The 144,179-nt window shown below is 38.3% G+C and overlaps 3 protein-coding genes across 5 annotated transcripts; 1 reads left to right on the forward strand and 2 right to left on the reverse strand.

Moving 5' to 3' along the window:
* Nucleotides 1-18,199: 18,199 nt before the first annotated feature.
* On the reverse strand, nt 18,200-33,561 carry DDX24 (DEAD-box helicase 24). Of its 3 annotated transcripts, none has more exons than XM_084287360.1 (9): nt 33,485-33,561; nt 32,473-33,216; nt 29,233-29,610; nt 27,615-27,768; nt 26,714-27,229; nt 24,459-24,534; nt 23,688-23,876; nt 21,112-21,241; nt 18,200-19,368 (listed from the first exon to the last, which is right to left on the reverse strand). In XM_084287360.1, exons 2-9 carry the CDS (start codon nt 33,197-33,199, stop codon nt 19,136-19,138), a joined length of 2,403 nt encoding a protein of 800 aa, XP_084143486.1. In that variant the 5' UTR covers nt 33,200-33,216; nt 33,485-33,561; the 3' UTR covers nt 18,200-19,135. The 3 variants fall into 3 exon arrangements, with proteins under 3 accessions (XP_084143486.1, XP_084143488.1, XP_084143487.1); XM_084287362.1 differs by having other exon boundaries at nt 18,200-19,364; nt 21,108-21,241; XM_084287361.1 differs by having other exon boundaries at nt 33,452-33,520.
* A 10,052-nt stretch (nt 33,562-43,613) lies between these two features.
* Nucleotides 43,614-114,275, forward strand: PPP4R4 (protein phosphatase 4 regulatory subunit 4; the record flags this gene model as incomplete). The annotated part of the gene is made up of 25 exons (XM_084287132.1): nt 43,614-43,703; nt 44,203-44,276; nt 67,563-67,665; nt 75,273-75,420; nt 76,690-76,763; nt 78,837-78,943; nt 81,970-82,077; nt 86,554-86,675; nt 89,283-89,405; nt 91,949-92,118; nt 93,049-93,168; nt 95,068-95,145; nt 96,549-96,635; nt 97,910-98,092; nt 100,634-100,739; nt 101,530-101,677; nt 103,890-104,034; nt 104,904-104,945; nt 105,037-105,111; nt 107,402-107,477; nt 107,896-107,976; nt 108,307-108,400; nt 108,817-108,887; nt 109,462-109,609; nt 114,251-114,275. The coding sequence occupies 25 exons, from the start codon at nt 43,614-43,616 to the stop codon at nt 114,273-114,275; spliced, it is 2,598 nt and encodes an 865-aa protein (XP_084143258.1).
* Nucleotides 114,276-117,914: 3,639 nt separating this feature from the next.
* SERPINA10 (serpin family A member 10) lies at nt 117,915-122,807 on the reverse strand (the record flags this gene model as incomplete). The annotated part of the gene is made up of 4 exons (XM_084287020.1): nt 122,087-122,807; nt 120,513-120,786; nt 119,589-119,736; nt 117,915-118,106 (listed from the first exon to the last, which is right to left on the reverse strand). Exons 1-4 carry the CDS (start codon nt 122,790-122,792, stop codon nt 117,915-117,917), a joined length of 1,320 nt encoding a protein of 439 aa, XP_084143146.1. The 5' UTR covers nt 122,793-122,807.
* Nucleotides 122,808-144,179: the final 21,372 nt, after the last annotated feature.

The raw sequence follows: 144,179 nt of genomic DNA on the forward strand, positions 1-144,179 counted from the left end.
AGTTTTAATAGCTCCAGCCACTCCTCAAGATTAGCCCTCCTTGACTCACCAATTACACAGCTAGTAAAAACCCCATGGTACAGCAGATGAATAGTGTTTGTGCCCTGCATTTGTAGCCAAACTCAACAAGAACTGGTACTGGTGCCAGGGATCCTTTAGCACAGGTGGTGAGTGGTGGTGAGAGATCGCACTGCTGCCTTGGCTGACAGCTGTGGAGCTGGGCCCAGGCCCCAGAGGTGCGCACACACACACACACACACGCACGCACGCTCTCCAAAATGTCCCACCACTGTGCTGTGGATCCTGCTCCCTCCCCACCCGGTGCATCCTGTGCTTCTCCCTGGGCTGCCGCCAAGGCACGGCTTGTGACTGCCTCCACCTCACCCCCAGGACAAACTCAGAAGTGAGGGCAAGCTAAGAGTCTTTGGGAGCCTAAGAGTCCTTTCAAGAAGAAAATAAGAACATGTATGAAGAGCTGATGACGGCAAGCATTTTTGTTGCTGATAAGAGAAATGATTGAAGAGGAATTTATGCGTGTGAATATATGAACCCAGTCATACATGTTTTTTGTCAGAAAATGTAAATTTGAGATATGACAATAAACATGTAAATGCCTAGGTGAAAAATGACAGTTGCAGGGTCTTTAGACTAGAGTTGCAGTTTGCTCCCCGCATCCTGCAGCTGTCCTGTAGGCCAGGGTCACTGCACTGCCCACCCCTCAGAGCCAGGCCAGGGCTTCCCAGGGCAAGGGGGCTGAGGAGCCAGCTTGGGATTCCAGCCCTAGGAGGAGAAAGGCAGCTGCAAGTGGGAACTGCAACTGTTAAGAGGCATTACAGCTCTGCTTTAACTGCTCTCTTTCATGTTTTTGGAAAACAAGTCAGAATTTTCCACTGAATGAAACACTTCCATTTCAGCACTGAATGAAACACTTCCATTTCAGCAACAATTTGCCACGCTTCCCGTCCCCTACTAAAATTCTTCAAAGGATTTCCACCCAAACTGCAAACTACTGCCTATTATTTTTCTTTCTTTATTCTTTTCTTTAGGCCGCTCTAAGTCCTTTTTCCATGAGAAAAGTGAATGCTGAAGTCGCTCTGCACTTTGTTTCTGTGGCAGGACTATGAAGGGCAGAACAGTGCTAAAACTGCACTTGGTTCCTCTGGCAAAAATCAAGAGCCCAGACAATTACATGGACAAAACTCAGAAGCATCTCGTTTCTCCTGTTTACAGCCCTGTGTAGCCTGTGCAGAGTAAAAGGAACTGAATCAAACTGGCCCCAGGCAGCTCGGAGTGCAAGGCAGCAGCAACCAAGTGCTGCTATTTCTCACCTACATTTCCCCACAGTCTTCTTCCAGCTCTGCTGGACATCCCTACCCTCAGCTGCTCATCACTGCCTGCTGCATGGACATGCTGCCGATGAAGGCCAGATCACCTGGACCGAGGAGGAATGAATGGACTGACAGACCTGGTTCCCAGTCCTCCGCTCCCTTTCCCCACTACGTGAGGTGTTTCTGCAGCTATCCCCACCAGGCAATGCTCCTCTCAGAAAGGACATCTGCCCCTGCAGCAAGCCAAAGGAGGTTCAGCAAAATAAGACCCTTCATTGGTCACAGTCAGTTTAGAGCCATTGTTTTCCTTCAGTTGCAGGACAAAGAAAATGTGATGCCCCTAAAGCTTTAGTTTACTTGGCAAGAGGAAAGGAGGAATGAGGAATGAGGAAAGCAAGACCACCCTGATCCTGAAGTGTTGGCTGGCCTCTCCACATGGAACAAACAGCTCAGCATCACGCTCTCCTGTTCCAGACAATGGAAGAAAGCAGTAACCAAAGCTTGGGCAGCTCAGTCTATCTGGCTGGTTATGCCACGTTTTGATCTCCTTTCCCAGTACAGGATCATGACAGCAACCACTCATTTTCTGCTGCATGGAGGGTTTGTTTCTCCTTTAATGGATTATTGGCAAAAGCTGGTAGGCCTGAAATCTCCAGAGTGCTTTATGATGTGAAAAGACACAAGTTAAAAGAATCAAACTTTTCCAGGCTCTGGCAGAGCTGTTTGTTTTTAGTGGGGGTCTCAGGAGGATGGCAGGGTTATTTGTAGACACCTTGTGCTAATGCTGTGTAGCTTCCCTTCCACTCCCCTGTTACAGAGCCTGTTTTCAGGGTAAACCACATTATATAAAGAGCAGTAACTACAAGTCATGTTGATACACAGGAATCAATATAGTTCTGAATGAAAGTGTTTAATGATGCTATTAAGAAACCACTGTTTGAGTGCTTTACCAGTTCAGCTTTCCACCAAAAGTCAAGAGGACTGTCAAGATCTAAGATGTGGCCTTCCCTCCCTAAGTTCAGTTTAGGATGTATTGGTGACTTTGAAAACATTGAGATAAAAACTCATAATACAGAAACAAAAAGAGAGCATGTCACTGATAAAATGCTTCCCATGTCACGTAGGTATCCATAGTACGGCAGAATGTGCTTATTGCCTCATCCCATGGAGAAATTGTGCTGTCAAAGCTGCTGAATTAAGGAGTTATTGACTCCAGTCATATTTAAACTTTATTGCACAAACTGAATAACAAATACAATGACACATATACATGTATATATATATTAATTTAAAAGCATTAAGAGGGCACAGTCCTTGACAGCACAAAAGGAAAAGATGTAAGAGAGTAAGATGGTACTAAGGCTAATCTGTGCCTCTGAAGATCTGCTGAAGTTTCAAATCAGCCAAGTTCAGGTAGAACAAAATAATGCATTTACTGGCAATACAGGCAATGTTCTAACTGGCAAATTTTTGTCAAGACAGTTTGGCAGGTTGTGGCTTCAGCACAGCTGCTCCCAATGCCTGCCCTGGGGCTGAGGGACCTCAGTGTGCTGGGGGTCTGCCCAGCTTTTGGGAGGGTTTTGAGAGCTCCTACAGCTGCCTGGGGAGGGGGCAGGTGCTGTTAACAGTGGAAGTGACAAGTGTTTTGGTTAAACTGAGCCATTCCAGGGACTGCAGAGGTTTCCGTTTGCTGGAAATTCTGAAAAAAATGCTGGTTTCCACACAGTTTTGATCAAAACCACATTAAAAAAATAATAAAATAAATCCCATGATCTCTCAGGTTTGGCTGGCTCTGCTTACTACCTGTACACATAGCTCTACATGCAACAGGATCCTTACCCTACCTCAAGGGAGGCTGTAGCGAGGTGGGGGTTGGCCTGTTCTCCCACGTGCCTGGTGACAGGATGAGGGGGAATGGGCTTAAGTTGAGCCAGGGGAGTTTTAGGTTAGATGTTAGGAAGAACTTCTTCACTGAAAGGGTTGTGAGGCATTGGAACAGGCTGCCCAGGGAAGTGGTGGAGTCACCATCCCTGGAAGTCTTCAAAAGACGTTTAGATGTAGAGCTTAGGGAAATGGTTTAGTGGGGACTGTTAGCGTTAGGTCAGAGGTTGGACTCGATGATCTTGAGGTCTCCTCCAACCTAGAAATTCTGTGATTCTGTGATTCTGTGAAAGGTCAAAGACATATAGTAACATATAGAATACCAAGCCCAAAAGCCAAAACAGGGGCAAACACAGATTTGATTCAAACCAAGCAATCAAAATCTTGTTATACGCTGTTGAAAGTTAATCCATAACTCACTCAATGTTAGAGCAATGGGGTCAAATGATTTAAGTTTTATATTTTTTAAACAAGATAGACTTTTTAAAATGAAAATAAAAAGCCACTGAGAATACTAAAATCCTAAACAAGATTTTGAATGATGTCTATCAACTTAATTACCTAATGGAAAAGGCAGCAAGAAAATTATTTTATTTTTACACTAATAAAAAGACACCAACTGGTGGGATAACAATCTGACAAAGCTGTATCTACTTCCAAAACTATCTGCTTAAAAAATAAAATAAAGTTTTTACTCATGAAGCCAGATTGTCAAGCTCGAGAGATTTTTTTCCTGTCATATGCAGTGCTCTGTATAGAGCACACTTTCCACCCAAAGTGTATTTTCCAGGGACAAGGGAAAGAGAAGGAAAGGAATGGGAAGAGAATAGGATAAAAGTCAACCTCCTGTGAAGTACACCAGTCACTAAGAACTGCACATGTCAAAAATTATTCCTGTCTCTAATTTCTTGGATCAATATGAGACCGCTGTGGAGGACTGATTAACCCACATCTGCATTCTGTCAGTTATGTTTTTTTTTGCAATATTCCTTCTCAACATACAGCTGCTTCTGACTGCTCTCAGAGGTGCAGCCTGGACTACTGCTGCAACCCAAAGTGGCAAATCCTACATTTCAGAAATCAGCCTATAACCAGCCAATGCAAACATCTGCATGCCCTCAAGAGCTACAGAACTGGTATGAGCATATCTCATTAAACCAAGATGCTTATCACATCAGCACTACAGGATTAAACATGCACAATCCTAGTTCAGTTCAGTTTCCCAGTTGAAGAAGCGTCTTTGCCTTGCTTAACTGCCACTCAGTGAGTGTCTTGTGTAAGAGAGAATTAAATCTAGAGAGTGTTGAGGTTATGGACTGAATTAAATCTAGCCTACTTTTGATTCAAATTCTCACTTCTTAATAGGAACCTGAGGAAGAATTGTAAGCTTTAAGTAGGGTTTCTGCTCTATGAACTGGGAAAATTACTGAAAACACTGAATATCGACAGCAAAAAAAGTACTGGCTGACTTATTTACTACCAGGCAACGGAAGTGTATGAAATGAATATGAGTATTGACTGCATAAAAACTTACTAAACTTAAGAGCAAGTATATGGTAGATTGCTCTTAAATGTAATATCCCTCATATTTGTAACGGCCGTAAGTTGAACCTAGCAGATCCCCATATTTCTGCAGCCTTGCTGCGGCAATCCATCCCATGGAAAAGGTTCTTGCAGTTCCTGAGCAGGCTATCTAGCATTGAAGTTTGAGACTAAAAGAACTGGGAATCCCTAAATCACTGATTACTGAAAACCAGAAGATTTATCAGGTGAAAGCAGACCCCGTACTTGCCCATTTGTTACATGCTTCTTTTAGACTGACTTGTGGGCTGGGTTTCTCTTACCATCAGTATTTACAGCAAGAAACTGAAGCCGTGAGATGGCAGCTGCTGTGGGCAGCATCCCCTGCTGTTTTTCTTGGCTGTCCCCAGAGGGACACGAGGACTTGCCTGGACAGCCCATCCCTACAGCTTTTCCCCTGGTTTGTTCCAGCACCACCCAGCAAGAGCTGCATGCAGGAGCCAGTTTAAATGGCCTAAATACAGCTCTTGGCCTGTGGGACCATTGCAATTAGGTGTCTTTAGAGCACAAATACAAATGGGTGAAGCAGATGACTGGGATTCCCCAAAGGGGCATCCAACAACAGGTGCCTGCTGAGACCATCTAACAGCAAATGTGTGGAGACTTAAAATATTCTTGTTCTCAGCAGGAACCACATGGGGAAATAACTCCCTATTGCTTTGTTTGTACAACTTTGGAGCAATAACCTGAGTTTGTTCACCTGACTGATTACAACCCCCTGGTCCCTGCTTCAAGACTCACATTCATCCACTCGCTTCACACCAGCACTTTGCCAAGAACCCCTCCAGTTGCTTTTGCCCTGCCTCATGAGGGTAGACATGAAGAACAGCTGTGATCATCCTTATCGCTGGGGCAGAACGTGCACAGGGCACCAACGTGAGTGCACAAGAAGGAAACGCTGAGAATTTAAGCGAGCCTAAAGTTTAACCTCTTATGTCTTTTGCCTCAGACAAACAACCCCCCAAACAACAACAAAATGCCCTTTTGGCAGGTGAAAGGGGCAATGCAAACATGCAAGGCTTTTGCCTGCCACCCCCTCGAGAAGCACTGATGGGGGTACACTCGCTCTTTGTGCGTGGTGACTGTGAGGGGGACGGCGACACTCCCCAGCCACCCCAACTCCCTCAGCCCCCAGATCCCCTCAGCCCCCTCAGGCCCCCAGGCCGAGCAGCCGAGCCGCTGTGCCGGGCCCTGCCTGCCATCTAGCGGCTGCTGGGCGCCATCACCTCAGCAGGGCCGGGGTGAGGCCTGTGTTGAGCAGCCCGGTGCTGGCACGCTGAGGTGGGCAGAGATCCACTCGAGAGGGAAGAGGCACGGGCTGTGAGGCTTTCACACACACACCATCCCCAGGTCATTAAGCACCAGGCAGAGATGGGCACGGGGGAGTTGTTCCTTCTGCCCGTCGCTTTTCCTGTTACCCATGAAAAATAAAGTGCTGTCGTTTTGCCCTCTAGGAGCTATGCAATGAAATTCAGCTCAGAAGGCATTCAAATAGCATCTCGATGTCTTTTTAAGTGCCTATTTCTCTCCGGAGAGAAAACACAAAGATCCATTAAAATGGATGCTGGTTGTTATTTCAGAGTTAAATTGAGCATCAAGTGCCTTGATATTGTCTTTATGTCCTGTTTCCTCTTTCTCTAACTAATAAGCCCCTACATAATCACAGCTTCTGTAAGACTCTACTCACACAGGTCTGCAAAAATCAAAATGCTCTCTGCTTATCAGAGGCCACAAAACCTTTGCTCACACTTTTACAGCAAATTTAAGATCTTCAGCACAAGATGCCAAAACTTCATCTGACTGGAGGAGAGCAAAGCAGAAAAGTATCACCAGTGTTGGTGGTTCCTGCTGTAGAAGACCATTCTGTACAGATCTTGTAGATGTTTTCATCTAAAAAGTCTTGTTCTGCAGGACACTGGTGTAGGCAGGACGGCTGTCTGGTCATTCAAGTTGTCCTTGGGCTTTGTGTAGAAAATGCAAAGCAGAAGAGTCACTTGCTAAGTAAAATACCTGGAAATGGCACAAATATTTTGATGGTAACCTAACAAGTGTATCAAAGCTCCTAGCCTGTAGTATCTTTAATGTCACTTTGGTGTAGCTAAACAGCCACTAGGCAGCACAGCCAGGCTCCTGGATGTAGGAAGAGAGCAGCTGGACGCATCTTTCATGCGATGAGTAGATACACAGCTGAGATGCTGAGGCTGAACACTCCTGCTGGATTTGCCTGCAGGTGTTGCTGCAGTGTGCCCCATAGCTGCAGCTCTTGACCAAAACACTGGCAGCTCAGTCCTGTTTCGCCCTGTAGAGACACAAGCCAATGAACAAAACTGTTGCGGAAATTTGGACAAAATGGAGGCAAAAGTAATGCTCTGAGAAACCAGCAAGAAGCCAGGCAACTTTCATGCTTGTACTACAATTGTGGCCAGCAGGGCATGATGTTAAGCTGAGCTGAGACAAAACCAATTGCCCCAGAAAAGAAAGACTCTCCTTTTTTTTTTTTTTTTTTTTTTTTTTTTTTTTTTTTTTGTCCAATATTTTGGTCTGTCCCAAGCCTTCCTCCAGTCCTCTCTCACAAGTGACTCAGACATGGCAGTACTGTGGAGGAGGCTTCACTGTCATCAGAGGCAGCATTTTGTTCTGTTCATCAGCAAGGTATCCCAGCTGTCCAGCAGATGAAGCATGGCTGTTTTCATCAATGTAAACAGCTAATGTGTTAACTCTGGATTAGCAGGAGGAATGGTCAAGTTTACAGCCTCCCTCTGCTAGTTTACTTTCATGTGCTCCAAGTGCTTTGGAAAAGGGCTATTTAAGGTATTTTGATTGGAATAGAACACTGGAAGGAAATGCATTACCTGGACTGGGAAACTCCTGGCACTAGTAGGTTAAATTTAAACAGCACTGTGCTATTTCAGTTAAAAAAAAAATCACGCTAACACAAGACATTTTAACTACTTAGATGTTGACTCCATTATGATTTCTATGAAATGGATTATTAGCAATATAATTACTGTGAGTGTTCATCATCTTTTAGAAACAGTTCTTCTCAATAACTGAAATGCAACTACAGCTGGCAAGAGTTCATTTTGGTGCAATAGCTGAATAAATAAATATGGGGAAATATGCAAATGTAAAAGGAACAGAGAGATTGGTAGGGATTTATATTCAACCATGATAAGAACCACACAGAGACAGAGTAACAACTCATGCTCTGTTATTGCAATACTGCCTAGAGAAGTGGAACAGCACAGTGGGGTGTTAACGATAGCCAGAGGTGAAGGACTTTGAGATACAAGAAGTAGATGTCAGAGAATAGCAAGACTCTTCCTTTCTTATTGCCATACTTCATTTTCCTCTTGCAAGAAGAAGGCAGGACTCCACAAGAACAACCACTGCTCGTACAGCACCACTGCTCCAGCTTAGGTTTTGAGCATGGAACAGACATGTACCTCTGTGAGGCCACCGTGTGAAATGAACACTCAAGCTGATCACCATAACCAGCTTATCCCTCAATTTATCAACTGCTGCAATGTGCTATGCACTTTATAATCTGACAGCAAAGTGAATTTGTTTACTTAAAACAGTGCTGGCTAGGGAAAATGTACTGTCAGATTTGCCAGGATGGATAAAGCCAATGGATAAAGCAAAGAGACCTGTTTACTTCTCACAGCAAGAACAAGCTTTTGAATATGAAGGTGTCTTTCCAGAACCTGAGGAAAGTTTTTGAACAATCATGGCATTTTCCTGCACAGTACACACAACATGCCTGAAATTCACCATTCACTAGATAAAGACAGGACTTTTAAGGTTTTAATTGGGCAAGCTGACTGCCTGTCCCACAGCCACCACGTAGAAGTCCCAGTGATTTCAGCAGAAGTCCCAGTGATTTCGGATGACAATTGACTTGACACCCAAACAGGCCCAGGCCTGTGGGACTTGGCCCATCTTCTGCTCAATGCTTGTAAGGCAGCGAACACGCAGGAGCTGCAGCTGGCAGCTCTAGTTGGGTTTGTGGTACAGACTGACTAACAAGAGCTGCCAGGGATTGGCAGGCTCCACTTGTCAAGCTGTCACTTGAATCCAGTCTCCCCCAGCGCTCTAAGGTATTTAATCAATTTTTTAAAATGAGTGTTTACTTTTCACATTGACTCCTCTGACGAGTTATGCTGAGAGGGAGAACACGTAGTTCCATTACTAGGTCACAGAAAGATATTTTTTTTTCTTGAACTTTCTCTCTTCCTACCTCCTCCACTTTGGCCATTTGCTACAGCAAAGCACATCCACCGTCTCTGCTTACCTGTGCGTTGGGCCTCTATTGGGAAACGATGCCATAAATCAAGAGCCTGACTTGCTATTCAGAGCATATAGAAAGGTTATATATATAAGTATGCTAAAGAGCAGGAATGTTTATTTACAACATTACTTACCCCAGCAGGGAACTGGTGCGTCACAGTTGGTTGTTCTTACACCTTAACCCAGCTCTGGTGGCTGGAATTCATTGCAAAATGAGTTTTGGTCTCATCCCTTGTATGTGAGGAAGTTTAATTAAAATGCAGGAACAATAAAGACAGCTTTTGCTGACAAAAAAATAGACAAACCCTTCTCAGTCAGACCAATGCCTTACAAGTGTCAGTTTTCCCTTGTTTATTTTATTTTATTTTTTAATAATAAGGCATTGTGAGAAAATAGAAAACGCAAACATTTTCTTAATTACAAGCAGAGAGCTGCCCCTGGCTACTGGTGACAACCAAGCTTTTGTATACATAAAAATGCAGGGTTAACGATGGTACCATTTTCTAATTAAACAGCTTCTGATAAACATTGCTCAATGTTTATTTGGTGCTGTCACTGATCATACTTTAAATAGAAGAAAACAATGTGAAATTTCTTCTCACCAAAGCTGTCTTGGTTTTTATGCCTAAATTTCAGTGGTTTTTTTTTGTTTGTTTGTTTGTTTGTTTGAGATTTAGTTGGGACTGAACATTGAAATTTTCTTGTTTCTTTTGAAATGCACAATGACATATTTTCCAGTTAGCATTTATTATTTAGGGAACTCATACTTCATTCCTTTAATGAAGAAGACAAAGCTCCCTGTACATTTCCTGCTGCTCTTTGTAGCTTGAAGGCTCCAGCAGCAGACAAACAGCAGTGGGAATAGTGCTCCACTGTCCGCTCTGATGGGTCTGGTTCTTGGGGAGTGCCTATATGTTTGAAACAAACCAAGGAATGCCAAGAGGCGAGCTGAGCACAGCCTGCACAGCACTGGGCTGGACCTCCGCACAGCTCTGCTGCCACCCTAGCAAGGAGCTGTGGGAAAGACACAGGGAGCTGTTTTTCTGTTTACAAAGCAGACATAATGACACTTTCCTCTCTGTTCTTCCTTTGAGAAATGTTGAGGTTTTTACAAGTTCTTTTGAAATTCTACTTAAACTTCTTCATATCCTTATATATACATACACTTATACAATCAGTACCTAATTAGCTAATGGCGGTATTTTTATCACAGAATCACAGAATGGTTTGGGTTGGAGGGGACCTTAAAGACTGTCTAGTTCCAACCCCCTGCCATGGGCAGGGACACTTCCCACCAGACCAGGCTGCCCAAAGCCCCATCCAGCCTGGCCTTGACCACTTCAAGGGATGGGGCATCCACAGCTTCTCTGGGCAGCCTGTGCCAGTGCCTCACTACACTCTGAGTGAAGAATTTCTTCCTAATATTTAATCTAAATCTCCCCTCTTTTAGTTTAGAGCCATTCCCCCTTGTCCTATCTATACACCCCTGACAAAAAGTCCTTCCCTAGCTTTCCTTTAGGTACTGGCAGGCCACGGTAAGGTCTCCCCGGAGCCTTCTCTTCTCCAGGACTGAACAACCCCAACTCCCTCAGCCTGTCTTCATAGGAGAGATGCTCCATCCACTTTTGTTCTTGTATAGAGTCATATTAGCTAAAAGCAAGGTCACATTATTTGTGTACTCACATATGTGATTGAACAATCTGTTAGAAAATGAACTTTGGAAAACTATGAAGAAAGGCACATATTTTCCAGTCATGATGCAAGGACAAACTTTATTTGCAGTTGGAATTCAAGAGATTTTAAGAACCTAGGTAAACAAAGAAAAAAGTATTGATGCATTTCAGCAAATCTAATTCTCACAAATTTTGAAACTTGCCAAGAAAACCATTCTGTGAGGTCATCTGAGAACTGAGAGGATTTGACTTCACTTGAGCTGGCTTAGAAACAACTCTTTAAAAAACAGTCTGAAATGGCTGGAAAATGGATCAACAGTGGCAGTCTCCTTACACCTTGCACTTCATAGCACTTTATAACCAATGCTGGTACGGAAATCTGATAGTTATATTCCTGACAGTACTAAAATTGCTTATAATTGTGTAGGTATTTCCATGAGGAAAGGAAAATAAAATCCATTGCTATAAGTGCATTCACACTACCAAGTAGGCTGATATTATCACACGAGTGATAGCAGGACATCATACCTCTAACCAAACTTGGGGTACCAAAGTCTGTGTGTACTTTGCAGTATTCTTTCTCCTTTTTGAACCTAGGATTTGGGGCTGTGTGCTCTAACTGCAGCCATCACCTACAGAAATTTGGCAGTTTGTACCATCTTAAGTTGGTTGCTCTGGAAACAGGCCTCAATTTCTTCTAGTTTAACAGCAAGAGCTACTGAACTCCAAGATAAACAAGTGTAACAGCCCTGTTCACTTGCTTTCAGAGGCCAATGAACTTGCCTCAGGAGTCATGGATTATTATTTTTCCTCTTTTGTCTCCATTCTGTGAGGCCAGCCCCATGAGGAGCTTTTGATTGACTTGAGGAAACACTGGAGCCCTTAAGTACCTTTCACAAAAGGAACAGCCACTTGCCAAGGCGATCGGCTCTGGGGCAGACGCGTTCTGTAGCAGAGTGGGGGATTGGACAGGCAGGGCTAATTTTTCCAGCACCGAGCCCACTCGAAGGAGCTGCCAGGGCCTGGCAGCCCTCGCGAGGGAGGTGAACAAGGTGAAAATGAGGCGTAGGTGGAGCCAGCAGCACCCCCTCCCCGGCTGGTCAAAAGCCGCCCCTAGGGAGCGCAAGCTACCAGGAGCGCGGCAACCAGGACAGGCAAACAGGGCATGGCACGGCAGTTAGGGCGTGGCAGTTAGGGTGTGGCGCGGCAGTTAGGGTGTGGCACGGCAGTTAGGGCGTGGCGTGGCAGTTAGGGCGTGGCAGTTAGGGCGTGGCGCAGCAGTTGGCACAGCAGTTCGCGCAGGCAGGGCGAGCAGGCAGGGCAGAGCGCTCTCCCCTGCCCGTACGAACACCTCCTCTAACGGCGGTCTACCACTAGCTCAGCTGCAATGGTGTACACCAGGCACAGTGCTCTCTGTACACACCCAGACCGACTGCCTGATCAAAACTGTGGCAGTTCAGGTCTCCGGGTGCAGGCAGTGCCTGAGCCTGTTGCTACCACCTGCGGGGGGCAGAGAGACTGTGTGCGTGAAGTGCGAGCAGGTGGACGACCTGGTCTGCCTCGTGGCAGAACTCAAGGAGGAGGTCGAGAGGTCGAGGGATATCAGGGAGTGTGAGCGGGAGATAGACTTGTGGAGCGACTCCCTGAGCGGCCTGAAGGACAGGCACCGGGGTGAGACACCCCAAATGGGGGTGGAGCCCCTGCCCTGTCGCTGTCGGGCAGAGGCTGGGGACCTGGGAGTTGAGGAGGAATGGAGACAGGTCCCTGCTCGACATCGCAGGCGATGCCCCCCCCCACCGGCCCCACCTTCCCAGCTGCCTTTACGCAACAGGTTTGAGGCCCTGGAGCTTGAGACTGGTAGCTGAGGAAGAGGTAGAAAGTCTACCCAGGAGGATGCCTAGGGCAAGGAAATCGACTCCACGCCTCAGGACTGCCTCCACCAGGACAGAAAGAAGGGTGATTGTTGTGGGCTACTCCCTTTTCAGGGGAACAGAGGGACCTATTTGTCAGCCTGACCCTACCCGTAGGGAAGTCTGCTGCCTCCCTGGGGCCAGAGTCAAGGACATTGCCAGAAAGCTTCCCAACCTGGTTCGCCCCTCTGACTAGTATCCTCTTTTAATAGTCCAGGCTGGCAGTGATGACACTGAAGAGAGAAGCCTGAAGACCATCAAACGAGACTTTAGGGGACTGGGACAGTTAGTGGATGGAGTGGGAGTACAGGTGGTGTTTTCATCCATCCCTACGGTGGCAGGGAGGGGTACAGAGAGGACAGAGAAAGCCCACCTGATAAACACATGGCTCAGAGGCTGGTGCCAGCACAGAAATTTTGGGGTTTTTGACCATGGGGCCCTTTACTCAGCACCCGGCCTGATGGCCACAGACAGGTCCCTGTCTCTAAGGGGAAAACGGATCCTAGGCCAGTAGCTGGCGGGGCTCATTGAGAGGGCTTTAAACTAGGTAAGAAGAGGGACAGGGCTGAAACAAGGCTTGCTGGAGCTGTGCCAGGGGGAACAACGGCAAGGCTGGGAGAGAAGGCAATGGCCCAACTGAAGTGCATCTACACCAATGCATGCAGCATGGGTAACAAACAGGAGGAGCTGGAAGCCATCATGCGGTAGGCAGGCTACGACTTGGTTGCCATCACGGAAAATTGGTGGGACCACTCTCATGACTGGAGTGCTGCAATGTCTGGCTATAGGCTCTTCAGAAGGGACAGGCAGCACGGAGGGGGTGGTGGTGTGGCTCTCTATATCAGAGAGAGTTTTGATATCGTGGAACTTGAGGCTGGGAATGACAAGGTTGGGTCCCTATGGGTTAGGATCAGCGGGAAGGCCAACAAGGCAAGCATCCTGGGGGGGGTCTGTTATAAGCCACTGAACCAGGATGAGGAGACTGATGAGGAGTTCTACAGGCAGCTGACAAAAGTTGTGAAATCATCAGCGCTTGTTCTTGTGGGGGACTTCAACTTCCCAGATATATTCTGGAAGCACAACACAGCCCAGAGAAAGCAGTCTAGGTTTCTGGAGAGCGTGGAAGATATCTTCCTGATGCAGCTGGTTAGTGAGCCTACCAGGGGAGGTGCCGCACTAGACCTTCTCTTCACAAACAGAGAAGGACTGGTGGGAGATGTGGTGGTTGGAAACTGTCTTGGGTGACCATGAAATTGTAGAGTTCTCCATTCTTGGAGAAGCCAGGAAGGGGACCAGTAAAACCGCTGTATTGGACTTCCAGAGGGCTGACTTTGAACTGTTCAGGACACTGGTTGGTAGAGTTCCTTGGGAGGCAGTTCTGAAGGGCAGAGGAGTCCTAGAAGGCTGGGTGCTCTTCAAGAAGGAAATCTTAATGGTGCAGGAGCGGTCTGTCCCATGTGCCCAAAGATGAGCCAGTGTGGAAGAAGACCAGCCTGGCTGAACAGAGAATTGTGGCTCAAGTTTAGCAGGAAAAAGAGGGTTTACAATCTTTGGAAAAGAGGGTGGGCCACTCGGGAGGACTATAAGGGTGTTGCAAGGCAGTGCAGGGACAAAATTAGAAAGGCCAAAGCTCATCTGGAGCTCAATCTGGCGACTGCCATCAAAGACAACAAAAAATGCTTTTACAAATACATTAAAACATTAATGCAAAACGGAGGACTAAGGAGAATCTCCAGCCTTTACTGGATGCGGGGGGGAACTTAGTTACGAAAGATGAGGAAAAGGCGGAGGTGCTCAATGCCTTCTTTGCCTCAGTCTTTAGTGGCAAAACCAGTTGCTCTCTGGATACCCAGTACCCTGAACTGGTGGAAGGGAATGGGGAGCAGAATGTGGCCCTCACTATCCATGAGGAAATGGTTGGCAACCTGCTACGGCACTTGGATGTACGCAAGTCGATGGGGCCAGATGGGATCCACCTGAGGATACTGAGAGAACTGGTGGAGGAGCTGGCCAAGCCACTTACCATCATTTATCAACAGTCCTGCCTATCGGGGGAGGTCCCAGTCGACTGGCAGCTAGCAAACGTGATGCCCATCTACAAGAAGGGCCGGAGGGCAGACCCGGGAAACTATAGGCCTGTCAGTTTGACCTCAATGCCAGGGAAACTCATGGAGCAGATTATCTTGAGTGTCATCACGCGGCACTTACACGGCAAGCAGGTGAGCAGACCCAGTCAGCACAGGTTTATGAAAGGCAGGTCCTGCTTGATGAACCTGATCTCCTTCTATGACAAAGTGATGCACTTGGTGGGCAAGAGAAAGGCTGTGGATGTGGTCTACCTGGACTTCAGCAAGGCTTTTGACACCATTTCCCACAGCATTCTCCTCAAGAAATTGGCTGCTTGTGGCTTGGACCAGCGTATGCTTCGTTGGGTTAAAAACTGGCTGGATAGCCAGGCCCAAAGAGTCATGGTGAATGGAGTCAAATACAGCTGGAGGCCAGTCACTAGTGGTGTTCCCCAGGGCTTGGTACTGGGGCTGGTCCTCTTTGATATCTTTATCGATGATCTGGATGAGGGGATCGAGTGCACCCTTGGTATATTCGCAGATGACACCAAGTTAGGTGCATGTATCAATCTGAAGGGTAGGAAGGCTCTGCAGGAGGATCTGGATAGGCTGGACCGATGGGCTGAGGTCAACTGCATGAAGTTGGCCATAGCGCCGAGGGTCAAGGACAAGGCCAAGTGCCAGGTCCTGCACCTGGGGTGCAATAACCCCACGCAGACCTACAGGCTGGGAGATGAGTGGTTGGAGAGCTGCCTGGCGGAGAAGGACCTGAGAGTATTGGTGGATAGTCAACTGAATATGAGCCAGCAGTGTGCTCAGGAGGCCAAGAAGGCCAACGGCATCCTGGCTTGCATAAGAAGCAGTGTGGCCGGCAGGTCTAGGGAAGTGATTGTACCCCTGTACTTGGCTCTGGTGAGGCCGCACCTCAAGTACTGTGTTCAGTTTTGGGCCCCTCACTACAAGAAGGACATCGAGGTGCTTGAAAGAAGCCACTCATCAGAGAATGTGGAATTACTCAGTCCCCCAAAGACACCCTGCTAGCACAGGACAAAGCAGTGGGTATTTTAACACCCAGGAAAGCACAGTGCTTATTACCAGATTTTCCTCCTGGGATCAGACAGCGTGAGGTGAAATCATCATGAATGTGCTTTCCTTCCTCCTTTCGGATGCGAACACAGGCTTACAAGGAATGAGCATGGGCAGGAACTTGCTCTGCATCAGCTTCCTAATTGCTATTTCCTCCATGTGCACCCTTTCCCTGTGGCGAGCGTGGTGAACGTGAGGTACCTGTCCCTTTCCCAGCAAGGTGCAAATTATCTGCCATATTCCACATGGCAAGAGGTGAGCCTGGGCTGCTGGCATATGCTGAGGCAGCTCTCCAATTTCTCCTCTGCTAACTTGCTGTTTCATTAACACGCCGGGGAAGAGAGAAAGAAAAGGCTATGCATTTCAGGAAACTTTACTGTCCAAAGTATGAGAACCTGTCCAAACGATCTCCTCAGCAGATGTCTTAAACTACAGGGACTCTTCCTTCTTTTGATAGGCAGATGATATACCAGGAGCTCTGTGGCAAGGGTGAGGTTGAGTGGCCTCCCACACTCACAAAATAAAAAAGCAGGCTCAGAAGTTAGAAAGGTTTCAATTTTCTGTTATGTATTACTGGTGGCTCTGTATCAGCTTGGCCACTACCAACACTTTGCTGAACTCATGCCTTGATTAATCTATTTGGTAGTTGCTCTTACAGCCTCAACAGACCTAATTAGTCTATTAATTAATGAGTATTTTAGCAGACATAGGCTGCCACAAAACACAAGATTACTTGTTGGATGCTTTAGCATAACTGCTGTGCCAGTAGAGCATTACAGAAGAAATTCATTACTACACGTTTCATTAAATACTGGAATGAAATTACCCATATGCACTTGATATAAAACTGTTCATGTCTAATTTGCACCAATGAAACACATGCAAATAATCAGACCTGAATAAAATCCTGCTCCCCTGCCCTCTTCTCCTGCAGCAATAACCTAGTCCACACTTGAGAAGGACCGTTAAGCAGTAATATTTTCCAGTTACTGTTTAATAATTTGCTTAGATTAGCTAAAGCAAGCATAAGGTTCCTCCTATAGTTAGAAGACTCCATGTATGCTAGTAAGAGAAGGACAAGGGAAGGCAGTCAGTCAGAAGAGAGCTTGCAGAGTGCTAGACAAGTATTCTTTTTAAGACATGGATATTTTTAGGGTCCAAGCATGGCTTGAGCTCCCATGGGGGTGCTGTATCAGTAGATTAAACACAGAACATGTGCTGAGTGTGTCAGTGGCTGTGGGAGAAAACCAGCAGCACAGCATGCCATAGGCAAGCATGAAGGTGAGGAGGAAGGCAGAGGTATCATGCTCCATCCTGGGGAGACTTAGCAAGACAGTGGGCTGAGGGCCAGACGGAGGGGTGGGTGTGTGAACTAGGCTGTTAAGCACAAGGAAACAGGAGCAGCTGAAAAACTTCACAGCAATGATGGAGAAGAATACTCTCATTATCCTCCAGTTCAGTTCTTCCTGTCATCATGTGGAATTATAAATTGCCAAACTGTTCCACCTCATGCAGATTTTCAGACAAGGGAGGGATGCAGAGCTCTAGTGTCAGGACTCGGCCTTGATTTTGTCTGATGAATCGCAGGCAGAAATGTATCACAAGACACATAAAAGGCCCACCTATTCTTCAGTCCTTCAGGGATGCAAAAAGCAATGAACATTTTCTTTCCATAGCTTAAAAACTTGATTAAAATGGTACAGAAAAAAAAAAAAAAAGAACGACACAGGGCATGCTCGCCTTTGCTCAGTTTCATTTTTTCAGATCTCCTTGCAAGATGCTTTCTTTAAATTTGTAGTTTTTCAGATGTCACAGAGACTGCAAAGATGTTTTGTCTTCTCACATGGGTAAGGATAAAGAGCCTTACAACGTCTCCCCCCTCCCCAAAGGACATCAGACGAAGTGTATTGCCAGAAAAGCTTCATATAAAATTGATAAGCTCTGTACGCTTATGATTGTCACATCTCTTCCTCAGTAATGCAAGGCAGCAAGTGAGAGAAAAGCCCCTGCCAGAGATGGTGGGAGCAGGAGAGTCAATTATTTATAAAGATGAAAGAGCAAAGAGCTTCCTACTCTCCCAAAACCAACAAGTGGTTGGTGGAGACACTTAACTCCATAGGTAAATTTCTCTTTGACTAGTTGAGTCAGTTGTTGCCTCCTAGCAGGGCAGTCACAATGATTCAATACAAGACACAAAAACTTCGCTCAGTCTAGAGCTGGCAGGTGACTGTTTTCTGTGCTCCCACCAATACAGATGTCACTGCTGTGTCTTACCTTTTGGGTGCTTCTCCCCTGAATTTCTTCTCCTCGATTGCTAAATGCAAAGGGAAAGCTATGAGAAATTTAGAAATTCCAAGGAATTGAAAGCAGACACAGACTTTGGGTTTTATACCAAATATAATTTAACAAGAATTCAAAATACGATTTTCTTACATAGTTTAAAAAACATTTTTAGAAAGTATTTGCCCAGGTCAGGATAAAATGATTCAGAAGTACAATCATCAGGAAACGCTCTTCATAAATGACATTTCATATCATCATCTTTTCCAACAGAAAAAGGTCGTGATTCAAACATGTTTTCAAACAGACTTAACTTGAGATACTAATTGATAACATGCTGAATAGCAACACTCATTCCTGAAAAGTCTGCCTGGATGGCATATCTCCCAAGGTCAGTCCTGGATTACTGCCACCTTGTGTTTTTTTTTCCAACATTCTTAAACATAGTAACAAAAGGAATAATGGAATTAGACACAGTGGATAACAGAACTGAGAAACAGTATCAGAGGGGAAAGCAAACTGGGACAGATTCACATAACTACAATTCTAGCCTTCCTGGTAACACTACCTGTATTTACTGCCTTTCTCACTGAACTGACTGCAGTAACAGCCAAATCTGCCATTAACAGCAGCTCAGATTGTCCCCCACATAAAGCCTACCTTCCCCTTTAATAACACTAAAATTCAAATCAAGTTACATTAGAGTATGTCCACAGTGAGTTTTACCCGGTACTTCCACCTGCCTTATAAAAAGAAGCAATGAACAGAACTATCTCAAAACTAATTAAATTCTATTAATATGGACAGTAAGAAAAAGGATGTCAGAAAATAAGACTGAAGACGGGATTCAAGAGTAACTAATCACGTGTTAACAGTGCCCTTTAGATCAACATTTTGCTGTGTGCCTGCACAACCAAGACACAGGAATCATCCCTTGATACTATGTGTTTTCTAGCTGAGCTCCTGCATAAGAACTATCAGCCTTGATAAGACTAGTCCTTGATTCCATCACAGCAGGAGATCTTGCTTAGTTATCTGATTTAATTTTTTTTTGATTTATTCTTCCTGGCTTGTTGTTTAGACACGGTACCCAAAGCAGATTCTGAACTGCCCACTGAGGTCTGAGGCAGGAGGAGTTTTCCAGACTGTGTTGGATACTTGGTTTTCATAAAGACTTTGAACAGTGGCTGGGACAGCATATGTTTCAGTTGTTTCTTCATTCCCTTCAGCATCTTTTGCTTCTGGCTTTCTTCTTGCTCACTAGTTTTTCTTCCTTGGGAAGGAAAATCAAAGATACAGAATGTTACAACAACAGAAGAACTTGCACTGGCCTGTTTCATCTGCCTTTAGCATCTGCCCCTACTGCTACAAATCTCTCTCCAACAAAACCGCTCAACTCCAATGAAGTTTTCCAGTCATCTGTGACATTTCTAGATCACCTGAGGTTGTCCACAAGAAAAACAAGTAAGAATAAACATGACTGAGTAGCTCTATCCTAGGTAACAATCTGCTAAATCATTCACTTGACTTGCAACCCAGAGCATTCTCTCAGGAACAAAAAGAAAAGGGGTCGAGAAGACAAAATATTAACTGAGGGTTTCCAGCTCTGGCAGAAACTTCTCCTTTGTAAGTTGTTACCTTATGTGAGCCTCATTTCAACACCTGTTAAGTGGGAAGCCCTTTCTTCCTTATACATAAAAAAAAAAAAAAACAATGAGATGGCCAGATTTAATAGCGTAGAAGGAAGGGCACTAAAGAGACCTGAGATAGTTCACAGGATCAGAAGTCTGATCTGGAGGGAATAAATGAAATTAAGGTTATCTGTAATGTAAATTGAAAGGACATTACTACATCCTTTGTAACAATGTAAGAAGCCTTTTATTTATGGGAAGTATGACTAAGACTTTCATTTGTTTCCAACAAGCTATGGAAGAATTGGAGACTGAATAACTGCATGAATCTGGCAAGATTCTGGGTGGCAATTACAAAGTGCTTCACTGAAGAGCCGCAACTAACTTGCATTAGTTGTGCTGTTTTGAAACTTATCTCAAAGTACAGAATACTCAGATTATGTCAAAACAGACAGGGTGCTAATTATCTGAGAGCACTGCTGAACAGTTTGGACAGATCTGATTAGTCTTTGCTTGCAAAGTGGTAGAAAACAAGCTAGTCTATGGACAAAAGAAGGGGGAAAATATATATATCTGACCACGCTTTAAGGTTCAGGCATCTCTGCATTAAGCAGCTACCAGGATAGAGGCAGCTTAAGCTGAAGTGACCCAGGCAGCAACTCCATTCAGTACACCTTCTGGACTGGTAGGAAATTATACCTTCAGCTCATAAAATTGGAACACAGTGTGGCATTTAACAGTCCATCTAAGGAGTGCAAAGCTTCATGGCATTCAACTAATAGGCACCTGTAGCTGCACAGCCTTATGTATTCCCCCAGGCACAGCCTGCAGAATATTTAATCTTAAAGTACAAGAAAATATTATAGTTCTAACACACCAACTGAAACCTCAACAACTTGCATATCACTATTCGACACTTAGCCCACACAATTCAACCCACATAAGGCTCACATAATTTTTGGTATTTGCCAGCGTTTCCTGGGTGTTCCTCCACAGCGCTGCCTGGCTCCTGTCCTGCTGCTTGACTACAGGGGGATGGGAGAAATGAACAGGAGGGGATAAGTAGCTTTTTCTTTGACACAGAGGGGAAGAGACTCCCACAGGACATACTGAACCATTAGAATACCTTTAAAAGGTTCCACAAGTTAAGCTATCCTATGTTGCGTAGACTTGTCTGTCTTGCCACAACTCATTCCCTCACTGCAGCACTACTACACAACCATCCTGAAAACACTAGCAATGCCGCATACTAAGAAGTAACGCTGCTTTACTTCCCCTTCTGCCCTGCAGGGTTTAAAAGTTCTTCTGCCACGGTGGCACTCCTTTTGGACACCAGTGCTATACAGGACTAACTGAGCACACCCATAACAAGCATTACTACTTGCCCATAAAGAGGTCGTCATCGAGATCAACTTCAAGAGCCTCTGCAGCTTGCTGGAGCCAAGAATCGTGTTGCTTTGCTCGGCTATTGAAAAATTCTGCCTTCTCAATCTGCCGTGCCAAATTCATCCGCTCCTGCAACAAAAGCGCGTTGCAGACATTTCAATCAGGTTTAAATGTGGGGGACTCTAGCAGAATCTGTGTTTGTGTCGTGGTTTAACCCGGCCGGCAGCTAAACACCACGCAGCCGTTCGCTCACCCTCCCCCCTCCCTCTCTGGGACGGGGGAGAGAAATGGAAAGTGAAGCCCGTGAGTTGAGATAAAGACAGTTTAATAAGACAGGAAAATAATAATAACAAAATAATAACAACAACAACAACAATAATAATAATAATAATAATAATACAATGGTGATAATAGGAAAGTAATAATAATATGTACAAACAAGTGATGCACAACGCAATTGCTCACCACCCGCTGACCGATGCCCAGCCTAACCCCGAGCAGTCCGGCCCCCTCCCCCCGGCTAGCCACCCCTATATATTGTTTAGCATGACGTCAGATGGTATGGAATACCCCTTTGGCTAGTTTGGGTCACCTGTCCTGGGTCTGTCCCCTCCCAGCTCTTACTGCACCCCCAGCCTGCCTGTTGGCAGGACAGAACGAAAGGCTGAGATGTCCTTGGCTTGGTATAAGCACTGCTCTGCAACAATTAAAACATCGGGGTATAATCAGCACTCTTCTCATCCTAAGCCAAAACACAGCATTCCACCAGCTACTAGGAAGAAAATTAATTCTGTTCTAACTGAAACCAGGACAGTTTGAAAACATGCATTACAATGCAACTGAGGTGTCAGCCATGCAGAGAGACAGATGTGTTTGTTCCCTACTGCTGTCCCAGCTGACAGCCTATGTAATACAGACATGTCGTTTACCAAAGCTTTTTCCTTCTTCAGATATCCATGACTGAATTTGACTCCTAAAATATCTCAACTTCTAAACATCACTGAATGTTAGCACCTCATTCTTTAAAGGAATTGTTGTAAACACTTCAGAGACATCAGGGACAGATCACCAATCATTTCCAAGTATAGCTGGATCTTAAAAGTTACCAGTTTCAGCAATGGGGGACAGCCACTAGCTTCATGCTAGTCTGAAGAACCAAGTTCCTGCAGGTCACACACGTTTTCAAAAATGTACCTGACTTTGTTTAGGCATAGGACAAAATGTTCCATCCCTCTTTCCAGCTGCTCATATGTGGAATGAAGATGTCCAGCAAACCTAACCTGACCTGCAGCCTCCCAGCTGGGCCAAGCTGTCTTAAATAGCTAATTTGTTACGGAAAGAAAATCTGCACTGACATTAAATAATAAATCAACTTAGCAACAACTTCTGCTGTTTGGAATGTGCCTGCGGTTGCACAAAAACTGTGTGCAGGACTCCCTTACGAGCCCAAATGAGTAGCTGGGTGCTGCACAGTTACAGCACCACCCGAAACTGCGAAAACAATTAAAACAGCAGAAACAAGAAATTAATCTTGTAATTGACTAATAAAACAAGTCAATGACATCTCCTAAGATCATTACAAGGAATTCTAAATAGCTTTTCCATCTTTGTTAAATTTGAGTCCTTTTTTGGTCTTTTCTCTACCATGGTTCGCCAATTCTATTCCTTTGAAGTGTGAAATTCCTTCTGATTTTTTACAACTTGAATGAAGGCAGGCAGAACCAGGGAAGAGAGTGCAAAATGGACAGACATAAAGAACTAGCAGCACTATGAGTCCCAATTACAAGGGCTTTGTGATTAAGCCAAGGGCAAAGTGTAAATGACACCTGACCATGCGAAGGCCCTAGGAGGATAGAGTTCTGTAATTACAATTAGAAAGACACCTTACCTGGGGAAAGGAGCACTATTATGGAGAGAAGAGAGTGAGATGATAGCAGGAAAATTTAAGTGTGGGAAAAACATTTACCTGCCCATTAATTGGCAGAGCATGAAAACTGCCAAGAGCTACTCATGAAGAAATGCTGAAGGGACCCCTGCAAGAGCACTCTCAAAACAAGGTATTTTTTCAGTAAGCAGAAACATTGCTTTCTGAAACGTACTGTTTTGTAAATCCTAACCACTGTACATCTTGGGAGTTACTGAATTCTCCTTGGCTAAAAAAGGGAAACATACCGGGTTCTGACCAGGTTCAATGGCAGACAAACCCCACTGAAGATCCTGTTCTAGTATACAAGTATTCCTAACAGAGACTTTAAACAACTTAACATCCCAGCTTCCCAGCCACCAAGCATACACACCTCCCTGTACTATTTTTGGGAATCTAGTCATGAGAAGCTCTATGCAATGACAGGCAAGAAAAATATAAGTGTTGTTTATGTCTGAACACTTTTCTTGGGCCAGTTATTGAGGAGAAACAACAAATATTGGTTTAAAAAGATAAAATGTGATTTTTCAAATCCAGGTCCTGAAGAGTAAAGTTCATCTGAAACCTGGAAAGAACGTGATGGGCAATGCAGTAATGTAAGCAAGCAAGTAAGCAACTACTCAGGCTGCAAATAGATTGATGTTTCTTTACCTTGATACAAGTCATATACTTGGTTTCAACTGGGAAAAATGGCAGCTCTTCACTCTTCTCCAAGGTTTTATAAATCTTCCTAAAATTGATCAAGTCATCAGGGCCGATCAACAATAAGCTAAGGCCTTCATTGGCAGCTCGGGCTGTTCTGCCGCTTCTGTGTACGTACAACTCAGAAGTGCGAGGGACCTGCAAAACATCAGACAAATGATGAAGCTGGCCAAGGGAGCTTACCAGCAGCTTGTCATTCTTTGGCCAAGAGACTGCCACATAGTACCAGGCCTTATGATAAATTGCTTTCTATATGCACATGGCACATTGCATGTAACACAGCTGAAGGTAAGTGTGAAAGATGTTGCCTTGGGACACTTTTTGTTACCTGGCCTAGTATTTTTGTAACAGATTATGCCAGGAAGTCTTCTCCTAACTTCTGACTCTGACATTTCATTTGCAAAGCAGGAAAAAAATGTATGCGTGTATGTATCCTTAAAGAAGAGCTTTAAGGGTGAGTCATGTGACACCTCTGGGTTTCAAAGTTAAGAAAAAAGCAAGGAGAATCATATCTGTTATGTCATTTCTTGTATACAATCGCACATTTATAATGACAGTCACTGTAGCAGTGGTACAAAGCACTACAGGACAGTTTAATTAAAGATGATTAAATCCTTATACTCTTAATACAGGACTGAGATTCAGAGCTTTATAGTCTTTGGGTTGCTAGTAAAAGAAACTTACTCAAAACCAATATAGTAAAAGCAAAAGACATTTAACCTGGTAGTGGATGACATGCTGCACGTTGGGAATGTCAAGACCACGAGCTGCAACATCTGTTGTCAGGAGGACACAGCTGAGAAAGTGATAATATTTAATGAACATAAAATTGAAGAGTAAACCATCTGCCAAGAAATGTATAATACATGACCCTGAATTCTACCACAGCAATTTAAGGAATAAATTTGTACTATATCATCTGCTAGAAATACGCTATTTGTTTGCCCTTACAGAAAATGATACCCAATATTACCTTACAGGCCGTCTTGAAACAGAAACTCTTACAGTAAAAGAAATAACATAAATGTTACCTTCAGCAGGTTCATTCTGTTTCTAATAATGAAATTCCCTACCTTGTTGTATCCTGTTTTCATAAGCTTTTATTCTCAGGAATTCACAGGAAATAGCATAAATCACTATTCACCAACCATATCCAACCCCTTGGCAGGGGGGAGTAAAAGCACTCCCTCAGTACCTTTTTCAGTGCTCTGCCCAGACTGGATTTAAAAATATCATTAGTTTGGTATGACAATAGCATTAACGACAGTTATCTTTTGGCAGGACATAAAGGCTATTACACATTTCACCAGCTGAGAAAATCACCTTATTATTAACATTATAGATTTAATTAACACTTTTGGGGGCTGAAGTGTCTTCTACCAAGTCATACTCAATTTCTTTACATAAATTAAAAACTAGAAATATAAGGTGGTTATTCTGTTCTAATAATTAGTATTTCCCTTCACCCCTAGAAATAAAGTACTCCTCAGAAAAGTCATTCTTTTATATAAAAGACTGTTACAGAGACAGAAGTCTGCCTAGGGTATGGAGCAATTTGTTCATTAAAAAAAAAAAAAAAAAAAAAAAAAAAAAAAAAAAAAAAAAACCCTCCCAGCAGCCGAAAAGAGTTATTTGTAGGTAGCATGAATTTGTTAAGATTTTATGGCATCTGACTGCATACCCTATGGCTACAAGGTTCAAAGCAGAAATAAACAGAAAATTCCATGGTGTGCATTCTGCAAGAGGCCGTTATAGATGCTTCTTGCCTTGTTATAGTTGTTATAGTTGCTTCTTGCCTTGAAAATCTGAAAATGCTCGGCCTGGCCTACACCAAGGCTATTGAAACTACATTTTGCCAATGGATACTGCAGATCTATCATGACAATACAATCTGCTTCCACTGCCCGAGTCTATTACTGTGGTACACGTTCCAGCACAATCAGACAGCACGCAGTACTTTGCACCAGTACTAAGCTGTGAGGCTTCTTGCTTACTGAAGTGTTGAGAACACACACCTGCCTCCCAAAGGCTGTTTCAAAGCCAGAAGGAAACAATCATTGTTAAAATGACCCAATAGGCATGCCTGGGCAAATCTGACAGCCCACTGCTGCTGAAAGGCACAACTGCCTCTTCACATTGCTCTATGATACTTTGACCCTCAGGAAGCTAATTCATCTAAGAAAACCTGCAAAAGCATAACCCAGCAAAAAGTGATTTACTTTTTGATAGTTTTGTGAGAGGAGCCAACTTACAGGAGCTGGAGAGCTAAGGTAGAGGGCCTGAGGGAATGTGCAGGATGATTATAAAAGCATATAGATGAGAACAGGGTAAATGACAACTCCTTCAGGAATAAAGACCCTCTGGATCCCTGAGTAATTCAGACTCCAAGGGACCTCAGGAGGACTCCAGCCCAATCTTGTGTTCTAAGTTGGATGAGCTACATGGCTGTGACCAGGTTGTTCATGGCTTTATCCAATCAAGCCCTTAAAACCCCCCAAGAACGAACAGTCTCCTCCAATGCCTGTCTGTTCTTACAGAGACAGCTCTTTCTTGCACCCAGTCTGAAGCTCTCTTATTTCAACTTGTGCCTGTTGTCTCCCATCCTCCCACCATGCACCACTGTGAAAAGCCTGGCTCTGTCTTCTTGATTATCTTAAGGCACTGGAGGGCTGCCATTAGGTCCATGTTAAGCCTCCTCTTTTCTAGGTGACACAAGCCCAGTGCCCCCCATCCTCCCCTTACAGAGGCTTCTCAGCCATTTTGGTGACCCCTGTACTGAACTCAATCCATCTGAATGCCTCAGCCACCCTATGGACCCCATCCTTCATTGTCAGTAACTTTGGCTCAGGAACCAGGGACTTACATCCCCAGCCAACTCTCCAAACCTTCTCTTATAACATGGCTGTTTCCTCTCTTCTCCCCCCCATTCTTTACATGATTTTTCTCCTCTACTAGAAGCAGAACAATCAACTTACCTCTCTCGCTCAGCAAACCTTTCCAGGTTTTTTAACCTTTGCTTCTGGTGCATATTGGCATGCAAAGGAAGAGGATCACAATTTAAGATTGAGAGGAGAGAACTGAGGCGCTTTATACAGTCTATGCTGTTTGCAAAGACCATGGTTCTTCCTGGATACTGGAGAAGAAAGTAATAGAGATAATAGTCCTTCTCGTTTGTATCACAGTGGATTCTGGTCTCTGTCAGAGTTTCAACAGTAGCCTCTTTCCTTGTTAAGTCTATCACTTTTGGTTTGCCTTTTATTCCTACTTTTTCCATTAACATTTCTAGTTTGGTCTTCTTGTCCATTTTCTTAGCGTTCTTTTTCTGTAAAACTCTTGTGGGAGTCTGATGGACTAATGTCAGGGTGGCAGAAAAAACAAAAGTCTGTCGTTTAGGGTTATACTGTGAATCATTTAAGAGTTCCAGCAACTGAGACAGCTCTAAGAAATGACCTCTTTCAACCATTCGGTCTGCTTCATCAATCACAAGGCACCTGTCAAATAGAAAACTTACAGTATAAATAGAGTTGTGTGGATAAATACAAATCTGATATACTTCAAAAGAATCTTTCCTGATAAACACATAAGAAAAGATCTGTATGTACAACTCAAAGGAACAATAGATATCCTAGGGTAGCTACAACAGCCTTCCACATTTCTTTCTGAAAAAATGGGTTTCTAAAAGAAAAATAAGTTTTTTGTTACTGACTTTAACATTTCCCTCTCTCCACATAACCACTATGCACTAACCACTATACTCTGGCAATAAAGTAAGTTTATCTTACATAGTTTAAATTGCTTAATCAGTTAGTCAATGCAATCACTATATGCAGTGACACCCATTACAGCATTCAGCAGTTAGTCTAAAAGCACCTTTACCTGAGCTGCCGAAGATTGGAGAGATGTGGGTGTTTTGCTTTCACTAGTTCCCACAGACGGCCTGGGGTTGCAATTACAATTTCTGGCTTTCGATTCAGTACACGTTCTTGCTTCTGTGCGGCCATGCCTCCAACTAGAATTGCAGTCTTAATGCCTAGAAGATATAAATTATAGCCTTTGTTGAATTTATCAGTGAATATCTTTATATACATCCACTCAGAGAAGTGAGTTAAAAAAAGTCTATACCACAACTAGCATCAAGCCTCTCAGCCAGGACATTTGTGGGCTTCTATACAGCACTGTCAACATTAAGGCAATGCTGTCAACTTTGCAGAGAAATTCGTGTTAAAGGAAGACGTTAAAAATAAAGTAGTCCTTCTCCTAGTGCATATAATAGCCTTTCTTTTAGTGCACCTGTCTTCCAAAAGCAGCAATAATCATGTAGGTCTTCCACAGCCATTAGCTTTTTGTTTTACCTGTACTGCAGAAACTCCTGTTTTGTCAATTATATCCGTACGAGCAAGTTCCTGTTAGGAATAACCAGCAGGTCCCTCTAAGAATAAGAAAGGCATGTCTTACCCATTTGCTATGAAACATTTTTAACAAGGATGTTACTGCCTAATGGTTCTCTGGACTGCAGAGTGGTGCAGAAACCCTAAGCCAGTTTTAAGCAATTTGCTCAAGTACTAGAAATTTGGCTCGGGAAGCACAGACCCCACACGTAGCTTACTTCGTCCTACTTCTTCAGAGGATACACCAACACAAATGAGGAACTCAATGCTACTGTGCAAGTACTGTGCACAGCTTTATGTTAAGACAAAGCTAGCTCACATCAAAATTTTCTCTCCTGCTACAGCAACTGCACATCACTTGGGCAGCAGATTTGTATATACAAATTGCACCAATCCCTTCAGGACTGTACTGACATAAATTGATTATTTTAGGCTAGGAGTTAAAATTAGTGTTGTAATCAGCTGTAGACTGATGAGCACAGCAGGATACGTAGACACCAAAGGAAGATGCTCTTAAGCAGTTCACTGCAATCCATATCCTACGCTTGATGTTGTAAATAAACAACTGCTGCTGTTTGAGAAGAGGGGAGTTACTTCTCTATTCTCCCCATCTTTAGTAGTTTCACATCCTCACTCATTCCCTTAACAGATGTGCTGACCTCTGTTTGGATGAGAAAGGAGCAAGATGAAATTCCTTTCATCAACATACTACCCAGTAATATGCTGTGTTTGACTGCTGTTGCAGGTAAGTCAGACAATGTAGCAAAGCCTTCTACCCTTAAATTTTATTTTATTTTTATTTTTTATATATATATACATATATATAAACTGTTGCTTTGTATCTAGTATTGATTCTGTGCTTCCAAAGCCCAGGTCAATAGCTATTTGTACAAATAAACATTTTAAAGCAAAGTATCCCACATTGTTTACTTCCATGTGCATCTTTTTGAAGAATCTTGTTGCATTTCCCAAACATTACTGACTGTGAGCCCTAACCCTCCAAAAGCCACCCAATTTTATGTTGCGAAAAACTGTGGCACACATTCTGGCTCAACATCTGTGCCAAGCCCCAAACCCAGTGGACACAGCCCTTGTGGTCTACATACCTGTAAACTTTGTGACTGCATCGATGTGGTGTTTTACTTGCACAGCTAATTCTCTTGTGGGAGTAAGGACCAGTCCTAAAAGAGGTCTCTTTTTATGGAGACCAACAGCATGCCCCTTATCACTAGAATCAAATTCAGCATTTTCTAGCACCTTCACACAGCCTGTTGCAAATGATGCATCATCTTCATCTCCGCTATCTTCAACCTGCTGATGGGTTAGTTTTTCTGCTTCATCCTCATTTTCCCATCTTGTTTCATCATGATGCTGATGGGATTCTTTAGAAACGCTGTCATTTCTGCTCATTGAGCTGTTTGATTTTTGCCATTCCAGCACAGAGTGAATCATAGGAATTGCAAATGCAAGCGTTTTGCCACTTCCTAAGAAACAAACAAACAGAGTTAATACAGACTGACAAGACACGAAGGTTATTTGAAAAGATGAGAAAAGCAACAGCCAATCACACACTGTTCTTAAAACACAGTTGTAACCCACACAAACTCTTGATCTTTAGAAGACCAGAAACTTGTAATAGCATCTCTTCTCCTATTCCCTTCATACATCTTCTTGAGGTCACCAATAACATATTTCCTGGGGAATAAGTATTTTTTTTCTAGCAGGTCAGGCAGATTCATTTGTTCTGAAAGTAGTTTTAAAAAGCTGCAGTTGCAGCCAAGATCTTTTTAAAGAACTGTATGCCCGTAAGGAGAATACCATGCCCTAATTGACAGTTCTGATCAATGTTCTGCAAATAAAGGAATAACAAATGAGGCCAAGGACAAACTGGAAAGTACTTGAAGGATTCACTTCCATCTTTAATTCGTAGTAGTGTTTACCACTTTCTGAAAAACTGTATTTTGACATACTCCAGCCTCTAATTTCCTGATCCATCACAAGCTCAGATTTTTATAGTCAAAACACATACATCTGATTTAAAGAGATAAGGCATTCAACAGAGAAGGGGTTGTCAAAGAAAAAGAAGTGCTCCCCTAGCTATAATTTCTGGGGTTCACTGCACCAAACTGTGAGTCACATTCCTGACACATACTCCCTTCTGAATTATCTGCCACTAATAGAGATGTTAGGAGAATCCTGATAGCACAGCAACCTCAGCTAAGGTTCTCATAAACATCAGTTCATTAGTCATAAAAAAGCACACAGAGCACCATACACTATTACACTACTCCTGCAGCAGGCCACTGCTGGGAAGCAGTCCTCTGGAAATCTCATCTGTATTCCTTGAGCGGTATTTGTCTGTATTACAAGCCCACGGTGATTTGCCGAAGTCAGCAGTACAGTATTTTGTCTACTTGGAGGAGAGTCTTAATATTAGTACCATTAGCCTGACATTATGCTAACCTTGAATAACATACAACGCAGTCTGCCTGGTGCAAATGTCAGCACTGCACCCAGCCAGATTATGGCAGTAATACTCAGAACTAATCTGCAGACACCACATTCATTCAAATATTGAATAATCACCTCACAGGCCACGTTATCGTCACAACACACAGATCACATACGATAGTCTCACCTGCAACACTAGAACAGTGCATCTCAGTCCCCAGATCCTACAGCTCAAGCTAATGCATGCTCTCTTCAACAATTTTACATTGTAAAATTTTTGTAGAGTTTTCTTAGCTCAAAACCTCACTAGTTCTTCACCATGATTAAATTATAACGAACAGAACTAGTTAGCTTCACTGCAAAAAAGACTTGAAATGTCCTGTGTCTGATCCCCACCATATCAGAATCTTGCTATCCTCTCCTATGATGCTAATGAAAGGTGAAGAATAGTTCTTTCATTTGCCAGTGCCCTCCCTTAGGCCCAACGCTGAGGGAAGATGCATGATGTGGAAAACAGAATGGGAGAGTTTTAGATTCTCCCACCTGCAGCACTTTCTTAACAGACAATTGCTCACATCTCCTCTTAAGCTTCTGCAGGAACACTGAGACCCATTGGGCTCTCTAGAGGGAACCAGGCATTCTCTCATAAAAGAGCAAAATAAGTGAGCAAAACAGTCTTATTAGCTCAGGGTTATGCAAAATTAAGACAGCAAGAGCACAACCTGTTACTAACTGTGCTTTCCATTCCGCAGCTAGGGAGGGATTTGTTTTCCAGCACTGCCAAAATGGCACCTTTCTGCAGCACAAATACCGCATTTAATTTTTCAGTTCCATTTTCAAAAACACTCCCTGAGGGGCTTTCTAATCTTATTAAAGCCTAATAACACCAGCCTGGATTCTAATTAAAATAAAAATGCAAATGACTGCATAACTTATTAAATTAGTTACTATACCTTCATGCTCAAGAGCAGTAAATGGCTTTACAAGGCAAGTAGTGAGATAAGGCAACTGGAACAGATGAGAAGAGAGCAAAAGAATCCTTTAAACCACACAGCTTGCAATTGTGCTTCCTATTTTTATCTTTTATGGGAAAAACATGTTGTAGTGCCAGAGAAGACAAAACTTCAAAGGTGTTATCAGCAAAAAAGTTAGAGGGAAAGTAACGTTCAGAGACTTCATAATATTGTTTAGGTAAAACAGAAGCTGTAACAGATTTCACTAAGGCTAGCAATGCTCAAAGATAAAAGGCATGAGCTGGTCACAACCTGGACAAGAGACTGTTCCATTAACTTCAGCAGTACTACGTAATACTCTGAGCACAAGCACTGAGAATGGCTGCAACTAGTAACAACTTACAGCCCGAGTCCAGATTAAGGGCACTGTCTGGGCCTGTGTTGCTATGATAATGCTCTGATACACTGGGCCATACCCACTGTGATTAATGCTCTGCACCTGGTCTTTCTTACTTGCTTCTCCAAGCCAGTACCAAACCAGATCCAAAGAAGGCTGGCTCTCTTGCCTTGACAGGGACGTCCAAAAAAAGTAGGCTGTTGGACTATGACCCTGTTTCTTTCCTTAATTCCGCTGTTTGTAATGCATCACTTCGCAGCTCTTAAAATAAGAAAATTCGAGGAGGACCAGAGAAAGACAATTCTGTCAAAAGATAAAACCTCACTGAGACTTAAAAGTTATGCACATTCTACCTTGTAGAGCATTAAAATTTAGTAACTGGCAAACACAAAATATTCCATCTTTACCACGAACCATTACTAATATACTGTATACGCAGGATCCTCATACCCTTAACCTACATATAAAAATCTTAACAATAAGTAGCGTTTGAAGATGGAGATGGAAAACTCACTGCACGTACTACCAGTTTAATGGACTCATACCCGTTTCTGCAGCTCCAAGCACATCCATGTTATCCCGGATTGCAGAAGGCAAGGCTAGTGCTTGAATAGGTGTTGGAGCACTAAACCCCAGGTAACTCAAGGCCTTCAATACTGGTTTAGGTACAAACAGGTCTTTCCATGCGGACACATCAGCTTTGTGATCAGTTGAGGCAGATAAAACTTCTGTTGACCAATTTTTGAGTTTTTTAGAAGTGGTTACTGATGGAAGAGCTTCCTGATCTTGAGAGGTCTTATTTTTATCTACCTTCTTTTTCTTTTTCTTCACAGCACTTTTTGTGCTCGAAGTGCTCCCAGCTGTATGCCCACTGTCCTCACAATTTGCACCTTCGATTATTTCTTCGCATCTCGTCTCTTCATCAGCTGGCACATCAACTTCTGTTGCGTTAGTATCATCACTTGTACCTGTTTTGGTTTTCAAATCTTTGCCTTTCTTTTTCTTTTTGGGAGGGACGACAGGTTCTTCCTCCTCCTCGCTCCCATCTGAAAGACTCTTAACCTTTCTCTTCTGCCCACTTACTTGTCCCACTTTGTTAGAATTTACCAGCTTGTACTCTGTAAGTTCCTCCAGGCATACTATATCTCGAAACTGTTCATCAGCAAAGAGATTGGGGTCGATTTCCACCGTTTTCCATTTCCCTGTCACTGCAATACCCTTTCTTTTCAGTTTAACGGAAGATGTAAATCTCCTTCCTTTTTTGGCCTTCATTTTTACCTAAAAAGAAACTGAGAAGAGAAAAAAAAATAATAATTAAGGCGTCAGATCAGAAGAATTAAGATTACATTGACAATATTTAAAAAAATGGGGGGGAATGCGAGGCATAATTCTTCTAGTTTTAGAGAACCGTCCCAGCAGCAGGCACACGGGACAGACGCGGCCCCGCCGCGGGGCCGGGCGCTCCCTCAGGGCCTGGGCCCTGCGCACGACGGGCGCCCCCAGGCCCGTCCCGGCCGCCGTTACCGTCAGAGCCGTTACAGCCGTTAGAACCGTTACCGTCACTGCCGGTAACCGCCGCGTGCTCTCCCCGCGGGCGCCGCCATTACCCAGTGACGTCACTGCACGGCGCCCGCTGCGCCCTGCCGAAGGGGGGCGGTGTGCGCATGCGCGCCGCGGGGCAGGAGCCGGCGCTGGGGCGACCGGGGCTGGGTAGAGGCGGGGGCGGCCCCGCCCTGTTTCTGTCAGGGGCTGCGTTCGTCTCCCCGGCGCGTTAGGGGCTGTGCTGCTGTTTGATTAACTTCTGCTTGGTGAGACGCACTGGTGGAGCTCTGACAGAGAGAGAGGAAAATGTGTTTACCTTCCTGCCACTGAAAGGTTTCCTTCAAAACACAGTCATCACCTCCGTGGATTATTTCTGCATCATGATGTGCCTAATGCGGCTCGTTCAAGAAATAATGCACTAAGGGCCTCTTAAATTTCAACTCTGAAATTAGCACCTAAGGTTGAATGTCATCAGCGTTGGTCTTTCAATAAAAGCCTCGTTACTCATATTCGGTTGTGTGTTACTGCGTTCTTTATTATTCCCTGTTCAGAATGTGGGTGAAGTAACGTGGCTGGGAGGAAAGCTGCAAACAGCTCTCAACGCAAGCACACCGCTGGGGTCACGGCGTGATTCTTCCCTCCTCTGTCATCCAGTGCTCCTTGCGGCTTCAGCTTGGTGTAGGAAGAGGACGTCACAAATTACAGACTATGATAATGGAAGATTTTTATTTCTGCTGAAAGATTGGCAGATGCTCTGAGCAGCTTCTTTGCTGTGAGACATGGGGAAGAGAGAAAAATGGGAGATTTCAACGTAGGCAAGACTAGGGCGGTAGATTACAGTGCAATTACAGCAGCAATTACAATTATTTCTTCTCTGTGGTATCTGCAGGTGCTTCCTGGTTGTGTGACAAGATGGGAAAGTGGAAGTGTTTTTTTTTTTTTTTCCCCCTAATGTGTTAAGGCCAAGGAAAGAAATAAGCACATTAAATGTTTTCCAGGACAGTTTCAGTTCCAAGTAACCATTGTTAACGCCTCTGCCAATGCATAATATGAGGAACTATTTCCAATTCACATACTCATAAGCAATGCTAAAGAGCATATGAATTTTGCTGCTCTGTCCTCATATTCTGTAAGAAATGAGTTGAAACCAATGAGAGTCCTGAAGTGAGTTCAGGGAGCAGAATTTGATAGAGTTTAACCTGCGAACCTTATTTCTGTAGTGCTGAACTGGAGATACTGATGACTGCTAGAGCTAGCAAGCTGTAGAAGCTGTGACTGGATCTTCCCACCTAAGTTTAATGGGGGTTTCAGCAGTCTTCATGCATTTCTTCATGAAAAGTATTTTTCCATCCAGGTTGTGTAGAATCAAATTTAACGCTGAAAAATTCACTAGTTTAGAATTTTTCCACTTTATCTCTTTTTATTTTACTGAATATTAGCAAAAGAAAATTCTCAGAAGCAAAAGAGAGTAATTACTCTCAAATTTAGATGTGGTGGGCTTCTGAATAAAGAGTAAAAAATGTGGACAGTAGAGTTCTTACCAATATGTTGTCCTTAAATAGTTCCAGAGTTTGTAGATCTGTCCTGAAAGAAAGTTTTAACAGGATAATGACTTGCAAAACTATGCTGAATTATGCTTTTTAATGTAATTATGGGGATATTTTTACAGAGGATAGGAGTATTCTGGTTATTCCTCAAAAATCCATTTGTGGATGCAGCTGACTTCTTAATCTGTATTTCTATGTACTATTTGTAGACAAAGAGACAGAATTACAGTCCCTAAATCTTAATTTGAAAGAAGGCATATGACAATTTGTAATGAGCATGGAAGTTTAGAACAGTCTGCAGAAGAGGTGTCAACTCTTACTACCATGGCATCAACTTCTGTAAGGCATTGATATTCTGAGTTGCTTTGAAAAGGCATAACCAAAGGAACTAAACATTTGCTTAGTTTTCAAGTAACATTAATCTTCCTGAGTCTTTGTTACCTCAAAGTGACACAGCTTTGCTGTTTTGCGAGAAGCCTTTATCTACGAGAAGTGCATGTGTGTGTCCTACCAGAAAGACAGATGTTAAACAGTTGGTGAATACAATTCCATTACTGACAGTCCAAAGTGAGCTATTGGTTAAAAGGCCAATGGCAAACAAAGCTTCTCAAGGTCTGCTTTTCCTCCTAGGACTTCTTTAGATCAACAGTTATTGTGGATATTTTGAATTGAAGATCATAATGTGTATTACTAATAGTTGCAAACCATACCAGCTGTATGTTTGTATAACTCATGTCGTTACATACATATTTTATTATTTTATCAATAATATCCAAATGATTTAGGCCAATATGTCTGAGCGTGCAAGAGAAATTGAGAATATTGATGTCTTTATTACAAACCTTTATTTGACAACTGATCCTTCTATCCATCCCAACTGTAAACTTGTAGACCAGTAGCCCTGAGATCATGGATTAAGCCCTACTATGTGGTATTATATGTTAGACATTACATGTTCTGTGCATTAATATGTTGATGTTTTATAAAGTACAGAAGACTTCTCCTAGAGTAGGTCAAGCCAGAGATCTTTTTAACCTTTAATTCTGGGATAAGTGATACGGTAACTACATTCAGTGCCAGGAACTGCTGAATCTTCATGTGAAAGACTGATGCAGGTTTTCATTCAGTAATCACATCTGTAATGCTTTGGTTTACATGTATTTCTTGATTTTTCCTTTCTCTTGTGGGAACATCAGTATCTGCCTAACTACTGATCTTAATAGCCACTTCTGCTAATAAAGGAATGTCACCATGTAATGATTTATATTGGTACTGACCTTAAGGCACATTTTGCACATGAAGAGTATGTGGCCACTGGCCACTGGGGTACTTGAAACCTCTTGTGCTTTGCAGGCTGTAGAATTTGGTCTTCTGTCTTTCTGTTATGGAATTTCAGATTAGGCTGTCGCCCTGGCCCTGAGGTGGGAAGTAAACTCTTGGTTCTCTTGGGCTCAAGGCCTTTGTTCCCATATTTAGTTCTTCAATATCATTCTAGGACTGACAAGATCCATTAAGACATAGCATCATAGAAATAATAATCTGAGAGATGGACTGTTAACTGGGAGAGAATTCTAGGATGGTTTCTTCTTTCTGTCTTCTACAGTATTCTGCAACATTTTTCCTGTCTCCCCACTGTTGTTAAACTTCATTTGAAAAGATATACTGCCTTGACTGCACTGCTTTTTTTTTTTTTTTCTCCTTTCCTTTCCTTTCCTTTCCTTTCCTTTCCTTTCCTTTCCTTTCCTTTCCTTTCCTTTCCTTTCCTTTCCTTTCCTTTCCTTTCCTTTCCTTTCCTTTCCTTTCCTTTCCTTTCCTTTCCTTTCCTTTCCTTTCCTTTCCTTTCCTTTCCTTTCCTTTCCTTTCCTTTCCTTTCCTTTCCTTTCCTTTCCTTTCCTTTCCCTCTCTTTGCTCTTTCTTTTAACTTACCATCTGATTCGCTTACTAATATGTGTGAAGCATTTCTGCTATATAGGATGCTTTGTCAAAGACAGTGCTTCTTCTTCAGCTAATGCACTTATAAAAACCAGAGAGCAAGATAATCTCCAGGCATGAGTTTTAAGAGTACTGGCACATTTAACAGTAGGTACAATAGCAAAGACTTTTTCAAGTACAGATATATCAAGGTGAAGATTTTTCTGCATTGCTGAAGAATAGCAGAGAGGCCTTCATTTAAGACATGGGAAATGTTTGCAATAGTTACAAGTATAGTCAGATGCAATAGATACTTCAGAATGTATTTTAAATGAAAGAATAATAAAGAAAGTCATGAAGGTAGCAGGGAATAAAACAAAATCCTGTATTGGTTAGTCAAGAGGAGATGGGAAATCAGGCTATTTTACTTGACCTCTTCTATTTTTCTTTATTTTTTGGGGGGGAGGAAGGGTAGAAGGGAGAAAAGAAATGGTTTTATGGACAGAAATATACAGTTCATCTAATCCATCTGGACACCATCAAAATGTTCGCTATATGAGAAATGGTTAATAACGAGGAATAGATGAGAATTTTGAGATTAAATGAGTTGGCTAAAGAGGGATGGGAAACGCTTCTTTTATTTGCAGGAGCACATTGGTGTGTATATTGATAAATTAACGTATCGGGTACAGGGAGTTTACTCAAGGAGTTTCTTAAGGACTAATCATATTTCATTAATAACTGTGATACAATACTAAATCTGCTGATGACACAAAGTTATTAATACAGAGTATAATTATGATACCAGTGAGATTGAAAGGACTTTAAGGACCAGAATAATGGGATGAATTTACTCCCACGAAGTGCAGCACCATTCAGCTAAGGCTAATACTAAGAATTCAGACTTTAAGATAGGAGTTAATGAGTTTTAGAAGACTGTGGACAAGAATGACCTCATGCATTAATTGATCACAAGATAGCTGTGAGCTGCCAATGTGGTATATTTGGTAAGCTAATTCCTGTACAGAGTTCTTCATGGAAGGAATTACTTCCCTGAAATTCCTCTCTGCAATACCATTTGTCATTCTGGTCACATTTATTCAAGAGAAGTGAAGTCAAACTGCAGCAGATGCAGAGAGGACAGTAAGGGTGATGAGGCAAATGGAGAGCCTGTTTTAGGAGTGAAGACTAAATGCTCACCTTAGCTTGTTTTAACCCAGGATTAGAATAGACATGACTACAGCCTTTAAATAACAGGAAAGGAAGAATGATTTAAAGTACAGGACAACACTGGCACAAGAAGAAACCCAGTAAACTGGCCAACAGTAATTTTAGGTAGGAAATCTGAAGTTTCTATGGCAACCAGAGAGTAAAGATTACTCAAAGACAAAAAGTTGTTAGTTTTAATATAAAGTTTGACATGTTTATGACAGATCGTGTTCATGGTTGTCATAGCAAGGAACTGGACTCACTGGCTAGCTCTGTGTTAGGAATTTAATGGTGCCAGTCTGGCTCTGAGGCTCTCTCACCATGTCCACACACACAAATTCACTTAACCTCCCGAGCTGGGGCACGGGCATCCTTACTGCCTGCAGAGGAGTCTCTGGGCTGGGCTGAGCTCCAGTCCCTCTACTGTGCCCAGTATCATTTAATCCATGTTACTAGTTCCAGAGATGTTTTCAGGTCCCTGCTCATTGTAAAGGGTTGAGAAAACTGATACCATATTGTATAGAACTCCTTAATGAAATCATAGAATCATAGAATCCTTTAAGTTAGAAAAGACCTCTGAGATCATCAAGTCCAACCATTAACCTAGCACTGCCAAGTCTACCACTAAGCCCTGTCCCCAAGCACCTCATCTACACATCTTTTAAATACCTCCAGGGATGGTGACTCAACCACTTCCCTTGGCAGCCTGTTCCAATGCCTCACAACTCTCTCAGTGCAGAATTTTTTTCTAATATCCAACCAACATTATTGAGATTTTTACCATTAATGTTCCTATTTTTAAAATGTAAGTAAATTCTGCTTTATGTAGATATTCAAAAAATAGTAAACCTGGGGGAAAAAAAAAAAAAGCGTTCTTTTTAAAATAGAAAATAATTCATTTAAAATTCATCAAGTAATATGCTATTAGATACTACTATTTGGTCAGAAATCCTACAAATATCTGGAATGAGGACATACATAAATGTATTTTTTCTGATCATACTCTATCTTCATGCAAGAGCAATTAACTACTTTTGGAGAGTGGATAGCAGATTTGACACTGTAGGGCATTGGTAGTTCTTCTTACGGAAAGATATGAAGAATGCAGCTTAAAATCTTACAAATACATATTTATTATTTTATTTTATTTTATTTTATTTTATTTTATTTTATTTTATTTTATTTTATTTTATTTTATTTTATTTTATTTTATTTTTATATATTATTGGAGGGCACTAAATTATAGGAGAGAATATGGGGACCAGTATACAGATGATGACAGCACAATGAGTACTTTCCAGTGTTTTCCTTTTTAATTATATAGCTGTTACAAAGAGTTGACCAAAGTGGCAAATGAACAATCAGAATTTTACTGCAAATGGCAATAAGAAAATGAAGCAACAGTTTCTTAGCAACAAACTAGAAAATATGCTAAATAATATTTTTCTCCTGCTGAGGTTTGTGTATGCTACGTTCCAAGTATTGTTCTGAAGTAGACATGGATTTTTGTGCGTGGTTCTTTTAGAGGAATGTTCTCACAGGTTTGCCTTGACATGAAGGTTTTCTGAAGACTAGCTGTTCACGGACACATTTTTTTGTAGAATAAGAATGGAATAAGAAATTTTATTTTGCAAGGCTAAGGCACTAGGTGGAACATTAAAGCTGCATTTTTAATGGTTTGTTGAACTGCAGAAATAATAAAATAAAATAAAATAAAATAAAATAAAATAAAATAAAATAAAATAAAATAAAATAAAATAAAATAAAACCATTCCCATCAGAAGTTGCTCATTTGGACATGTTGGCAACAGTTGATACAGCACTGGCTGTCTCTCGGTGGTGGTGAACAGATTGAATCAAATTTCTGCACACTCGGTTTAGGGGTTGAGTCCTGAACAGAACTGTGATTATGCAGTGCATAATTTACATAGTGTACTGTATGAAAGGACATTTATTATTACTTCTAATATTAAATTAACAGGAAAAAGGAGGAATGACAGAATGAAACATTTAAATTAATTTTGACCTTTAAGGAAACTCTTCATTTTGAAAGGAAATATTCAGCTAAAAAGAAGTCTAAATTAAAAATATGTTAAAGAAAAGCCAGAAAAGAAGGGGGGGGGGGAGGGGGGGAAGGGGAGTGCTTAAAAAAGTGCTTTGTCCTTTTTTTTTTTTTTTTCTTTTAAAAATAATCTAAATATATTCTACTGATTTTTTATTTTTTTTTCCTCTTATTGGTTTGGCCCTTGCATAGGAAACTCTAGCCTTTTAATGGGGAGTACATACACTTTGTCTGAAAGCATTTCTTGGCATGTCCTTCTACATCCTCCAAGCAGTTCTTTCAAATTTCAGCTGACATGGGCATTGCAATGCATGTTGAGACTTCCTGAATTTTCGACTTTTGGGAATAATTTGCTTACAGGTTAATTCTTTGGGAACATGTGACAGGTAAAGAATTGCAACTTTTTCAAAGCAATTTCCAGAATGTAGACACCCAGCTGCTGGGTAGCAAAGGAGAACTGCACATGTATGAAACACAGTAAATCCATACACCCAAGAGTCTGTGGATTCAGCCAGTGTACTGGAGGAATAGCCATATCCTTCCCACTATCTTGCCTTTGGTTTTAGTCAGAATCTTTATTGCACGTACAGTTTATTGCAGTAGAACACATAAATAACACCATTTCTCTTCTTTCAGTTAGGTATGCATGCTATTGTCCCAGGTGCTCTGCAATTTTTTCCGTCAATGAAGGATTATTTAAAATCAACCCTGTTTTGACTTTACAGGCTTACACAGCTCCTCTGTTAAAATGGAGGTCCCAATTCACTCTGGATTTCACAAAAGCAGTGTGAAATAGCACTTCATACTATTACAATAGCTTTGACAAGGTTGAGAATGAAGCTGGAAGTAAAGCTTTATTTGCGAGGAGAGAGCAGTGGAAAAGGGAGGAGCTGAAAGCAGCAGCAGCAGTGGAAGTGAAATCATGCGTGACTTTCATCACAGATGAGAATGAAAGACCATTTGGGAAGAATATGCCCGCAGCTTTACTACTGGGGAGATTAACATATATATGTACTTTTGGAACAAAATATGCAAGCTTTTTTTTTTTTTTTCCCTATCTAAAAAAATTTGTGGGTCAAAAAGAGATAAGTATATTGAATAGTGGCAAGTTAATTCCTTCTTTGATGTTCATTCTGGTCTGGTATTTAATTAACAGAAGTCTCATCTTTATTCTGATTTTCACACTTACAGGATGTTACAAACATATCTAATATAAACATATTTCACATATCTATTGATTTTAAAATTGACAGGAGTTATGCCTGTGTAACGTTGCCTGGACTGAGTTATAAGCACAGCTTTTTAAAGACATTAAGGGGCTTGTTTGCATCATTATAAAAAAGCCTGTTCTTTTGTGGCTTACAAAAAATATATAATATAAATATGAAAAAACATCCTAATCATAAGGCTAAACTCAACATGCCTCAGTCTTTAAAGCTGACTTTTGAAATACCTGACTTGAAGACTGCAATGAGCTCCTAATTTGAGGAACATGAAAGAAAAGTCTTTGCTCTTGGAAGACCTTTAAGATTCATGAGAACTATTTGCAAGGTGAAATAATCACAAACTCGCTGTGAACAAACTTGTGAAAGGATTTTTCTGACTAAGGTTGGGATTTGAAGATGATTTCCTAATACTTTACCATTGGATGTCTTGGGTATCAGGACTCTGAATTTGAGAACATTTTATTAAGCTTGATTTTTTACTTATTTATTTATTTATTTATTTACTTTCTGCCTAGTTAGTTAATGACTTTGAGAGGACATTGGTAGCTAATCAATTTCCAGTCTGGTAACTTTTTCTACTTAAAAGGATTATGCAAAAAAGGTTTTCAAAATAGTGTTCCTGGTTGTACACATTGGCTCATCAGAATGTCTTGAAAACACTGACTGTTTCAGTTTTCAGTTACATAACAATTAATTATTTAATTTTTGTATGTACTTTGGTTCAGATTTTTCTCTTGGCAATTTTGATGTATGTTTGAAATAATGGAGATGCTTTAATTCTTTGCTGGTTTAGTGGCTTAACTGAGCACAGGTCTTGGCCTATCTAATAGAGAGAAAAATAACGCACCTTTTATTTTTATTTATTTATTTATTTATTTTCCTAAATAAAAGCTGAGATACCAATCAGAAAAGTCAATCAACTTCTTGGCAATGGGCTACATAATATTGTATAATCCTTACAATTTCTGGAATTATCTTTACCAACAAAACTTGCTGGGTCATGGGTGCTTTTCAAAGCAGCAGTGAAATATTGCAAAGTCCTCAGACGAGCTCTTGTAAAGTATTCACAGTTGTTTGTTTGTTATGAATGTGGTTGTTTGGTTGTTTCCATTGCAGTAATTGCAAAGGCCAGTGTCTCAAAGCCCAGAGAACTCCCTGGCTAGGTGAACGCCAGGTGCAGTTGTGTTTGTTGATTCTCACCCTGCATGCGTTCCGCTTCACTAGCCCACCCCAAACACGCTGTTACATTAAATTATTCAGAAAGGTAGCATTTCCATGTTTATTTGTTCATCCTTCACGGGTGAAAGTGGCATACCTTTATTGTGAAACACTCTCCCTTATACCCCCAATGCACCTTTTTGAGGCAGGCTAAGTCCTATGGCTCCCAAGGCATAACTGCATGCCTCAGGGAGAGCTCCTGTAGCAGGGCTGAGGAAAAGGACAGCAAAAAATGAGGAATAAGAAGTTATGAAGAGTGGAAATGATGTCTTTGTTGCAGGTTCACAGTTCCCTGATAAGTATGTCAAAGGTTTCTTTTCATCTTCCTCCTTTAAATGAAATTAATTTGAAAGCATTCACTGGGGGAGGAATCCGCTTTGGGCATTTCACATTACATGCAGAATTTTTGCAGCTTTCTCCCGTATCATTCTTCTTCCAAGCACTTCGGAGGCGAGGCACGGCCGAGCACACCTGGCCGGGGGCGGGCGGTGTGAGGGGGGGCTCCTGGCCCGCAGCCTTGACGGGGGAGGCCGCGCTGGCGGCGGGGACCCCCGGGGAGGGGACGGGGGACGGGGACGGGAACAAGCCCCCGGTGTCTGAGCGCTGAGGGTGCCGGGGCTGCCATCGCGCTACGCCCCCTCCTCGCGTTCAGACGCTGCAGTTTTGCCCCGCGGAGGCCGCTGTAGCGCCGCGTTGCCCCGGCGACCGGCTCGGGGGGGCTGTCCCGGCCCGCTGCCGGCCCGGCCGGGGAAAGTTTCCCGTCGGGGGCCGGGCCCGGCGGGGCACCGGGCGCTGCCGCAGTGTGCGCGCTGAGGCCGGGCTCCGGGCGGGCGGCGGCGGCGGCGGGCGCGGCGCGGCCGCTCCTCGGGGGCGTTGCGCGGTGCCGGCCCTTCCTCCGCCAGCCGCCGGGGGAGCGGCGCCTCGCCGGAGGCTCTCGGCGGTGCGTGCACCCGATGGTCTTCTTCGCCAGGATGGATTTTAGCCAGGGCAATCTCTTTGGATACATAGAAGACCTGCAGGAGCTAACTATTATAGAGAGGCCGGTCCGCAGGAGTCTGAAGGTATCCGCGCCGAGGGGAACGGTGCTTTACGAGCCGCGTGAAATCGCCTCCGCTTGGGCTTGTGCCCGGCTGCCCGACCGGGCGGGCTGCTTGCACGGCACCCGGTGTTAAAGCCTGCTTGCCTTCCTCCTGGAATAAACAGCCTCGAATCCCATGCAGCAGGGACTTAGTGTTTGCAGCTTAACAGTCTTATTCTGGGGAAAAAAAAAAATAGACTAACTTAAGTCTTTATATTAATTTACATGCGACTTGTTTATACTTCCCTTTCAGTGATTAATTGTGGTAGTGCCTGGCATGGAGCTGTACTTTCATTACCTCCCAGCTTTTCCCGGGGAACCATTTATTTGACTCAGTTTGAAGCTGGAGATTTCAAGGATTAAATTTAAATTACTCTTAGAGCTGCCCCTGGATGTGGGGAGGAAGGGGTTGCTTTAAGGAGATTAAAATGAGGAAATAGTAAGGCATTGTAAACTCATAATCTCTGTTTCACGCTTGACAGACGCCAGAAGAAATAGAAAGACTGACAGTTGATGAAGAACTCAATGATATTGAAAGGGCTGTTTACCTACTCAGGTATTTAATAAAATGTTGCTGTCAAACATTACTGACCTTCATGATGATGTATAGTTTTGTTTTTTTTTAGTGTATTTACTCTTTGCTCCTTTTATTTTCTGTCTTGCAGTAGTAGTTTTTACTTTCTTCTACATTGAATGTATAAACAAGATAAAAATAGGTACTGTATTTTTTTCTTTTACGTTGCATAAATAGGCTGCCTGTGTAGATGTACCAACGTTTCTGAGTTTCTAATATGGCCCTCACCAACAGAGTAGTACTTCATCTTCTTTTCCCCTGCAGCTGATTTTGCAAGATACCCTGAGTGTTAACATCAATAATGCCAATCGTTCGATGCCCTCGTATCTGCTCTAAGGCATGAGCAGTTACCACACACTGGTAGCAGAGCTATTTGAGCATACTTTATAAACCTGGGCTTTCTGAGGCGAATACAAAACTGATCTCTCAAGTTGTCTTTAGGAAATACTGTTGAAGGTACTATATTAATGCTTTCCTGCATTCTGGTTTTTCGTTTTTCCTCCTTGTTCTTTAAAATATTTATCTGCAGTTACTGGAATAACTTAAACATTGATAGTTAAAATACAGATCTCTTACAACTATTGTGTAAATCATCTTTGAGAGTACAAGTATTCTGAAGGATTTTGATTTGCATATTCATTTTTAAACAATACCTAGTAATTGGAGAAACAGCTGCAGATTCCTCACAGTTTGCTTATTTTGCTATTTTAAGTGCTCTTCTAGTCTATTGCTGTCCTCAGTGTTTGGAGTATGTATTCCCAGTGCCTTAATTTTCCCTTCTTGGGGTCTGTGCAATTATTTTTAGTTAAGCATTTTTTTGTCCACTAATACTACTGTAGAAAAAAAAAATAAAAAAAATATATATAATGCCAAACCTTATTAAATACTGGATTTAAAAACTTTTGCAAGTAGTACCTGTAATCAGAGTAGTCTGTTGACTCTAGGGAAATTCAAAAGAAACAGTTTGCATGTGGTGCATATCGTTGGAAAGATGCACATCAATTTCATTTTTTACTTCACAGCAGGCAGCATGGTTGACTTCCCCCTAGCCCCATGGCAGCAAATTTCTTTGTTCTTTCTGCTCTTTTCTCAATTAACGATCATGTTTCTAGCAATATGTCATTACTGGATCATTGCCTTGTTAAAGGGTAAAAGGTTCTACTCCACGTCTTTCATCTTACTAATTGCTTTTCAACCTGGCCTTGAACTTCTCTTGACATCTTCATCTGCTTTCTCTCTACTTGAACAGCTGTTCTGGAAACATAATATTAATTTCCTTGTGCTGAAGTTTTCATTTTTGCCTTTGCATAGTCTTTTATTCCTGAAAGGTAGCTTCATCTCTGCTTGGTAAGCTTTTTGTAAGGCAATCGCTTGCTGTGATTGTCCAGGTATGTTAATACACTAATCCAGTGGAAGCTTTTTGCTTTATATTGCCTTTCCTGCATCAAGTAGGGCATAATCAGAGTTGAAAAGCTGCGTGTAACACAAGTAGTATCCTTTATGTAATGCACAAAGGTATATATTTTTGGCTTGTCTGGTATTTTTTTCATCTATTATAATACAATATCTTTGCCTGTTCCTGTTTGACAGCAATGTCAGTCTGGTCTTTTCATGCCTCATTTTATCACACAGATGCATTATTTGCTTTCGTTCAGGTTGTCCCTTATGTGGGACTCTCCTTGATGTTATCCATAAAGCCGCTGCCATTTTTGAAAATCCCCCTGGAAAACTTCCTTTAGTGAGATTGACATGAATTGTTAATGATTTATGTGTTGTGCTCCATTTGGAGAGGATGATGCCAAATCCATATACTTAACAAAACCCCAAAACAAACAAACAAAAATACCCTGCAAGAGCAATAATAGAAAGTAAATCTGTTACCTTCTTTATCTACAAGTAGCACTGAAATATTTAATGTTGTGGCACATTCGTATTTATGTTGTTACTTATTTATATAACTCTAATCTGCGAGTTGGGGATGTTTAATTTACTGAGGGGGATACCTTTAAAGCAGTGTTTCTTGTACAGCACAGTGGAGCTGAATAATAGAGTGAAGCCTTTGTATGATACAGCAAAGCTAATGCTTAGTAATTAATTCCTGTGGAAGTCCAAAAAGAGTATTCATGTTGTAATGGCTCTCATTCTAAACAGGAAAACAAAAACCAAACCAAAACAGCAACAACAACAAAACAGCCACTTTCTGTTCATTTGCTAGCCTCTTTTCCCTCCAAAACCCACTCCCAACTTTTCCTTCCCACCCTGGAACTTGGATGCTCTGGGCTGCTTGTCTGCAGAGCTGTTTTACGTTTAGTAGAATCCCCATCCCCACCCCCCATTAGATATCTGCTTCTGAAACCTTACAATGGTAGTCTGAAAATAAATGTGTTGACATCTGAGTTGGAGAGAACAGCACAGCCTTTTACTCTCTGAGGTTTTTAGTACCTGAATAATGTGTGTTTGTGTTTTTTTGACTGATTCTTGCTCTACTGTGTATGTGAGGAGGTGCTCGTTTCACAGCTCTCATATCAGTTTCATCAGTTTGTTCTTTTTGTCTCTTCTGTTACTTCTCATTTGACAGTGGTACTATGGATTGCTCCTTGGTTGGGCTTATCGTGTAGCAACAGAAACAGTTGTGCAAGCCAAAGGAACGGGTTCAGTAGCTCTCTTGGTGGCTGGAGTCACTTCAGTGTGACCTAAGCATGGGTGAACTGCAGCTTCAGACTGTTGTTACTCAGAGTACTCAATTTTAATTAGGTAACATTCTGCAGTGAGACTGATCAAGTTCTAACGTAATAAGAATGTCACTTGTTGTAATCTCAATTAACCTGAATTCTGGTTGAGGAACTGGACTTCTTTAGACCAGGCTGTCAGATGTCTATGAACTTACCATTGAAATCAAATGGATTTGAGTGCCTATAGAGGGAGAGGCATCTGCCAAGGAACTAGGTTTTAGAGCTTTAGCCTGAATGCTTGATGTTCTTCTGGGTTACACCAGAGTTGTATTCTGAATGTGTTTTCAACATTGCTGTCCCTACAGAAGAGCCAAGAGAGTAGAACAGCCATGTTTATCTCATCCATGTCAGCGTCAAGACTGCTGGCTTATCATAGAAAAACATCAGCAGATCAAGACAAGCTGCTAGACTTTGCACTGAAGCAACTGAATGCTGTGCATTGCGCTGACTCTTTGGGGCATCGTGACCTGTGCCAGGAGAGTGACAATAAGCAGCTCAGGGACATCAATTTTTATTCATGCTATGAACCTTTGCCTGTAGTTTCCATGCTTGCTGATGTTTAGTGTCAGCACTTACTCTCAGTTGTCTTACTGTAACTTACCCTTTTATGGCATAAAGCCAATAGATAAGTATGTATTGTTTGTCTGATGTGAATTTAGTTTGGATTCAGGGATATTTACTAGCATGCACACTGTATAGTGGTTTGTTTTCTGAAGGCTTTTCTGATAGCTTTCCCTAGGGGGTTTTGCATTGTTGTGTGTATTGTATTATTTTGTATTCAGCTACTTTTTGTTTATTTGTGCCTGCTTAGTGTTAAAGCTTACAGGCCTTGACATTTCTGTCACACTCAAAATAACAGGGTAATAATGAGTTATCAAGGTGGAAGACTGAATTATTCACCCTTTTGGGAACATACTGTACTTTGGTTTTGGAGTAAATCTATCTCCCAGTTCAGAAAACAACACAGTCCCCCTCCAAAACATTTAACACAGTTTTTGACAATAGAATAGATACTTTATCTAGATTGGAAAGAATTCAATGCTTATAAACCTACTGCTTTTCTATTAAAAAAAAAAAAAAAAAAAGAAAAAGTTGTACTTTATTGTGGCCATCTTTGGTTAGCTAGAGTATTCTTAAATTCTAAAAGTCTCTTTACATCTTATATGTTGTTAACTGTGAGCATCAAAACAACTAGCTAGTAATTTAGAGACTTTTTTTAAATTATTTTTTTCCTTTAGTTTGTAGTCTTCATGGTATTAGTTTCTGAAGTTTTATTTTCTCTGTAGGGGTAAGCAACTCGGCTTTTGAATTCAGTTAAAGCTTCCCTTTAAATATAACTCTAGTAGTTGATTTTCAAAAGTGAGCATTGTTTAATATAACAGATTATACAGCTTCAGAATTTATGGTCCTGTTGCCTAGATAGTGTACTGAAGGATCCAACTGTCATCTTAAGCGTGTTGGAAAATAATTCTTCCAACTATACCTGCAAACTGTATTCTTCAGTCTTTATTGAATTATTTCCAGGGTAATAATGTCTTGTTTTTAATTACAATTTATATTATATAGAAGTTTAACTCTCGATTCACTTAGTTGGATGGATAAATTAATTGCATGACCTTGACTCTGTTATGCAAATAAATTCATGTATATGCAGTAGATATTTTTGCTTCCTTAAAGTGAAAAGTGTAGATGTATTCTTCTGAAACAATGTTAAGTCACATGCTTTTATTAAAATTTAGATTTGTGCAAATACTTCTGTTGATCACATTTGCTGATTTGAAACTACAGCTAAGGAAGCAGCTGGAAATGTACAAAGTATAGGTTAGTAATGTGTTCAGAGAAACCCCAAAAACGATCAAACAAAAACAAACAAAAGAGAAAAATGTTTCATTTTTCTTGCATCTTTCAGGCCGCAGTCAATGCAGGAAGATGTTATTGCCAATTGTTGCCCTGTTCTAGCCCTTGTTCTCCCTCACAAGCACATTAGGGAATTTACCTGAGCCAAACCGTGAAAGTAATGGTTAGCTTTAAAACAGATCACTTCAGTCATCCAGTACTTTGTGCACCAGAAAAAAAGACACAAGAGAAGTGGGGAGCAGAATGGGAGTAAGGCTCTACAGCAGATGAAATGTCTTTGAGACTTAGCAGTAGATTTGGTTGGTTTATGGTATTAATGAAGGTAAAGTTTCATGATATAGTTTCATGGTGAAGTTAAGCTGGATGAAGCTCTTGCCATATCAGGAGGAGTGGTTCTTCTTTCTTCTCCTTGTGTTTGTGATGCAAAAAAAGCATGTTTGTGATGCTTTTTGTTTGCCAGCTCTCTCGCAACTGCAGCCATGCAGTCTCAGTTCAATTAGGGAACTGATGGTAATTTTAACACTTCTCAGGTACTCACTTCCAATAAAATGAGCAACTGCATGACTGCTCATGCTATTTTAAGTGGGAGCTTGAGTGGAGAGGGGGTCAAACCTGGTAGACTGTTCTCCCCTCAATAGTAGAACAGATTTAGATCAGGTGACACTAATCTTGAATCTACACTCAGAGTCTTTAAGTACCAATTGAAATGGTTGGAGAGTGTAAGGTATCAGCTATAGTGTATTTAATGAGCCCTTTGACATTAAATGGACTTCTGGAAGTCTGCATGAGAGCTGTGATGTGTCAGGGCAGTGGTAGCTCTTCCGTATTGCATTGATGAACTCTCCTTTGGAGGTGTTAATTAAGTCTGTTTCAGATCATCTTCAGGTGTGAGATAATAATGAGAAACTGGGTAGCTGTGTGGTTGCCCCTTTTCATAGTATAAACAGTTGAAAGAACTGTGTGTTGTTTTTCTAATATGTAAAACCTGTTCTATTGACTTCAGAGAACCTTGTCATGCTCTCCTAGAAAAGATCTACATAGGAATATCCAGCTAAGTATTTACAATTTTTGTTGTTTCTACATGATAAATCCCATACAACAGGGTTAGCATACTGCCCAGCAGGATACTGAGTTTGTTTTCCTTTTGTTTAGATGAACACTGTCACTTAATAAATAACTTCTTAACAGCTGCACAGCTCATTTTGAGATGGCACATAATTAATGTGCAAGCACAATAATTCTCCTTTGTATCACCTTCCTTAGAAAGCTCCAACTGTTCATAACAACATTGTGTACTTGTAAGGAGCTTTTATCCTCATGGTTGCTCAATATTACTAATTTATTTTTGTATCCATTGCCTGATTTGGCACCAGATGATAGCATTGTGTTAGTTTTTCAGGAACTGAAGGTGCATCCAATGGAAACTGCAAGAGATGGTAAAATATAGTGCTGGAATACACGAAGTATAGAGCCCTGAAAGATTAGGTCATTTATGGTAAGCTTGAGAACGCTGTCACAAGACGGTGCCCCTTAATATAGTGACTGCAGTATGCCAGTGGCTTCTTCTATTGTCTTGAGGTCTACTTAACTCTAGGCATTGGGAACCCTTCACACATCATGATGTGATGGTTTCATGGCCCTCTACTCTGACTCAAATTCAGTTCCTGCTGACAGGTAGAAGCAGCAGAGAATAGTAGTCCAGCTACTCTTCCCCCAAAACCTGTAGTAGATGCTTGAGTTACGAGAGAGTCAGGATAGTAGCATACACTGTTAGTGACAGGGATTTGACAAATGCTTGTCATTTGTGTGAGTACTTTAAGACTCTTCTGAATAGTGATTCTCAGTGCTGATACACAACTTCACATATTTTTGCATTCAGAGCTCTTTGACATACTCTATTTTCCACAAACTAAGGCAGGTAACACTCCATTATGTCTTGGTTCACATTTTCACTCTTCGTAAAGGTAAGGTTGTTTTACTGAGGTGAAAATCAGATTATAATTTAAGGACTTCAGGAACTAGGACTGCAAGCTTGGGTCTGTGTATGCCTGAGTTGATGTGCTATGACAGGAATAATTTGCAATGTGACAAGAAATCGTTCTGTAAAGACTTAAAATTAATCCTTGTTGTCTGGGGTATACTTGTAGAACAGTTTTATTTAGCTAATTTTAGGGTAACTTTAGCAATGTTTTTGCCTTTGTTCCACCAGCTGGTGGTCTCAATGCCAACACGGTGGTAAGGTTATACTGCCTGTCAAACTTCAGTCTGAAGCTTTGTGTTACACAAGAGAAACCAGAATTCATCACTTAAGCAGAGACTTCTACACCAGGGTAAGCATGATGGAAATGTAGATGGTTCTTGAGATGAAGAAATTCAAGGAGTTCTCACCTCCTTTGTTGACTTAGAAGGTCTAGTGCTTTGGGAAGGGACATCTTGTTTAATCTTCCCGAGGCAGCTTTTTGTATAAGAAAAGTTCTCTTTAGGTCTTGAAGATGAACTGAAAAGGAAAATGGAAGCAATTTCTACAGTGAGGATTTCTAATGGCAAAGTCTGAAAAAAACAACATATTATGGCTGAAGAACCAACTGTTTGAATTATACACAATTATAGGATTATATGCCGTAAAAAGAAAGTAGCTTCAGATTCTGAAACTGAATAGCTCTGGGTTGGAAAACTGATGCTGTAAGTGGTATCTCTAGACAAAGACAGAGTTTTAGCCTCAGGGAAAGCTTTTTAAAGATAGGCTAGTGATTCAGAAGTAGCAAGAATCTTTTCATTTGAACATGGCGGTGATATGGTTTGAGAATTAACAGCATTGGCATCCTTAGGCTTCAATTTCCCTTCCCCTGTATAATTATTGTCCTAGATCAGTCTGTGCACAGGTCTGACCAGATTGAACAATAACATTAGCTTCTGCTGTCTGTGATATAAGAGTTCCCTAAATCCTGTGCCTCAATCTGTTAAAACTAATTTTACATGGATATCACAGTCCCTGCAGTTCTTGATGTTGCTACTCTTTCCATGAATAACCTTGCTGGTCTCATGGAGGCACTTCTTGAAAAGTCTTTCCCACTGAATGCGAACTCCCTATAGCTATCAGATGAACACCACTGTCTATGGAAGAAAAATGGCTTTCTGCTTTATGAGTCATAATAAACCAGAATGAGAAAAAAGACAAAAGACTTGGAAATTTCTCATAGATCTCTTAGATACATCTGTCTGAGGCAAGCCTTATTGCCCCTGGCTGAGACTTTTATACAAGCAGGGAAAGGTACCAGATATTTCATATTCACATTATTATCTTAATGGACTGTTGATGATGCAGTTTTTTTTTTTTTTAATTTAAATTCTATACTTTTAGTTTCTTTTGTGTTGAACTCGATGTTTCTGCTTGTTTCTTTTTGTGAAGCATTGCCCTAGGAGGGGTTAATGTTGAGGAATACAGGCATCAGGCTCTGGATATAATCGCCTGTATCTTGATAGCAGATGTTTTGGGAGCAGGTTTCTTTATTCCACGCTGTCGCATGGCTGTGGGTTCTGCGAATGTGTACTACTCTAATGTGCAGATTAGCTGAGTCACTCCTTGTCAGCCGTGTCAATTCACAGCAGGGCTGAGTGCAATTGCTGTGCTTTCTTGAACTTGTTAACTACTGTTGAAAATATCTTGCCCATCTACCCCGTATGTACTAATGGATTTTTAGATACCTACCACTTTCCTAACACATTCTATGGAGAGAGCATATTTCTTAGTCACTGTATAATTTCAAAATCACACACCCTTTGCGTAGAGAAACATGCTGCAGAGTGATTTCAGTCCCAGTGTATCTCTGTAATGTCTGCTTTACTGTTCTTCCACTGTTCTTAAGTTTACTATAGCAGAACAAATTTGGATTGAGGCTGTATGGCAGCAGGGATAAATTAACTGATATGAATGCAGTTACATCATTCTAAGTGTGTATGAATCCAAGCTGAGGGCAGTAACCAGGGGTATTGCTGTTGTTGACTCTGTTTACTTAGAGTAGCTAGAAAAGTATCTGTAGCAATTCTAGACATGCTTTTGTAAGTTTATATAAATAAAGGTGCCCAGCATCAATGAGTCAAAATAGAGTGTAATGAAGAAAGACTGCAGCCTCAAAGAGCATAATCTTACATTCTTGCTAATGTGGAGGAAAGTAATTTATCCATCCTTCTTGTCCTCATCCATTTTCCAGTAATTGTCTAGTTTAAGAGAATTCTTCTGGCTTTGCAAGTGGATCAATACAATTTTACCTACAGCAATTTTCTGTAGATTTTTAAGGTTAAATCTTCCACTTAGTTTCAAACATAATACGTAGTGCTGTTTGGTTTTCAGTGGGTTTTACATCAGAATGATGTAATTTGTTTTTATTTCTTAAACATCAATGCGCTCTAACTTTGAATTAAATTGGGAAAGTTGCAACAGGGTTTTCTGTGGCGGTCCAGGGGCACGGGAAGGGTATGAGCAGAAATTCTTGGAGTATTTTTCTCAGGACAATAGTTTTATGTACAGATTCATAAATTATATCCCAAATAAAAAAGTATTGAGTCTACATTTTTTAAGTAAAAACAGTGAGTTAATTTTGGCAGGTGTCAATTATCTTCTACCATCAATACCTGCTCCACCCTGCCAGCACCCCCAGACATTGTTGGTGGTGAACAGTGGAGGAAACAGACACTGGAGCAGTTTACGCTCATTTGAAAGCAGCTCTTCAAAGTTGCCTGTGTAGCTCCAACTCGATTCTCTTTACCAGTTGGAGAAGAGCAGGAAGTTGGATTCCAGCTGGGTTGAAGCACTGTGATAACTCAACTCATATAAGCAGAGCTGCACAGTAGGAGTGTTGTTGTGCTCAGCAATACCATTATGTTCTGCTTGCGAGGTTAGGTCTGCACAATGGGGTCTACTCTGTGCTTGTACTGAATGAAAAGTGCAGCTGACCAGCGTGTAGCGTGACTTTCTCAGGCAATATGCGCTCTTCTTCTGGAATTGCTTGGTAATGTCTATGGCTCAGTTTCCTTGAATGTCAAACGGGGATGAAACTAGTCAAATTTAAGACATTGACATCCTTAATAGTTTAGTGTTTTTAAATTAAGCTAGTCAAGGGACCTTAAATACATACTTTAAAAATGCTAACCATGTTTTCCCTGTGAATATGAATTGATTGTATTGTCTCTGACAGAATAAGCATATGTAGAAGAGAAATTTGAATGCTTCTGCTTTAATATGCATGTTTACATGGTAATATTACTTACATTATTGTGCAGGTCTGAAGATAAAAATGCTGGCTTTGAAGGGAGAAACAGAAAAGATGCCATTTTCACTGCTGAAATTGTAACAGAGCTTTCTGAGGAGGAGGATTTATGTCCATATTAAATAGCAAAACATGAGTCATTGCCTCATTGCTGTTTGCACCAAAATGCTTCTGTTACAAACAGTTAATCTCCCTTAAGTAATTTCATTTAAAAGCTCAAGATTAGAGTACCTATTTTTCTGCCATTTTGGGAGCAAGACACGTAGAATACATTCTTCAGGTCAAGATTTATTTCTACTCTTGCCTTTTAAAATTGCAAAACACTAAATCAGTGGAAAAGAAAGCGATGACTACAAATTAACCTACTTCTTTAGTACAGGGTTTAACCCAAGAGTATGTCTATTTCCTCTTACTTTTAGTCACCATGGAAGACCAACTGCAGGTGCATTTTAAGCGTTGCTTCTATATTCTGAACCTTGCATGCCTGTTATATTATGTGCAAATAAAATATTTGCACCATGAGTTTGTTATAAATGATTAGATGCATACTGGTATGGAAAAATCAGCTATTAAGAGTAGACAAATCTGCTTTCACTTTGATCACTTGAACTGTCCCGCCTATTTTAAAGCAATGTTAAAGAGTACTTAGATCAATAAAATTGATATCAAAATCTGTGAATCTTATTTATTGCTAATTCTGAAGACTTTAAGTACTTACTTACGTAGTACTTCATCTTATTTTCTGATTAAATAAGGATGCCTTTTGATGAAGGACACAAATACTAAGTATTTTTATGTTCTGTTGCTCCCACTTTTTGAGTCCAACATGCAGAAAACTGATTATTACCCCTCCTCATTATTACTTCCCTTGCAAGTGCGTACATCTTATTTTTCCTTTTCTTTGCCATCATCCCTATGATTGAAGGCTTGCCTTAAACTCATTGTTTCCAGGAGACTACATACAGAATACCAGTTGAGATGGCCTTAGTGACACCAATAAAGAGCGCATGGGTCCTGTCATACAGGGGTTTCGAGTTTTGAACACACTGAAATGACATTGAAATTCTAAGCCCTGTGTGCAGTTAAGTTAAATTCCACCTGCAGATAGCCATCTGCAAGTAGACCATATCAGATACCTAATCAAAGTATTATTCATGGAAGAATAATGCATGGCTTTAACACCCCACAATGAGTTTGGACTAAGGGTCTGCTGACCTACACCTTTGAGTGATCTGTCAATATTGTTATGTTTCTGCTAAAAACCAAACCAACCAACCAAACAAACAAACAAAAGGGAAACAAGAACATATTGAACAGGGGAAAAAAAGCAATGTTGTATCAGTGGTTGCCTTTTCTTGTAACTTTTCTTTTTCCATGTTACTTTTATTTCCATCAAGGGGTATTGATACTAACATAGTAAACAGACAATCCAAGTATTCTGGTGGTTAAAACTGATACCCTGTGAAGGAGCTATGCAGCTGAGTGTATTTGAGATGCATTCAAAAGAAAGAGAGATTCTTTTCTTCCAGAGATGATTCTGTACTAATTTTAGTAAATGTGGGTGGAATTACTGGAAAATGCTTTATTTATTCTTTCCATTGCAGAATGTCAAACTCTTTTTGGGATAATTGTACCATTAGAAATAATTTAAAATATGAATATGTGAGGGGAAAAAATAGTCTAACAAGAGGCTGTTTAAGATCATTGTAGTGATTTTGGAGGTAGGGAACATTATTAAGACAGGCCTGGGGTTATAATTACCTAAACCTAGTTGGGTAGGCAGGAGGATTCTCATGTTTTGCTCTTAATGGGAATGTAAATACAGATGAATTATCTGTATATATAATATGTATTTTTATTTACTGTTTGAAATTATTTTGCCAGAGAGGTGGATATCTGCCAGACTTGTCATCGCTTCAATTTGCTCGTTCTGCTCACTGTGTTATCTGGTTTGATTATCTGTCCGGTCCAAACTGTATGCTGTTAATGGAAGAAATCTTGTATATTTCTGAGGGACGTGACTCTGACTCTTCGTTTTAATTAAGAAGATGATTTTCACCCTGCTTTCCAAAGTGAACATGAATCAAGTAAAGCACTTTTTTGGTTTGAGTGGATGTGAATCAGCAACAGCTTGAAATTGAAGTAATTTTTAGTTATTTGCATGTTTCTCTCAGAAAGCTGCCTTTGATCTGTGTCAATTTCTGATGGTTGAGAGAGCAACACTACGGGAAGCTGTATGACTCTTATGACTTTGTACTGCTGATGCATGTAACTGTTTCAGCCTGACGTAGGTGTCCATTACTTTTTGAAAACATCTGAATAATGAACAGAGGTAGAACAAGCAGGGCTTACCAATTCCAAGCTGTCCAAAAGGTACCTTATATGAGAGTTCATGGGTTTGTGTTTGTTTTCTAATTTTTTTTTTTTTTTTTGAGTCTCCAGGTCCTTTGAGTGTGACAGCAATAATTTAATAAAAAATTAGTGTTATTGGTTTGATGTCGTTCTGAGTTCACACTGTACTGGGTCTGACCACCACACACACTCAGATTTCTTTGTTTGGGAAGAAAAAGAACTACTTCTGTAGATAAAGTTTTGAAAGAGTTTCTAAGTTTTCAGATGCATTTTTCAGTGCTCAGAATTTTTCTTCCATATTTTTCAAATTGAAACAAGAGTTCAGTTTATATTATTATATCTACCTACAGTATCTCTGTATGTTGTACAGATAGACATGTAGATATATTTCTCTTGCATATACGTGAAAATCTATGAGTAATAGCTTCAAACCCTTGGGGTCAGTCTGCCTGTACCCTTTTTTTTTGTTTTTATTTGTTGCTTTTCATTCATTCATTGACTTTTCCTGTACTCAGCATTTCTTAAAATGTCTCTATTGGTCTCTTTTCTATTTCCTTTTGGTTCATTCTTCTGTGTCATTTTGGAAATGGACAGTCAAGTCAGTCAGTAATAAGTGTGCTTTATGTACAATTTGTCTAAGTGATAATGATTGCTGTAGCAGCTTAGTTTGTTATTCTGGATCTTATGAACCTATTTTAAAAAGTTTGAAATTTTTTTTGTAAGTTGGCTCAAAATTTGTACTTGTATTTAAGCCTTAGAACATCATGGTTATTTTAGGCTTTTTCCATGGAATATCCAGAGTTGGAAAAGACACACAAGGACCATTGAGTCCAGCTTCTGGCTCCACACAGGACCACCCTGAAAATCCAACCTTATGTCTGAGAACGTCGTCCAAATGCTTCTTGAACTCCAGCAGGCTCAGTGCCATGACCACTGCCTTTAGGAACCTGTTCCAGCGCCCAACCACCTTCTCAGAGTTACCATTGTTTTTACCTTAAAACAATCTCTTTTACATAAAAAGCTTTTTTAATGAAGCAATGCAGATATAGACAAACAGACCAGTAACATTTGCTTTTCTAACCTGCGATGAGCATAATGGTATACCTGCATAATGGTTTGCTGATGAAATTAGTATAGCACAATTAGTTTTTAAATAAATGTTTGGAGAGACTCATTGCAAGGGATAAGGTGAAAGGGAGTGATATCTTCTGTTAGATCAATCAGTATATCTTGAAAAAATAGAGAACTCTTTTTTAGAACTGCAAGTCCATTTTCTAAAGGAGAGGTTGAAATGTTCTTGATCTAGAAAAGAGTATCTTTATATTTAAATATTTATGACAAGATCCTCATCAGCTTCCACAAGTGTTAGATTAGTGATGCTATGAAAAAAACAATGTAGAAGTGATAAAAGATGGAATATGTTATGCTCAGCAAGGATGAGTATGCATGATAAACAGACACACAGATAAGTAATAAAGCTTTTGGGACTGTTGTGTATAATGGCCCTCAAGTAAATGATTCATAAGCTGAAAACTATGTAGACTTTAGTACTTGCTGGGTCATTTGAGGTGTTTGTCCCTTTCATACCACAAACAGCTGTCTCTGTGGATGAAATAGTGATACAACAAATAAGGTTGGAGAATGAAAAGACATCCCGTGCCTAAATTAGACTATAAGATAAATTTAGGTCAGCAGAAATAATTTACCTTTAGAAGGGTAAAATACTTTGGTTACCATGTGTAATTTTTTCCCCTCACTTCCTGTGCAGAAGGATTACAGACCTTGCACTTTTTCAGGAGAGTCCATATATCATATAGTACGTAGTGTGGAATGGCAATTCTTGCTGAAAGTGGAAATTGTAAATTATGAGTCAGTGGATGAGGACTGGGCAGAGGGAAGAATAGTATCAACTACTAGCTCATTTTTATTACATCATCCAGGGACTGGAGATTGCATTATCTTGATCTTGGAGTGAAGAGGCTGGTTTTATTTTTCAAATTTAGACTCAAAATAAAAACCACCAAGATGGATGTTCTACCCAGAGACCATACGCAATGCAATATGTGTTACGAGTCACCTAAGGAGGAGGAAATCACCTTTTAGGAGATAGTAATATTGATAATAGGCTAATATTTGGTACAGAAAACATGTTCTTTTGAGGTACTGCTTATATTCCTGAAACTTTTCTTAAAGTTCAAAGCAGAAAAGCTTAATGTATCCTCACTGTGAATTTAGACACTGATTACTAAAAGCTGGTAATATTAGGAAGAGTGAAGTTGTTGTAACATTATAGTACATTTTTATTGGCTTAGGAAGAGAAAAGACTGTATGAATTATAAATCCTTTATTTCTATGACAATTATTCAGCAAACAAACTTCAGCTGACTAAACTGATTCTGGTAAACAGGGTTTGTATGAATACAAAAGTACTGTGGAGCTAAATAGGGGATTTCTGTTCTTATTTTAATTGCTCGAGAAGTTTTATATGTAGTGGTGTATGTTCAGGTGATGTATGAAGATTCAGATATGCTTTAAAATGACCAAGGGTACATAGTTCTGAAGTAGAAGATAATGAAAAAGTGGTTTTGAAAAATGTGATTTTTAATAGAAAACTCTTAAGAATACCAGCTATAAGGAGATGGTCATACTGAGATATTATCAGGACTTCTGAATTCATTTAAAATGAGTATTAATCAGGTGCTACATTTTTGGATTAATCTTGTTTTCAGCGAAGTTATAGAAGCCTGAAAATGCAAGTTTTTTTCTGTTTGACCTGGCAAGGCTGGTAATGGGACAGGACAGTTGATGGGAAAAGCTGCTCGGTGCTACTTTGGCCAGTTCAGCCTTGGGCTTAGTTACAGCCTGGTTTATATCCCTACTCTAGAATATTACATAGTAGCCTAAATTTCATGTATATTGAAGGATGGGGTACACAAATGTTACCAGGTATAATTACACACAGAAAAAGGCCATTGGCTTCTAGGACAACTTAAATTAGTTTTGAGGTTGTTACGTGCTGTACCCAGCTAACTGTGACCCTGAAAAGTTGTTCTGAGAGAGAAAAAAGTGCAACATGTGGCTTAGGAGCCTCAGTATTGTATTATAATACATAAGATACATAATAAACATATAAAATTGTTAATATGATACATAGATTTGGAATTAAGTATGTATGAATGAGCAATGCTTTTCTTTTCTTACATGAGGGGTTTTTTTGAAAAGGAAGCGTCTATTCTTAAACCTGTATTGTGTCAGAAATGTAAGCAATTTGATAAATCTGGTAACTGTCTTTAAAAAAGGTATCCCAAATATCTTTATAGTTTTGAGTGATAAGTGCTTTTATTTTGATTCTGGATACTCTTATTTGTCACTTGCAGCATGGTAGAGGATAATGTACAAACAATTTTGCAGCACTTACGTTGTCTATAAAATCTCCTTTGCGATTTATATATATATATATATATATATATATATATATATATATATATATAAGTTCAAAACTGTTAATATTTCTACAACTTGTGCTTCTAAATCTTTATTCAACCATAGCTCTGAAAGAAAGTTATTTTAATAAAATGACAGATCCTTCTGTGGAACTGGGTCTGTTTATTATATGCTTAACACAATATATGTCAAATAGATGTTTAGGCACTCATAATTTATGCTTACAGAGGTATGCTTGAAATGTGAGTGTAGATAACATGAATTTAAAAGAAAATTACTGCATTTCACGTATGTTTTACACCAGTGTTAAGAAAGGATTACACAAAATACCAGAGTATATGAGCATTCTTCTTGAAATAAAATATTTTTTTAATATTTTTGATTTCAGGACACTTTTCTACTTTCTAAACCCCTGAAACTTAACAATCAAAGACAAAATTTTAAAATAAAAAACTTGTAGAAGCATTAGTTTTTAGTTAGCAAGAGTAGTCCTTAATTAAGGACTTAGTTAAGTCTATCTCTCCCCTTCTGCATAGGAAAGACTGCTGTATAAAAATCTTCACAATACAAGTAGAGAAGATTCTCTAAGTATATCTCATGGTCCAGGCACCTTTATGTTACTGATGAATATTTATCTGGATATCTAGAGTGCCTTGGTAACCATTATATTCTGCAGGATAAAAGAAATTGTGGAAGAAGAAGTGATATTGAATAACTCTGAAATGGGCTAGATCCTGTAAGTAGAAATTTTGTAGAAGTGATCCATATCAAATCTAAGAAAAACTGAAATTTCTAGGTAGCTGAAGTCTGCAGGTGAATTAAGGTGCTAGATTTGTACTTTCATGGTCCACCAAAGTATATACGTTTTGTGAAAACTAAGAATAAAATTTTGAAGATTGTTCTCATGTTATGCTAATGCCTCACTCATTGAAGTTGGCAAACTTTTTTATTTTCAACAAATGCAGGCACACAAAACATTTAGGAATCTTGAAATGAAAATAATATCACTTGTGGGGTGATGGGTTAGCACTTCAATCCCATGCATCAGAACTTCTAGGTTTGTAAAAGTAAATTATGCAAAATACAGACTTCGGTAATTGATTCAATGATGACTATTTAGCAAATCATTTTTGTTGAATGATACAGTTAGCTACAGCACTACACAGAAGTCAGTTCATAAAGACAGTGCTTTACTTTGAGCGTGGGTAAACTAATATTGTACCTCAGTCTTCCCTGCAGTGCTGCGTTCTGCTCGTGTCATTGTGTTTTGCAGGCTAGAGCCAACAAAGAAGAAAAAACGAAAGATTTACATCTATCTTCTCTTTTTGAAACTCCTTTGTGGTAACATTCCTCTGGGGAACATTCAGTGGCTAATCTTTGTTCATGCTGTAGAAGAAGCTGTACTCTTTCATTTCCTTTCAAGATACAAACGTTCCTAATTGAGTACCTACAGACCTTTATTTTTTCTATTATTTTGCAGAATGTTTTTTTAAAATTAAACGCAAATTGTACCTTTTAAGCCTTTATTGTAAATACTTATTTGAAATATAAGAAATGTAATCGTCTACCCTGAGCTTGCCTAAGAGTTTGTAAATTTGGAAACACCTGTCCTGAATATAATCATAGAATCACAGGCCCCACCGATGTGGTTGGAAGGGACCTGTGGAGATCATCTAGTACACCTCCCTGCTCAAAGCTGGGTCAATTAGAACAATATATTTACTGCTTTGTTGTGTACTTGGGATTTTGAGCGTATCTAAGAATAGTGATTCCACTGTATGTTCTGGCACCCTGTTCGAATGTTTGAGCGCTCTGATTTTTAATTTATATATTTTTTAAGGCTTAAGTGTAATGTCCTATATTTCAGTTTGTGCCCATCGCCTCTTATTCCATCACTGGGCCCCACTGAGAAGAACCTACCTCCATCTCCTTTACTCCCTCACTTCAGACATGTATAAATGTTAAATAAGACCCAAAGCTTTCTCAACTGGAGATTAAAAATCCCTGCTAAGTTTCTCAGATATTAGATGCTGTAATCTCTTAATCATTTTATGGGGCCTTCGCTGTACTAGCTCCAGTCTGTCTATGAGTTTCTTTTGAAAAGAGAGGAATTAGCACTTCCCTTGACTTGATGACGATGCTCTTCCTAATGCAGCCCAGGTTGCTGTTGGCTTGCTTTGCCACAAATGTGTATTGCTGGCTCCTGGTCAACTCATCATCCATTGTCAGAAGAGGACATGTGAGTCTCAAGCTATGTTCCAGCCGATGGACCCCAGCCTGTACTGGTGCATGGGATTATCCCACATAGCTGCAGGACTTGCATTTCCCATTGCAGAACTTTGTAAGATCCTGTTGGTCCATTTCTGCAGCACGTTGAAGTAGCACAGCCATCTGGTGTGCCACCCGCTACTGGTTTTGTGTCATATACATATTGCCTGAGAGTGCACTCAGTTGCATCATCCAGGTCATTATGGAAGATGTTGAATGGTTTTGGCCTTGGTGTGGACCCCTGAGGTAACCCACCAGTGGCTGGCTTCCAGCTGGCTGCCATGCCACTGAGCACAACCATTTAGACTTGATAATTCATGCAGTTTTCAGTCCGCATCGCTTTCCATTTATTTCACTTGTACTTCCATCGTTTTATCTGTGAACTGATTATGGGATCTGGTTTCAAAAGCCTTGCTAAAATAAGATAGCATCCAGGTCAGTCATCTCATTTTAGAAGGCTTCCAGGCTGGTCACGCCTCATTTCCCCATCACAAATCCATGCTGACTACTCCCAGTCACCTTTTTTTTTTTTTCCTTCATATGCTGGTAAGTAGATCTGTAGGAAGATTTGCTCCAATATCAAGGCAGTCTCATGTCTTATGAGGGTAGAAAAAGACATGCAAAAGTGATCACAGGAGCTGGAGGATGAGGCCTAGTGCTGCCTTTACTCTTGAGAAGTATCATGTCTGTAACGAACCTCATGGTTCGTTACAGACAGGAGCTCTGGTACCGGCAGCTTGCAGCGAGCAGCTGGCGTTGCAGAGATGGTGAGAATTAGGACAAAAGCATTTGGGTGGCAGAGCTTTTTTCCTCCTGGGTTGAGGATTCCCAGCATCATAAAATCACTGGGATCTCATCTAGGATGAACTCAGAAGATGAGTCCTGAAGTTTTGTCTTTAAATTATATGTATGGATGTTGCTTGCACAAAAGAGATGGAGCTAAATTGTATCTAAGTATAGGTCTCTGTTGGAGTTCTATACTTAGCACTGTTAATAAAGGAATAGCACCTTCAGAGCATTAAGCATACTGTGACTGAAGAGAATAACTATTTAGTATTTATTTTCATGGATTTACTAGCACAAAAACGTCTTAATCTGAGTGTTTAGCAATAATTCGCTTTAATCCTGAGGGCTTTAATATTTAAAAGGAAAGGGAATCTATGGTGCAGCCTCTTTGGTGGAAATAGAAGAAAAATCTGCAGTTGGAAAATTACAGGCTGTGTAGGTGTTGAAATGCCTCCTGCTTCACATTCTTAATTGGCAGCAATCCAGATACTAAGCATTTCGGCTTTAAGGGGGAACACTGCCCTTTTCTATACATTTCTGTTGGGTGAACTTGGTTGCATTTTTTTTTTTTAGTGGTTAGGATTTCTTTCACCTTGATACACAGTGAATAAATTATTCAAAATAAAACATCATAACTTCTCCAAGTTACTTTGACCTTTTGCATTATTATTACTGGATGACACAAAGGTATACATCTTTTCCTTGCAGAGATTGCAAGCTGTATTGTAAGAAGGTGTTGTGGACCTCATCTACCCTGGGACCATTTTCCACTTTGGGGGCTGTAGATTTCCCAATTCTGCTTTAAAGTTTTGTTGGAATTAGTATGTAATACTCAGAAATTTGCCATAAGCATGAAAAGCTTTAATATTCATTGCATTAAATTAGATAATAAAATGGCTTTGAATAATGCAAAAATAATGCAAGCTGTAAATAGATCAGTTATTAACTAAGTTAAATCCATTTTCAGTGGCTGGCACAATGCTGCTCTTTCACTGAGTTTAGATGTCACAGGGAGACATGGTTTTATGGAGAGTACTCGTACATGTTTTCCAAATAAGATTGCAGGCATCCTAATATTAAATCAGTCTAAAAATCTGTACTTTTACCCATTATCACTGTTTTTGAATGGTGTTAAAAATGGCTTTGGTTTAGCTTTGCCCTGTCAAAACTTGTCAACAGTTTTGTGTTTACAGACAACATTTAAAAATATGTAGTGGTGTGTGTGGTAACCAGCCATTAAATTGACTCCTTCTACTTCTCAAGAAAACCACATCAGCTTATATCAGTGGTAGTCTGAATAGAGCATTAAAAAACAGAAACGCTGATAATCTTTTTTTTTTTTTTTCAGTTAGAATATTCACCGTATTAAATAAAAAGTAAATATTAGAAAAAAAAATGCATTATCATAATAGTCACATTCTTTATTGCAAAAGCAAGGTAGATAGCGGGAGAAAAAGATAACCTCCTATTCAAAAATGTAGGAAACGTTAATTGTTTATACGTTGTGAAGTCTTTCCTTGAGCTTGAAATTATGTATCTGAAGTTTGTTTTGTTTTCAGGCTGCTGAACTTTGTTTATTAATATTTTTGTTATCGTGTTCTGATATGGTGAATTTCACTCTACCTTTTAAGTATTGTAGTATAATTTTCTGAAAGTTCAGAAGAGTGAGAAACTTTGCATGACACTGAGTTGTAAAAAAATATATTTTAAATTAACATTGTTACTGCTTTCACAGCTACTGCTGTGAAGAAAATGGAAAACGAGGGAAGAGAAACTAAAGTCGAGATTCTTCAATTAAATGATCTGGTATTAAAACCACATGGAAAATCAGTGGTACGGACAGAACTGGAACTCAGGATCTCCTGACCCTGACTCTATTAACCTTTCTTCAGATCACGTTGTCTCTGACAAAGAGAAGTAATTTATGAAAATCTGAAATAGACATATTTATTGGAAAAGAATATTTTTATGCTTCTGCTGATACAAACATAGTTCTCAGCTTTGTGCAGTAACATATATAGTCAATTTTTCATCTGTGTTGACCTCTCTCTCCAGCTGCAATTTTTGCTTGCTTTTTATTACAAGAATACAGATACAATAAATGTGGAGAGCCTACTCTTGAATGACTCCCAAATTCTGCTAGAAGGTCAGAATATTGCAACCCTGGTTACAGCACGTCTGATAACCTTAGTGCTGTGGTCACAACTTCCTGCTCACTTGTTACTCATATTAGAATTCATGATAACTCTTCCATTTGGGTTTTTATCTTTGTAATATTTAATATTTGTATGGTCCAAAAATAAAAGACAAGAATACTGATTCCTGGCATGTAGCTCCCTTTTACAACACAGTAATTGCCATGACTGAGTTCGTGAGAGACACTTCTTGGTTACTTTTGAGCTCAGAGCAGTGGGGATGATCAATCAATTAGCTGCTATAGCATCATGTTTGTTAGCTGCTATAGTCAGGCAAAGATCTCTGAAGGTGCTATATATTACTGTGTGAAAAATCAATGGGACCTCTCCCAGTGGTGAAGCTCAGCACAAACATGAATACCTCTAGGACTAAGGTTTGTAATGGGTTTGTGTGTGCAGGATCATTTTCTCACCATGCAGATGCACACAGGAGAGCTAGTGTTTGTGTCTGCGCTTATAGGTGGTAGAAGAAAACAGGTAGACCAGGGGCATGGCCCATTTATTTAGGCTGAAATAAATTGCTCCTTATTCATTCTTATTTCTCTTCATTATTTTTTAAGGGAAATCATCGCAGAGGTAGACATGCACAATATAAAGTTAGTTTAATTCCATCATGTATGTTTTAGACACATGCTTTCAAGTTACTCTGTACAAAAAATGAGACATAAAGGCAATAGCCAGGTTTACACTTTATGGAAGAGGAGGTTTTTGTTGGGGCAGAGGTTTTCACAGGTTAAGAACCTTACACAGTGTGATTGTTTGCAGGGGGTGAGTTCAGTAATTAACACCCATCTGCAGAATGGACACCTAGCACAAAACTGAACTGTTGTGTGTGTGACTTTCCACCTTACACAGACCAAATGAGGATTTGAGTTCTGGAATTCCTGCCTTCCAGCCTGTACTTAATCTTCCAAAATATGCTCCTAGTCTTAGACAGGAAACTGTCTTTGCAAGGACAGTGAAGAATGCTCTTTCTTAATCTAAACACAATTAAGTTAATGTTGATGTTAAATATTTTCATTAGAAAATTATAGAATGCAAAGAAAAAAATCTAGTAGGACATGAAAATATTAATGTTAGGATATTCTAGTCTGTATTGATTTTAACCAAAGCTTCTTGCTTATTATACAAATATATTCTTGTTTGTAAAAGTGTATTTACATGCATTTAACAAAATAGATTTAAATTGGCCTGCTTGACGGTACCTGTAAATAACTATAATTTCAGCTGATCTTCTGAAAGACATAAATGTTGAGGATGATTTAGAGCATTAGTGGAATGTGCGAAGATTTTGTTAGCTGCACGAAGGTTTGCATCTTAACTATGAATTGCCTAATGTACTTCAGTGGCAGGATAAAACTGGGAAGTTGTTCTGTAAATCTACTCTCTTGTGACCCATTTGTGTGCTTGTTCCCCTCTTGAGCTCATATGTTCCACTAAGACAACTTGGAAAGACCACAGGATAGGGTGTGGTATATGGAAGTATTTAAATGTAGTTTTACTATGAATTTCATTTTAAAAATGTATGTATGATCATATTGAACACTAAAATGCTTGTGTGTGTACAGTTGAGTGTGACATACTTATTTAAAAAAGAGCTTTGCTGTTGGAACAAATTTGATTTTGTTTAGAAAAACAGATTTTATGCATTTAAACAGGAAAAAATGTTTTGATATTTAGCTTTAGTGTTAATTTTGGCACCTGGGAATACTTGATCCTTTCTCTTCTGATTCTCTTTTTGGAAGTGTATCAACTTGCATAGTTTTTATTCTCATCTCATGCTTTTTCCTCATTGTTACCTACCCATCCATCTCTCTCTTTTTCTTTCTCTTTTTTCTTTTCTCTTTTCTATTTCTCTTTCAATTAGAGGATACTACCAAGAGACACAGGACAAGAAAAACAAAGGATCTAAAAACTAATCAAGCTTTTGCATGCATCTTTAATCACATTTGACATACAGCTGATTATTTTCCCTCAGAAAAGCAAAAATCATAGGTTCCTGTTACATGTTGAGTAGTTTTCATTTATTTCTTCCATCTACTCTCTTCCTATGCTTTATCACCTATATTTATATAATAGAAGAGATTGCACAAAATCACTGCTTTGATCATCCAGTTTGAAATAGAACTTTTTTTATATATATTTTAGAACATTCCATACTAGAAATGATACATAACAGCTTTTTTATGTTTGATATGCTTTTAATACTGTTTTCTACTGCTTATTATATAAAAGTTGTGATGCTTCTTTAGACTTACTAACCTGTGTGGGGTGAGCAAGGGGCTTTTTTTCATTTTTTTAAAATGAAAATTGTGATCTTGTAATCATCTTAGATAGTAATATGTTGTTTGCATATCTTTTTGTAAGTTCTGGCCAGGATATCCAAGGAACAAGTGTGGTGGCAAATCTTCCAGTTCTGATGCGACAGAATCCTGCAGAAACACTTCGTCGTGTTTTACCAAAAATACGAGTAAGTTTGTATGTGGTGAGGTTTGAATGCATCTTTTTCTGCTAGTCCAGGTACTTTAAAAGGGTAAAAAAAATTAAACATTTTTGTTGCAGACTTGCTCATTAGGAGAGGTATGTCAAGCAGATCTTTGACATTAATTGACTGAATTTATGTAGTTTTGAAAAGTGTTACATCAGTTAAAGAAAGCAGAAGTAATAATGTTTATGTATTCTAAAGAGTTACCAATGTTTTGACAGCTTTTTGAGAACTCCTTTTGAGGACCAGCCAGTCATAATGGTTCATTTTGACATTCTCAATCTCCTCCCATCCGAACGTTTAAGATTTTCATGCAGCAGTCCAGAAAACACACTTTGCTTTTAGCTGTCCTAAAATTCATTTACTGCCCTCCAAATTTTTAGTAAGTCACCTCTAGCTGTGATAAACACATGCTATCCATGCAATGTTAAAACAATATTTTTATGCATGTATTTATTTGGATAAAGGATATCTTAAGAAACAAAAGTATCTCTGTATTTATACTCGGCCCCAGGTGTGACCCATGGGTTGATGTAGCCTAGAAGAAATTACAAAGTTAATTTAAGGTGTGGTTTTAGGAGCAGCTTCAACCAAATAAGACTGCATGACGAAACAGATGTTAATTCCTTTTAGGTATATAAAGTCAAAGCCTAATAAGTCTGAAGGTATGTAAGGCTACAGCAGGAATTAAGATTTCAAATATGTTAGCATGCCTGATTTTCAGTGATTTTAAGACTATCAGCAAAGTGGAAAATATATTATTTTTGGGTATCAAAATATCTGAAAATTTATTTTTATAACAACAAATTGCTGAGTTTTTTTTTTTCATTTGATCAGGGTATTGTCAGTCTTCTGTTGGTACCACTAACATTTCTTATGTGATTAAATCAGTGTTTTGATTTAGAACAATCTGACCTAGTCTAACGCAACAGATCACTTCGATTTGAGTCTTTTTCTAATTTACACAAATTATCAGCTAAAAAATCACTGTGTTTGTTAGTAGCTGTTCAGGTGAATACATATGCTCTATATGGTAAAGGAGGTAGAAAATCATAGGATTGCTTGCAGAAATTGTATTTTTAAAGCTCTGAGTTGCCTTCATATCTTTATGGACAGACTGAGCATCCCTGTACATTTTTAGAGAAGCTGTTGACATTTCCAGTAATGCAATTCAGTCATGATTTTACTAGCCACTTTGTAGAAGTTTGGGTTTTTCCCCATATGAATTTAAAATTCATACCCCTTTTTATAGTTTGCCAACAGGAATGTAATTTTCTTGTTGCAAACAGCCAATGGCTGAGAAGAGTATTTAGATCACTTCAAAAAGATGGAAAGAGTTTAGCTAGTTACTGATTCAAGTATCAATCTGACAATTTTCAATATGTAGAACTGAAAGCTTGAGTTATGTTCTTGTCCTCTTTCTCTGAAGCACTTTAGGGATAAGAAGAAAAACAGTCTTCTGTAGTAGCTGCTGTGAGTTTTCTTGCTGTGTCTGTATCGGATTCTCACTGCCAGATGTAGGAAAGAATATAATTATTTTAGTAACGAAGGTGACATGGCTGAGTCACATGCTTACATTAGTTTCCTGTCTGTTGAGGAGATGATTAATAAATTGCAAAGTGGGCCCGTGTGAAAATGGTATTTGTTTGTTCCAGGAAATTCTCATTTATATTTCATAGTTTTCTTTGCTGAAATTTTGAAGAAATTAATTGTTTATTTTATTGACAAGCTGTGTGGATATCTATATCTCAGCTTTTAAAAAATAATTACTATTATTAAGCCAGCTACCTTATTATATTAATATAATAATAATAATAAAATCATACTCTGAAAAATAATTTGGTGCATTTCTTATTGCCTGTGGAATTCTCTGTTTCCTAATAGAAATCATAGAAAAAAATCATAGAATTGTTAAGGTTGGAAAAGACCTTCAAGATCATCTGGTCCAACCATCAATGTACCACCGATGTCACCTGTTGAAACATGTCCCATTGGCCTTTGCCCATTGATGCATCCTGTCCAGATCCCTCTGCAGCGCCTTCCTAACCTCCGGCAAATCAACACTTCCCCCCAGCTTGGTGTCACCTGCAAACTGAGGGAGCCCTCAATTCCCTCATCCAAGTCATCAATAAAGAGGAGAGGCTGCTTGTGCTGAGGAGATAGGTCAATGTTGGTAAAAATGTTTAAATGTAATAAATTATATTTTGCTCATTTTTTATGAATTGATAGCATAAGAGGTGAGGAACAAATATGTATGTAGCCCTCAGTATGATTATATAGCAAATACTTTTCTGTAGGATACTTAAATGGAAGCCCTATCACATACTTTTCAGCAGGAGGGCCTTAGGTTCTGCATTGTAGATGTACTCAGTAATATTCCGTGCACCAATATATACTGGGGGCTACCCTGCTGGAAAGTTGCTTTGCAGAAAAGGACCGGGTGGTCCAGGTGGACGCCATGTTGAACATGAGCCAGCAATGTGCCCCCTGCTGCAAAAAAAGGCTAATGATATACTGGGCTGCATTAGGCAGGATATCACCGGCAGGATATCACCAGCAGGTTGTAGGAGGTGATTCTGTGAATATCAGACATCACCTTTCAACTTTGTAATATCTCCTGAGACTTCTGTGACTCCAACTCCAGGAGACTTCTAATTCTTAAGAGGATCTGTTCCAGCTTTGATGTGATTACTTAAATTCAGCAAATGGCCAAGAAGTAGCTGTCCTCAGAACTGACAGATAGTTTAAAAACATTGAGTACTTCTGGTTGACATGTTCTGTGCTATAAAATGTAGGCCAATAGACTCTATTTTAAAAAATATTTATATATATAATGATTTGAGTAAAAGAGTGACTTGAAGTTCCAAAGTAATTGAAAGCCTTTTAACTTACACCAAGTTTCTGCAGTTACTACTACATGTTATTCTGACATACCATAACGCATTCTTTCCTAAACCAACCTACTGGCTTCAAGAAAATCTTTTTTAAAATTTTCTATTTAAAATACTGAATCAATTTTTGTCACTGGTCTTTCTACTTTGAGAGCAGAATACTTCTGAAATGAGGGAGTAACAAGAAACAGAAGAAACTGGTGATTTTTTTTTTAAACTTAGTATGTCAGGTGTTACAGTGTTGATGTGTTTACATCAAAGCCATTTTCAGGCTATGTTTCTTAAGTATTACTAAACTCTGATATTTTTATATATTAATATAAAGGAAAAAATATATTTGTTATAATTTAAGAACTGAAATAAATAAGCTGTTGTAAATGAAAATTCTGCTTTGATTCTGCAACAAAATAATTATGTATGAACAGGAAATAACTGGAGAAATGGTAGAATTTGCCTCTCTCTCTTTAATAAAATGTCTAACATAGGAATACAGTTTTTCGTTCTAGCCTTATTTTTTATACAGGAATGGAGAAAAAATTTAAAAGGATGATCATTAGTATGATCGAGGCCTGGGGCCTGGAAAATATCTGGGAGTACACTGGGAGTTAGAGATTAGCTTATTCAGATCAGGAGGCACTTAATTACTTTGTAAAAGTATTTTCCTGCATAATAATAAAAGCCATTTAACTGGAAACAGTATATGAAGAAATAAGAGTTAGGAACTGAGGACAGAAAAATTAGAATGAAGCAGACGTTATTAATAATAAATATGATCAATCTTTAACATACTAACTGAGAAAAGTGGTGGATTTTTCATCTTGCAGTGTCTTTTAAATCCAAACTGAATGCCTTTCTAGATGATAAATTAAATGACATTTAAGTTAATGGACTCAAGGCAGAGGTGAAAGAGTGAAATATAGTGGCTTCTGGTTTATAGACAGTCAGTCTAAATCTAAGTGTACCTTTTAGCTTTAAACCTTATAAATTAAAACTTTTATATATATATATATGGTAAATTTATTTCTGCGGATATATACTCTTACTATTCTTCAGTGGTATCACCATTCTTCAATGGTGTTTTGTTATCTAATATTTATTATTGGTAATAAAACAGTTGTACGCATGTTTACTGTATTTTTAACATGTACTTCAGTGTCTTTGACTGGAAAATAGTATTTGACATCATTAGCCACTTGACTTTTTTTTTTTTTCCTCTTATCCTAGTTTTTATTGGAGAAATTGTCCTGACCATTAAATGGAAACTGTATAGTTTACAAAGGCATAGCCAACTACTCAACTGCAGTTACAGTCCTGCAAATGTAGTCTGGCATTGCAAGGATCTAAGTTGACTTAAATTGCTGCAATTGGTTTCACAACTGTAGATTGGGAAAAATAATTTGTAAGTTCAAATTTGCATGTGAAAAATGAGTTATAAAGTAGTTTCAGGGTCGTGTTTATCTGAAAGTATTGTCACCATGTAATTGGATAGGAAAAACAATACTTCTGTAGTGTATTTGCAGAAACACAAAAGCAAAAATACTGCTTTTATTAGAGCTGAGAATAAAACAGATTCAGGCAGAAATAAATGCAACAAATGTTCTGGCTGTCTGGATTACAAATTTCAATTTCATTTGTGGGAAATTTATTAACCTGGTTACTTTTGTAAATAAAAAAATAACATATATATGCAAATTTCTTATCTTTCTTCAAAAAACAATTAAAATGATACCAAAGACTCTTCCTATATTTGACATAATTGTTTTGGTCTGATATATGCAGAATGAAATAAGAATATATATGCAGAAGATAATATGAGATATGCAGAATAAAATAATAAAATAACACTGAATTAAACATAGGAGATCTAATGATTAAATTGAGTATCAGTGTTGTGGTTATGGTAATAAAACAAATATATCTCATTTAGATGCTAAAAAAGGAATGAGATTATGAAATATCTTTTAAATTATATGGTTAAAATTAAGTGGCATCCTTGTATCGGTTCTTTTGCATAGAAGTCCCCACGCTGGGTTTCTACATGCATCTCCTCATGTATCTTGAAAGTCATTGGTTTAGCAATGAATCTTGGAAGTCGCATGCAGGTTTAGCATTTTCTGTCCATGGCTGCTGCCACCAGAATCAGTGGAGGGAGATTTCAAGTGTCTATCTGATTTTAGGTGTCTGTCTGATTTTAGGTTTTTATCTGATTTTTCCACATTCTGTAACTGCAGAAAACTGTAGCTACTCCTGTTGAAGTATATAAATCAAGCCTTATTCAAAGCTGTGTGATTAGTTCCAGACTCGTTTCACTGTTACTGATTTTCCTGATATATCAGTCTCCCCTTGAAAGCTTTTCTTTTTTCCTCATTGATTTCGTAGTTTAGGAAGACGTGGAGTAATTTTCACCCTATTATTATACCTATTTTAAGGTCCATTCTCATTGTATCTTCTTTAGTTCTCCTTTTCTGATGTGTATTTTGAGTCCTAAATGAAAACTTCTGTCATGTCACCACGGTTACTAAAATGACAGACTATGTTTCTACTTACAGCTTTCTTTCAGGAGCATTCTGTTGCTGCAGGACATAAAACACATTAAACTAGTTAATTTTCTGTTTTCTGATTAAGGGAATAAGTCATGCTTTCTAAATTTTCCAAGTTTTGATGCCTGAGTTTAACTTCTAGACTTCAGGAAAATTCAAGAATACATTAGTACCCTTAAATTCCTTTAAATGCGCTTGTCTGAATACGAAAGACAGGAAAACTTTTTTTTTTTTTTTTTTTCTCCAGAGTGGGAAGCTTTGGAGATTCCATGTGTGGAAAAATACACTACTTTCTAAAGAAATACATTTATATGAAGTATATTTAACTCATCCAGCTTGAGTTCAGTGTGGCTGAAATAAGAAGGGGAGACCCATACAGCTTTGTAGGTGGATCTGTATAGTTCTGAGTGCAAACGTCAATGCAGGGAGATATGTAAGCAGTCTAGAAAATTACAATTTAATGTCTTCTGAGGTCTATGAGGAGACGCATCCAAAGAGTTGTACGAATCTGTGGAGGAGACTGCTTGGAAACTTGATTTGATAGTAAGTAAGTCTGTTTGCATTTAATGCAAAGTGAGTATGTCCATAACTGGAGTGCAGCTCCATTACGGTCTGATTGATCTATAGTGAGGTCTCAGCATCCACAGTGTGAGTGATAGTTCTTTTGGTTATTTTGGGGGTGTTTTTGAACAAGTGTAAACCAAAATCCCAGAACAGTATGCACTGGTCCCAGCCACATTTTTTATTACAAAATTCATAGGTGGTCTTATTCTTAGCTATGGCTTTAGTAATAGCAGGAGAGGAGCAAGGACAGGCAGTCTGTGGAGATAACAAGAGAGTGGTTTCCATGGCTATTGAATACAAACATTTTATCTCACTTTGGTAAGGTGCACAATGCTGTTTCTTTTTGTCATTTTTGTGGTGGGAATGCTGTTATAAATATTCAGAAATATATTAAAAAAAAAGTTATTGAGATATAAATAATGATTTTATCTGAAATTAGATAAATGAAAAATTAGGCTTTGCTGCACATTTGCATACACAAACTGGTTGGCATTTCTGTAATGAAAACTTTGTCGTTCTACTCTGAAGTAAGGAAAGTCTAAATCATTTCTCAGGTGTTCTCTGTAAACTGTACATTCTCAGCATAATTCTATATAATGCTTAGGTGTATAACAGATGTTTTCTAATTTGGTTTACATGCATTTTTCTTTACATAAGAATCAGTTTATAGTTGATTTTTAATATGTGATCTGAGAAAGCACTTTATTTCAAGCACATTTAAAAAAAAGCAGAAACAAAATATATAGAATGATGAGTAGGAAATACAGGCATTTAAGCCGATACAGAGTTTGGAATCACTTGTAAAATGATTGTAATGTTTTAGTAGAATCATACATTTAGAGAAGTAAACTAATGAAATTTTCATGCAGCTGATAGATGTGTACATACTTAAAATGAACACTATGTCCTGGATTGTATTCTGCAAGCTTTTTGGGATGTGAACAAATCTGAAATTTACAGTTGCTTTTTGTTTCATTCCAGAAATTCAGTAATATTTCATTTCCATATTCTGTATGTTTATTTTTTGAAGTGATGCTTTTAAAGACAACCTAATAGTTATATTTCTTAAATGTTAAAGCCAAGTGCTAGTAAATGCCAAGTTACCTGAGTGAATACCATGGTACGTCTTGCTCTGTTTTTAAGACAATCACTATATTTACATTTTCATTTGTGCTTCATGTGAGCTGGCAAGGAAGTAAATTTGAATTACCTTCCATTATTTTAGTATTGCTCAGTGAATGAATGAAATATATTTTTTAATTCATGTGCACAAACAGAAGCAGAAGTGCAATTGTTATCTGGCCTGTTTTCTGCATCTCATTTTGTAAAGCAGAAGCATCCACACGTATACATTGATGAAATTGAAAGTCAGAGAAAATATAGTTAACTTTATTTTTCTTTAAAAGTACATTTTATAGTATCAGAGATCTGAATATCCACTATTAACTACCGTTAGGGGAAAATAAATTTACAACCAATTTTGTAGTTTACCAAGGTCCTTACATGCTCATTCTTAAAACTAAATGTAAAAATTTGAATGTTCTTTCAGTACAGTTCTGCCTCATGTTCTAACTTGATATAATGTCTGATTATACAGGAGGTGCTGCATGTTGCAGGAGTGGAAATGCAGTTAACAGCTGCTGTTTCATTTTTGACTGTTCTGCAAGATGAGTCGGTGTCCATTCATACGTACTCCCACTCCTTCCTACACATCATTCTCCAGAACCTGGAACACAGAGATGCAGGTCAGGGCTGTACAACTACGCTGATGACTGAGTATTTCTGTATGTTTTGTTTCCTTAGTGACAGTACAGTACTGTGTAAAGCAGTAAGTGACTTTATATCTAGACTTGTATGAAATAAAAGATTTTTGCATGCTGACCGTGTACATACTGATATTTAAAAGTAGTTCTTCATACTGATTGAAACAATCAAAAGCACTTACTCTGAAAGACTAAATCTAAAACTTCTTAGTGAGTCCATGCTACTGTTAAAGTATCAGAATTCAGTGGCTAAGAAAATGGAGAGAGAAGCGTTGTTTCTTCTTTAATGGTTTGTTTTTCTTTACTTCTTTGACACTATTTTTAGGACACAAAGAAAAAAAAAGGCCTCTTGTAACACTAGAAAATTTCAGTGGGGATAAGAAAAGGTTATGTTTCTAAATGAGAAATTTGTCTTTTCTAAACAGAGTAATTATTTCCCTGTACAAGAATTAATAAGGCAAAAGTAATGGGGACAGAATTTGGTTCTCACCTATCCTGTTTCTTAATCACAGAATCAGAATTATTTTGGTTGGAAGGGACCTTAAAGACCATCCAGTTCCACCCTCCTCTGCCGTGGGCAGGGACACGTCACACCAGACCAGGTTGCCCAAAGCCCCATCCAGCCTGGCCTTGAGCACCTCCAGGAATGGGGAATCCTCAGCTTCTCTGGGCAATCTGTGCCAGTGCCTCATCACCCTCTGAGTGAAGAATTTCTTCTTAATACCTTATCTAAATCTACCTGCTTTCAGATTAAAACCGTTACTGCTTACCCTATCACTGCATGCCTTTGTAAAAAGTCCCTCTTCAGCTTCCTTATAGGCCCCCTTTAGATAAGGTAAGATCTTCCTGGAGCCTTCTGTTCTCTAGGCTGAATAACCCCAACTCCCTCAGCCTGTCCTCACAGGAGAGGTGCTCCAGCTCTCTGACTGTCCTCATAGCCCTATTCAAGACCCACCCCAACAGGTCCATGTTGTGGACCCCAGAGCTGAGAACAGTATTCCAGGTGGGATCTCAAGAGAGCAGAGTAGGGGGGAAGAATCACCTCCATTGGCCTGCTGGTAACACTTTTTTTGATGCAGCCCCATTTTAATGAGTGTCTGAAGTTCTGAATATTAATTTAATGTCTTTTAATTATATATCTCCTTGAAGAGGTGAATAGAAAAAGAGAGAAGTAATTTTGTAAAACTGACCGGTGTTTTGTTATACTCATTATATGTGCAACATAACATATAATTCATTTCTTTCTGACAGGTGTCAGCAATGCATGGCTAGAAACCCTTCTTGCTGTAATAGAAGCTTTACCCAAAGAGACTATCAGACACGAGGTAATAATATTCTCCCCACTTATGATAGCAACAAATAAAAGATTGTCGTTTCCTGCCAGGCTCATTTCACATCAGTACGATTTGTTGCAGTTTTATGCCTGTGAAAGCAGTAGTGTTTATGGAGCATACTGTAAGAGGGGAATGTGCTAAGGCAAGACAGGAAGGTCACCGTAGAAAGATTTAGTATTCTTCAGCAAATGAATCCTCTATGTTTTCTAACACTTCCCTTACACTTAGTAGTCTTAGTAACATGTTTTCATATATCCTGTTTTGGATTACAGGATAGTATCTCATTCTTTGTAATGGACAAAAATACTGTATTTCTGCTAAATAGGAATGAATGCTAGAGATGCATTTCATTGTGTGATTCAGTTGTTTTTGATGTACCAAAAACCTAATGCCCTGCAAGCACTTAATTCTTTACCATGTAGCTTTAGGAAGAGCGAGGAACTAGAAAATAATGTCTCCCTTTTTGTCAGCTAGTTTGTTTGGTTTTATTTTGAAAATTCATATTTTACTGTTAAGCTTAAAAGCTTTCAGACAGTGATATTTTTGTGTCCAATATAGAGATGCAAATATATAAACATTTCTGTAGTTTAAAAATACCGATTAAAATCAGTGGGTAATTGAAATCCAGCACTGTTTAAAAAATAAACTTCTAAAAGGTGAAAACAAACTACAGTCAGCTCCAAAATCTAGATGTAATATAACTTTACAGGTGCCATTTAAACAGAATGTAGTTCTGCAGAATCAGTTTACTCTGATCTTTCACTAGAACATAGTAACACATTTGTATGCTTCCACAAAAATGTTCTGAGAAGATCACAGTTGATAAAGGAGTGTTGATTCAGCAACTGTACAGAAACCAGCTGAAACCAGCCTTTTATGTTATTTGAAGGATCTTTATGTCAGAAAACTAGAAATACTCTAGTACTTTATTTTTTAGTAAATAAGTAAAAATCATAGTACAATCTTAGATTCCAAGGTTGTAAGGAATTGTGTGCTGGGTCAGATTACAGGTCAGCCTAACCCAATATCTTCTCTCTGGCAATGGCCACTTCATGGGAGAGACTGTCTAGATCAGTTATTAAGTTACTAGATGTGGTGTGTTTGCTGTCATAGTTAAAGACCAAGTAAATAATATACAGTTTTATAGATAACTGATGAAATGTTTATGAAGTATACCTGTTGAACTAATTCTAGTCTAAGTGAACTACTTGTCCTTATAATGGAAAGATGCTCTCACATCAAAATTTTGGTTAGTAAGAGGAGAGAAATGCTTTTAGAATACTGTTAGGATAATATACAGGGCAGGAAAGTCTTTTTTGAGAGCGAAGTGAAGTTCTTCCTGAGTGAAGAACTGTAGCAGACTTCAGGAGAAACCTCTTTGTAATGTATTCCCTGGTCTGGCACCTGGATTTCTTTGATTATTTCTGTGCAAAAAATAGGGTATCTAAAAGTGGAGTTGTGCAGGCCTTTCTCTGTTTCTGGCACCATAGAGGTGATCCAACAAATGACAGCACAGCTAAGATGCTGCTTTTCTGCATCTATATGGAAATGATTTTTTTTTTTTCCCTACGGATCCCCAAATTATGTTTAAATGAGAGGGACTGTCGCTTCAAAACTTCACATTAAAAATAGTGTTTCCTGGGAAAACTCATGAGAAAGAACTTCTCTCTCTCTCTCTCTCTTTATTTATTTATTTATTTTTTTTTTACAAGAGCATATTTAACAACTTTTGTCAAAATTACCAGCTAATAGCTATAAATATTCATATACAACTTAGTCTCAAAATAAAGACACAAGTAGACAGATGTAAAACTGGCTGTGATGTGAATCACAAACTGCTATTTGGGCCAAGATATTGATTTAATACACTATAATTAGCACTGAAGATTAAATGCAGGTTTCCAGTAGACTATTAACGTACATATGTATTACTATTTTTAGTACTGTTTAATTCCATGTACGGAATAGGTGACATTTGTGTTATGTTTTCCTGTTTTTTTTTTTTTTTTAAGAAGGGGAATACATTATTTACTGCTGATATTTCTTCTCTTTTCCTTTATATAGATCCTGAATCCACTTGTTTCCAAGGCACAGATTTCTCAATCACTTCAGTCCCGCTTAGTTAGTTGTAAAATCATGGGAAAATTAGCTTACAAGTTTGAAGCTCATATGTGAGTAGACTATCCATGTATTTTCTTTCCATGGTTTATATCAGTATTTCTTTTTTCAGAGACAAAAGTTGGCACAAAAGTAGACTTGATTACAAAAATTAAATGCTTTCCTCTTATAGATCCCTTTATTAGGGTAGTAAGTAAAAATAAAAGATGTTCGCTGTGTAACTAGCATATTCACACTTGCTGATGTACATCAATTTATAACTTCAGATTGTATGGTCTTTCACGGGTTCAAATGGATGCCATTTTCACATCATTCTTGCATATTGTTTTTCTTTCTAGGAATGGATATCTCTGCAACATAGAGAGAAAAAACACAACATCACCTTAGATTTTCTTGTTGTAAAGACAAACCCTTAAGAACTCTTGTTCCTAATTTTTATTTTTTTTTCCCTACATATAACTATGTGGAGATTCATTAGAAGCTATTGTTGTTCCTTGATAGTATCCAGCTATTAGATGGGGTTGGACTGGTTCACAACAGGAAAAGTAAATCTGAATACCTTATTTGTCCCAAACAGTTGGTACAGTGCATTCTTTGGAGTCATTCCAGTCTTATGATAGTTACACCTTTTCACCAGTCCAGGCAATTGGACGCTTTTTTTTTTTTTTTTTTTTTTTTTCCTGTTATGAAAGAAATCCACCGAGGGTTACTAGATTCACAGCAGCCATGTCTAGCTCAGGAAGTTCAGTCTGATAGTGACTTTCATCTATCACAAAATGCAAAAATTCAGGATAATGGAAAACATGAACAACAGGACTGTATGAGAAGATGTTTAGGAATAAATTTATTTAAAATATGATTTTTTCTTCAATAAAAAAGAACTATAAGCAACTAAAATGAAGCTATCTAGAACTTTCATTTGCTATGTTGATTACACATATCAGACATGAAAAAGCTACACGTTAAGAAGCTGGTTGAAAATTTTCTGGATATGTTGATCCTGTATTAGAGTTCTCTGCGCACAGTTTAGAAAGCTGAAAAGAGACCTTGATCCACGGGTTTAGAATGTCACAGGCCGAATAAGATACAAGACACCCTATCATTCCTCTTACAGGACGGGTTTTGGTATTGGCTAAGGACATATGTTTGGCCTCAGGAGAAGGCAATATATAAACATATCTTCACTTTATTCTTCAGAATGGCACTGGTTTTCCTCATAAAATATACACTATAATTAAAAACCTTTCTTTCATATTTCACATGACTTCCAGGTTATGCTATAGATTTTGGACGAAGTCACAACTGTGGAATAGAACATTACTTTGTCTACCCTCTGTTCCAACAGCTAGCTGAAATTGAGTCTTTTTTTGAAAGTACTGCCTACTTTAGAGGAATCTGAAGTGCCAAGCTCCCAAGACTATGTATAATCTTTGCAAGTTCTAGAAAAATTTTGCTATAAGAAGTAAATTAATTTTCACTGTGATAAATGGAGGCTGTGCAAACTGACTTAAAAATTTGCTTGTCTGTCCTCATATTCTTTCTTTTGAATTTTAAAACAATGTAAAGATTTGGATAGAGACACTTTATGAATACTCATGACAGCATCTTGCGCAATGAAGGGAAACACAAAGGCCAAATCTGCCAAGTTGTAGTATGTGTTTTTACTTAAAGAGAATTCAAAATAGTTGTTTTGTATCTGCCATTGATTTAATGTGAATACTCGCATCTACTTGCTTAAAGGCATTGCAGTGCTGAAGCTTTTGATCTTAAATTCATGTTCTACATTCTTTTTAAATATCTCTTTGGTTATGCATACATACCAAAGCAGAGGTATTAGAGACTGCCAAGTGTGCTGTCTCTCCTAATCCATTCTATTGTTTTTATTTCACTAGGCCCTAAAGCCTTGATAAGGAGTGATATCTCATTGTATAAAATGCCACACAAATACACAAGATGGCAAAAATACACAGGCTAATCTTCACCCCACAGCATTACTAATCACTACCTCAGCCACTGTCCTTTTTTTCCTATGTGTGGATGTTTTTTGGTCTGTTGAATTCTGTAACATATAGACAGCAGTATTCTAACCTCTTGACAGAAGGCCAAAGAGTACATTAGTTGAAATCATTCATTCATCTCACCTTCAAGGCTGAAAGATATGGAAGAGATTACTGCCTTCACCTAGATGTAGTGAAGCTTAAAGTTAACTTTTCTATGTATTTTATAATCCTACAATAGCCTAATGGCTTCTGAGATTATGGTAGTATATGGATCACAGTTTCAGTTCATAATTAGATAAATATTCAATAGGTTCTGCAATTTGGACTATGTAATGTGAAAATGGAGAGAGAAAAAAAAAAAAAAAAAAAGACACTGGTTTTCACCATGGGAGCTCAGATTCTACTTGGCACATGTACCAGGCTTCAGGTCTTATGAAATCTTCACAAGCTGTAAGAATTAGGTTTATCTTCAGGAAAATGCTGACTAAGTTTTGTGGCAAAGTTTCAAAAGGTGTCAGAAGACTGACCTACAGCAGTGTATAAGTGCTGTTTTGGAGATTAATCAAGTGATGATTTGGAGCATCTTTGATATACACAGGAAAAGATTAATCCACATCTGAATCAGTAGAGCTGTCTTATTCCATTATGATTTCTGACTCAAAAAAACCAAACAACTTTTATTAGGATTCCTATCTTTTCTGTTTTCAAAGTAAAGACAAGATTATTTGGGATTTGCACGTCCATTTATATTGTATTCTTACAGTGTTTGTTCAAAATTTGTACTGAAAATAGTTATGAAATGAGGACAGCATCTCTAAACCTATCTGCTATTTTGTTAGTTTAAAAAACATAATAGATGAAATATGAGGAAATAATAATGACTATAAATAATCCTTTTTCTATTTCTTAATAACATATAGTTTATAATTTCAAGTTTTCAGAAAAATCATTTGCCACGTTTGATAAATTAGTTAAAAAAATTGATCTTACAAGTCATATAGGGATATAATTTGAGCACTATAAAGTGGATTTTATATATTATTGTTCTATATATTAATAAAAAATGTTCATGTTTTTAGTGTTAAAAGAGAGATTCTTCCATTGGTAAAATCACTGTGCCAGGATGTAGAGTATGAAGTAAGAACTTGCATGTGTCGGCAGCTGGAGCATATAGCTCAAGGAATAGGGTGAGTATAATTTGCATAACTGCTTTTAAATGCAAAATCTTCCTATGAACTGTTTAATGGTAACCTAAAAAGAGATTTTTTCTTTAACCCTTTTAAGTTTTCTAGCTTAATTTTTGCATGTTTAATAATGAATTTGGTGTGTGCAGGTTAGTTCTTAGAAATTACAGTTGGCTGTTGTCCATTTTCATATTTTTACTTCTTTATGATAGTAGAATTGCAGAACCATAAAAACATTTTATTTTATTTTTTTTTGGTAAATAATGAGTTTATCAATAGCTTCCTGAGATCATTTCAATTTTATGTCAATGACACTAGGTATATTTAAAAATATGAGGATTATGGCAAGTATTGTTTCTAATTATTATTATTATGCCATTTTTCGCAAAAGAATGTGTGTTTTGCAAGCAAATTTCAGTTCATTGTCAACTCTAAGTCTGAAGACCTTCATAATGCACATATAGTAACAGAAACAGTTCATGAAGATTTATTTTAACGTAGCACAGAACATATTAACCACACATCCAGGGGTAGTTCCTAAGTGAACAGCTATTTTAAAATTCTTGGTCTGTCCACCTGTTCCTGTGCCAGGAAATAAAAACAAATAAATAAATAAATAAAATTTAAAAAGCAGTACATTGTCTTACAGACTTGAAGAAATAATCAAGTGATATTCCCTGTTACCCAGGTGGATAGATTAAATCTTAATAGTCCCTCTGGCCTCTAAAATTGTGAATTTATGAGCAGATTCAGGGATGAGGCTGAAACATAATTTGAAAGATACTGTAAAAATGCACTTCAGTTTGTTAGTAGTGATGTTTGTGGAAGTTGTGCCTGTGCCTGTGGAAGATATTTTTTTAATGAAGACTTATGTTGTTATTTAGATGCCAAGTTTTTAAAACAAACAAAAAGCCCCAGGAATTCCTGTAAACAATGTTGTTAACCTGTGAGTCAGAGAATACTGAAGAAATGCATGTTCATGCTGTTTTTTAACCTGCTCAGATAGAGGGGAAATAATATTCACAGCAAGAGCTAAGCATTGCTGTAACATGCTTAATTTCACATTGTTTTGGTAATGTCATACTGAACAGTAATTTCTACATTCCCAGATAAACTTGCCCATATTGCATATAAAATAATTTTATATTTGTGCTTTAGATGGCTCTACTGCAAGGTCCTTGCAGTAGAAAATTCAAAGGATGTGAATAATGTTGAAAATATAATATTATTCATTGTTATTCATAACTAAGTAAAGTATTCACTTGTTTTTGTATTTATTTTCTTTTATAACAAAAAGGAGCTTAGCATGGTAAAACGTTTTAACATTTTTCGTATTGAACAGCTTTGTATTTAAAAGAACCTGTGATTGCCGAAAACAAAGATAGTATTTGTTGATATTTATAAACTGAAAAAGTAATAAACACTTTACTAAACTGAATGACTGAATAATTTGAAAATGTATTTATTATGATTGCTCTCAGGTATCTCACATATCTTTAATTATCTTAAAATTGAATTCTGTCTAGTGGGAGATTAAAGATGAGTGAAAGAGAGGGTTCTGTTTTTCTTCAGGGATTGACCACTTAAAAACTCCTTTAAAGGGAGGGTGGTTCTAACCTGTCATGTTAGTTTGGAGTCTTTAGGTGCTACCAAAATGGAAAGCCACAAAAACTTGTCTGTAAAGTTTTTTTTTTTTTTTTTTTTTTTAATTTTTGCTTCCTGATTTCAGTCTTCACTTGGAATATAGTCCTTTACTTCTCTCTTCTGTCTCTTTCTGCACTGTATGTTCTTGTCTTTTTCAGTCATCTTCATTCCTCTTTTCTCGTTTGTTTTTGTTCAATACTATGAGATATTTTTTTTGTTGTTTTCATATGAGATAAAATCTGCATTTCCATAGATTTCTCTAACCTTTTCAGTTAACCTCTTTTATAATCAAGAGCTGAGAAGCAATCATACATGTATGAATCTGTCTTTGAAGATGATTTACACAATACAGTACAATATATATTTTTAAAATAATCTATATGTTATTCTGAGTAAAATAAATATTACCTAGGATGTGGACATAGTCACAGAATATTGCTTTCGTATAAACCTGGAAACCTTTTGTATATTTGAAAAAACGTACAGCTGCATAGATTTCCTTGCCCTGTAACTCAGTCTATTGAGAAGAAGAAAGTGGTTTTATGTAGCAGCTTTTAGGAAGCACTTGTGTCAATCTGTGAATATTCTTTCAACAGTTTTGTTTCACATATAAGACAGGTATATATGGACAGGCAGGTATTGAAATACACTTGAATGTGTGCATTTATGTTGTTTTCTGTACTCCCTCTCCAAATGCATTTTAATTTCAAGGTATACTTGATATGAAAGCAGAAACAATAAAATTATTTTCATGTGTAACAAGGGGGCATTAACTTATACTAATAAATGACCATTTTGGAACGGAAATAACATTTTCCTCATTCTATTGAATGAGGAAAGACTTTCTGTCTTTAAAATGAACTAAATTGGATGTATTATGCCTTGGAGATGGAAGTCTAAAAATGAGGTAGGTATTACTCAGTGGCAAATGGCAGTATTACAGTCAATTTACCCAGCATTAGTACGGTAGTTTAATAGAGCTAAATACATAGTTATCAATTAGTGGTCCATTTTGTATCATTTCCTTTAATTCTTTTCTCCCCAGCTTCTGTTTTTAGCATTTACATACCCATACACACTGCTTTCTGTCTGAGTTTTCTGCCTGGTCCCTCCCCAGTGATTTAGATGCTTTAGTCCATAGAAGTGGGAAACTGTTGGTATTTTCAATGTGTAAGTGGTTGCTGTGTTTTGTGTTGAGGATGAATAGGTAGTAGAAAAATAAAGATAATTAAATTAACAGAAATAAGCACATCTTCACGTAAATGATGAAAGCATAATGTGACAGCAGTTCCAAGATGTTACTATTTAGTGATGTTATCACTAAATGGTATTGTGATTTTCTCATAATATTAAATAAATAATTAATCATCTGTTTGGAAGAAAACTTTTAAGCTACAGTTTGATTTACTAGTAACAATAATACTTTCCAAGGTACAAATCACTGATAATGGTTATTTATAAAATTTGCAAGTGTTAGTGTTCACATTGACCTATAAAAGGGATAGTTGGTCTTGGTTAGGCTAATAGGAAGGAAATTTGGAGCATTTGTAGTTCTGTAAAAGTCTGTTGTCCTAGAGGTTGTGATTGGCTTTGTATTAAAAGCTGTGATTGAAATGATAGAATTTGAATTCTTTGTATACGTTTGCACGAAGCGTCAAATGTAGCTTTGATTTTGTCATCTCAGTTAATGCTTGTGTAGTATAATTTTATCAGCACTTCCCTGCAGCTTTATATTTTGCCCAGTATAAACATTGAGGGTGAGATCCCTGGCTTTTATAAATTGCTGAGGTCCCATTCTTGATATCTGGTGCTTACAACAGCTTTCACTAATTGATGGACAGACCAAGAGCTTGTACATGAGAGCAGAACAAAGTGAGCTTCTTATCTTCACTTCTATTAAACAGAAGAAAAAACGAAAGAGCATGGCAGGGTCAATCAAGCAATGAAGAATTAGCTTTTCATTGGGACATTGGAAAGTTGTGCTGGTTGGTAGCTTCTACAAAAGCTGTGCTCTTGCTCCTGGAGATGAATCCTTTTTCATCTTACTTTGCAGTCACCTTACTGCGCAAATGATTCTGTGTCAAGAGTCTTTCACTCCTTCTTAGTCACCTCTCTGATGAAACCCTGATTTCTAATTCAGTCCCTAGTATAGCAGTTTGCTGCCAATGTCAAGACTGAAGTCGTCAGGACCATCACACACACAGACAATGATAGTCATTATCAAGGCAAAAACAGGCAAGCAGAACCATTTTATTACTACTTTAAAACAAGCCTAAAAGCTCGTGTTTGGACTAGTCAGGAAGATGTGTGTTCTCTGAGCAGTAGTTGCTTACCCTTTGTAAAGAAGGTTTGTCTTTGAAACATAGTATTTCTAGATATATCAATCCAGCTCCAGATATTTTATGGTTTCTATGAACCATATTCAATCATTTTGGCTTTGGAATGTACTCTTCCATAGCATTGAGCAGTTTGTATTTTCTGAATATTTGATCAGAAGAGTTTTCTTAGTGGCTTAGTGAAATAGCTGGACTCCTTTGAGCTTTTTCAGAATGCATTTTGTCTGATTTATTTTGAGTTCATTTGAATGCTTTTATATAAATGAAGTTTCACGTTTTAAGCTTGTTTATTTCCATGGCTGATGAAGAATAAAGTCCTGAGATTGATTGCATGTTGTTATTTAATTTTCATTTTCTTACAACTTAGACATTTTTTCCTTCTTGGCCACCCAAACAATGTCTAAATTGGTATTTCAGGAAATAATAATAATAATTATTTTTTGCTATAGCAACATTGTTTCATTATGTTTTCTTGTTAAATGCTTGCCTCAATTTGCAGGACAGAACTAACCAAAACTGTAGTGCTTCCTGAATTGGTAGAGCTGGCAAGAGATGAGGGCAGCAGTGTACGCCTTGCAGCTTTTGAGACAATAGTGAATCTGCTTGATATGTTTGATGCAGGTAAGGACTTAACTTAGGCTTGGTAGCCCAGTTCTTAATACAGCTTATAAATATAATTAAATTTTTCTTCTGTCTGCAATATTTTTTGTTTTCTCATTTGTTCTGTATGTATTTCATGTCCTGCAATGCTTTATGAATACACTTATTTTAAGAAGGGTAAACCAGCTGTCCACAAAGTAAGTTACTTTCTTATTCTAAGCATCTAGTGTAATGAAACTAAATTGTGTGAGTAAAATTACTCTATGAAAGATAGGAATATTGGGTTGTTAGTATTTACTTAATACTGTTAATATGCGTAATACAAAATGTTAGTTAAACATATGCAGATACTTGTGGGTTTTTTTTTGCCATTAACTTTTTTTTGCCTCTTAATCAAAGGTAGTCCTAGGCAGACTGAAGCCTGCCTTCTGAGCTGAAGAAACCAGGCTGGGCAATGACATGATATTTATGTGTGTGTATCAGCAAATGTTTTCAACATTTTCAAATCTATTTTCAACATTGAGTGTTGTATGACAAACATTAGTTTTGGAACACAAAAAAAAAATTCGTCATGTCCCATAAAATGCAGTTTGCACAACTGATCTGTTTTAGAGGTACTAAGCATGAGCAATTGCTATTTTAATCATAAATTTGTGCATATATGGCACTGAAAGTTTTCTTATTCACAATGAGAAAGTGTGTGTATTATATAAAGCTTTCCATTTTATTTATAATGGAAAATGTAAATGCTTGTAATTTTCCCAGTGCTCTTTCCTGTAAACACTTTCCTGTAATATCTTTCCTGTAAACAGCATGAATATTTCATGTCAGTCCAGGTGTAGGGGTGAGTGTCTGTGTCTTCATGGGAGGAAGAAGAAATTCTCTCTTGAATCTGGTACTGGCTTAGTGGTAGTGGGATGCTGACATTCATGGCACACAAGTTCAGTGCAATAGTGATTGGAGCGAACTTTAAGGAGAGCTACTCGAACTGCTCCCATGCATGGGAACATTCTGGATAACTGCAGTGCCCAGTCCTACAATCACCATTCCTGTTGAAAATTTTTTAGTGGTATATAGGTAGACAATAGCAGGCAGCTTTGGCTCTGTATCAGTTGTGTTCTCCACTGTTTGTTTACAACTGAGGCAGTACAAAGAAGTGAAATACACTAAAGTTCCTTCCAATAATGTATATGTAAAAAGTTTTCTATTATAAGCTCTGTTAGTGATTGTTGATTGCTGCTCATAGCTTGCCACTTTGCTCTTTATATGGTCTTTTTCCAACCTCTGCAGTTGTTTATCTTCATTAGCAACTCTGTATTTTGCACCACATTTCCCACTCCCACACCCATCTTACTGACTATACTACTCCCTCCTGATACGTGAGTGATGAGCAAATATTTACTTTACAGGAACTTGGTGATGAATTACTGAAATACATCACTATGTATAAGCCATATGGAGACATACAAAAAGAAATAAGATAGTTTTAGGGAAAATACAATCAATGAACTTTTTAGCAATGAGTGCTTATATTAGCAAGTACAGTAGTAGGTTAATTTTCAAATTCTTGAGCCATTACACTGATGCTGTCAAGTTTCTGCTTCTCTTTGTTCCTCCCTGTTTTTCCCCCACCTTCCCAATTGCTTTTAACTACTGCTTTTAGCTGTCAAAAAGAATTATCAAAACCCCAAAAACTTAGAGAAGGCAATCAGGGATTATTAACAGTTTTGCAAGGAATGTGTTTGTAGAAGTTTGGTTTGAGTAATTTTTGGTTTCATGGCTGAACTACAAAACAAACATTGTGAAGGTAGATGACTCAAAATTATATCCTAGGGTTTCTTTCCCACAATAAAAAAATATTTTTTCAGGTCAACCTAAATATGTTGTTCATTCGTATGAATTTGCTGAATTTGGGAATTAAGTTACCATTAAAAAAAAATTCTCATCCCTTTAAAATCTGAATATTTTAAAATACAATGGCTTTATTTAAAAGTAGTCAAAATGGCTTCTTTGAACATTTCCTCCTTTATTTTATAGGGAAGCAGGGTGCTTGCCACTATTTGCTGGATTTTACTTCACTTTCTAAATTATTTCATATTTTTTTCTTTCCCCTTGATTATTTAGTTTCTCTGTGAATTTGTTGTTTACCAAAAGAATTGCAACCTCTTCTTCTCACTAGGTTGAAAAAATTAACTTCCAACAGATCCAGATTTTTCTTTTTTACCATCATGGTCATGTTTGGTCTAGATGTCCCTGTATTCCTACTATTGTAAGAATTTTTATTGTTGGAATACCGTGTATTCTTTATCTCCCTGTATTCCTGGTGAACAAAGAAGTTAGTAGCTGTGCATTTATTTTCTGTCCCGTCCTTTAGTGGTGAGTGCCCTTTCCTTATAAATGCACAAAGACAGACAGAAAACAGGTAAGGTGTTAAAAATCAGGACTTGTGTTATGGTAGTACTCATCACTTTCTTTTATCTCCTATTTTCTGCCTCAGTAAATGACTGCCAAAAAGATTCCTAAGCAAAATTACATTTTTTGTAACTTATTTTAGAAGTCCACTCTATGTGGTCATTTTAGATGTTTGATAACAAATGGCTAACCTTAAAAATGTCTTTTGTTTTACAGATGATAGGAGTCAAACTGTGCTCCCCTTAGTGAAATCATTCTGTGAAAAGTCCTTCAAAGCAGATGAATCTATCCTAGTTTCTTTGTCTTTCCATTTAGGGAAACTGTGCAATGGATTATATGGTACGATTTAATGTTCTTTAAAAATAATCTTTTTAAGATTAAGGGAAGGTCGGAAAATTTGAAGCACTTAGAAAATATCCACATTTGAATACATCAAATTAAATAATATGGCAGTAAAAGTCTGAAATCATCTATTGCATAAATATTGGGTTTTGTGAATTTTCACTTAAGGTGTCCATTTGGTTATTGTTCTTTTATGTTTAGACAGGGACAGAAGTAGAAACATAATGGCTTTTATTTATTGATTTGACTGATTTTGTTATTTTATTTTATTATTTTTTGATACTTTGTTGAATATTCTGAAAGATCTGAGTTGGGTGACTGAATGTTTGAAACTAGAAACCTTTGACAGCACAGTATGATGCTAACTTTGTACGTTCACTTTTGTGCTTGATATTTTTTCTGCATAGCCCATAAGGACCTTGAAGGGAGAAAGGAGATCTAATACCATATGGATTTCCCAGCTGCAGCTGAGGCCAAATCTGTACCCATAATTCCTGTTTTCTGTACCTTAGAACTTGAGCTCAGCAGATCTTTTTTTGATCATTCTGCCCACCTTTGATTCTTTAAACAGAGCTTACCTGGGAAGGAGAAGAACACAGTTTTAAATGACAGTGAATTTTCCCCTAGATTCTTAAGCCCTTTGATATTTCTTACAGATCTTTAAAATCATCCTTTATGATCAGGCTAGACACTATCAAAGCGACAGTTGCTTCACTGCAAATAACTTGAAAGGGCTATTCCACAGGGCCTAAGTGTTTACAGAAATGAAGAGATAGAAGAGGCCATCCTGTTTTTATCATGTCTTCCCTGTCTTCTTAAGGTTGACCGACTTCAGTTGTTGATCTCCTTTCACCTCTGAATGCCATCTGACTGGTTCCCATTTTTCTCGAAGGTTACACCCTAGTAAAGCAGAACAAAGTGGAAGGCCTATTTCATGCGTTGCAATCTAAATTGCTTTTTACATTTTTAACTGTGAAAAATAGCCTGTTTTTTTTTTTTCAATTTAACAGATTGCAATAGTTAGACAGTATTTCTTCAAGTGCAGCCTATGAACAGAAGCAGCTCAAAATTTAGTTTTTTCTTTTTTCTTTTTTTCTTTTTCTTTTTTTATTTTTATAAAACTATCATCTAGTTACTCTTTCTCTTTCTTGACATATATGGCTAAGCGTGATACCTTACCAATGTACTAATGGAATAACAGCCTAAAATTTTAATACGATATGTCCAGTTTCTGAAGATCATTTTAAACTCTAAAACTATCTTCTGAAGGAATAACAGTCTTCCTTCTAGGTTGATGTTGTCAGAATATTTAATAAGCATATTCTGTAATGCAACATCCAAAAAAGTGAAAATATTGAATAGTAACAGAACAAGGGTAGGCCTTTCTTCATACATTTGTCTGTTTTGAGAGCGAACTATTTGGTAACTTTCTTTTAACTGCTTTTTCATGCAGTTTTGAAACCACTTTGAAACCAGTTTATCAATTCTCATCTCTATTTCCCGATCCCTTGCTTATTAAACTGTTAACACACATGCCCTTTACTGTATTTTTTGTATTCAAAGGTCTTATCCAGTATTAGATGGAAATGGAATCAGTTTGATAACCTTTCATTTGCCCTGTTGGCTGTTACTCATTTTCTTGATTCCTTTTCAGTGTTTACAAGTACATTTTGTGATTTTTTTGGTCATTTTTCAAAAACACAAAGTTAATCTGAGTGATCTATAATTATATGGCTTGTTCTTCCCCCTCTGATGGTACCATTTCAGCCCTTTTCCAGTCTGATGCCACTTATGTAAGATTTCAGCAGCTAGTAATTCTAATATTCTTTCATAGTGAACTGAAGGACATCTGACCTTGCACATTTTGAAAATGTCTGTCATGGCTTAAGTATTCACTGACCTTTTTCTTCTCTACTTGAAGCTGGCACCTTTGTCAGTCATTAATTGTACTGAGCCTGATTATACTAGTGAAGTTTGAAAAAGAAAATAAGCATTAAGCATTTCAACCTCTTGGTATCAATCACTGATAGCTTTTCTGTTTCCCTTGATTAGAAAACTCAGCCCTTCCTTGATCAGTCCCTTACAAATGCATACTTATGAAATGACCTGTTAATTTTTGAAGTCATCTTGCTAGTTGCATTCCAGCTTGTATGTTTTCTAATTTTGTTCTTATACCTCTACTATCTGTTGCAAGGTGGCCCAATTTTTCTACTTCCTGGAGGCAAGCAGTGTTCATGTGACTGAGTTCCATAAAGATCTAAATAATTAATAAAAATTAAACCAATAGTAATGGAACAAAAATATAAATACACAGTCCTGCTCTTAAAAAACTATTTCAAAAATTATATAAACAGAAGATTCACTCTGTTGTAGCTAGGTGTCATTTTTCTTTCTGCACTAGGCTCAAGGGGGGAGGGTAGGTTAAATCTTGGCATATTTCAAAGATTTGTAAATGAGTTTGGGACATTATTAATAGCATTTGTAATGAGAAAAGTAAGCTTCTTTTATTTTTATTTATTTATTATTTATTTATTTTTGAGGCATTTTTACTCCTGAGCAGCACTTACGGTTTTTGGAATTTTATAAGAAGCTTTCCACACTGGGTTTGCAGCAGGAAAATGGACACAATGATAATCAACTACAACTTCAAACTCTGGAACAGGAAAAGAAGTATATTTCAGTGAGGAAGAATTGTGCTTACAATTTTCCAGTAAGTAACATTAATCTGAAGTTACCTGAGTTGTGTAATGTATAATGTTCACTGTATAGAACCATGAGAAGGATAGAGAAGTTATTACCAACAGTTATGCATTTTAGCTAGATTCCATCTCTCCCTTGGAAAATACAAGTTCCAAGAAATTGCTGGTCTCATTCTTCCTGTAAGTGTTCTCTAAACCGTTAGCACAAAGGCCTTGAAAAGATGACTGTGAAGCAGAGTAGCTAATTTCAAACCATCCAAGGCTAGTTTTTTTGTGTGTGTCATGACATTGCAACGACTTGAAGATTAAGTCTGAATGTTTAGATTCATATTTTAGATATGTTCCTGCCTGAATACAAAAAGGATTTTCTAGTTTGTAAGAGGTATTTAAATTTACCACTCATGATTTTCTAAATCCATTTTGTATTTTGACATTCTGCATTTATAAAGAAAATAAGATAACACCAAGAGCTGGTAGACAGTTATTTTTATTCTACTTTTTATAGACAAGCACCAAGTATGTAGGTAGAAATCTGTTGGTTTATTTGAGCAAAAAGGTATGTACACACACAATTACGTTGAAATTCAGATGCTTGTTTTTTCGCTCGTTAAAATGTTCTGAGGTCTCCAATTGCAGTTTCCACTAGATTACCAAAACGTTAACATGATATATAAAACTGAGGTGTATACCTCGTGTTTTTAATCTCTGTCTTCAGAAAAAAAAGCCTCCAGTGCATCTGAAAGATCTGCAAATCACATAGTCCTTAAGCCTTTAACTTGTCTGATGCCTGTATTTTGACACAACCATCAAAAATACAACGCTTTGTCTTTAAAATCACAACCTATTATCTTCAAGTGTCTTGCTGGTTGTAATTCATTGTTTTCTTCTCTGATAGTGTAGCTCTTTAGCAATACTGTTAATTAGAGACTATTTTTCCATAGGCCATGATAGTTTTTGTGGATCCAAAGAACTTTCATTTAGAACTATATTCTATATTCTTCTGCCTTTGTCATGACCCTGAAGTTCCTGTCCGATATACTATGGCCATAAGCTTCTATGAAGTAAGTCTACAATGCTTCTTTGTTAGTACTTATGTGTTTTTGATAATGTTTTGTTCTTTAAAATTACATTTATGACTGTTCAACCCAAAGGAAAAAGATTTGAAAAAACTTGTTAAAATTAATTTGTCAAAGGTGTTCAGTCCCTTATAAAACATTATTATAGCCTGTATACATATTAGTGTATTTAAATTGTATGACATTAGACTACAATAGTTTATTGTGAGGTGAGCTTTTAAGAATCAAAATCTGGAAAAAGCTGGTCTAGTACCACAAACATAAGCAATTGCAGTAATTGGAATATTTGAATGTTTTGAATGCTGTTGTGAAAGGCACAGGAGAAAGGAGCTTGCCACTTTGGTCCTGTAAAACTTCTTTAGAACTGTACATTGTGCTACTACGCTGCCATTCTGTGTAGAGTATTTACATATATCAAGACTAGCTTGAATGCTCAAATTTCGTATGAAACTACTTGGAAATTTATGCAGATATAAAAGCCAATGTATTTTTATTATGCCACTTGGTTTACAAAAGTTCTAGTACATTATTTTCATAAAAGTTCAAAAAATTCTTGAACTGCATAAATACTATTAGCTATATGGAGTGAATTTGAGAAACAAATGTGCACTCTCTCCTGATTTTAGTAATCCATATTGGAAGTCTTCAAGGTTTTCATAGTGCTTTACATAGAGTCTTTGTATTTAAATCCTTAAACTAGCCTTTTATGCCATTATGTAGCTGGGAAAAATGATAAGCTAAGCAGCTTGCTGAAAGCATTTAAATCACTAGTAGGGAAATAAATGAATCATTGAATCATAGATTCTATGAAGCTAAGGTGGCTTTACTTCCACCATCTTAAGGAAGATGGATTGATTTCCACCTCTCCATGCCTGTTGATGCCTTGCCTTAATGAGTGATAATCCAGTTAATTGTTGAAATTATTAAGTTAGCATACCATTCTGCATGTTTTATGTCAGATATATAACACTTTCAAGGTTCTGTCTGCATATATGTAAAGTATTTTAACTCATTAAGAAAAATCTGTAAAGTTATACCTTAGTCTGAATGTACATTTAGTGCTGGTTGATGTATTTTTAAAACCATAGCTAAGCAACCACATGACAGGCAGATGTAAGTATTTTATGGCATTCACTGGTAGCTGGATATATGTATATATATTTCAGTAACCTCCAGTAACCATTTCCTTAAAACTTAATCTTGATTGGAAGTAAGCTCTTATCTTTATGTGCTTTATATAAACAAAGAAAGCCATTAAAAATCATTGTCTAAGTATTCTGTATGGCAAAAATGTCATTCTTCAGATTTTTATCATATTTGTTATAAGACTTTTTTAACAGTTTGGAGATGGACTTCTGGTGTTTTTTAGAAATTTATATGTGACTTATCACTAGAAGAACAAAACAAATAATAAAGGAGTGAAAACTTCTTACGTTGGGGAACCTTGAAATGCAGAACAGCCTAAGCCAATTTTTATATTTTATCTTTTGTAAATTATGTAGCTGACTGTTTACACTTTTATGGATCACGAAGTTTGATATTTGAATATTCCAGAATTATTTAATTTTTTTTTATAACCTTGCAATGCAGTCCTAATTTTTTTTGGAAAATGTGAAATAGAGTTTATTCTATAAGCATGTTTCATGGTTAGGTAATATATATGTTTCTTGTTTCATATTCTTTACATAAGCATATTTTTAATGTGATCAACAGGAAAGTACGTAACTTTAGAAGGCTGATATTAAAAAATTGTTTTGCATCCCCCCATGGTTGTTGAAAAGTAAGCACATGCAGCATAGTTCCTGCAGTGCCATGGAATTAAAGTATGGTTTATCTTGCTATCTCACTGTTTTTTGTTTGTTCTTTTCTTTTTTTTTTTTTGAGGTTGCTAAGCTTTTAAATTCTGGTGTGTATACAATTCATAAAGAACTGGTTACACTATTACAAGATGAGTCACTGGAGGTAATATACTTTTATTGGAACTTTATAATGTTTAATAACTCTGCAATAAGACAGTAACTGCTTGAAATAATCTGTAGCTTTTACTTCTGTTTCACAGACACTTCATAAAGATGCAAGCCTTCTGTGAATGAAAAGGAGGAAAATAGGAAGGTGCTTGAATTCAGTTAACCCATGCTGAATTCAGTAACTTAAAAAAAAATATTCATTCTAAATATTTTATTGATTGTTTTATTGTTTATAACCTTACAAATTCTGTGGAAATATTTGGTTTTGGTACTGTGTTAAAATATTTGTTGATAGCATTCCAGGTTTTTGCTTTCTTTTATTTACATCTCTCCCACTGAAGAGGAGATGAAGTTGTCTGTGGTTCAAAGATCGACATATGTAGAAAAGTTTTAGTCCAAGCTCTAGTACAGAATTTCTGGGTGTTCTTGAGATGGTTTAGTTTAGTGTGCCTTAGTTTCAACCTGTATAAAGCACGAGTCATGTAGGTATGTATAACAGATACTGTAGCAAAACTTTTGGATTGAAAAAGGTCTTTGTTTGAGACAAAACCGCTGTTTCCTCTTGTACCAATTATTCCAATACTTGATCCATTTTTTTCTGTATAGGATCCTTGGATATGACATAGAAAAAATAATTTTGCTTTGAGGTGCTTCTTTTGGTATCCTTTGTTAGGCATTTTCAAGGGAATTAAAAGTGTTCATAGAACTACTTTTAGTTTGTGAAATTCTGACCAATCTTAAAAGATTTCTCAAGTTGAATAACTGAAGGTTGAGACTCAGAAGCAGCTGGTAATTTTGAAAAATTATCCTAATTATATCTAACTAATAAAAATATCCGGTATAAAAGTCAGAACTGGTACCAAATAATATTTAATGATATAATTTTCTAGTCTAGTTTCAAATCTAGCAACCTTTGAATGTAAGGTTATTCTGTTAATAAAGGATAAATATTCTGTTCTAAATTATCAATGGCAGTTAAATGAGGAAAAGTTGCTTTTAAGATTCAGATGGAAAATATCCAAAATACATTTCTTCATGTTTGTCTAGGCTGTTACTTAACTGTCTATGAAATGAAGATCATTCTTAAGAATGAATGTTACTTTTTAAATATTGTATGCTGTGAACATTTTAGAAAGCACTGACTGTGGTATTGATGTAAATCAAAGCTATAATTCTGTTTTCCTAAAATGAATCCTATAATACTTATATTACTATATTAAAACATCAGTTTTAAATCTCAGACCAGGCTTCATCAGTACAAATAAGTTGTACCTCTTTTTTTTTTCTCTACATTGGTGTGACAGAGCAGCAGTAACATAGAAGGGATATAGTGGTGAGAGACAGAAATTGACTGGAGTTAATTTACAGACCTCATTTATACGACCTTTCTTTAAATAGGTGTTAGATGCACTAGTAGGTCACCTTCCTGAAATCCTTGAACTAATGACAACTAATGGAGGAGAAAACAGTGGAGCAGAAAGCAAGGTGGGTAATCCTATGTTTTTCAATCTACTTTCTAAATTTAAATGAAGCTGGTAGCAAAGTTATTTCAGTAATTGTGTAATAATGTTTTCATGATTAGCTTCTGCTCTGGAGAAACACAGAGCTTCTGGCTTTTCATTACTTATTTTTATTTTTAACCTTTAATAAGTAAGAAAAGATTTTAAAGATTAAACTTATTGTAAAAATGATTTTTTTTTCAGTGGTCTATATCTAATTAACCACAGATTTGCTGCAATAGATCAGATTTTGAAACAGTCATTAAGACAAATCAAAACTGACAATGCTTTTTAAAAATTTCACACTGAAAGAGTAATTGTTAATACCAAATTTTTTTGGTATATTGCTGTTGCAACTGCCAACAGTTGCCGTTTTCAGACATGGTTGCTGGTAATAGGAAGTCACTTTCCTAATGTAAGCGCATTGAATTAGGACTTGGGAAATCTGAATTTACTTCTCAACTTTGCTTATTTAATTTAATTTTATGTGGCTCTGGGTGATGGTTTATTCAGTGACTCCTCACCTGAAAATGGAACATAAAAGGTATCTTCTGCTTCAAGATGCTGTTTTGAGCTAAATGAATAGAGAATGTATTTTTTTGTTGTTGTTGTTACTTTATGGACAAAAGTTGAAACTATTATTTAAAATTTATCAGATGTTTATAACTGTAAATGCATACAACATGTAACAAGTGCCATGTCAAGTGTGGCAGTGTATTTCACTTTGCTTATTGCAAAAGTGAATTTAGCTTGCCTACTATAAAGTCCTTGCCTCCTACTGAGATAAGATGTACAATTTCTTCCAAAATGAAGTAGGAAGCTGAGAAAAGTAGCTGCAAAGTTTATGAGTCTAGGAGGAAAAGGGGATTTATTTGGTTTAAAGAAGAAAAGACAAAGTGGACTGTCATAATTGTCTTCATACCTGTAAAAAGATATTACAAAGAGAACAGTAAATTGTTTTTCATTGTCAGGATTGGAACTGAAGGTGTATTTAGTTAGTTACTGGAATAGCTTTCTGAGTAGTTAACCATGGAATTTACTGTGTAAGAGAGGTAGTGTAATTGTGATCAGATTTTTTTAAGAAAAAGACTAACACCTCCTGGCAATGGTCACAGTATAGCTGATCCTGTTTGCCTAGAACAATTAATTGACTGCTTAAAATCTATCTCCTCTTTACATTCTTTTGTGCTTTGTTTTTAAGCCTAGTAACATGTCATACAGGTAGAAGATATGAAATTATGTTTGTATTTTTATTTCTAGTTACTCTCTATTCCTGACTTGATTCCTGCATTAACAACAGCAGAACAGAGAGCTGCAACTTCATTAAAGTGGAGAACTCATGAGAAGTTACTACAAAAATATGCATGTCTCCCTCATATCATATCGAGTGATCAGATTTATTACCGTTTTCTTCACAGAATGTTGACAATCATTTTGACAAATGTGAGCCCGTCTCTTTCTTGTTGTTTTTCGTTTGTTTACGGTATTTAAAACAATTAACACTAGATATTTGCTATATGTAGCACTATTTAAACATTTATCTTAACATAGTATTTCTCACTGCATATAGTATATCAGGCTGTGTTTTATTTTATAAAAAAAATGCTCCATGAACTCTTTTCCCCCAGTTTGAGGAGCAAAATTTGTATTGACAGATTATCAAATTCCACTCCCTCAACTATTCTTTCCTTTTTTTGTGCTTGTTACCAGTTTGTTTCTAGGTAAATCAAAACACTTTCCTCTGAGATACACCTTAAAATCATTAAACAAAGCTGCTATCTCTTTGTTTTTGCCTGTCATATTTGAATCAAAAAGTGTTTGATTAATATTCTACATTGGCATAACCTCCACCAGTCTGATTTTGCATAACAGACATAACTAAAATTGCAAATAGACATCAAATAATCTACATTTTTCCATGACAACTCTGTCATGAAAATCATAGACTGTTGCCAGGCTTCACAAGAACTGTATTTGAGTAGACTAATATTCCCATTCTTCCTCCATTCTCCTTGGTAGGCTGGTATTTTCTATAATAAATTACGGTCTTTCTTCTCAATGTAGGGAGACAGTGCTTTATGGGAAATGAATTTAAGACAAAATGGTACATGATAAATTGTGCTTGGTGGAAACATACAAATGTTCAAACATTTCAGGACCAAATTTCTAGGCAAAAAAAGTATTTTTCAAGTAGTTGCACCTAAAAATGAAGCAGTTATGCCAACCATATATCTATTCAACTTGAGAAAAGTTTGGGTTATAAAAACTAATAAAAATATTAAAGGACTATCATAGAATCATTTAGGCTGGAAAAGATCTCTCAGATCATTCTAGACCAACATCTAACCTAGCACTGCCAAGGCCACTACTAAGCTGTGTCACTAAGCTTTACATCTACACATCTTTTGAAGACCTCCAGGTATGGTGGTTCAACTACTTTCCTGAGCAGCCTGTTCCAATAGTTCACAATCACTTCAGTGAATAAATTTTTCTTTATTTCTAACCTTAACCTCCTCTGGTGCAATTTAAGGCCATTTCCTCTTGTCTTACCACTTGGTCCTTGGGAGAAGAGCCCAATCCCCACCTTGCTATTTCCTCCTTTAAGTTAGTTGTAGAGTGTGATAAGGTCTCCCCTGAGCCATCTTTTCTCCAGGCTAAACAACCCCAGCACCCTCAGCTGCTCCTCATAAGACTTGTTCTCTAGACCCTTCACCTGCTTTGTTGCCCTTCTTTGGACATGCTCCAGCACCTCAATGTCCTTCTTATAGCCAGGGGCCCAAAACTGAACACAGTACTCGAGGTGCGGCCTCACCAGAGCTGAGTACAGGGGGATGATCACCTCCCTACTCCTGCTGGCCATGATATTTCTGATACAAGCAGGATGCTGTTGGCCTTCTTGGCCACCTGAACACCCTGGCTCATTTTCAGCTGGCTGTCAACCAACACCTCCAGGTCCCTTTCCGCCATGTTTCTAGCCACTCTCCGCAGCCTGTAGCATTGCATGGGTTTGTTGTGCCCCAAGTGCAGGACCCAGCCCTTGGCCATGATGAACCTCATACAGTCTGTCTCAGACCATCGGTCCACCCTATCCAGATCCCTCTGCAGAGCCTCCTACCCTTGAGCAGATCAACACTGCTGTTCAACTTGGTGTTGTCTGGGAACTTACTGAGGGTACACTTGATCTCCTTGTCCAGATAATTGATAAAAATATCGAAGAGAACTGGGCCCAGTACTGAGCCCTGGGGAACACTATATTTCTAATTAAACTGAACAATCATGAAATGGCTTTGAATGTCTGTTAATCTTGAATTGTAAGAAGTATGATGGGCTTATATTGCAAGAAAAGAAAAGTTTGATAACTTTTCACTTTGAGAAAAGAAGAGCCCAGTCCTTAGTAATGCTAATTATGTGGTATTAAAGGATAAGAAGTATGTGGAAGTATTGAATACAAGACGTATTGACTTTGAAAAGTCAAGATTTTGGAAATCCCTCAATTTAACCTCATAAACATCAGATATTATTGGGTTGGAGAACATTTAATATATTTCAGAGCATTTGGCCTACTTTATTTTTTGGCTTGGATTCATAAGCAATTTCAACACATTCTAAAATTTTAATCGTACATCTTCAGGTTTGATTTACCAAGTAAAAATGTGTACAGCTATATCGTTTTTTCATTCTGAAAGACTGATATATACATTCTTAATTGATCATAGAATCATAGAACCAATTGGGTTGGAAAGGACCTTAAAGGTCATGTAGTTCCACCACCCCCGCCACAGGCAGAGGCACTACCCACTAGATCAATTTGCTCAAAGCCCCATCCAGCCTGGCCTTGAACACTTACAGGGATGGGGCTATTATATGAAAATGTATAAAGTTGGGCTAACTTTCAGCTATTTATTCTACTTCTTGATTTTTATACATTTTTGGTTATATACTCCTTCAAGTATGTTTAACTGTATTTCTTTTCTTTCTTTCAAGAATGTCCTGCCAGTCCAAAAAGCAGCTGCTCGAACTCTCTGTGTTTATTTACGTTATAATCGCAAACAAGAACAGAGGCATGAGGTTATTCAGAAACTGATTGAACGTAAGATAATTTTTCCTTGATTACTTAAAGATGCAAGTTAGTATTGGCTGAAGATCTATTTATGGTTATATATGTATTCAGTGCAATTTCCATCGTTGGTGGCATTATACTTAGACAGTTGCTCACATTATCACCAGTCAAAACATACTTTGTATATATATATAGGAATATCTCTGAAGTTTATGCAAAAGAAATGGGGAGAGGCAATGTGGGAAATTGATATGCCAAGACCCCTCCAACCCTACTTCTTGAATCCAAAATTATTTAGTTGTAGGTGCTGCAACACACAGAGCAGAGTTCCTCTACAGAAGTATAATTCTCTGAAGGCTTCAACATAAGAAATGTTGGATAAATCTCAGAAATTATTTTTTGAATGAACTAGTCACATGAGTAAGTTGACGTTCTGGCCTATGTTGTGTGTTCTAAAGATGAGTTAGAAGGTTGAATTTTTCTCATCAAAATTATTTAATATTTACACTGTAATTTTAATACACCTCTGACATCATCTAAATGGCATGCCAGGCTTTGTTCAATCCAGTAACAAGTTCACCTGATATTTTTCATTTTTTTTGAATGATTAAAGGCATGGATTGGGTATCTGACAAAAGTGCTCACTGACAGAAATGGTCGCTGATTTCAGAGGGTTAGTCTTTTACTGATGGGAAGAATTCAGGCTGAAGTGGTGTGCCTTTATGACAAGCGTGATTATCATCTTTGAGTCAAAGGTTAAACTTTAAAAGGGTGACAAAGAAAACTTTACAGCTAATATTTGTGGATTATTATTTTTCAGAACTGGGCCAAGGAAAAAGTTATTGGAACAGACTTCGTTTTTTAGATACTTGTGAATTCATTATGGAACTCTTTTCAAAGTCATTCTTCTGTAAATACTTCTTTCTGCCTGTGCTTGAACTTACACATGACCCAGTGGCAAACGTGAGGTACTGTGCAAAGAGTATGTAGCAGTGTACAGGGAAAAAAATAATATATTAACAAATACAGTTATGATTTTTTATGTCTTGTTTAAATAATGGGGCTTGAATAAGAAGCCTTCAGCATGACTAGTTCTAAAGGTGTAGAGGACTTATGGGCATGATGTCAAAAAAACACACAGGCAGGTCAGTCTGAGTATTTGGGGACTGATCAAAAGTGTCAGGTATGGGGAGTGAAAAAGAACGTGAAACACTGGTAGGTGAGAAGAAAGTAATCTGTTTCATGGGTCTAGGGACACAAGCTGAACCTAGCAGTCTCCATCAATTTCAACATAATATGTAAAGCTAAACAAGAGTAATTCTTTCAGTGGTCAAAGTTTAGGAGTTAGTGTAGGTTTCTCCTTGTGAGTAAATTTTCTACTTCATTGTTAAAGTTAATTGAAAAAGAAAAGAAAATATAGGGGATTTAGTATGTTACTCGTTTTCATACAGTACTTTTTACTTTATTTTAATAGAGACTTTATATTTTCTTCCCTGAACAGATCAGCCCAGACAGTTCAGTAGTGATTACCAATAAGAAAGTTGTTACTTTGGTAGTTTGTTTGTTTTTGTCATGTATTTTGTTTGATTTTGAACTTTGTTTGCTGATTTGTATAAATCATGTTGTCATCCTTAATATGTCTAAGCATCTAATACTAATGCTTCATAGAAGCTTATGTAAGCATAATTTGCACATACATGTATCTATTCAGTAAAGTTCACTAAATACAGTTTATTGTGAAGTAAAGCAGTGTTTAAATAGACCTTGTGTTTAGTATTAAACTACTACATCTTAGGTCAGCAAGTTCCCAAACCTAAAAACTAAGTCATTTTGTGCATGTAGATTGACATTCATGTTTCATGTTCTTGTGTTAAGGTGATTATGCTAAAAAACAAACAACAACAAAAAAAAAAAAAAACACACACAACAAAACCCACCTTCATTTGTGTATAATCTTATGTGATTTATTGCTTTTTAAATACATTTCAGTTGAAAGCTCTACTGATATACTATTAAAATGTAATGAAACCTTAATTGACACGTTTTTGGCATAATTCTTTGCTGGACTGTTCCCCAACGTTTTTTTAAAAGGAACTCACAGTCTGTTGTGAAGTTTAAAAGTCAGAACTAGATCTTACCTCTTGATGTCAAAAAAGGGAAAAAATAAAAAATAAAAAATTAGGGAGATGAAATTCCAGCTTTCTACTGAGTGATATAGTTCTTTATAATAGGAAGATAGGAAGGTTAAAATATTTTGAACGTATAAAAATATGAGAGAAATTCATATAAGAAAAATCTTCAGAATGTTGTTCATCACAATGCTATAATTTCTGACATAGGATTGTCTCTGATCAAGCGAGTGGAATCTGAGAACAACAGAGAATATCACCATATTCTTCATTTATTAACAATTCTATTTTAGATTAAAATTATTCACTATTATGTTGTTACAGTCTGATCAAATGCAGAGTTTTCTTTTCTTAAATGTATTAAATACTTTTAATTAATATGTGGAGTATTTTGATTTTAAAGTTAGAAAAAGGAATGCATATGTTTTTTATATAACCAATTTAGAAGCCGTATCCAGAGTTTAAGGCCGATAATTGCTTCTGTTCTTAGTACAGAAAAGACACAGTTAAGTTCATCTAAGTGCTTTATGGCATTCAGTTTGCAAGTAGCCAAACTTGAATTACACAAGGGCACTGTAGTAACAAATAAAAATTCGTCCATGGAGTGTCAGAGCGGAATAGCTGTTAAGTTTGAAGTTTATGTTCTTGAATATTTTTTATGAATAATGTTTCTCCCTTAATTTACTGCCTTTAAAATTGTATCCTCAATCAATTTATCAGCTCACAGCTTCTGCTGGGCATGTAGGTCATTTTGAAAATCTAGAGGTCTGCTTATCTTTTGAGGTTTAAAAAAAAATTAAAATCTTTTGAGCTTCAAATATGTGTCTGTGGTCCCAGTCTCTGGAGAATTTTTTTGAAAATGTCACAGTATGGCTGGAGATAACCCATAAGCTGAAATAACTTCTGAATAATTACACTTACTAATTTCATGCTTTATCTTCAAATAATTTATTTTTTTTAAGTCAAATAGCAGCATGCAAGTCAAAAATCAATAATGTTTATTAAATTCTGCATCAAAAGATGAATTATCATTCTTATTATTTTTTGACAGAATGAAGCTGTGCTATTTGTTGCCAAAAGTTAAATCTACTCTGAAGATTCCCAGTGATAAACATTTGCTTCAGCAGTTGGAGTTATGTATACGGAAACTTTTGTGTCAAGAGAAAGACAAAGATGTCCTGACTATTGTGAAAAGAGTGAGTGGTATTTCTTGTTGGGGTTATTAAAAATTAAGATGATCAAAGTGAGGCTTTCTGTTGAGTCTCTTAATATAGGAATAGGAGGCTAAAGACCTATAGCTATTTTGTAATTCTGGATAATTAAGAGATGATGTAATATATTTCATTCTATCAAATTTAAGAGTCGTTTTTTCCTCAGTTACTTTTATTGCAGTTACTTTCTAGATAAAGAACTTTGGCTCAATGTCTGTTTGTGGAGAAAATAGCATATGTCTCCAGATAACACTAGTGTGAACCTAGTAAAAATGATCGAGTCTTTGAGGTAGAAGTATCTGGCTAATTTATTTATTTGACAATGTAAAAAGAAAGCCTTTTCAGTAGTTTCAGATGTTACAATACCTTTGGAATGTGAATGTTCACAAAAGGTTAATCTCTTGAGGCATGTTCATGCTCAGTCTCAAAGAAGCTGGGAATTGAAGCCACCTGAAGGAGGTGGCTACCTTACAGGGCCAGTCTGCAGAAGGGATTGGATGAGCACCTGCTTAGGGTTCCCTGGCTTGTTCATTTTTTCATTCTTGGTTCCTAGGGCCACGTTACAGCGCATCATGCTTCCAAGCTCTCCTCAAGTGTATTTTGAGTTGCATATTAGGTCTATTAGTCCTTCATTGTGAGACTTAGCAGTGCTTTAAGAATACTCTCATGACAGTTTTTGACTTTAAGCATTTGTAGCACAAAAATACAAGCATAGACTTCATGTGTTTAAGGAGAAAAGGCATGTTTAGTTTTGAATACTGCTATTTTAAGCTTTCTTATCTCCACAGTTTTTGAGTTAAAAGTTTGGCTTACTGTTGAGTAAGGATAAATAATATTTTGATTTTTCTTTATAGACAGTGTTAGAATTGGACAGAATGGATATCTCTTTAGATGCTGTAAGTACTTACTAGTTTTCATATTTACCAAGTACTTCTAATTCCCATTTTCATGTAGTGATTTTTTATTTTTATTGATTTTATTTTGAAGTTTCAGAAAAGATTTTACGAAAATGATTTATTGGACCAAGAAAAAGAGAGACAAGAACATCTCCTTTTGGAAATGGTATATTTTATCAGTACAACCTGTCTTTTCTTATTTCTAATAGTTTGTAGCTAAATATGATTGAGACAATAGTTTTATGGTAGGGGAAGTGCATATTACAGAATAACGTGGTAGGTTTATAATCTGTGTATGATTTCATTTTACCCTTTACACTAGGATTAAATCCTTCAAAATAGCATAAACTATGTAAAATATAACAAGATCTTCCTTTTCTTTGCTACCTAAAGGTTATCGTGTCAATTAGAAAGGCAAACTGGAATTGCTTAATAAATATGCACACACAACAACTCTGTAGTTCTAAAGTCCCAAGCATACATTTGAAATTTTTTGAGGGAGCTTTGCAGTTTTTCTGGTGAATGAAACACCTCAGAATTCACATACAGCCTCCACAAACAAAGAAGTTAATGTTATAACTAACTTCTTTTGCACTGAGGACACTGAAGGAAAAGTCAGTGTGTTTGTGTTACAGGCTTTCCTGTTAGACGGAAAGAAAGCAAGAGAGGCCATTGACATCTGTAGCCTTGCAGGAGGGAGCCTTAGTGTAGGTTATATGGAACAAAATCAGCTACAAGGTACCTAGGATTTGGAAAAGAAGTCTGCAGAATGATTTTCCAACTAAGAAAAACATTTATGATCTGTCCGTCGTGGCTGTAAGCAAAAGCTGCAGCAGGCACTTCACCACATAGCCTACTACATTTTCACAGAACCTTGGTTAAATGACTTTCAAGGATTGTAGGAATCCTCCATTCTGTTGCCTCCTCTGCAGACCAGTGTGTGCAAAGCTAGGAAGCTGACAGGCTTTAGAAGAGGCCAGGTATTGTTAGTACAGTTTCTCTGACTTCTTGTGATGGAACTGCCCTGTAGCGAACCAGTACAGGTTCAAGACTGTCCAAAAATTTCCCCTGATTCCTCTGCAGAGCTTGTGTTTGTGGCCCACTTTGATATCAATAGGTACTACAGGCTTTCTCTTAGGCTGTTAATTTTCTCAATTATATGATATCTGTCTCATGTACATCCTGCCACCTCCTATTATCTTGCACCCATGGTTCAATCATTTGTTCTCAGGATGCATATTCATTACGTACACTTGTTCTTAGTGCAAAACTTGATCTTAGCTTTAGCAGGTTTTAGGTAGGTACAGTTACTGTTTTTTATAGTGAAAGCATTTGGGGCTATGGCAATATAGCCTTTAGTGAGCCCTGTGTTGTAGTGTTTCATAAGATTTATTTTTACCATGTTTCTACAGCTGGACATCAGAAGAGTGCCTGTATTTTTATGACATGGATATGGACATGCCTTCTGTATCACAGAGGTCTTTTTGAGCATATACTGAGTGGCATACTTTTGAAGAATCAGAGGTGTACACAGAAAACTGTGGCATGTCACAGTTCTGAATAGATGAGGAGTTATTGGACCCAGTTACAGCTTTTAGTATTATTTAATAAGTTTATTAAAAAGATTCTTTAATTTTAGAAAATGACTTAGTAGAAACTATATTCCAGAAACCTTGACCTGAATTAATTACCTCTTTTTTTTTTTTTTTTAACTTGGTTAGTAATTTGAGTGAAATGGAAGAAAAGTGTAGAATAGTTTGGGTTCACTTGGCACTTTTCATTATGAATATAGCACAGAAAATAAACTAATATATTAGATAGGTTTTTGAAGATGGAGTGATACCTATTCACCAAGAATCATGAGACAAGTGTTGGCTTCAAACTGTTGATATATCTGGCTAACTCTTCTGTCTATGGATGTGCTCTCGGAAGATATTCTAAGGCTAGCTAATATTACAGAAAGGCAAAAAACAAAATCCCCAAAATTGAAGAACTGTAATACTTTTATTTTCCATAAAGGCTATCACCTTTAGATGTTAATTTTTGGTCTTTTAAAAGTTTAAGCATATGTGACACACCTTACTGTTAGAGAAAAACATTTTCATTGATGTTTGAATTCATAATGTTCCCAGTTGCAGAGAGTCTTGTACACTTGCGTCCTTTAGCCACATCTATTATTTCATGTATGTTCTATTATCAGAGCATGTATGTAGCACCACAGTTTTCCATTGGAAACAGTCAATTTCTATATCCTTTGTACCTTTTAAAAAAAGGGGGGGAGAAAAAAAAGCCTTTGCAGTGATAGTAGGAAAGTGTAGAAATTAACTGTTATTTTGGTGAGTTGGAAGCATGCCCTTTTTTGTAAATGTCCAGCCTAGTTGTAAAATATTTTTTTTTTGTTATTATTACTGTTTTTTTTAGCTGAGTAACATCTAAGGAAATTATTAATTTTTTAGGAACAACTTGAAAAAGAGAAGCAGCAAAGTGAAGGAAGATCTACAAATGTTAATGATAAAATATTTGAAAAGAAGCGTAAGTTTATTTGTGTGCATATTGCTTGTACATTTATTACTTTTACTTTTACATAGGTAGGAGAGAAAGAAGCAGAAAGGAGACACTGCTTATACAGTTAATACCAGAACTTTAGAAAGTGACAATAAAACTATTTTGTTGTTGTTGTTTTCTGTATGTTTCTAAAGATACTTAGGAAAATTGACTTGATATTAGAAGGAAGGCTTTTGCCTTTATTAATGAAATACATGACTTTAATATGTTTCATTTTAGGATGTAATATAAGAACTTGCCTGTGGTATTTCCAAAGTATTAGTAGCACCTGATTAGATATTATTGCCACAGGACTTGTAATGTTATGCTTTCTTTCTTTAGGTAAAGCTATTAAACAGAGACAAGTAATTTATAGTAGGCTTTTTTTTTTTTTTTTTTTTTTTAGGTAGAGACAATAAAACGTCATCAGTGTTGGCAAAAAGTATGACTCTTTCTGTTTCTGGGAGCTCTTCTGGTACATCAGCAGGTGAAGATTCTCCAAAAAATTATTCTAGAATGCTTTGGTTTCATATAAGCAGGTTAAAAACCAGCAAAGCTGCTGTTGGTTTTTGTGGGCCAGAGTTTCACTTAGGTAAATAGGAAAATAATCCATTCCTAGAACTCAGTGTAATTTCTATGCTTTTTGGTTTTATTTTATTCTTTGGTATATAATAGGCAACTTCAATTAATTATTGAGGTATTTATATCAGTTTTTCAGTTACCATAGGTTTACAGAATATGACATTAAAAGGTGTTCTTAATTACTGAGTAAATGCATGATTTCTATATTAAAAATTGTTGCTACTTGTAATTTTAGGCAAAGAAGACAAGAAATCCAAGTTGGTTCGAAGTCAGTCTTTCAGTACTCAAGCACTACATCCAAAATACAGCAACATAGACAAGTGTCCTAAGTATCTTTTTGTATATTAATTGCTACCTAATAGATAGCTGTAATGAAATTATAGGCATGTTAATCTATAGAAATGGGGATGTGCTCACTGAGTTGTGACCTAAATTTTCAGCTTTTTACTTGGGTAAGGTTGTTTTTTAGTTTTGAACTGAGGGAAGAAATATCATTTTAAGGCATACTGAGGTCTACAAATTCTTGAGAGTTCCTTTTAAGTTCATATATGCCATCTTTTATCACATATAAATTTATTTTTCAATATGAACTGCGTTATCTAAATTCTTTAAAAAAAATAGCATATCTTTCTCATTTAATTTATTCAGATAAACTCAGAAATTACTTTAAACATTATCAAAGAGTAGGATGGAAAATTATGCAATTGAGAAGAATAATAAGCAATTTTGTTTTGTTTTGTTTAAGTAAAAGCTCTGCTACAGGATATACATCTTCAGTATCAGGAATGGGGAAGAGTTGTATGTTATCCTTTACTGGTAAGTAGGTTATTACGTTATATTTACATTTGGTTTTGTGAGGATGATGACTTTCTGGGCCCTGTCAAACAGGCATGCTGAAAGATACTGTCTGCCCAAATAACTTAAAACAATAGATATCCATTATGTTTGAGCACTTAATAAGTGTTAGTCTAGTTAGTCAATTTTTCTGATTTTTATTTATTTATATTTTTCTTCATGTTCATTTAATGTTACAGTTAAAAATAGTAAAAATAAACATGAATTTGGCATTTCCATCTTATGTGAGCAAAGGCATATCGTGTTTATGCTCTACTGAACTGGGTGAGAGAAACCACTGTCTGGAAATGCTTCTCTCTCCATTTGCAGTTGAAGAGTTTGGATTATTAGTTTAGAATGCTTTCAGGAGGAACATGTCTTTTTCCATTCACTACCAGTAGACACTAGATAATTAGCAACCATTCACATACAGAAAGTTAACCTTTTGAAATAGAAAATATCCTGTTATTGCTGTAAGAAAAACGTCTCATTCTGATCATTCTGTGTATTTTTTTCAGACAAAATTCTTTGTCTAACCTACAGCTTTTTATTCCAGATGATACATTCCGGACTCATTCCACTGGTAATAGTAGGAATGCTACCTTCCCTTCCAGTTCCTCCCTTACAACTTCTCGCAACTCCTTTAATTCAGCTGACCAAAAGAACAACGGAAATAAAGAGAGTCAGTCCCGAAAGATGAGCATGTAAGTGGTTGACAAGAGGTTAGGCCAAGTTTATTTGTAACGTCTTCAAAGGGAACACAAAAGAGCCCTGGAAAATTAAACCTATATTTATGATACTTTTTTTTTTTTTGACCAGATTTTGAAATACAAAACCAGCAGGATAGAAATGTGGTATGTGCAATTACAAATGCTTTCAAGATTGCTGTACATTCCCTTTTAATTAGTCTTTCTCATTGTTTGCTTTGCACATGTTCGTATTCAGCTGGTGTGATACGGGGAGGGTGGAATGGGACAAAGTGAACGTTAATGCATTTGATATATAATAATTATAGTCACTGTGATTAGCTGCCTGTAGTTGGAGAAATAGAATGTATGTGTTTATTTTTTCCTCTTCCTTCTTTTTATGTGTTTGTATATGTTTATGTGTTACTATCCAAAGATTTTTATAGAATTTTGATGAACTGATAATGTTAGTTGTTATTAAGGCTGCCTCTTTGCCTTATGTTAATTTTTTTAATTAAAAAAAAAAAAAAAAAAAAAAAGCCTCAATCCTAGGCATCTTCCTCAGGCTGTTTTTCTGTAAATGGCAGCCTGAACTGTTCAACGTTTTGAAGTAACAAAATGAAAGATGAATTTCTTTGGTCCTTTGATAAAATTGTAACAATTTTCTTAGAGAATCTCTGTGATGTGTACTTATTTGGTCAAGCCTCCATAGATTCTAGTAGCTAATTCCCTGCAGATTCCTTTTACAGAATAGTTTATAGTTCTGAATTACTGTCATTTGACTAGCTGTAATTTTAGGTGCTCAAACAGATCTTTGTTTTCCATCAGAGATTTGCTTGCTGAGCCAAAGCAGGATGGAGAAAGGATAGAAAGCATAGGAGCCAGATACAGCACAAAAGTGAGGTTGTTTGGGAAAAATAGACTTGAATGTAAGAGAAATTAAAACTAGTTGAAAAGGATGGGAAAATGCAGGCTGGTACTTGCATTTGAAAGGTAGGAGAGACCAAGGAGAGTACAGAACCTGAGGCTATGACTTGATGGACAAAAATAATGGAGCTGAGATATGTATGCTTGGCCAGATAAGGAAGAGAAGAGGCATGACACTAGTTTGCCAGATACAAAGAGGAAACAATAGTGATATCATTCTTTCTAGTAACTTAAATAAGCATCTGTACGAACTCATATTTTTCCACTTCAATATTTTCAGATTCCTTCAAAAAAATCAAGACATTCCCTCCACACTTTACTCACGGATGAGTTTAAACAATTATTTAATTGTAAAATAAATCACTTAAAAGTTTAACAGATGTCAGAAATGTTCTCTGAACAGCTTGCTTTCATCTACTTGTATACATTACATTATGATACAGTCCCTTGCTCTTTCTCAACTGGAATTTTACCACCTTCTTTGTACAAGATAAATTTATTCTGGAACAAAATCAAACTTGCATAGTGACCTATTGTTTCTTAAGCTGCATTTTCTTTGTAGAAAAAGTTGGACAGTGAGTACTGAATGAAAGTGGACACTATATGTTGAGTCAGTGCTTTCACAGCAGAAGTACTTTAAGATGCCAAGTCAAATTGCACTCTGTTCCTGTGCTTGCCAGAGCCTAATGCATTCTCTTAAATACTCCACACAGTGCTTACTTTTGATAGGTAGTCATTAAGCGCTCGATTATTTCAAAGTGCCTGATTGCATACTAAACTGTTAGATTAGTAGATTAGCTAATCATTTCCAGCTATCTGTGTAAGTAAATGGGACATATGCCTTGAGCACATAAGATCACATACAGTGCTACCTACTTAGAAAAATTAGGTCTTCAAAAATTTGTGTTCTTTTACACTAATCAATGTATACCTTTGCTCCCTCTCTTTAAAACTAGAATAATAGTTCACACATTGTGACTTTTTAGCAGCCATTGTAGAAATTCCAATTACTCATTCATCTTGCACAGATTTTTGAAAATTTATTAGTATTCACAAAACAGTTTGATACTAAAATTAATTAGATATTTTTTCACACCTTATAAAAAATTTTCAAATTTCAAAGTTTTTTGCTATTTGCAACTTAAAATAAAACTAATATATTTTGTTTGAACACAAAGGGGCAGAAAAAGACCCACAACAGAGCAGCCTATACCTTTGACTTCAGGCAGGAAAACGGAGGTTAGGAGACCCAGCTTCAAGTGTCAGTGTGCCATACCCAAATGAATAGTTTAACAAACTACTTGAAAGTATGTATCTGATTATACAGAATGATCTGGATGCTTCCTCTGGTTTAGAAAGTCCCTAAACTGCATAGTGTCAGAAGTCAAGAGGATATACTAGGGGAAGAAAAGGATTTTTGGAGAAAGAAGAGTAGGTTTTGGATAGCCTACATTTGGCTCTGAATGTGAGTTTTAATATTCTGTGTTCTTATGGGAGAACACATCTCTCAAGTTAGCATTATGTTTATTGTTTGGAACCTTCAATTTCTCTTTTGTAAACTGGCCCAGTACTTAATTGTTTTCATTAAAAAATGGAGCAGCCCTACAAAGAGAGAGTAAGAGCTATCTACAAAGAGATAGTAAGAGCTATCATTCAGGAACAGTTGGTGGTAAATGCATTCCCTCATGACCTTGTTGACCACAGATTTACTACCTTTTGGTTTATTCACTCTTTTGAATGTATAATGTAACTTTTAATATGCTTCTTTCTCTAAGTTATTATGCGGGTCTTTAAAGAATGGAAGATTAGAGCAATAATGTGTTGTTTAATAATTAAATACCAACAGATAATTATTAGTGATTCTTACTCAAAAGTTATGTATGTTTGGACATAATATTACTTAATTGACTAAATGTATTTTTTTTTCCATAAAACTTCTCTAATGCATATCTGCAAAGGTTCACTTTTGACGAGTCCTTCTGCAATTTTTAGGGGTGAAGAATTTCTTTTTCCATATATTTCATGTATTTGTGCTATTCTAGGACTTTCTAAAATCCAAAGTTACTTTGATGCAGAACTGAGGTGTTGCCATTCTCAAGAGCTCAAATATTTTGTTTGTTCCACTTCAGAGAAGTTTGCACTGATTAAAATATTCCTTTTTTTTTTTTTTTTAAATAATATAGATACAGGAAAGACAATCTCTGTAAAGCCTGATCTAGTGCTTACAAGCAGACAGTTGGAAAATGACCACTGGATTTAGCGTCATTTGTCAAACCTTAGGTAATACTCAGGCAATAGAAAATGCAAGAATTATGCTGAAGATGTACCCATATATGTTAATGGTGGAGCCACAGAAGAGACGAGCACCTTATGGAGTAGGATAGAATCACAAAGAACACTGGTTGAATATTTCATCCCACAGGAGACCATACTTAAGTCAATTTGCAGAGCAAATGTACTGATCAGACTTCCTGCTGAAGTGATGCTAGTTAGATCTTGAATCATCCTAGGGCAGAAATTTACACCATTTGTAAACACTGAGTTGCATAAAGTAGTCCAGTTTTGTATTATTATACTGCACAGATTTATTATTTTCTTGAAAATGTTTTCATTTAGGGATAAGTAATGCTCTTTTGCTTGAGTTTATTTAATTTTCGATTTAAAAAGTGTAAGTTAACTTCAAGAATGAGGAGTACAGGCTTTCCATTCTGTAGAAGGTGGGAGTAGATTTACTGATGCATTGAAATCAATTTGTTATTGATAAGTTGATATCAGTATCTTGTAAGATATCCACAGCTGACCTTTAAGATATCCATAGTAATATGTTGTAACAATTATATGCATAAGTATCTTGAGGTAGTGTCTTTCATCCAGTCATATAATTGCTTTAGGAGGTTGAGCACAAGATTAAATAGTTCTGCTACTGATATACTACACATTGAGGTGATTACTTAAGGCTTATAATCATGTTTTCCTCCTGCCATATAAGATGGTACAAGTTCTGAGGTCCAGTGGCATTTGAAGGCATTTTGGGTTCCACCTGTACCATGAAGCTAATAGATACCCTAAAGGTGGTGTATTGTCATGGTAGGTTCCACCAGCAATTTTTAAGAGTGAAGAAGAACAATATCTTGCTTTGTAAATTGTATTATAAAATATTGATGCAAATTATTATTTCCATGGATTTCTGCAAGTGAAGTCCTGTTCTTTCAAAGATTTCTAGCAGTTACAGAAAGTTGTTAGTTGACATAGCTGCAACTTGGTGAAGCTAAATACTGGTATTTTTAAAGATTAAAAAATTAAGGCTATGAAAAGTGCAGAAATTGTCCAAACCACATTATGGTCAATAGAAGACCTAGAAATAACACTGTAGAGATCTCTAAGCTTCTCTCTCTTTGCTTTCTCCATTTCCATCAGATTTTATCGTGCGTAAGGCTGGAAACATTGCATCATTTATAGACATGAGTAGACTGCTTGTACTATCTTAGCCATCTCACTTAAAGAGATCTCTACATTACTGTTGCAATATTAATGGGGAAATAGTCACTTCCTGTGAAGAATGCCCTCAAAATGTGTCTGTAGGATTTTTCAGTGAGTGCAGTAGAGCAGCTAGTAATTTTTGAAGCACAGCAGCTAACAGTTATTTTAGAATGTTGCACACAGTAGCAGTTTATTATGTTCTTTAATAATATAGCAACAACATATTGTATGTGTTTCTTCTTTTGCATGAAGAAAAAACAGAAAATCAAACCCTTAGATCTTCTGACAGAAAAAGAAGAGAACCGGAGACTGTTGGAAGCAACATTCTTGTGCGATAAATCTGGAGAAGCAGATGGGACTCTATAATGCCTGGAGTGACAAAATGTATCTTGCATTGTTAAAATCTTTTATCTTTTAAATAAAATCCCAAGTTGTAAAATATGTTCCAATAAGTAACGTAATGGTTGCAGAATTCTAATGTTGTAGTGAAATGTTATGAAATATAACTTCAGCTATGTGCTCTTAACTGCTGCAGCTAAAGAGAGGATTTTGATTTCTTCAGTGATGCCTTTGTAGTTCAAGTTCTTGGATCTAGAATGCGTATATCCATTACTTAATTGGGCCTATTTACAATTTTAGCAGTTCTTAGCATCCATATTTTATTCAAGAAATAGAAGTAATTGTTATGAATATGAAAAAGTAATCCCACATTTTAAGGAACTTTCAAACTTTCAAATTTAAGACCAAAATCCAGAACCATTGATCAGTTTTATATAGATAAAACATAAACTTCAGTAGCATTGTGCGTGAATTTGGAGGTAATGTTTTTACAAGTACTAAGTAAAGTTAATAAAAATCCTGTGTAAGTTTCAAAGCAATCTAAAAGCAGATGTCTCCAGATAATACTAAAAAAAATGTTTTATTTCATAATTTTTGTTGTATAAATACTTGTTTTAATTTTTAGTATTTCAGATTGTATTTTCACTTGAATAATTTATAATGATGAACCTAGTTTTTAATTAGCTCTTATTGCAAGCAATCATGCTTCAGTGATGTCATCTGCATTTGTTTGTATTAATACTAATGTTTCTATCAAAATATGTCTGTGGAAAAAACATGCAATTCTATTTTAAAAGAAAATTCTATTTATGCCAATACTTGAGAGAGATTGTATGTATGAAGCTATTGTCAGCTTCTCTATTTCAAAATGGAAGCAGCATAACTATATTGATAGCAGAAATAACTGTTTTTTAAAATCTGTTGGTATATGATAAAGACGATCTGATTTGTGATTGCATATGCGTGTGTGGTTACTTTTTATAATGTAAAAATATGAATGATGAATTTACTCAAAATAAAACCTAGGACAATGCTGTACATGCATGTTCCTGAAATAAATATTTTTTTCTCAGGGCATCTTTTATAATTAAATAAAAGCATTTACCTACAGAAGGTATTTATTTTAAATAACAATAATGCTAGATTTATGCTGTCTTGTGTGGAGTACAAAATGTGTCTTTGACTTTAGCAGTGTTTCACTGTCTGAATACTTAAGCTTCTTACTCTGCTGCTGGATTTAGGTGCTCTGTCCCTAGTCATAAACATTGTTTAGATTCTGTGAAAATTTCCAAGTTTTCAGTTTGTTCTGCAGCGTGGTATAGGAGCTTGTAAATCACAGATTTCTTTAAAAGCTACTTCTAGTATTGTGATATTTCTGACATGCAGTATTGATGCAGATATACAGACTTCCCATGCTGGCTCCTCCCGGTTTGGCTTTTGTTCCACTCTCACTTCCCCAGGGACAACAGACTCAACATACCAGGTACAGCTGTTCAGCCGTGGGCCAGAAGAAACTGCTCAATCTGTTCTCGGTCCGACTTCTGCCAGGGACCAAATCAAGTCAGCAGTGCCCAGCTGCAGAACAGGACTCATAACTGTATTTGACCCTCAAATGCCTTTATTAGAACGATGTACAACAGCTAGTAAGTTCAGAAACTTGAACCCAAGCTCTTTCTCCCCTTTATAAGCATGTAATGTGTTCTGTATACAGTCTGTCATTTGTTTGTTCTTGGTTGTCATTTGTCCATCACTTTTTAACTGGTTAATTTATTTAATGCTGGTAACACGTGTTCCACTCAATAACCCTACCATGTATTAAATTCCTGCTATGTAATCTTTAAGTGCTATATTTAGACATCCTTGTACATCTTTTGTCTGTACATCTTCTTGTACACCAGGTGCACATACACATGGTGTTTTGTGTATACTTTAATCAGTCCTTTGCACTACAGACCTCCATCCCAGGTTGGACAGCACCAATACTTCTGAATCTTCTGCAGGTTTTTTTTTTTTTTTTTTTTTTAATCTGCAATTCAGAACAACAGCTGGAGGTCAATTGTACAATGATAATTGTGTGGTTCTCTCTAGTAGAATCCCTCCTATTAATCATTCTGAGGCAGGAAGGAGTGATTCCTCTTCTTTCTGGGTGCATTCATGCTGCAACGTGAAGTCAAGTTAGATGTACTTTATCAGTCTAGTCAGGTACCAGTCTGCCTGATAATTCCTTTTGTAATGGGCTTATACCAGTGTCTGGGTTTCTGTAAATAGACAACTGATAGTAACTGAGGTTTTTATTTTTAGAGCTGTTTACCAGCTTTACCCTGAAGTCTTATCTTTCATTCCTTCCCTGGGTACTGTGAAAATACTTCTCGTGTGGATACATCTGGAGGCCAATAGATACCTTTGAAGTTTCTCTGCCAAATGATTCTGAAAACTCTTCTGCCCCCTTTTGGGCAGATGTTTTCTGAAATATGTAAGAAAACAGAGGAATGCTTAGGTCTTTTGGTTACATATAGTGAGAAGTAGCTTCTTGCATCGTTTCAAACCTATATATGGACTGTGTTAATTAAATTTTTCTGAATGTTATAAAGATCTTCCTACTCTGTCTTTTAATGTTCTGTTGGAATCACTACTCTATTTGAATGGAAATAGTCTTTGAAATAGTCTTCAGGAGTATTTTGGAAACACCTTTTGCATTTTAGGATCAACCCTGTGAAATTTATTCCAATTTGGGGAAGGTATTTTTACCCTACTGAAGTCTGTCTTAGTATAGGCATAGAGTCCTGTGACCTCATTCTCTCTGAAACCTAGATGATAATACAGACAAAAAATATGTTTTTAGGAGAGGTACAGTTTGGTGTTATGAGCAAGTACAGACTTAGATTTTCCCAGTAAGAATATCTGATTTATTTTTCAGAATTACTTTATCTTTAGTAGAAAGAAGGTTTTAGCAGCAGGCACATCATGTACCCTGAGGAAATGAGGTGATCTAGTACTTCGAATAAACACTTCGAAAGAGGTCACCCTCCTGGATGATGCAGACTTGATGATAGACAATTTCTACAGACCTAAAGATCTCTAGACAGAGGGTGTAAATTCTCTTTTAGGGTTTGATCCTGCTTCTGTAATTGTAAGTGGCAGAAGTCTGTTAACACTGATGTCAGTAGGCTCTAAAGTCTCTCTGCAACAGAAAATAGCATTGAGGACTATTAAGCTGCAGTGTCTGAGAGTGAGCTTCCTGAGTACTCTGGTGTATGAATCTCTGGTTTTCGTTCAAAATTATCCCTAAAATGTTGAATTTTGAAAGTTCAGTTCTGTGATTATTATTATTTTATTTTTTTTTGAATTTGCATGGCAGGTTTTACAATAAAATCATTTTTGTCATTTTGTGCCCTGTTGAAGTAAACTCATCACTGGCATTAAAGAAATATTGCTACAATGACCTACTCCTGGCTGGAGAGAGAAAACAGGCTTTCATGTTTTCAAACTGTGCTTTTTATTCTAATGTACATTAATAGTTTAAAGAAAATATAAAATAAAGCCTCTTACATACCACAATAAAAACTGTTACCTTTATTCACATTTCTGTTGGATCAACCACCCTACCAATGAAAAGTAAAGTTTTAAAAGTTTCTTCAAAAATCATGAACAGAAATGGTCGGTCGACTTTAATGACAGGAGGTGCTGAGAACGCAATTATTTCTGACCCTGTAGCTGCCGTGGCCTCAGTTCCGTTTTCATCCACTTCAATTACAGCCTTTTGGACAACCTGAAATGCAATGTAGAGATAAAATCGGTGACAGAAATCTATGTGAACAAGAAGAATGAAATTCAACATGGCAGAAATTCAGTTGAAGTAGGCCTATATTAAGGACTGCAATGAGTAGGTCTGTGCAATCTAGCACTGTCTGTTACTGGTAGACCATATGTTGTCTCCCGCAGAAGTGGAGGAGTTGGCACAGCCACCGTGACCACAATAGCTAAGGTGCAGATGTGCTAGCTCAGGTATCATTATGCTTTTCTATGTTCCTGAGTGTCAGACTCACTTAGAGATTTTGTTTCTGCAGCTGGTGACGTGCAGCCACCAGTGCATTTGTACAGTGTTCCTCTTTGACACCAAAGTGTACAGGAGGCATTTTCTCATAAGTGGGAGGTGTGATTTCACTGGTCACAGACACTTAATGGCTGGCTGTCATTCCCAGTTGATTTTGTGAGAACTTAGGCAAATGTACCAGTCTTATTTTTTAGGTAAATGCACCAGTCTTATTTTTTTCCCTGTATGTTTCTATTTCTTGCATTTGGTAGCACAGGGTAAACATGGACAGCAATGGGCTACAGTCCTTCACAGGTCGAGGGGCTTCCTTTCCCACTGAAATCACAGCCTGACAGGCTCTGTTTCTCTTTCCTTTTTTGTTCTTTCAGCCTCCAGCATTACTTCTTCTGCATTTGGGTCTGTATTGCTGAGCTTCCTGGTCAGCTGGTGCATTCCTAACTCCCAGACTCCTAGTTCTAGGAATGACTTCTGTCAGGATAGTTGAAAGACTTCCCAAGTGCCAAGCTCTCTCCTAAATAACCTAAAGTAGTAAAGTTGGCCATCAGAACTCAAAAGGATGGCCAAAAACATCCCACAAAAGGATGGGATGCTCCTTTTTACAGCATCTGCAGTGGTCTATTTCATGTGGTTTGGAATACAGCTGTGTTGTGATGATACTTTATTGTGAGATTCTGTTTCCTTCCTGCCAAAATGGGCAGAAGTGAAGGCAGGATTGCTTTGACTTCTCTTTCTTGCTGTTACCTTTTTTGAGACTTTTTTTTTTTTTTTTTTTTTTTTGGGGGGGGGGGATGGGGGGCGGGGAGTGAGGGGGAAGGTTTTGATGTCCTTGTTAAGAAGAATACTTATCCCTGGATTGTGTATGAGGGTTTCCCTCTTTGGGTTTCCTTCCTTGCTCTGCTATTTAACTGTAATTCACAATGTCTTTCTTGTTTACAATTTTTCTTTAATTGTAACCCCCACCCTTCCCAGGCTATATTCTTTCTGAGACAGGGCTTTTCTCCCGTGATGGGCAAACTTAAGAAGGTGTTGAGCAAATGTGAAAATTGACTGCCCCTTACTTCTACACACCTCAGACTCACAGTGAGATCCATGCTGTTTAAGGCATGAAGTTTCCATATACTTGGCAGATGAGGTCCTATCCTACTAGTGTGCCTAGAAGTCTGTATGACCCTTAGCAAATAAATTTACAAGACTTACCTGTGAAACTGTTACATATTCTTGGTCTGTGAGATGACTAAGATCTGCTGTGCGTGAAAAGATATTTTTAATTCCAAGAGCATAAAGCAATTTCTTCATTTTGTATTTTTGTTCTAGTTTGAACTTTGGAAATGAAATATCCATTTTCCTTTAAAATAAATAAATAAATACATCAATGCAAACTTGAGATATATGGTAGGTCACTTGAATGCTGAAATGCTTACTACTTGGGAATTAAGATTCACACAGACAGTAAAACAAGAGGCAAAGGCTACAGGGTCTGCTTGAATTTAGGCTGCCAGGACATCATCTGCTTTGTTGCATGCCAAAGAACCTGGAAATAATTTCCTACTCAGAATAAAAGACTTCCATGAATACTTCCAGAGACCTGTTACCAGGGCAACACGTTCACTTACAGACCAGTGGAAGTGACTGTGACTCCAGGAATCACGTTTCACGGGAATAATTTGTTTTTACATTTTCATATTCAAATGTGTCCATTAGTCTGGATTTTCACTGGTAGGAAAGGTTTCCTAACTATACATATATATTTATTTCATATATATACATGTTTATACATACATTTCATAAACACAAATATATGGATATATTAAATTCGGCTAAATTTAAAGAGAGAGAAGTCCTAATGAGGAATTTGGGCAGACCAGGTTGACTATGCCGTCAGAGAGAGACATCTCTAACCAAGATGAGCCATAGACTCATCACCTTGGAACAGAAGCTTTCTCATGTTGCTTGCCCATACATGCCACTGCACTCTGGGATGTGGGTAAGCTATTAAAGGGTGTCTACTCAGTAGGTACAGTGACACCAGCATGTTAGAGGGGTCAGGAAGACCAGCGACTTTGTTTTGCCTTGTTGCTTTGCTATAAAAGACATTAGGGCCAAGAGATGTCACAGCAGTACCTGCTCTTCATGTTTGCAAGCCAGGATTCCACAAGGTCTGTTGTCAAATGGTCTTCGAGTGAAATGTAATCTCCCTCCTTTTCTGGGATGACAACCAGCATGTAGGCTTTGCCTTTGTAGGGAAGTTTTAACACATTGCATCTTAAATTCTCATCAAAGGTTGAATTAACTTTTTCTGACTTGAACATCATGGGTACCTGTACACTTCTGTATTTGTTTATGTGGAAGGTTTCCATTTCTGTGAATTTGGAATTAAATGGATAGAGCCACTTGCCTGAGGAAAGAAAGAAACAAAATAGTTATGTGTATTATATATATATATATATATATGAAATCATTTTTGTAGCTAGTTGAAGTGGATGTCAGTTGTGTCTGGGATAAGTAGATGACAACTGCAGTATACTTAGTGCATGTGCTTTAAATGTTTGTTACGGCAGGAGAAGGAAATAATGCACAAAATAAACTGCTTCATTCACAGAGAAAAGAGGGAAATATTTTTCTAAGGTGGATTAGTTGTCAGTCAAGTTCAGAACTGATACCCCTTTTGTTTATTGCATGCCATATGAGCATCTGTCTTTTATTAACATCCCACCTTCTCTGAAAATTTCTACCAGCTGTTCAACATCCTGTTTTTAAAGTAATTATACAATTCCTTGGATGGGGATTCAGCAGTGCGTTGTCTGGTAAGGTGCACTGGAATGTGACCTCTCCTAGGCTATTGATTCTGATTTCTACACTTGCTTTCAATCTTAGCCACAGCCATTTATCTCTTTTCTCTGGTTTTCTGCAAGGGAAAGTAACCTTGATATTGGACAAACTGCATTTTTGTAAACCTAAAAGAATAAACGTAGTCTGTGGAGAGACTGTATGGCTGTGGCATAATTTTCTTTGTTCTCATGGGTGCATTTATTTTAGTGGAGTTTCTGTGGATGGCATCTGCTGAGTGCCTTGGGCTGCAGTGGCTGTGAGTATGGGGTCTCTGCAGAGCATTCTCCTCTTCCCCTTTGCCATCCTAGCTCTTCAGCTTGGATTTTACCTAACCGGGTTTCTCCAACTTCTATATGGCTGTGTCAGAGTGAAGTGTGGGCTGTGCTCCCTGTCACTGTCAGGTTCCCCTTTGCCTTATCACTTTGCTTCCTCTCAGGGGAAAAGGTTCTTGTATGAAATAGAAAAACATCTTTTATTGTCTTGATTTTGTGTACTTTAGACAGTCAGCCAATGATTTCACACCCAGTATCAGGTATTCAAAAAACTATCATGATTAAGGTTTTCTCATATCAAGAGCTGAAAGAAAAACTAAGCTTCTTTAGTCACAAACAGGGATTGTTCAAAGAAAGATTGAAATAGGGCTTTTTGTTCTCTTTGGCTCCTTGTTGCATGGAAGAAAGAATTAAAAAATGTGGTTCCCTATCATGAAAAATAATTTTGTTTTGAATAAGCCTGTTAGAATATAGTAAATCTGTGTAGAGAAAACAGGACAAGCAAATTCATTTAACCTTCCCCTGATGTAGATGAAGTCAAAGTCCTGTTTCTTCTAATAAATAACAATTTTGTAAAATAAAAACAATAGTTACCTTTAAACAAAATGTAGTCCACAAGTAACAGCTTATTATGGCGGTCGAGCTCTTCAAAAATCTCTGGGATTTTTCCTTTGGTCCTTTGGTTAATATTTTGATTTATAACAGATTTTGCCTGTGTGCTGTTCTGAAAGTCCACATGCAGGAATTCCATATCAAAGTACTGCTTCGATAAATTGAGGAAATCCTCCCTGATTATGAAGTCCTTTTGGATAAAGGAAAGAATACCTTGCTCAAAGAGAAGCTCTTCATTCATTGTGATGTTATCTTTCAGTTGTTTGAACAAAGAAGGTAAATAATGTCGATCTCTGTCCTTCAAAGCGTGAAGGTTCAGACCTTTTACTATTTGTCTGTGTGTTTCCCCTTTGGCTGCCAGCATGTATGTAGCCATGAGAGTTGATACAGAAAGGGGAGAAATTATGACATTGTTGTCATGTGTCATTGCAATTTTTCTGTAGAGATTGAATCCAAAATTTGCTGTCTTTTCAGTGAAGTTGTAAAGAGTGAACTCTTCAAGATCTTGCTCTTCAAAAGGTTTAGAGTAATTTTTATGCTGATGCCATTCTTCAGAAATATTGTCATTTTTATTTCTTCCTAGGAAATTATGCTTTTTTTCCTTCTTTGGAGTTTTAGGTTTGATGTCAGCCTTGCTGATTTCAAGACATATTTCACATAAAAGGAGTAGATAAATTCCTATTTTCATGTTGGCATCCAGTAATGAGCTTTATTTATTTATTTATTTATTTTTCCTAGTAAAGAAAAAGGGAAAAAAAGAAAGCAAAACAATGACTTTTTGGTTTGTTATTTGATTCACAACATGAAAAGTCATGGATGTAGCAAGGATCTTTCTGCATCTTCAGTGTATACACTCTAAATGTAAGGCTTGGTTCCTATCTGAAGAGTCAAATTTCAATCAGTGAAAGAGAGAAGTTTCCAAATTTAGTTAGAGAATCCAGAAGAAATGCTATGATCTGCTATTGACAGTTCATTTCAGAAATATTTCACTGATTTTCCCTTGCAATTTCGTAATTCCTTTACAAAATCAAACCCAGATTTCAAGTGAGACATCCAGCTCAAAGAGGAAAAATCAACCTGTTGGAACAGTGTGGCAGCTTTTGTTCATGTGAAACTGATGCCAACCATAAGCACAAGCTCTCTAGGCAGCACACGTTGGAAGTGATATTTTCTCTGGACAGCTCTGACACAGACTAATCCCGGATGGGGATCGGCTGAGGAGATGAGACACCTGCTGTTCATGGGCACTGGCAGGTGGGTTGCAGTCTCCATGTTATGGGGCTTAATCACAGTTGCCATTCTTACGGGATCCATCTGTCAGTGGTGGCCTGACAGTCATGATCCCCTCTGTAGGGATGTTGACACTTGATATTTGGTACCTTACCTGTTTTACGTCAGAGGCATGTTGTATCAACAAGATACACTTCTTAGGAAAAAAATAAGCATCAGAGAAGCACAAACACTGTCTGTTTTGATAAATGCCAGAAAACAACCTGGTTTGGGGAGTTAGAGAACATTCCATTAAAAATTCCTTTTAAAACAGACACTCAAATAAATACCTGTATGTTAGACCCAAAAGTCAAATTACAGCCACTAGGTTTTGTTCCATAAATGGTGGAATCCAAGAGCCAAGCAGAAAAATATTTAAGTATATAAATACTTACTAAATATTTCAGAAATGACTCGGAGAATGCTGGAGTTCTGCTGTACAATTTACTTTTGCAAACTTGAAAAAAACGAGTTTTACCATGTAACGTATGCCTAGTTTTCCCAAGAGAAATTTTAAGAAGGATACATTTACTTAAGGAGAAAGTGAAAATCAGACAGAACCAGTCTCTCCTTAAAAGAAAAGATATTAAGCCAAGCTCATCATAATAAATCAGGATTAAATCCACTGACATACAGATTGCACAAAACTGGTCCAAGACAAGAAAGAATCTGTGTCTATGGGACTTTTACCCTTTCATTCATCTAGGCATGTTTAAAAAACAAACAGTCTTGAAATATGTAGCTGTGGTTTAACAGGGAACTAGACAGCAATGACACTTAGTCAAGATGAGATATCTTTCACATACATGAAGGAAAACAAAGAGTTTAATGATAAGATGGCAACAGCAGCTCTTAGTCAAGAAAAAAACATAATTTTGGGGATATTATTATTGGGAAAGATGGTTGTGCTCAAAAAAATAAAATGTTGAAAAAAATGAGACATTGCAGGTTTTAATGGCATCTGTAATCATACAATCATACCTCTTGCCTGGTCAACTCTTTTTGGAGAGCTGGACTTCAGCTCCTCTCATGACAAGAATAAAAGAGTTTATATCTATTTCACTTTTAGTATCCCTAAAGCATCTGGAGCTTAGTGTACAATCAATAGGTGAAGTATTTCTGTAAATGTGAAGGAGAGTACTAATGTGGCCCTGGAGAAATAGGGAAGATTTAGGCATAGGAAATTTTTGTCAGTGAACCTGATCAGCACTCCACTGCCAAAAGCAACATCAGAAAGAAGGTCAAAGTTCTGTGAAAGCCCAGATAAATATTGTTAAGACATATGAGATTTTATATGCCACATACAGAACAGCACTCAAGGAAACATTGCTGCTACTGTGTTTGAGTCCCTAGTGATAACATCCAGGTATGTGGCTCTATCAAGAGGGCCAGCAAGAGAACAGGTTGTAGTTCTATCCTTAGTAGCATGTAGAGCAAAGTGCTGAAGCTGCTAATGTACTCCTGTTGGCAGCCTGCTGTGCAGTTTTTTTCTAGTTTCTTCTAGTAAGTCAACATGAAACTTCATGTTACTGCCTATACTTACCAAACCCTGAAAAGATTATGAGGCTCAGGACTGAAAATGCAGTCATTATGAGGAATACTTGCACTTCATAACTTCATTTCACTTTTCTTTCTTCTGATACAGGTTGATCTGATGTCCATTCAGATCACTCCTGATCACTTGTCATAAGATTCCCTGTACTTTTACACTTCATTGTCCTGGAGTAGGTTTGTCTGAAAATACGATGTTTCAATGCCAAATAGCATGAAGATGAAACAGTTGCTCTGTGATTACAAATAAAGTGTTTTACACAAGTTATGATTTCTGAGCAAAATTAATACAGGGTCTCTCATCTGTCAAACAATATGTTTGGAGAGAACTGGACATATTTTCCAGAAAGACTCAAGGCAAACTTTGTCATCAAACTTTAGCATCATTTACACATTGCTTGTGTAAAGTGGCACATGCAAATGCAATTTGCAAGCATAAAATGCAAATATGCTCATCATTCATCTTTCCATCAAAGCAATATACAAACTCTTCTCCCATAAAGCAGTGTTGAATTGCACCTTATGGAAAAATGTTGAATGGCTAACATCTTCGGAGCTTCATTTTCCCATTGCAAATTAAACAAGATGTTCAAGACCACTATGAAGCCTGCACAGAATCCTTTTGTGTTGCAGTGGCATGTTAATAGATAAAAGAGATGAAAAGATGGATTGTATGGCCATTAAAGTAGTAAGTGATTCAACAATCTAGAAAACACATGGCAACTATTAACTACTCCTTTTTAGTTAAGGATCTATAACAGCAAATTACAGTCATTGTACAATTTGTGATTTGGCATATGGGAAAGCTGGTTTTATTTGATTGCCATTTATTTAGAGTTCAACTGAATTTCACAGTTGCCTGATTCAGGCTGTGGGAGTTAGTCTTGAAAAGGTATGTTGATGTGAGTACTGAGACATTTGGGTGCCAAGTCACAGGGTGCTTTTGGCAGTCAGGTGGTGTGCTATTTTCTTTTGAGATAATAGGTCACGTTCTGTACTTGGTGAAACACAGATGGGCTGTAATGACTTAATCGGGAGGCAGTGAGATCCCTGAATGTTGTACCTCCTCTCGAGTGCATGAGAGCCAGGGAACATAGTAAAATATGTAGCTTACTGCATATGTGAATATTTTTTTTCTTTCTTTTTCTTTCCTGTTAACTCTTGCTTTATCTACAGTGAGATTCCTACTGCCTTTACTGACTGCAGAAGCAGCTAGTGCAAATCTTCACGTTCATTTAGTCTGCATTTGATGTAATCCCCAAATCTCACATGAAAACTTATCTCTCAGCTCTACGTGCTGGCCCTCAGCTAAGATAATGTGCAGCCCTTCCTGGCACCCGGTAGGGAAGGGACTGCCTTGAATTCAACTCCTGCCTTACCAAGTAGAGCACCAGCTGCTTCTGTGGGGTTGGGACACTTGCTCTCCCTGATGGCCCATAAATAAATCTGAGATCTTACAGCAACTGCAAAGCACCTCTGCCCCTTATATAGTGAGCCCCTTCTGTGGGAAAGAAGATAGGCACAGGATACGTTCCTGCCCCAGAGCTATGCCTGCACTGCCAGCAGAGCAGGACCTCTTCTGGATCTGATCATGTTTGGGGCTGTTTTTCCCCAAGGAATCATCCCTTCTTCAAATAGAGGTAATTAGACACCGCAGGGTCAGGCTTCACACAGAGACAGGGACTGGAAAGCATCACTTCTGATAACCTGTCACAGAGAAAGGACTTTCTGCAACAGCAGCAGTTCCCCTAAAAGAGCACCAGGCCTAACAGCTCACTAGAGGTTGCAGAGAACCATCTCTTTCCGTCTTCTCTGGGGACAACACTGTTGCTGTGTAACAGTGCTGTGCTTGACAGGTGTCACTGCTGTGTCTCATTCAGAACAGGCTGGTTGGGGCTTGGCTTGGGAGGGCCAACAAATTGCCCCAGGACTGAAAGGGGAATGCCATGAGCTGCCTTCCAGGTGGCTCTGCTGCCCTAGCACAAACAGATTTCAGATTGAAAGGAATAGGCAAACTCAGAAGCCCTTGTTTACCGGTGTGTCCCAGACCAATTCAGCACTCAAGAAAAGAGTCCTGCTTCCTCAGGCGTACACAAATGCTACTGGTTCAGGTGTTACAAACATCACAGGAGTAAGAACTTCACAATTTCACTAAACAGTAACTAAAAGACTGAGATTGCAGCACTTTAAAACACGTATTACATCAGCTTTGTCATTCACCTTTGACAACAGTTAGAAACACATCATGTCCTCTAGGACGGGGAAAAACATTTCTGGCAACAATAAAGTGGTATTTTTGCACATTATAGGCTTGCAGTTTTTTACTTCTAGCGTGAAGCTTATTACTAATTTTGAGAACCTTTACAGAAAGAATAGGTAGTTCCTTAATAAACATATGTGACAGAGAAAAGTTAGTTGTTTTTTTTTTTTTTTTTCCATTTTAAGAAAATATGTTTTCTAGTAGTCTCAAATATAAAAGAAGTTTCTGGTTCAAGTGGATTTTTCTTCTGAAGGCATTATAGCAAGAGAAAAATCAAATATTTTAGAATATTGATTAAGATCCACAACCATTTAAAACATCACATCTTAGAGAACAACTGACAAATATAATATATGAATAATATTAATATACATAATAAACTAATCCTCCTCTTTACAATCCAAATGCTTCATATAAAGACTGACTTACCTATTAGGTAGCTCCTCTGTTACTTAATCAACTACGTTTAAAAAACAGATGAAGGTGGCTGTCCCATATAGAAGTTTTTCAACAAATATTTGCTCTTCTGAAGAGTGATAACCTGGTTTTGTCTGTTATAGATTAACTGCTTGATAAACACTGAGTGTTGTGTTTCCCATAAATGGCATAATGAGGGATGGTTATATTCCAGTAAATATATTATATATATTTAATGAGAAACAAGAGAACTGTAAACTCTCTGCATCCAGCCCTTCAGTAGCCCAACAGGATTTGGTCCCATACATCCAATTGCCCATGACAATTATTTTACTAAGCTTGTTAGTGGCAGGAGCACTATCCAATCCTGTTGCCATTTTGTAAAAGAATAGGCCAATATTCACTGAGGCAGGGGAAACAAATGGGAGAGAGGGAGCAGATGCAGAGCATTTGTATGGGTGTTGCCAGCTCCCCAGCCCTGCAATGAGGCCTTTGCTTTCAGAGAAATCAGGGCCTTTTCATTTCCCTTTTCAAGAGCGTACCATCTATTCAGTAAAGTAGCAGTATGCCAGAATTAACCAACTGATAGGCACCAAGTGGTGTTTCTCTTAAAAATGACCGAATGTGGGAAGCGGGTACTCCTGTAGAAGTTGTGCAGAGCTATAAGGGTAAACTGCTTGAACTTTCAGTTCATCTTGCTTGGACAGATTTGACAGGTTGTTCTTGGGTCTTGAGTACTGTAAGTCTGGCAAGGCACATACTTTAAGACAGAGTGTTTACTCAGCAATTGCTGTAGTGTGGGCATGATCTAAACTCTTCACTATTTTGATCATTGGCTTAATTCCAAATAAAATGTAAACATGGAATTCCTTCTCTCCCCCTCATGCTCCTAAATTACATTTAAAATACTCCCAAATGAAACAGAACATTTCATTCTGGTTTGGATTTTAAAGAAAAAAAAATGGCCTTAAAACTGGAGATGACAGAACTGGTCTCTATTTGTCAACTGAACCAAAAGAAAAAAAAAAAAAAAAAAAAAAAAAGACCATTTGCAGTCTAAGTGGGAGCTTAGTCAGAGGAAAGCCCATAAAGGGGCTGGGCATCCAGGACTCAATGCAAAAAGGCTGATGTGTGTTGCTGACAAGCATCACTTCTCTAAAAGTGACAACAGCATTCGTGTACGAAGTGCAAGACTGACCAAGGAAGTGCTTAATACCTGACTGTAGCCCTCCCTGGTGTGACCATTTTGTGTCCACTTCGCAAGGATACACTGTTGTGGGGCACTTCCAGGTTTGATGTGCTTAATATGTTCAACAGAGCCATGAATGGTCACTGGCTCTAGGTGTCCAGACTATTCCTTAGTTTAAGTTCTTCTAAAATATTATTCTTTTTTAAAATATCCTTCCTCTCTATTAATAAGCCCCAAGTATAGGTGTTTTATTAAAGAATGCACAAATATAAGACTGGGCTAGAGTTAACATCACATGGCTTGTTCCTTGACAGGGAACAGGGAACACCAAAATGTCCACAGTGAATGCCCTAGTGACAATGCAACTTCAGTTCTCTGATGGTTGGACTTATTTTTTTCTACTTTCTGGTCTATATTTATTTCTGGTTAATTCAGTTGGACTTGAAATTCAAATTTCTTCTCACTGCAAAGAGGAAATTTGCATCTGATATGGTTGAAGAAAACTGCATTTCTGTAATGTGGGTCTGAATCTGTGTGTGTTCTGTTGTACTGTGGTCTTGGCCCAATAACACAATACAAGGAAAACCTAATATGTACAAAGCAATACCCAGCTTTTGTACTTAGCAAAATTAACATTGTTATTAGCAATGATGATAGAAACAGAGCCTCTTCCTAGTCTTTGCTCCAGGCCCCTGGCATGCGCAGTCACCACTGGAAGCCTTGGTTGAGTTAAGACATAGCACTAGTGATATCTGATATTCAACAGCTGAAGTCTTGTGTATACAAGGTGATGAAAAGAAGGGTTTGAAGAGATCGTAAAGTCTTTAGATCTCTCAGTTAAATATTTTCTGGAACACAAAACACATAAATATTATTTAGGCTATTATGAGATGTACTGACTGTGCACAGAGCTCAGAGGGAGCTGTCTTCCTCTCTAGTTACTCATGAAGCCCCTGGTAGTTTTCATGCTGGGTAACACCTTGCTGAGAGTATCCTCCACACATGACCGGGAGTAGCACATTCCTCCCACCAAATACTATTTATATTGTCAGTCACCCCTTGAATTCAGCAGAATTTTTTGAGCAGTAAACCAGCACACAGCATATGGGTAGTACCCAAACTATATGTACTTAAAGAGTCATTTTCTGCAAGAGGATTGCCAGTGTGTCACACCGGAAAAATTGCACTTTTCTGCAGCTAATGGCAAAAACACCCCTGGGACCAAACCCAGCAAGAGCAGCATATATGTGTTGCCACCCAGATGCATCTCTGCTAGGAACTTTGAGCACAGCGTTGCCACAGTGCTGAGGATGGGCAATATGCAACTGCAAAGTTATCAGTGCAGCTGAAGACTGTCTCTCCTCTGATAGACAAGTTTTTTTGGAGGCATATAAAACTCTGCCAAACCTGTCAGTGATACGTAGACCAGGTTCTAATCAAGTTGTTTGTCAAATATCCTGCGGATCTTGGCTACCTGCAGGTAAATATGGCACAAACAAGCTCCCCTGCTTGTTCCAAATACTGTTTCAAGTCCATTTCATCCTTTTGCAGTTATTCTTGAGGGGCTGGCAACTCCTCTGCTTCAGTAGCTGCTTTTCCTTGACCCCAAATTATCTTACTTTTCTCAGTCTGGTTTAGGAGACACAGACACAGTGGAGAAATCAGTCATCTTAGTTATCAATCAGTGTTATCTTAGTATTTGTTTTGCTTTGGGCTTATGTTCCCTGTGCTAACTATGGTTCCAATTACAAGCTCCTTGGTACAGCATTCGTGTTTCCTTTAATAGTGCCACTGTTTCACATGCCATGTCCCATTTCAGCAATGGTCTGTAACCTGACCACAGCTAAGCCTCCCATGCCTATATGATGGGCATAATCACAGTATAGAGAGATCAGGTTCCAGAGAGGAAGCTGGTGGTTTAATTAAGTGTATCACTACCAGGGTCCCAGTAAGAGATTTTTGGACTTGTGTTTCTTGCCTTTTTTTAACAAGGTTGTTTCCTGCTAGTAACCAGATAGATACATTTCACAGTGAAATTTCCAGCTAGTTGTTACCCATTTGGTTTCTTAAGGGTAGACACGGAGTGTCTTGATGGAGCTAGTTGTGATCAGTCAGAAATTCTGTACAGGCTGGGGTTTGATGAGAAGAATTAAGGTAAAAACTGTTAATTTAGGCAAGTATTTGGGACTGGGTATTAGTTAAATGTGATCTAACCTCTTCCATTCTTCCTAAACTAAACAAATACAAGTGCACCAAGAGTAGTGCAGGAGAGACATAGTGATGATTTTCAAGGATCTTTATTATTTATTCTGAAGTGTCACAGTGAGATTACTCATTACACATAAACTAACATGCTCTAACAGTTATAAAACAGTTCTTTATACAGTCTCTTGAGCACAGTTTGTCAACTAGATGATTCATCAAGGTGGCTGATGCTTCTCCCACTCAGAGTGTGCATTATAATTGAAATCAGCTGGATGTAAACACCCTGATGGCTCCATACCTCATCTGCTTATAAGCCTGACCATAGAGAACTAGGCTCATGCAATTGTTCATATGGAGTGACAGTGAAAGCATCTCTGAGAGGCACATATTCCTGTATCACACATGGGGTGGGTTGTCTGTGTTACAATGTTTAGTAGTACTGAATGGACAAAGCAGTAAAACTGCAGGATTTTATAATATAGAGCTAAAGCATCACCATTCTGTTTTCAAATTCACAGTCAAATGTAGTCTAATTGTCCCTGAGCATAGAAATAAAAATGTAATTTCTTGTTAGTAGGACGTCTTACTGTGGGAGTTTTCATAATGTATATGAAAATGGTGAAGTAAGGGAATGGTGTGTCTAGAGAAATACTATCAGTTTTCAATAGCAGGTAAAACAACCACTAGCTGTGATGGAAGTAGCCTAAATCCTGCTTTGCCCCAGAGAATGGAGTAAATTACCTTTAAAACCACTCCCAGCTTTATTTCTTGTGGTTCTCTGACTCACAACAAAGGAACATTTTTATTCTGAATAAAACATTTGAGATGTGCCTTTATATATAAGAATTGAGACCTACAGCAGAGTGGTTGGTGTTTGTCTAGTCCCTGTGGAGCCAGCAGGTGTCATCAGAACCTTTATTTCTCCGATGGGAAGAAGGATAATTTTGTGTGCTGGGACATCTGCCCTTTTCTCTGACTTACTAAGTCTGTATCATGAGGCAGGACTTAAGCAGGCAGGAGAGGCAAACTGAAACAAAAATCCCTAGAAAGTATTTCTGTCCTCTTGGGAGGTCATCCCAAAGCTTCTCCTGTAGATGTGAAATGCAAGTGCATATCTATCTTAAATTCCTGAAAGAATCAACTTTAAAGTCAGGAATTACAAAGGGTATAAGTGATTTGTATGTCTAGGGAAAGAAAAAGGAAGGCATTATTGCATTTTCAAAGTCACAGAAAATATTGCATCAACTGCTTGTGATCTTCTGAACTTGGAATATGTATTTTCCTGCTATTGTTTATCCACATTCCATGTTTACATGCATTGTGCATGCATCTCCTTACTGCTGCAATAATCTAGTTGAATTCCTGTGTCTTGTACTCTTTGACTGTCTGGCCTGAAGCAATTACCTGGTGTAATGAAGAAATCTTTGTCCTTTGGCCTCTGTAAAAGTCAAGCAAAAAGATGCTCCCTTGCTCTTGTGAAATGTGCTGAGGTTTACTAAGTACCAAAAAAGCAGAGTTAGTGTTAGCCACAGTGTCCAGAGTAGCTGGCAAATAGCTGTGCATTGTGTTTGGTTTGTTTGTTTGTTTTTCTTTTAAACATGGACATCAAATACAATAACCTGCTACGAGTCTGGTGCTAGTTCTCATGGCTTCAGTGTGAACTTCAAGTAGGCTGCACAGGATGGGTATATAAAAAATGTTTTCTTCCTAGAAAAAGTATGCACCTGCCTGGCTGTACTTCTACAAAATATTTAAGCAGGGGTTAGTTTTCATACAGGAATTAGTGTCTTTCTTTAAAGTTAAATAGCTTATGCACTGTAATAAACCTGACATCCCATGAAACAGGTCAGGAGCCATGCACTCCTCTCCATTCCTGTTTGCTGATCCTGGGACCAGTGTCTGAGTTTATCTGAAATGATAGAAATAAAGCACAGAATACAGGGCAAATAAGCAAATGCTTAAGAATATGTGAGCATTTTTTGTTCAAATACTTTATGAAGTTGTCATATGGCAAGAACATAGCTCTTGTGAGTTTGAGTTAAAAAGAAAAATTGCACACTGCTGCATAGAAGACATATCTATAATGACCAGCCTTCAAATGCAAGGACAGAGACGTTGTACACTTGGTGTCTATCACTCAGTCATTTATATAATGTTAATTTTTGATAAACAAACATAAAAATCCTCCATCAGTTGAAAAAAAAAAATTACTGATATGTCCATTGTTTTATTCCCATAAGGAAAAATATTTAGACAATGAACCAGTTAAATGGACAACAATCCTTGTCTATGAGCTGTGTAGGGACTGCAATATGATTTTCTTTATGCTTCATAAGAATATTGCATTTAATATGTGGGCAGTGCCAGATGTGAGGTGTTAATTATTCATTTCCTTGATTTAAGTGCTAATGTCACTTAGCAACCTTACTCATCTTTGAAATGGAACTTTTTATGGATGCACATAGACTGCTAGTGAGAAAAACATTTATATTAGAAAAAAATATTTGGGAAATGGAGTCAATGTCTGAATCTCTTTCACTTCTTATGGGATCCAGGTGAAAATTTTATATTCTTTTGAGAGACTTCCTTCAGAGTGCTCCAGCACTTCATTGCTCTTCCCAGTTCCTGACATTTTCTAGCTAAAGTGTCACCCAGCTTTGTAACTGTGACTCAGTGATATTTCAATATTTTTTTCTTGTTTAAAATGGAGATTGAGGTTATACTTTTTTTTTTTATTTTTTTTTTATTTTCCTTGAATATGTATCTACATCCAGAGGGTGAAAGGACAGCTCCAAGGAGGGGAGAAGTAGAGGGAGACAATCAAGGTAGCTGGAAGCTGAGAATTCATTGAACTGAGCTCAAAAAATAGTAATCATCCTGGCTCAAAACCTGGCCACTGAAGGCTGTTCCTTGGCTAGTGATAGCACTTCTCCATGTTGTTAGCTTGGCAGTGCACTGTCTTTGAATGCTGATTCACTTGGAGTAGAAGGCTGTGTTACCAGAGGACATGGACCATAGGCCAGCTTAAAGTGCCTTCACCGTCAGGGCCTCTGTGGAGTCAGGAATAGGTTACTCTTGCCATTCTGTGCTGCAGCCATAAGAATAATATCCAACTCTACTCAATATGCCTTTTCTTGGAAAGATTCCCAGTTTCCTACAGTCAAGGTTTTGTGCAAACTGAAGAGTTTAAAAGCCTGCAATACTCTATGTTATATATTCCTTTAAAGAGAGTAGAGTCTCCAGTACATGAATAGCCTTCAGACACTTCTTGGGTCTGTGGCCAGATCAGAATAAATCATCCTACTTTCCTCCCAGAAGGTCCCATCCAGCATCTTCAAATTATTCCTTCTTAGTAATTTTTGATTGAAAGTACCTACTTTGCTCCCTATATAATGAAAGAATTTTTGGAACCCACTGAAGTTATTCCATACTGAATGATAGTAACCTTGGTCAGCAGCTGATTATAGAATGAATGTGAGATATCTGCATCATATAATTTGCATCTGATGGGGGTATTCATATTTTCATTTTAGCATTGCAATGAACATGGAAGCATTTGCATTGACAGGAGGTTTAAATTACCATTCACCACCCATTCTTCTTCAGTGAGCAGTAGTGTCCTCAAGTTCCAGTCATTGTCCTTCTAAAGAAATGCAGTCTTGTGGTCAGACTTCTTGTCAGCCAACATTTCTATTTGCTAGAAGATAAACATAGGGTAAGTATGATATTTCGACTATATTTTATTGACTGGGCGACTATATTTAACAAGAGTTTACTCTCTGCAACCAACAGGAAAACAAGAGCTGTTGTGAATGCCAGCATGGTATTAACATGAAATTGAAGATTCCGTATCAAGAGAAGAAAGAACTTGAGAACGGGTTTTGGTATAATGAGCATCATAGTTCATACACTTTCCACCCAAACTTATATCTTCAGCTTGACCATACCTAACCTACAGCCTAGGTGCATCATATTTATAATACACATTGGAGGATCTAAGCTTGGACACAAAGACGTACTGCAGTCCTTCTCTATAGCAAGAATGTAGTTACTGGACCTACTTTGGTATTTGTGGCAGGTCAGACCCAGTGATACTCCACCTTGTCTGTACTGTGCAGGTTAGACTGTACAGGCAAATGTTCTTTGTTCCAATATGCTCCAGATGTTCCAATACACTCTCTCTTAGGCTTGTATATGAGTAGTATGGACTGTATGTGATAATGTGTTCAGATGCTCAGACTCCTGTTATTGTGTACCAGATCAAATTTTTCTTCCCAGGTAATATACAACATGATGAGCTACAGAAGATGGAAGTCTGCTATCAAATACAGCAGATGCACTAAAGAGAACATAAAAAAACAGAGAACTGATATTTTTAATCTGAAGAAAGAAAATCTAGAAGATACGGACCATCGCAATAATAATTAGGAGAAAATTAATAGTCTTTTCAGTGTGGATAAGTTTTTTTTACTGCATCAGTAATATTTAGCTGACATAAGGCTGTGTATATGAGGAGATAATGCTGTAGAGCTATAATGGAAAAATGTTAATACTCTAAATCATTGTGTGGACTTTCATTCTATCATAAAAGTGACTTTTGTTGAGCTTAAACAATTTGTCAGGTGACATATGAAAAAGGTTGTTTTATACCAGAGGAAAAGGTTCTGTACAGAAAATTTCCATTCTGGAACTGTATTGCCTTAAACTAATCCTTTAGTTCATATCGGAACCTTAATCTACTGTTGTAATGTGAAAGTGAATTGATTTTCAAAGATAATATCTTGCAGAAATTAATGCAGTTGTTTCTGGCTTTTTGACCAAACTTCAACATGTGAAGCCATCCAAAACTGACAGCTTCCACTGCTAGCTAGCACCACAGGCATAGATATATTGCCCCTTTGTCTGCGTGACTCCTGTACTTAGCGGCCTTACAGAGCAGCTCCTACCGTAGGCGTGCAGAGCAGCCACAGTATGAAGTGTTTTGAGTTTTTTTTCTGAGAACTGAGACACTGACAGACCCACTGTAGGAGCATTTATAGCAGTACAGCTGTGCTGATAGCAGTACAGCTCATGCTGCACTGTCAAAGTGGCGTGAACAGTCTCCCTGTGAAACAGTTTTCTAATGACATAGCTGTGTTACTTCCCTGGGCAGGCCATGGGTTTAACTGTTCTTTCTCAGGCAAGGACCAATTTAGTAATTATGCACATGCTGCAGCTTATGTTGGAAGTAGCACATCTAAATCAAGTGGATGTGATAGATGCAGGTGTCGAGGCCAGTCTGCAGCATGGTACAGAAAGCCTGCAGGCAAACAAGCTCAAATAGATGAGGTTGCAACAACAGTTGAAGCCAGCCTGGAAACTTGGTCCTAAGCACTCATGAAATGTAAATGCCTCTTCTCCTTTTCAGTTCTGCTGAAAAGAAAAATAAGCTGTGTAATGGAGTCTTTGCCCAGAGTTTTATCTCCTAGTTTAAAATAAAGCAAGAGGGCACGGGGGTGGGAGAAGTACGCAGTCAGCATGATAGTTGCAAAGCAAACATCACGGTTATCTTAAATTTACTCTGAGATTGGAAAACAAAGATATAACCTAGCAAAGCATTTTCTAATAGAATAATCTTCACTGTGCATTGCAAGTGTCTAAACCACAATCTTCTATACAGTTATTTGGTTTAGTTCTAGAAGAACATTTAATACACTTGTATCTCAAAATATGAAACAAATACGTGTGTGTGTGCATGCGCATGCGTGTGAGGGCACATGTGTGCATGAATGCATCTGTAGAAAAGAAATGCAATGACACTGACCAAAACTAAATGCAGGGATAGCAAGCCAATGGGTGCAGAGCCAGCAAGATGTGGATTGTGTCCCTTTGTCCCTTAGCCAGGGCTTGCTCAGAAAAGATGTGAAATTGCAGACACCTGAGAGCAGAGCTGAGGAAGGAAGCTGAGAAGAAAGCATGCCTGGGTGGCATGCCAACCTGTGCCAGCACTGGGGAGAGTAGAGTGGGGGGAGCAGAGTGCTAAAACCCTCCATTCTTTCTGTGAGTTCATCAGGATGCATTTGGGTTGGGTAACAGAAACCTCTTCTAAAGTGCTGTCATAACAATCTTCCAATAATCTAAAAAATACAGAGATTTTGTGCTACCTTGCTGCATGACCATTGCCCTGCCACTTTCCTGTCTGCAGGGGGGCTGCTACTGACCTCCTCCCAGAGAGTGACTGAGACATGCCCTGTGTTGGTAAATGTAGCCTGCATTGGTTATAATACGTAGATGACAGGCAGAACAGCTAAGATGAAACAAAATGGTCTGTCTGTCTTGAAGTACCTGTTTTGATTCTGCAATGGTTTGGTGAACCCCATTGTCACAGCCTAAAAATGTATTTTTGAATTTTGTATTTTTGGACATTTGAAAGTTGGCATTTCTCCTGTGAGGAAATTGTTTGAGCTACCCAGGGAAGGATAGCGTGGACAGCAGCACAGCAGGACAGAGCTGCTGGCCAGTGGACACCAGGGCTCTTGCATCACAGTTGGCAGCCCACTTGGCAGTGGTAGCAGGGAGCCCTGACCCTGTGGCTCCTTCTATCCTCAGCCCTCACCATAGGGATATCCCTGGTTTCCTGACCCAGGTGGGCTCAGTTGTGACCAGGCCCCTGTGGCCATGGGCAGAAGCAGACCCAGCACACCCTTCCTCACACCCCTGCTAACCAGGGAGGCTGTTTTCCTGCTGCTGCCAGTATAAACATACCCTTTGTGTCTTGAACCTTTGTGTTTCACTAAAATCTGGAATTGTTAGAAAGTTTTTCTTCTGTGAATAGAGAAAGTCTGCTTCATGAAGAAAACCACATGCATGATCTGGCTGCTTGGGAAGGTTGTTGAGTTGGCCAAGTTTTCCTGACCAATGCCCATGGGCTACATGGGACATTATCACCCTTGCTGTCCAGCGCAACAGGCTGAGCTCATTTCTGCTGCTGAGCTATGCTGCAAGTGTGTCTTTTCCTGTATGGGGAGTCCAGAATATTTCTGGAGAATATACATAAAATAAATCCTTCTAATGTATATTGCTAAAGCTTTTGTTAAAGTTTTGGATGTTACACAAATATTAAGTCATGCTAGGCTTTTATCTGTGGCCAAACATGTTACATTATTTAAACAGTTATCTCCCTCATTTTGAAGCCAGCTATTTCGACACACCAGGTAGTCTGATTATCTCTCAGCTGTATCATTTAGCAGGCAAATAGCTTCTCTGTGTAAAAAAAAACATAGCAAACCCATGGATATGAAATAATGGATAGAATTGGATCAAAATGTAAAACAATTACTTCTAATTCATATTTTCAAATTGCCTAAAGAGCAATCACAAGCTCAACTAGCTTCTCATGCTGATCTGCTGGAAGTAATGACTTGCATAGCCACTCTCACCCAGCCTACAGGAGGTTGTCCCTAAAAATGCTGGCTGCTGTCAGTGCCTGAGCAAGGCCCGTCATTCCCAGTGTGTCAAATGGATTACAGGTTTTGACTTTGGTTCTGGTTAGAGGCCGGGCCCTCTAAGAGAGGCGACTTTGGTGCATGTGGAGAAGCACACAGAGGCTTGACCATGGCTCCTTCTGTGTAGCTGTTGTCATTTTTGCAGGTGGATATTTTTTTTCCCCCTTATTTTCATGTAACCATGAAGAAAAAAATCTGCTGAAGTTTTTTGCTGTGGTTTCATCTGCTCAGTGAGATACCTTTTCAGTGAGTAGAGACAGGGTGATGCCTTCCACTAATTTGTAGCTGACTGCCTGACTGCCTCAGTTAGTGAAGTTAAGACAGAATAAATAATGATGAAATCTTATTTCTTATGGCTACCCCAGGGAAAAAAAAAAAAAAAAAAAAAAAAAAGTGCTTTTGGTCAAGTTGCTAAATATCTAGTGACTGAGTAACTGAGTGTGGTATATCAGATAAGATAAGGAGGCAAAGAAAGAGGAGTTGTAATGATGCCTTTTGCACTGCCTCCCTCAGTTTCCAGACTACAGAAGCAGTTTGAAGCACTGTTGATGGGACAGGTTTCCTCCGACCCCCTCAGAAGAGTGGAGGGGAGCCCGTTAGCTCTGGGGTGGTCACCCAGAAGGTCCCTGGGCCACAGCTCACTGCCTGCTGGCTGCCGCTGTGCCCCTGTGCCCGGAGGGAGCTGTGGCAGAGAGGGCCTGCTCCCCACAGGCTGGGCAGCAAGCGCTGCGTAGGGTCAGCTGCATGGAGGTGGGGTGAGGGACGGGAGGCCTGAAGCCTGGTACAGGGCGTGGGCTGTGACAGGAAGCCAGGCTGGGTAGAGTTCCTTGGAGGTGGAGGGGCACCTGGCTGCCATGCGGGGGTGTCTCCTCGCCTCACATCCCTCTGTCTTTTGCACTGACGATTTCCTTTTGTCTCAAATTGGTCCACAAAGGTGCTGGGCAGCTGTCAGAGCTCACTGTAGCAATGAGGTTTTTCTATTGGTACGTTTTCCCTCTGAAATGTCAGTTCCGGATGTACCAACACCTACACGCTAGAAAAGGGACCTCTGGGACATTGGTATCACTCTGTGAAAAAAATCTCATGCTAAAACAGTGCCTTTGGGGTGAACCACGATGTACTCCTGCTCCTGCTCTACATACTACACAATCCAGGGCAGCTTTGCAGATAGGAGAACCCTTTCCTGCCAGGACCCTGCATGTAACCACATGTGAGGCTATTGCATATATCATGGCCTTCTGCCCTCCTTCCCTTCTCAGATACCTCTAGGGCCATCTTTACGTGACCAGCGTGCTGCTTGCTGCCTTGTAGGCCAAGATGAGAATTTCTAGTAGTCTATTTAAAATCTTAATAGTCTTTCCCAAGAATTGTTATTAGGCTGGTTACAAAACCAAGACTTGTGGTCCAGATTACGTATAGTTACAATTACAGAGAGTTTTTTAGCATCTTCCCCCCTCTCTGGTGTTATGCTCACCCTTTCTCTGCTCCGCTGGGTCCTCAGATTGATGGCTTCAGCCCCAAGTGAAGGTGACTGTGGATGGCCACATCCTGTGTCCTTGCTGAGAGAAGTATGATGGCAGTGGGTGCAAACTCTGTGCTCTGGGATCCAGCTGGGATCGTTTTTATACATCTCCTAACATGCTCTACACCTTGCTCTTCCTTCATTGGTTCACAGACCCACATACACCTGAGCTTATTACCTGTGGTGTGCCTTATACTTGTCACTCAGTCTCTGTTCTCCTGGTTATCCTCCTGACTGGTTCTACCCAGCTTCCAAGGCTGCAATCCTTTGAAGACTAGTAACCAAGTGAGCTGTTTATAACCCTGGGGCCTCCAATATTATCCTATGCCTGAACTCTCAAATCTCCTGCTATCATCTTGCCATACCTGTATTTCTTTATCTGTCATTCTAGGGCCACAGACACTTCACACAAAATAACTGCACATTCTTCATATCTACTAGTTATAGAAATATCTATATTTATTACAATACATAGAAATATTTGCCTGTCAGAAAGGGACCTGGAGGTGTTGTTCGATAGCTGGCTGAATATGAGCCAGAAGTGTGGCCAGGTGGCCAAGAAGGCCAACAGCATCCTGCTTGTATCAGAAATATCACTTGGGAAGTGATTGTCCCTCTGTACTGAGCTCTGATGAGGCTGCACCTTGAGTACTGTGTTCAGTTTTGGGCCCCTCACTACAAGAAGGACATCGAGGTGCTGGAGTGTGTCCAGAGAAGGGCAACAAAGCTGGGCGGGGAGGGGGGTCTAAAGAACAAGTCTTATGAGGAATGGCTGAGGGAAGAGGGGTGGTTTAGCCTGGAGAAAAGGAAGCTCAGGAGAGACCTGACTGTACATTACAATTACCTTAAAGGAGGCTATAGTGAGGTGAGGAACAGTTTCTTCTTCCAAGTGCCTAGTGATAAGACAAGGGGAAATGGCCTCAAGTTGTGCCAGGGGAGGTTGAAGTTGGATATTAAGAAAAATTACTGAAAAAGCTGTGAGGCATTGGAACAGGCTGCTCAGGGAAGTGGTTGTGTCACCATCCTTGGAGATTGTCAAGAAATGTATAGATGTAGAACTTAGTAGCATAGTTTAGTGGTGGACTTTAGTACTAGGTTAAAGGTTATACTAGATGATCTTAGAGGTCTTTCCAACGTGAATGATTCTGTGATTCTATGAAAGTTCTGACTCACTAGAGGCCAGTCAGGTCACTAAAAGACAGGATCACCACAAGTGCAGCTGCGAGCCCCATCCCCAGATGTGCCAGCTGTGTCAACAGCTAATGAACTCTGTCCCTAGATGAATCTCTATTTCATGAAAACCAATCAATGCTCATCATATCATAGGGAGCAGGTTGGTGAAGGAGGTGGCCTGAAGCCCTGCCTTTTTGCCCAGTCTTCCTTGCTCTGCTCTGAGTGCTCAAGGGATGGTTTGCAGGAGGCAAGGGGCCCTGTTGCCTCCCTCCCCATGTTTTGGGAAGAGGAGGAAAACAAGAGCTGCCCAGCTGAGCCAGCAGCGTCCACCTCCCACAGGAACTGTGCCAGCGGTGGGAGGGAAAAATGTCTGCAGGAGGGGGAGTGGGAGGCTGTGAAAAAGAGCTGGTGCAGAGAGGAAATGCAAAGAGCAAATGTAATAGGGAAAATCTGTTTGGTGATGCTTGCTGAACTAAGAGCAGGATTTGGAGAGTAGGACTTGGTGGATGGGGGGAGAGATGAAGACAGGCCACATAAACAGCGCAGCATGGATGTGGGCAGGGAGCAAGCTGTCTGCTGCTCTTTTGTGCTGAGTGTGGTGCCTGCCTGTTCTTCAACACTGTCTCTGGCAAATCCTGCAGTGGAAAATCACAGCAAGATGTCAATAAACCAGGAACTGTTGCCTGATGAAGCAAGTCTGGCAGACGGCTCCCCAGCGCCGATCCTGGCATTAGTAGGAAATCCCCTGTGGGGATGGCAGACACTCGTTGTTTCCACCACTCTGTTTTCCCACGGCCAGCACCCAGACATTGCATTGCCTGCTGTGCCTGCAACCTCCCCAGCACTTTCTACAAACACAGAGAGATCACGCAGGAGATGTGCTGCACAGAACTGGTGCTGTATGGCAGTACATTTGCCCTGCACCTCCATCCTACATCCTTGTGGTCAATTTTTCTCAGAATATGGGAGAAGAACAGAATTCCAATATCCTACTTCTGAATGGGTGCATGTCTGTGAGAGCACCAAGATATTGAGGGTGGGAAGAAAGATTTACAGCCTGCAAGAGCTGATTTAGCTGATATGAGAGATTGTCTTGATCTTCATATCTCTCCCAGAACCACATGGGGACAACCTTCCTCATACTATGCTTTATTTATATACATATATCTATCTCCAAAATGGTTTATAAGGGAGGGAGCAATATTTAGTCTGGTGGCTGTCACAGATAATTGTGCATCTGGGACATCTGTTTCTTCCACACTTCTTGATGTAAACCATGAACCTCTCTACTAAAATCAAATACATCCGTTTTTCAACTGGTGCAAATTGGCACGACATCAGGGTGTTCAAGAGACACATACCGCAAGACCTGACCTCATTGAGCTCTCTTATCCCTAAAGGTTTTACTGTTGCTTTTCTGTACATAAATTCTTTAATTTCAGTTATCTGTAAGAATGATAATGTCTAAGACTGGCCTTATTGGTGCTGCACTGTGCTAAAATTGGCCTTATTGTTACTGCACTGTGCAGCTGTATTTCAGGAAGATGGGAAACCTGTACAGTCAAATGGGTTGCCTTAGGAATTATTGCTGTGGGCAAGTTGGGCCACAAGGCCACCCAAACAGATGAATGTGAGTGCAGGAAGGAACCATGAAGATGATGTAGTGTGCACGCATCTCACTGTGATTCCTGCCATGAATACTTGTGAGTTATTCATATACTTATCAATGCAGAGATTATGTGTAGTTAGTGTAAAAAAGACTGTCAAATATCAAGTGTAACAGTTAACAGGATGTTTTTAGTAGGAACACAGAACAAAAAGGGGTTTTTCCTTTCAACTGTAAAGGGGAGACCATGCTTTGCTCTTTCTTACACATGCACCAAACTGACAAAATCACCCTTGCTCTTATTTAACAGAGGCCACACAAGATGTTACTGAGACTGTTAGCTTTCCAAGCCATTCAGCCTCTCCTGCTGTGATTCCTGATGCCATGACACCATTTCATCTCTTTCCAAAAAAACACAGCTGTAGGAAAAAAAGGGGCAACTGTGCTCTTATACTTGCTGCCAAGGCAAGTCTACTGAAAGAGGTTACCACCTGCCTTCAAGCTGCCCTCAGTCCGCCCTGGGTGGCTGCCACCATCTCCTGAGTCAGGCAACCTGCTTATGGGGTGATATCTACTGATCTGCCTTGGTAGCTATAAAAGGACGGCACTTCAAACACCTACAATTTGCTAGACCCTTATTATGTGTTTTCTACAAATCTCAGCTGACAACATGTTGTGTAATTGCTGTCCAAATACCTTGCCAGCTCATCCAGCTACATCCTTCTTTTGGCCACTGACGGATACATGTGTGAGAAGTCAACCACCCACGTGGGCTGTTGAATTGGCAATACTTGGTTCAAAATCTTCAGGCTGAAGAGCAGATTTGATCCTCTAGCTCTGTTCTGAGAAGCAAGAAGCTCTTTCAGGAAGAGTTGCTGCTAGATTAATGCTAAAAGTGATAAAAGGTTTATGGTGGAGAAAAGAGATTTATCTCCCCATGTTTAAGACAATTTTTCATGTTTCCAGTGCTGACTCCATTCAAAGCTTCAGTTTCCCCTTACCCTGTACTGTTGATCCAACTCTTCGCATCTCTTATTTACTTTCTTATGTACTTATGATAAATTACAACCACTTCTGCTTTGTTTGCAGAAGTGTTAATCATTTTATATGCTATTCTGGCTGACAATGACTTGCTAAGCAGGAATCTTCCATTGTAATACAAATGTCTCTCCCTGAATACTGGCAAATCTTAGCAGGTCTTTCCTTGTCTTTCAGTTAAGTAAAACAGTCATTCTTTGTTAAATGAATTCAAAACATTTTTCTTGCTTCCTGCTAAGCAAGTGTCATGGTCAATACCATTAGTTTTCGACAGTAGCATAGAATGAAAATTCTTCCTATGAAAGAACTGTATATTAAGCTCATACAAATGGAAATAGATGGTGTCATGCAGTTTCACAAC

Source organism: Netta rufina (genome assembly GCF_964035555.1).
Source record: "Netta rufina genome assembly, chromosome: 5".
In the NCBI taxonomy this organism is placed as follows: Eukaryota; Metazoa; Chordata; class Aves; order Anseriformes; family Anatidae; genus Netta; species Netta rufina.

Bases quoted from the DNA above. Each gene is read 5' to 3' on its own strand.
- DDX24 (XM_084287360.1), bottom strand. From the start codon at position 33,199: ATGAAGGCCAAAAAAGGAAGGAGATTTACATCTTCCGTTAAACTGAAA. The intron at 23,877-24,458 runs GTTAAATGTCTT...GATGTTTTGCAG, and splicing joins AGCATGTCATCCACTACCAG to GTCCCTCGCACTTCTGAGTT. The intron at 19,369-21,111 runs GCAAGTAGTAAT...TTCCTTCCCAAG, and splicing joins CGATGACGACCTCTTTATGG to GAAGAAAAACTAGTGAGCAA.